Source organism: Mirounga leonina, unplaced genomic scaffold (assembly GCF_011800145.1).
Source record: "Mirounga leonina isolate KUSES-001 unplaced genomic scaffold, KU_Mleo_1.0 Mir_199, whole genome shotgun sequence".
Taxonomy (NCBI): Eukaryota; Metazoa; Chordata; class Mammalia; order Carnivora; family Phocidae; genus Mirounga; species Mirounga leonina.
In genome coordinates, this window is record NW_023270498.1 from 6,660,995 (window position 1) to 6,786,840 (window position 125,846).

At 37.3% G+C, this 125,846-nt stretch overlaps 1 protein-coding gene and 1 long non-coding RNA gene across 2 annotated transcripts; one reads left to right on the forward strand and one right to left on the reverse strand.

Moving 5' to 3' along the window:
• Positions 1 to 28,828: 28,828 nt before the first annotated feature.
• On the reverse strand, positions 28,829 to 108,115 carry LOC118024533. Its single transcript, XR_004683131.1, has 3 exons — positions 107,376 to 108,115; positions 107,187 to 107,280; positions 28,829 to 28,895 (listed from the first exon to the last, which is right to left on the reverse strand). It is a non-coding gene; the product is annotated as an uncharacterized LOC118024533 (long non-coding RNA).
• Positions 108,116 to 109,712: 1,597 nt separating this feature from the next.
• POM121L12 (POM121 transmembrane nucleoporin like 12) lies at positions 109,713 to 111,161 on the forward strand. The gene has a single exon (XM_035026554.1). The coding sequence runs from the start codon at positions 110,140 to 110,142 to the stop codon at positions 110,941 to 110,943; it is 804 nt and encodes a 267-aa protein (XP_034882445.1). The 5' UTR covers positions 109,713 to 110,139; the 3' UTR covers positions 110,944 to 111,161.
• Positions 111,162 to 125,846: the final 14,685 nt, after the last annotated feature.

The following is a 125,846-nucleotide window of genomic DNA, read 5'->3' on the forward strand; positions in this document are numbered from 1 at the left end:
AAAGACCTGAAGCAGTGGAAAAAGAAACGGAAAGAGAGAAAAAAGAAAAAGATAAAGATAAAGATAAAAACAAACAAACAAAACAACAACCACAAAAAAACAGAATGTGATCAAATATGATCAAGCTGGTATATAGATCAGTGCCACACACTAGATTTGGAGTGTATTTTTGTCTTTTAGAAGAAAGTGCCTCCCAAAATTTTAAAGAAAGAAAAACTTATATATGTACAAAAAATAAGGGTTAATATGATGAAGGGATGGAATATGACTGTAAAGATGGAAATTATAAAAAAAAATCATAAAAGAATTGATAAGAAGTTGTTTGAAAAAAGAAAGAAGAGGATTTAAAAAAAGAAAAAAGAAAAAAAAAGGAGAGAATGTGATCAGGCAGGGGAGTAGAAAAAACCATATACTAGAGTTTTAGGGTATATTTTAATCTGTTAGAAGAAACTATTTCAAAATTTTAAAGAGAGAACAACTTATATATATATGCCAAAAGTATGGGTAACTACTACAAAGGCAAAGAATATGACTCTAAAAATGAAAAATAAAAATGTTTTTTTTTTAAAAAAAGAGATTGATAAAACGTTGGTTGAAAAAGGGAAAAAGAAAAATTAAAAAAAAAAAAAAGACAGTTAAAAAAAATTAACTTTAAAGACTAAAGAATCATGGTAAAAAAGTCATGGATTCTATGTGCAGTGTTCCCCTAGCACTGGAGTCTGCCGTTCTCATTGATCGGTAAACTTGGTCTTGGCTGGCTGTTCTCGCTGATCTTCTGGGGAGGGGCTTGTTGCCGTGGTTTCCAAATGTCTTTGCCGGAGGCAGAATTGCCCCGCCCTTGCCCCCTCCCGGCTAAGTAATCTGCTCGGGTTTGCTCTCTGGGGCTTTTGTTCCTTGCGAGTTTTCTGTACAGCTTTGGAGGTGGAGAGTGAGAATGGCGGCCTCCCAATCTCCGCCCCGGAGGAGCCGAGAACTCGGGGCCCTGCTCCTCAGTGAGCCCCCAGAGAAAAGCCGTCAGTCACTCCCGTCTCCCTGGTCTCCGGCCGCACGCACTCCGTGCTCCCCCGGCCTGTGACCGCGCGTTTCCATCTCTGGCACCCGACCCCAGGTGGAGTCTCCAAACCCAGCAGATCCCTGCGGTGCACTCCCGTACGGCTCCTCCCGGGGGAGGAAGGTTAGTCTCCCCAGATCTGCCACTTGTTGGGTCCCTGCTGGAGGAGCAATGGCCCGACTGTGCCACAGATCACGGTTTATGGCAACCCCGAGCTGAGAGCCCGCGCCTCTGCAGCCGATTTCCGTGCTCCTTTACCTGGGAGCTCTGCCACACTCAGGCACCCCTGATCTTTCTGTGACCCCGAGGGTCCTGAGACCACACTGTCCCGCGAGGGTTCCACCCCCCGCTTAGCCACCAGAGTGACGTCCCTCAGCGGAGCAGACTTTTAAAAGTTCCGATTTTGTGCTCCGTGGTTCTATCACTTGCCAGAAGCAGCCGATGGAGGCCCCTCCCCAGCCATCTATCCTCCTGAATATCGCCTCGGATTCACTTCTCTGCACGTCCTACCTTCCAGAAAGTGGTCGCTTTTCTGATGAGAGAGTTGTTGCTCTTCTTTTCTTCTATCTCCTGTTGAGTTTGTAGGTGTTCAGAATGGTTTGATCCCTATCCAGCTGACTTCCTGAGAGGAGACGAAATCCAGGTCTCCTGCTCCTCCGCCATCTTGCTCCGCCCCCCCAACAACTGTGTTTTAAGAAAGGAAAATTATAGACCAGTCTTTTTCACAGGCACAGATGCAAACATCATAAACAAATACATAAAATGGGAATATCTCTCAATCACACTGAGGTTATTCCAGGAATTATACATATCTTGGGCATATACTCTATAAAGATCAAACTTGTGTGCACCAAATAACTTGGATAATAAATTCTAAAGCATTAAATGACACATACAAAATTTTGAATCAACCAAATGCTGGTAGAAGAAGGGATAAATAAGATGGGGTATATTTACAATGAAATAGCATGTAGCATTGAAGATAACTAACTACAGCTATATACCACAACATGAATAAATTTTGCAAAATAATTTCAAATGAAAAAAGCCAGACTCCAAAGTGTGTGTACTTTATGAATCCTTAATTTTATAAGGTTGAAAGACAAGCACACTTCGTCTATGGACATAGCAGCGAGCAAAGAGTGCCTTTGAATAAGAGGGAGGAGGTACTGACTGGGTGGTAGTTACATTGCAAACTAAATGACACTCTGTGCTCATGGAGCATATCATCTAGTTTGGGTTGGCATGCAATAAACAAGCAAATAAATAAAATATATACTGCTAGTTAGTGATAAGGAAAATGGAGGGAACAAAAACCACATAACTAGGAAGATAGAAAATGTGAAGTTAGAAGGAGGGTAGAAGTAGTGTGCAAGTTACTTATTTTAAATAAGGTTGTCAAGAAAGACCGTATGAGAAAGTATAATTTACACAGAGACCTGAAGGAGGACATGAGAAGGCAGTTGTGAGTGAGTTTGATGCTGTTGAACAGTTTTGAGCAGAGGAATGCCATTAATGGACTTACATTTTTTAAAGCTTCACTCTAGCTGCTCTTCCAAAAGTAAGGTGCTGGAGGGAAACAGCAAACAGGAAGACCGTGGGGGGCACACAACATTCATGCGGGCTGGTAATGGCTTCAACTTAGATGCTGGTGCTGAGGGAGGGGTTGGGAAGAAATAGTCAGATTCTGGGTATATTAGGGAAATGTAACTGATAGGATTTTCTGATGGGTTGGATGTGGAGTAATCAAGAATGAAAACAAGGTTTGTTTGGCCTGAACAACAAAGAAGTAGAATGCCCATTTGTTGCTGGAAATATCAGAACTCATCCCCCAATGGGGATGACAAGGATGGTCTTGTTCACATGATTGGAAGTTCAGATGAGTTCTAAGCTGGGATAAAAATTTAGCAGTTCTCAGCAAATATGTGTATTTTTATCACTGTGAAGGGGATCCCCAAATTAGTAAGGATAGACAAAGAATAGAAGTCCAAGAACTGGGTTTGGGGCATTTTGATCTTAAAGTTCAAAGAGATGGGAAAACAAAAACAAGAAATATGGGACCAAGAGAAGTCAACAGTAAAGTAAAAACAACAAACAAACAAAGGCAGGATTAAGTGAAGAAGGTCTTCCTCATAATCAGCTATGTGAAATGCTGCTGACAGGTCAGTAAGATGAGGGTTGGAAAATGATCCCTGGATTTGTGAGTGTGCAAACAACTGGTGAGCCTGAAGAAGGGATTTGGTGCAGTGGTGAGTAGAAGCCAGAGTGTGTGGGATTCAGTATAAATGGGAGGGGGAGGGTGTATCATTAGAGATGGTGAGAATACACAGTCAGATCACAAAAATTTGCTCTAAAATGAGGACAGAGACGGAGTAGCAGTCAGAAGTGGGTGGAAAAAATCTAAGGATTTTTTTCTTTCAAAATGGAAGAAATTATAGAGTGTTTGCTGATGGAAATTAACTAATACTGAAGGGGAAACTGATGATATAGGAGAGAGAGGAGAGAATTTCTAGTGTACTCTCCTTGGGTAGGAAAGAGAGGAATTGGCTTTGAAAGGAATATAAGGAATTCACAGCAAGAAAGTAAAAATGTGTGACCACAGAGGTAAATGGATGACATGGAAGCAGTAATTTTAAATGACTTCTCTCCCAGGCTTCCTTACCTCTTTTTTTAGTCCTTCCAATTAGACACATTTTCTCTAATTTCAGTGCCTTTTTGCTCATTGGTTTTTACAGGGCTTCATCTCCGAACTCCTTCAAATATCTATACATGTTACTCTTCTCTTAGAGATTCTCTCTGGCCACCACATCAAAAATGCCAACTCCTCTATTTCATATTTTCATTCCCTACCTTATTGTTCTCCCTATCATTTAGTAACCCTCCAACAGATTGCGTACTTTGCTTTTTATCTTATTCAGTATCTACTTCCTCCACAGTAAAACTGAATGAATGAATGAATGAATGAATGAATGAATGAATGAATGATTAGGTCATAACTCCATCCTCCATTTCTTCCATGAAGGAGCAATCGCTATGGGAGCTGGTCATATTTTGGCATATTTTTGTACAGTGTACAACAAACAGCAGTTATTAATAATGTATATTATTGATATTGGTACATTAGCTAAACTGTCCCAGGGCATGACAGAAAAGGAATTATTCTTCAACTTCCAAAAGAGACTTGCATTAACCTCATATCAAAATTAAATAAGAAGAATGCAGAGAAATGTATAGACTAGTCACACTTATGAATCTAGATTCAGAAAATTAAAATAATATTTAATAGGTGTTTTATAATTAACTACATCTTATTTAAAGCATTCAAGTTGAATCTCTGCATTAACAGGTTAAAAGAGAAGATAAAGTTATCCTCTCCATCATGGGCATTGAAAACCATCTGATGAAACTCAGTATCCATTCCAGATTTGAGTATACATGTAATCAAACTCAAAAGAAAATTTAATATATGAACAGAATCCTGCCAGAGCGTGCAGCAGGTATTACAATTACTGTTGAAACTAAAGGAAACTGCCAGGCCCGCATGCTGGATGCTGGCACAGGTAAGTGGAAATCTAGTCAGGGCAAAAAAGTGATTTCAAAACAGTAGACTCTAAATGCGACGTTATGTGAGTGGATGAAACATAATCTGTTAATAAGATTATCTATCTACCTGGAGGAATCACGGGAAAACACAGACTATCGAGGAATAAACACGGCCAAAGTTCTCTGTGATGTACATTTATAATTTCAGTGCATATCCTCTTTAAAAAGAAGACTCTGGCATGATATATCATGTTCAAAAACAGAAAGACAATGTTTCTGTGTTAACAGTTTCCTACAAGTTGATCTTTGGATTCAATTCAGTTCCATTCAAAAGCCCAACAAGGCCTTTATATAGAATATGGGTCAGCAAACTATGTCTCTTGAGTCAAATCCAACCCTCCTGCCTTATTTTGTGGAAAGGAATTTTATTGGAACACAGCCATGACCATCTGTTTACAGATTGCCTGTGGCTACTTGTTCACTACATTGGCAAAGCTGAGTAGTCGTAATAGAGACTATATGGTTTGCAAAGCCTAAATATTTACTATCTGGTTCTTTACAGGTAATGTTTGCTGGCCGCCAATAGAGAAGAACAAAACCCTCATATAGGCCAAAGTCATTCATAAGAAAGAATAACAAAACTATATTATCTGTACCAGGTACTATCTTAATATGAATTTGTAACAAATAATCCATTCTATAAAATGGATAGAAAAGAATCTACAAATAGATGGATATATATGGTAATTTGATATGTGGCATTATATATCAATGATGATCAATATTCCACTCAATTCATGGTGTTGAGACAAATGATTTCTGCATTCTGGATCCCCATTTCACAGGAACCTCAGAAATTCATTTCAAGGGAATTAGAGACTTAACTGTGAAAGGTAATACTTTAAATTATTTGCAAGACAATATTTAGAAGAAAATAAAGACTTTTATTAAGATCTTAGGATGAGTATTGATAGAAAGTCCTCTAAAGCAGTGTGTGTATTTTTTTAATTTTAAAAATTCATGAGAATACAGTTTGATTCTATTAAAAGAAAAAAACAAAAAACAAAAAACAGCAGAGCCAGAACCCTGTACATAAACAAATATGCACCTATAGGAAAAAAATGATGTGGAAGCAGTTACCAGACGATGAAAACAGAAAAGATCAGCCCATGGACGGGATTCTTCTTCTTACAACTGGGTGACAGTATGTAGACTTCAGTTTCCAAATGTCACTCTCACTTCTTTACTGGGTCTTCATTCCTTGCAAGGAAAGGGACAAAGAGTCCCTGGTTTGTTCAGAATCCTGTGGAATAGGACAAGACAGGGCTTGCTTCCAGGGCCTGCTGTTGGAGAACATCTTCACATCTATTGTGGGGACCATGCATGTTGTCTGTCTTGTAGTCCTCCAGTCTTCCCATTTTATACCTTGAAGCCAGTGTCTCAGTGAAAATTAAAGTGACATTTTGTTCCTTTTGCTATTGTTTCTTGTGCAGAAATTCCCAAGAACCTTATGCATCTGAGTGACTTGTTCCTGGGGCCAAGTGTCCGTCCAATAATAAGATCATTGCCACACCAGTCCTAAAGATCCCTGGAAACACTTCTGTTCTATCAATCAATAGAAATAATTCTGGAACTCACAAAATTCTTGGAAAATTCTATAGTGACTTCTAGCTTATCTTTGCACACTGCAGATGCCAAATATTACTTTAATCTTATGAGAAAACATATTCTATGTTTTATAGAATAGCACTATTTTCAATAAAGCTCTTTCCTAAATTGAGTTTAAAGTATTCATGTATGACATTAACCCACTGGTTATGACTTGAGTTTGGGATCCAAAGCAAGGACAATCTCTCATTTGTAACACAAATGTCCCAGTTCTGAGGCAGCCTGTGGGTGGTCAGGGATTTTTTTTTTTTTCCCCAGGTTCACTCTCCTTGGTTCTTTCAACCACTCTTTTCTATCACCTCTATCCTTCTGCTCCTTTATTCTTCATCCAGGATTCATCTCATTGTCTTGACTTAGTTGACTCTGGGCAGAGTTTTGGACTGAACTCTGAGAAAAAGGATACTGTTTCATTATTTACAATCAGAGCATGAATACTAATGATCTTGGTCTGTACATCAAGATCATATAACAAAGTAACCACTAGACACTCTGACAGATGATGCATCTGCTGGTGGCAGGTGAGATGTGATTCTCAGAAATGGGCCACAGGCCTGTGACCAATTGGTTTAGAGGTATGTGGTTTAAGTCATAAACTTAGTAGAAAAGAAAGTGATTGTTCATCTTTAAAAGAAACATAGTGGCCTTCTGTCTTGAATTTGGCATAGCAAAATTAATGATTGATTCCGCAGTTTCCCACAGTTTTCTCTCAACAAAGACTGGGAAATGCTGGTTCTCTGGCTGGTGGGACCCTCTCCTCACACTGCGGTAAACTCTTCCAGCTCAGGCTGTCACCCCAATGCCTGTGTCTCTGAGTAGAACTGGCCTACATTGGCTTGTTTTTGATGTGGTTCATTTCATTTTATTTTCAATTCATTTTATTCTTGACTTCCCTAAGAAACAACACATTAGTCTTTTATTATCTAATTACTTTGTGATCAAGGTGATGTTTTCTTCAGTCGGCTTGCTCTGCTCAAAGCCACTGTCACCAGTGAATACCAATGACTAAGCCAAAAGAACAGCTGTTTCCTATAAACGATTACTGGAGATGGTCCAGGTACAATACACAAGCTTTTTTGACATGCTTCAAAGTGAGTTAACACTCTTTTCTAGGACACAATTCTATATTCCTCTGCTCTGCCAATATGTACTTCTTAGTGTGTAAAATCTATGGCTGTGTTTTATCATTTTAAATAGTAAAAGTCTCTAGTTTCACTTGATTTCAAAATCTTGGGTTTCTATTTTTTTTTTCTAATCTTAGATACATTATACTTTTTCTGTAGTTTCATTTGGTAATATAGTTTTCCTTCATTAGGGAAACACCATATGTTTAAGCAATAAACTTGCTTCCCAGATGTTTTACTTCTTTAAAAATACAGTAACTAATTCATTTACATTTAAAGACTTTTGAAAAATTGATCTCACCATTTTCAAATAGAAAATGCAGTTCTCTTTCTTACTTAAAAAAAAAAAAAAAAAGGTTGTAAATCTTACCAGTTAAACGGATAAAGGCAAATGATTTGTATGGCCATCCTGGCGATTGAATTCAGAAAGTGCCTAATCGGAAAAAATACACTGTGGCAATGCTGTCCAAGCCAAAGAGAAACCTAGACATGCATCCTTGGCCCTGACAACTGCCAATGAAATGAATTGAATTCTGCTCCTTTCCTGAAAAAACTGGCCAGGGTTTGGGACATCAAGGCAAGCATGTGCTGACCACCTTGCCAAAGAAATGCCCAGAAGGAGGCAGAGAGAGACGGCTGATCATTGGGGTAGTTTTCTGCCTAGATCCACTGCTGCATCTGTGCTGTGAGTGAGGTCTGCAGGTGGACAAGAATTAGGGCCCTATGGAGAGGAATCCAGGAGGCGCATTGGCAGTGTCTTCGTGCCGGGGCTCCTTGGGAAACTTCTCTTGCCTCAGTGTCTTTTTGCCCCAGAACATCAACTCTAGCTTCTTTCTAACTCTGGCCCATTGGAAATGTCTTCCTTCCAGAGTGCCCTCCTCTGTGTCAGCCTCTGTGCTGGAAGAGCCGGCTCCAGGAGTGGGGAACAAAAGTCCAGGAGCATCATGTAATTCTAAATTACTCTGTCTTGACAGAAGAGAACCACAGGATCATTAAAAAACAAAACTAAGCAAAAAACATACAAATAAAATCATGAAACTATACTTATGCATCCTTTAGAATATAGTGCATACACTGGAGAACAAGACAGAGTTCCTGGAAAGAACTAGTCAAGGGCGCTAGTCCTTTCCAAAAGAGCTGTGAAACTCCAGTAGAGAAAAGAAAGATGAATCAGACCCATTCAGACATGACTGCATACTTGGTGTCAGTAAGAGAGAAGTCTGCATCTTGGTACTTGGACACATCCACAGTTAGGTCAAAGGCAGATTATTAAAGGTCAGGAATATTTTTAGTCCTTAAACTAGATGGGACAGAACTTACAATGTCCTACCAAGCCTAGCTAATTTCAAAATAAAATGCATCACAATTTCTGCTGTCCAGTGCTTTATATCTTATTGAGAAATCATGATGCCTACAGGAAGCAATGAAAACAGAAAGTATTCAGGGATGATGACAGTAAAAACTGATGGCTTGTAGTGACTAAGAATCATTAACCATTTTTATGTTCCATGCATTCTTCCAAGTGTTTTGCAGGTATTATCCCATCTATCCTTCAAAAGAATCCCATGTAGTATACTACAGGATACTATTACTAATCCCATTTTATAACAAAATTAGGCACAGAAAGATTAACTTAACAAAGATCTCACAAAATTGAGGAAATCAAAATTAAGTTCTTTAGATTTCATCACAGAGAGGCATTAGCTTAGAGATTATTAATAGGTCTCTCAAAAAAGAGGGAAAAGGAGCCTGGGATAGGCCAAATAGAATCAGGATTAATTGGGAAATTTATATTAAGGGCATACAGGGTGAAATATGCCTGGAATGGTTCTGGATAGCTGTGTTTCACAATCATTTTTTCAACTGATGTCTTCTCTTAAAAACACTTTCCCAAGACATTACATTTCACTTCACAGTGAATTTAATATCGTGTCTGAATTAAATGAACAGCATTTTTGGAGAAAAATATTTTGGTCATATTTTAAACATAAACTATTAGTGTGGTCGTTGAGTCAGCATGATTGTCAAGTTTTTCTATAAATAATAAATGTAAAACATATAGAATACGTAAATAACACAATTTAGAAGCTTAATATACTTGACATTATTCCTATACCCAATACTTTCTATAGATTCTCAAGCAACTATGAGGCATTTATAAAATTTGACCCATCTTTTTCTCATGAAATAAACTTTAACATATTTCAAAAATTGTTATAAAATAAACCATATTCATTAATCACAAGGAAATTAGGATGGATATCAATAAAAGCAAATCTTTGTGAATTAAAGAGAAATACATATTTCAAAGAACTTTCAAGATAAACATAAATCATAATAAAAATCTAAAAAATATCTAGAACTGCATAATCAAAAAAAAAAGCACTTCAAAATTATAGTCAGTTAAAGTGTTAGATGGAGATTTATATTCTTAAAAGCTTATTGAAAAGGGCGCCTGGGTGGCTCAGTTGGTTAAGCGACTGCCTTCGGCTCAGGTCATGATCCTGGAGTCCCAGGATCGAGTCCCGCATCGGGCTCCCTGCTCAGCAGGGAGTCTGCTTCTCCCTCTGACCCTCCCCCCTCTCATGCTCTCTCTCTCTCTCATTCTCTCTCAAATAAAAAAATTAAAAAAAAAAGCTTATTGAAAAATAGAAAATGGTAAATATCAGTGAGTTAAGCCTCAAACGTAAAAGTTAGAAGATTACAAAAGAATAAATTGATTGTGAAATAAGTTTAATAAAGAACTTACTTAAAGAAATGGAAAAAGCAATAGGGAAATTAAAAATTGGTAGTTTTAGAAGACTAAAAATAAGTAAATCTCTGGTAATAATAACAAATAGAGAAGAGAAACAGTTTATATTAAAAGTGTTCTAGATAAAACAGGTCAGTTACAGGCCTATTTCTCCCTCAAATATGGATATCAAATATTAAAATGTGGTAAACTAAATCCAGCAATGTATAAAAAAGATATTTTTTATGATCAATGTTGGTATATCATTAGAAAATCTACTAATGTAATTCATCTTATTCACAGGTTAACAGTTTACATATTGAATAGTGCACCCATAGATTATATACATATATAAAAGAATATTTACAAATATACACAAATGCAATATTACTATATCAATATTAGGAAAAAAATCAATAAAATTTCATAACAGTGCATGATACAAAAAGAAATTTCCTTTACAGATGAAGAGTACCTACCCAAATCTAAAGAAAGCATTATATATAAAACAAGAACAAGACAGGATGGTCTACTCATTTTCTTCATTTTCAATTTTGTCCTGGAAGAGCTGGTCAAATCAGCCACAGATTTTCATTGCAAACTAATTTAACTTATTTCCACAAGAAAACTCAAATAATTTGCAAACATTTATTGCAGTTAAACAGAGTTTTACAAGTTTGCTGCAAATAAGATAAATCCTAAAAAATTAAAAAGCAATTACATTTCTACATACTAACATCAATTTCAACATCAAGGACAACAGATTTAAGAAAAAATCCTCAGCATTTATAATATCAAACTATAAAATACCTAAGGATAATTAAACACAAGCTGTGGAGAAAATTTTAAAACTTTGTTATCTGTTAACAACAACAAAAATCTTCTAGCAATAAAATGTTTTAGCAAATTTAATGATAAAATATTCAATATCTTCATCGTATTAGTTTTCCTCAAATTGTTTTAAACTCTCAAAATGCAATTTCAATCAAAATCCCAATTAAGATCTTAAATAGAAAGATAAAACCAAAGGGTAGTTAAGAGATATTCCTAAAGAAAAATTAAAAAGAAATGTTTTCTATAACAAATGTTAAATTGATAGTTATAGTAAATAAGTTTTATAAGGATACAGGAAATTAATAGATATAAAGATAAGTAGAATGGGAAAAGACTCATATATATGAAATCTGATATTTTTGTGGGTAGATCATGGTCATCGATGCTGAAAGATGATCCACTCAATTAATGTCACTCAGGCATTTTTTAACCACATGGAGAAGTAAATAAATTTAGTTCCTTTCTCAAAAAAAAAAAAAAAAAAAAAAAAAAACCCACAAAAAATCAATGAAATCCAAGCCAGAAAATTAATAAAGAGAAACAAAGTAATCATGAGCTGGTTTTTAGAAAAGATTAACATTGATAAATCTCTAGCCAGGCTAACCAAGAAAGAAAGAGAGAAAAAAAAGAGGGAGAGAGAGAGAAAACACAAATTACTAATACCAGAAATGAGTAAGAAGCCATCACAACTGATGCCATAGACATTAAAAGAATAATGATCAGATGTAAATATAGGTCTATGCCCACAAATTTAATACTTAAATGAAATAGTTCAATTCTTTAAAAACACAATCTACTAAAACTCAAAGAAGAATAGACAATCTGAATAGGTCTATGTTATTCAAGAAATTTTAGGGCACCTGGATGGCTCAGTTGGTTAAGCGTCCACTTTGGGCTCAGGTCATGATCTCAGGGTCCTGGGATCGAGTCCCACATTGGGCTCTCTTCTCAGTAGAGAGTCTGCTTCTCCCTCTCACTATCCCTTTGTGTGCTCTCTCTCTCTCTCTCTCAAATACATAAATAAATAAAAATTTTTAAAAAATAAATAAAGTAATTCCATTAATGATTACTAACTTTCCAATGGTAAACAGTCAGCTTAAATGGTTTTACTGGTGAATTTTACCAAACATTCAAGAACAAATATGCCAATTTTCTATGATCTTTACCAGAAAACAGAAACAGAAGGAACATTTCCTAACTCATTCTATGAAGCCAGCATTACCCTAGTAGTAAAACCAGACAATGACATTATTAGGAGGGAAATTATAGTATCTCTCACAATCATAGAGGAGACATGCTCAACAAAATTTTAGCAAATTGAGTTTAACAATATATAAAAAGATTGCACACCATGACCAAGGGGATTTATTTCAGGTATGCAAAGCCTGGTTCAACATTTGATCAATTAATGTAATTAATAACATTAACAGGAGAAAGAAGAAAATCATCTGTTTAGACCATATCAACAGATGCAGAAAAATAATTTGACAAAATTCAGCACCCATTCATGATAAAACAAAAATATCTCAGCAAATTAGCATTAAACCTTGTTAAAGGTCATCTACGGAAACCTCTAACATTGTACTTAATATTGAAAAGCTAGATGTTTTCCTCCAAAAATCAGAAATAAGTAAGGATATCTCCTCTCACCAGTCCTCTTCAACAACCGGAGATGTGAGCTGATGCAACATGAAAAGAAAAGGAAATAAATGGTATATGGATTGAAAAGGAAAAAATAAAACTGTTTCTGTTTGCAGGTAATATAACTGTCAATATAGAAAATCCCAAAAGTTTCAACAAAAAAATGGAATTAATAAGCAATTATAGCAAGGCCACATAATGTAATATTAATTTACAAAATTTAATCACTTTCCTGTACACCAGCAATAAACAACTGGAAGTGAAATAACACTACTTATATTAATATAAAAAAATGAAATAATCAGGTATAAACCTACCAAAATATGTACAAGATCCATATGAGAAAAGCTACATAACATTTTTTAATTTAATTTTATTATGTTATGTTAATCACCATACATTACATCATTAGTTTTTGATGTAGTGTTCCACGATTCATTGTTTGCGTGTATCACCCAGTGCTCCACTCAATACATGTCCTCTTTAATACCCATCACCAGGCCAACCCCTCTCCCATCCCCCTCCCCCCTAGAACCCTCAGTTTGTTTCTCAGAGTCCATAGATTCTCATGGTTCGACTCCTCTTCCGATTTCCCCCACTTCATTTTTTCCCTTCCTACTATCTTCTTCTTTTTTTTTTTTTAACATATAATGTATTATTTGTTTCAGAGGTACAGGTCTGTGATTCAACAGTCTTAAACAGTTCACAGCCCTCACCATAGCACATACCCTCCCCAATGTCCATCACCCAGCCACCCCATCCCTCCCACCCCCCAGCACTCCAGCAACCCTCAGTTTGTTTCCTGAGATTAAGAATTCCTCATATCAGTGAGATCATATGATACATGTCTTTCGACATGGATGGAACTAGAGGGTATTATGCTAAGCAAAGCTACATAACTTTGATGAAGAAATCAAATAAGATCTAAACAAATGTGTTTCATCATGTTCATGGATAGGAACATTTAATATCAAGATGTCAATTCTTCCCAACTTGATCTATAGATTCAAGGCAATCCTAATCAAAATACTTGCAAGTTATTTGGTGAATATTAACAAACTGATTATAAAATTTATATGGAAAGAGAAAACCCAGACCAGCAAACACAATATTTAAGAACAAACTACTAAGCAGAATAAATCAGTCAGAGAATGACAAATACCATATAATTTCATTCATATGTGGAATTTAAGAAACAAAACAAATGAGTGAAGGGGAAAAAGCAAGAGGCAAACCAAGAAACAGACTCTTACCTCTAGAGAACAAACTGATGGTTACCAGAGGGGAGTTTGGTGGGGGGATGGGTTAAATAGGTGATTGGGATTATGGAGTGTACTTGTGATGAGAACTGGGTGTTGTATGGAAGTGTTGAATCACTGTATTGTACACCTGAAACTAATATTATACTGTATGCTAACTGGCATTTAAATTTTAAAAAAAGGAAAAGGAAAGAAAAAGATTTACAAAAAGTTAAGATCAAGACAGTGTAATAAGTAATAGACAATAGATCAATGGAACAGAAGAGAGAACCCAGAAATAAAACTCCATAAATATAAACAACTGATCTTTGACAAAGTAGCCAAGGCAATGAAATAGAGAAAGGATGATCATTTCAATAAATGGTGCTGGAACATCTAGACATCCACATGCCAAAAAAAAAAAAAAAAAAAAGATTCTAGACACAGACCTTATATTTTCATAAAAATAGATTATAGGTCTAAATTTAAAATGCAAAACTACAACTTCTAAGAAAAGTAACACAGGAAAAAATCTAGATGACCTTGAGGTTGATGATTACTTTTTAGATACAATAGCAAAAGCATGGTCTGCAAAAGAAAAATTTGATAAATTAAACTTCATTAAGATTAAAAGCTTCAGGGGTGCCTGGGTGGCTCAGTTGGTTAAGCGACTGCCTTCAGCTCAGGTCATGATCCTGGAGTCCCGGGATCGAGTCCCGCATCGGGCTCCCTGCTCAGCGGGGGGTCTGCTTCTCCCTCTGACCCTCCCCCCCTCTCATGTGCTCTCTCTCTCTCATTCTCTCTGTCTCAAATAAATAAATAAAAAATCTTTAAAAAAAAAAAAAGATTAAAGCTTCAGTTCTGCAAACCACACTTTAAAGGGCGTGAAAGATAAATCACAAACTGGGAGAAAATCTTTGCAAAATAGGTATCTCATAAAGGATTTGTATCTAAAATATACAAAGAACCGGTAAAACTCAGCAATGTGAAGACAAACAACCCAATTACAAAATGTGCCAAAGATATGAACAGACAATTCATCAAAGAAGATATATATATGGTAAACAAACTTACAAAAAAATGCTCAATCATATGTCATTAGGGAATTGTAAATTAAAACAATGAGATACCACCACACAGCTATTAGAATGGTTCAAATCCAAAATCCTGACAATACCAAATGCTGGTGAGGATGTGGAACAACAGAAAGTCTCATTCATTGTTGGTAGAAATGCAAAATGGTACACTTGGAAGGCAGTCTGGCAGTTTCTTAGTTATAAAACTAGACATATACATACCACATGATGCAGCAATAATGCTCTTCAGTATTTACCAAATGAGATGAAAATTTATGTCTACACAAAAACCTGCACACAAATTTTTACAGCACTTTATTCCTAATTGCTAAAAATCAGAAGTAAACAAGATGTCCTTCAGTAGATGAATTCATAAACTAGTACATCTATATGATGCAATATTATTCAGTGATAAAGAGAAATGAATTCTCAAGCTACAAAAAGACAGGAGGCAATCACTTAGCAATTGCTAAGTGAAAGAAGCCTATTTGAAAAGACTATATGCTGTGTAATTCTAACTATATAACTGAAGTCATAGAATATGACTGAAGGAAAATGTGTACCTCTAAAGACAGTAAAAAATTGATCACCGGGGTTTCAGGGGCAAGGGAAAGGGATGAGTAAGTAAAGCACAGGAAAGTTTTAGGATAGAAAAAACTATTTTAAAGGATACTATCATGGTGACCATATGATATTACACATTTGCCAAAATCTGTAGAACTTTACAACACGATGCTAACTGTGGACTTTAGTTAGTAATAATGTATTAATATTGGTTCATCAATTTTAGCAAATGTACTACACCAATGTAAGATGTTAGTAATAGTAAAAACTGTTTGTGGGAGGAAGAAACAAATGAAATAAGTAGGAAGTCACTGTACTTTCTGTACAATTTTTTTTGTAAACCTGAAATTGCCCTGAAAAATAAATGTTTTTTTTAAAGAAGATTTTAGTAAGATAAATGGAGAAGTCAGAGGAATTTATTAGGATTATTCAGAAATTTTAAAAGTCCATTTTTGTTTGGTAATAATTAATTTGTAGGGTTTGTAGTGTGTCTGTGTGGTGTGTCTTGTGTATTTTTTTAAATGTTTGTTCTTACGTTTAGCACAGCAAGAACTGAGGTGTGCATAAGAATGTGGTAAAGGAATGGACCACACGATTTGAGCCAGAAGAGGGAGATTGGAAGGAAAATTACAAGGTTCAAGGGGTTGCAGGGGCTCATCCTACCAAATAATGGTAGTAGTTGGAGTAGTTAAAGAAATGAGCTAACAATATTATAATACTAATTATAAAAAATTACATGAACCCATAATGACATAAATGCATAAATGCATACATATATACATGCATATACACATAAATCATAAAGCATACACAACTCCTCCTTACAGAAAAAATTAGATAACATATGTAGATATATTACCCTACCAGAGGTAGAGTTTAATGCTCAACTCCTCAAGTGGGAGCTGAACTTAGTTACTCTCTTCCAGGGAATACAGTATGGAAAGAGAAAAACTAATTTTAAAATGCAAGAACATGACAAGTGCCACCATACCTGAGATCATGACTAATGTCACCACTCTTGCTTTGTGGATGTCATATCCCTCCTGATACAGTATGATAAGAAGAATATTCCACTTCTATAAATTCTTTCCAGAGTTCCATAAAGCCTTGTAATCATGAGAAAAATGTTAATGAAATCCAAACCTGGCCAATTTTCTTTGAAACTGCTAAAGTCATGAAAAACAAGGAAAGACTGAGAATCTGTCACAGACATGAGGAGACTAAGTAGATGTGATGAGAAATGCATTGTGGTACCTGAATTGGATTCTAGAACATTAATGGAAAAGCTGGAGAAATCTGAATCAAATCTGGAGTTTGGTTAAAAATAATGTGACAATCTGGGTCTCGATGTTGACCCATTACCACAACAACTTAAAATGGTAACATCACATAAAACTCAGAGCGACTGAAGTGTTTGTGGAACTTCCTATAATACCTTTATCATCTTTCTGTAAATCTAAAATTATCCCAAAATAGCAGAAAAGCTTTTTAAAATTTTTTAAAATATTTTTTAAATTTATTTTTATTTTTTAAGTCAGCAAATATGGGTAGAAGACAATTGTCTGGGTGAAAGGGACCTGAATTTAGTGCCCTACAGTGTGGTCATGTGATGTGTTGCTTCAGCAGAAGGACTAGTTTGTTTGGCAACAAGAAGGCTCAAGAACTGAGAAGACGGGAGATTTGGTTTGCCATCTTCACAGACAAATGATAATAGAGCTTGAGATGGAGTGAAAGATTGCATTGCAAATGACAGAAAATTTATGAAAGATGGGGAGTGACTGACATGTTGGTTGATGACCCGTTAGTTGATGACAAGAACCAAATAGCATTGTCCTTTTTATAAAAACATGGAGGAGTAATGGTTTGGAAGCAGAAATGGAGAGCCCAGAGGACTGTGACCCATTAATCAACTCTGTAATTAGAAGAAGCTTTGGAGTAAGAACTAAAACCCAGGGCAGGTACCTTCCCATTGTTCGGGGTTTCAATGGAAGTGATGACTGTGGCACAAATCAGAAAAGACAGTGAGGGAAAAGAAACATCAGGAGAAAAAATAAATAAATCTGTGGTTGGCAGCTGTTCACAAGAGCCCCCATGATTCTCGTTTTGTTGGTATTCGTGTCATTGTGTAGCCTTTCTTCAGGACGAGTAGGTCTGACCTGTGTCATCACTAAAATATTATGAAAATAATAACATATGTTGTCTGAGGCCAGGCCTAAACTGACCTATTGTGCCTTCTCTTGGGTCCCTGGCTACTAAGGAAGCCAACCGCCGTATCGTAAGTCCTATAAAGATGTCCAGGTGGTAAAGAACTTGTGACTCCTTACAGAGCCAACACCAACATCCCAACCACGTGAATAAGGCTCCTAGAAAGCAGAGTCCCCAACCTGGTCAAGCCTTCAGGTGTCAGCAGCCTTTGCCAACAACCCCACTGCAGCCTCATGAGAATCACCCAGGTTAAGTTATTCTCGTAGAAACTCTATGAGATAATATGGGGCACCTGTGTAGCTCAGTAGGTTAAGTGCCTGCTTCTTAATTTGGCTCAGATCATGATCTCAAGGTTGTGAGATCAAGCCTCGCTTCAGGCTCTGCACTGGACATGGAGGCTGCTTGAGATTCTCTCTCTCTCCCCTCCCCCCACAACTCATGGGCACAAGGGCATTCTCTTTCTCAAAAGAAAGAAAGAAGAAAGAAGAAAGAAAAGAAAGGAAGGAAGGAAGGAAAAAAGAAAGAAAGAAAGAAAGAAAGAAAGAAAGAAAGAAAGAAAGAAAGAAAGAAAGAAAGAAAGAAAGAAAGAAAAACTCTGTGAGATAATAAATGAGTATTTTTTTTCCCCAGCCACTAAGCTGTGATGATATATTATACAACAAGAGATGACAAATACAAAGTGTAGACAAGGTGTTTATTATAGACTGACAGGGTGCAGCTGAAGGATTCAACAGGTAAGCAAAGTTTAGGAGTTAAGTTTCTTGTACCACAAAGTAAGGTGACTGTTTTAGAAACTTGAAATATTCCTTTCAATTCTAACATTTGGTGACTCATTTTCTTTTGATTGTGTATGAAATGCACTGAACTCTGGTATTTCCTGGTACTGAAAGTTGCCCTTTGATACCACTCAGTTGATGTTATGATTGACAATAAAGTAGTCTTTGACTCAAGCTTTGGAAGTCAATAAACCTCATGGAATGTTTTTATTTTCTTCCTTTTATTTGTACCTTATTGTAATTTAAATCAGCTATCATCATGCACTGCAGGAACATTGTTATATTGTACTTTTTATGGGGATTAAAGCTTAGCTTCATTGTACTGATCAGTGATAAGACCTACAAGTGTTATGTAACTTCCAGTCAGAATTTGGATGATGTTCAATGAGTGTGGCCAGAAAGGTTTTTAAATCAAAGTAGTTAGAGAAATTGTAAAAGAAAAAAGCCTATTTGTTTTCTGACTTATTTTAATGTTAATAGCAATAGAATCACAAGATTGTTAAAGTCTTGAGTAAACCTTTTCTTTATTCATCTCTCCTTCCTCCAAGAAATTGGTGAGGATCTGAGCTGTTTGAAAACTACTTTGCATGGAAACTCAAATCAAGTTTAAGAACCAACAAGGCCCCAACCTGATAATACTGCTTGGAGTGTAGTTGTCAGTTTGTTTTTAATATGTAACTAGGACAGATTATGAAATAATTTACATTTGTAAGAAGCTATACAAACTAGTAGTTTATGAAATGATTTCATTGGTATTATTATTTTTACAACACAATAGCCTTACAAACAAATTTGCTATTTTCAGGGATTTGAGATATAGAGAATAGAAGAAGTAGAGATTTTTTTTTTTTTAATTAGTGGATATGGAAGGCTACCTCCAAATGCAGCATTTGTGTATCAATCTGCAGGTGTTTCTCTGCCCATAATGTGACAGCCACTGTGCAGTCCATTGGAAATATGAAGCTAGATAGGTTATATTCTCTGTCCTCTAAAACTTTCAACAAGGTATTTCAATAACAAAATGACTGAATTATAAATCCTATGAGAAACATTACAAAGGAAGCATATAAAAACAGTTAAGTAATCTCTAAGTCAGGGGTGCCTGGTTGGCTCAGTCATTAAGCTTCTGCCTTGGGCTCAGGTCATGATCCCAGGGTCCTGGGATGGAGTCCTGCATCAGGCTCCCTCCTCCATGGGGAGCCTGTTCTCCCTCTCCCACTCCCCCACTTCCCCAGCTTGTGTTCCCTCTCTTGCTGTCTCTCTCTGTCAAAAAAAATAAAATCTTAAAAAAAAAATAATCTCTAAATCAGAAGGCTCCAATAGTGGATAGTGTTACAGCTGAGGTTTGCAGCCTGTGTAGGAGTTAAATAAATACAAAAGCAATTAGTCAAGGCAAGAGGATAGCCACAGACATCCTGGATGGGGATCCATGGGCAAGGGCACAGATGTCTAAACAGCATAACATGCTCAAAAATTTACAAACAGCCTGGGATCTTGGAAGAGAGTATTGTGATAAGCATAGAGTAAGATTGAAACCATCCAAGAAGGCAGGTGCCAGTTCATAAAAAGCTTTACAGGATGAACTATGGACCTGGGATTTCACCCGGAAGCTACAGGCAACCAGTGAAGCATTTAAGAGTGGTTAATTTCCTAATCAGGTTTATAATCAAGATTTTGGAAACAACATAGAGAGTGGATTTAATGTGATTTAATGTAGAGTGGATTGGATTTTGGGAAATAATTCAAATATTGGGATAAGAATTTGAGGACTGAGATGTCAGGAGCGGGAGTGTCAAAAAGCACATTCTGCAGTGGTGCATTATTAGGTCAGCTCTATTTGGGTGATCATCCTTGATCTCTGTCTCCTGAAAAACCCTACCAGTGTCTAACTTAAGCTGGTACAATGGTAGATTTAGGCTTTTACTCTAAAACTATAAAGAGTGTTCCTTGAATGGGTAGTTTAGTATTATAAGTGAATAAAATCCATGAAAGGGGTCATGAGCTTCTATTCAAGAAGGGGTGTTTAACAACCTGAGTAACAAACATTTTCACATTTCAAGGCTTGCTTGAGATATTCCCCCAGATAACAAACTTACTGCCATCCTCCGATTGCTATTGTGTGGTTGCTCCTACCGGAAGATTCTTGTGAATGGAGAATTTTCTGAGATGTCCTAGGGTCAGTGCCCATTCATTAAACATAGGCCACATTCTGACTGGTGTGAGGTGGTATCTCATTGAGGTTTTGATTTGGATTTCCCTGATGCTGAGTGATGTTGAGCACTTTCTCATGTGTCTGTTGGCCATTTGGATGTCTTCGTTGGAAGAATGTCTGTTCATGTCTTCTGTCCATTTCTTGATTGGATTATTTGTTCTTTGGGTGTTGAGTTTGATAAGTTCTTTATAGATTTTGGATACTAGCCCTTTATCTGATATGTCATTTGCAAATATCTTCTCCCATTCTGGTGGGTATTAAGGAGGGCACGTATTGAATGGAGCACTGGGTGCTATACACAAACAATGAATTGTGGAAAACTACATCAAAAACTAATGATGTAATCTATGGTGACTAACATAACATAGTAAAATAAAATTAAAAAAAAAACAAAAACAAAAACATCGGCCACATTTTCCAAGTTGAATGTAACAATAGAATTCAAATTAAGCTTTATCTTTCTATTTTCTACCTCAGGACTTTACCTGAAATATTTAATGAGATTGTTGTGAGAACTGGTATCCTATGAAGTGTTTCTTTTTTCCTGCCCACAACCTCAGAATCCCTGGCTATGTCTACTTCCAGAACACATGCTACACTAAGAAGGTTTATAAGGGGAAAATGTGAGGTAATATTTCAAATTCAGGTGTCAATGTTCTGAGATTCGCAGTTGAGCTAGAAAAGAATGTGTGGGTATGTCTTTAAAAAATGAAAATAAAGCAGATTTCAAGAATAAGAGCAGAGAAGGCCAAATCTTTTAGTCAAAAAACAAAAAAAAAAAAAAAGAGAGAGAGAGAAATAAGAACAAAACCAGTCAAGGCCTTTGTGATGAGTAGAATAATGCTTGCCAAAGATGTCAGGGTCCTAATTTCCAGAGGCTGTGAAAATGTTCTGTTGTATGTCATGTAGGAATTTAAGTTAGTCGTTCACCTAATCAACTGTCCTCAAATAAGAAGATTTTATTCTAGATTATCTCTGTAGGCCTAATGAAATCACAAGTATCCTCAAATGAGGGAGAAGGAGGCAGAAGAGTCAGAAACAGAGAGATGGCAGCATGAGAAAAGTTGAGTGGCTTTGCTGACTTCAAAGATGGAGGCCAACAGCAAGCCAAGGAATGCAGGCAGCCTCTAGAAACTGGGTTTTCCCGTAGAGCCCTTATAAGGAATGCATCCTTGCACATGTGTACCTTGATTTTAACCCAGTGAGATTCATTTCAGACTTCTGACCCCCAGGAAAACTGTAAGAGAATAAATTTGCCTTAAACTGCAGTAATTTGTTATAGTAGCAATAGAAAACAAACACATTTCTCCATAAATCCATTTGTTCATTTGGGGTTTTTTATTAGGTCTTATAGGTTACACATCTACTTGATATTCATAGGTGACAAGGCACATATAGTTTATTATGAAGTAGAGTATCTACTGCTCTTCACGTCATATAGCCTCATTATTCCTGGATTCTCTGATGTATTTCTTTGTCTCTCTTCATCTCACTGCTTCCCACAACAAAGCTACTTCCACATAGTAACACCAAGTTTGTACTCTGGATGGTCAGAGTTTTTACGATATTCTAGGGTGCCTGTGACTTACATAAAATAGTTCCCCTGAATATGCTCTTTGACAGTTACCTTCCTACCCTACGAGTTTAGCTGAAATGTTTAATATTTCCTCAGCATTGCAATTCCATCTTATAAGAGAATTCAAAAGACAAAAATTGACAGAAACAAAAACAATTTTTATGCAGTTGCTACCTTCTTGTTGATATTTTTTCATTGTGTTTGTTTTGTGTCCCTTAATGACAATAAATTCTTCCCTTAGAGTTACTAGCTACTCAGTAGAATTGAGCTAGGAATTGCTTGTCAGTGGTTACATAGGAACTCTAGCATTTGTGTAATAAATATATTAAGTGGTAATTGGTCCTGCAAAGCTACTTCTGCCAGTCCCTGCAAATACTTCTAAACTGTCCACTCATATATTATTGAGATGCTATTCAATAATAATACATGCCTCCTCATTAGTCATGTTACTTATATGATAGGGCTAAGTATGCATGTAAGAACTTGAAAGAGAAGGCTAATTTTGAAGAAGAAATAATTAGGAACCTCTGGTGCTTCATTATTTAGACCAAGGAGATAGGGCAGAGAGGGCAGGGGCAAGGAGAGGACAAGGATTCAGAAGTGGCTCTAACATATTTCCATGTTTTGTAGTCATAGCGGTAGAGTTTAAGGAGGGGGACAGTTTGTTCAGAATGTAAGTTAATTCAGTTTTAGATAAAATGTATTTGAGTTTTGGAGGTATAACTTGGTATAAATGTTAAAAGTACTGTTGAAAATGTGGTGCTAGAATTCAGGAGACAATTCTGCACAGATTCCAGGACTAAGAGAAGCCTATATACAACATTTTGTATAAAAAGAAGGAGTAAGGGGAAAGAAAGAAGGCACAAAGAAGCAACAGATTAAAAAATGGCATCTTCTAGCGAAACGAACTTAGATGAGTATGCTCTTTTTTCCTACATATAAAACTTGGAGTTACTCATCCATACTACCTCCTGTGATGATGATTTCTACCCGAAAAAAAAAATATATATATAGAATATATAATACACCATTACATAATTATGTATTGTATTGAATATATTAGATGTATATGATATACATTATATACAATATATAATTACATTATATAATTTTATATATATATGTCTGCTAGGATGTCATAACAAAATTTCATGTGTCACAGATTTGGTGGGTTACACAACAGAAATAACAGAAATTAATTTTCTTATGGTTCTGGAGGCTGGAAGTGCAAATTAAGGTGCCGACAGAGTTGGTTTCTCCTGAGGCCTCTCCCTGCCATGTGCACAGCTGCCTTCCCACTGTCCTCACATGACTTTTTCTCCACGTGTGCCTCCTTTGGGCCTCTTCCCCTTACATAGGGACACCACCCCTTTGGATTAGGCCCCCACTTAAGATGGCATTTGACCTTGATCACCTCTGGAAAGGTCCAGGCTCCAAATACAGTCACATTGGGGGTTGGGTCTTCAACATAAGAATTTTGTAGGGGCACAATTCAGTCGAAGAATCCTACAGACACAGCTCCTCAACATCCCCAGCTCCTGATGATTAAGGCCATTAGTTCAGAGTTGGATCCTTGACGTAGGACTGGCCATTTGTAAACCTACATTTTTCTGTCTCTAGTCACCATTGAGACACAGAAGGTACTTAGTGATAAAGACTGAGTAAGCAAATTTGAATTTATGGGCTGAGACTCCTGTGATTTGGAAGCTTGAGGACCATGCATGTTGAGGAGCATGTTTGTAGAGAGGAGCAAGGCGAAGCTTTACAGAAACAGTGAAACCTGGGCCAAAGGAGCAGCTATAATTACTTCCCAGTCATGCTCCAGCTTCCAGATTGCTAAGCTTTCCCAGAATTAACTTCGAATGTACCTGATACTTTAAAATAGTTCCTTCTTTTTTTTTAAGTCACACCTGAGTGTTAGTTTGTATCATCCAACATAAATTAGATTTAAAAAAAAAAACAAGGAGAGAAGAAAGGAAGAGAGGAAGTAAAATCTCCTGGTGAAGGGACAAGCACAACTTACGGTTCATCTGGACATCAAGGGAAGAAACAGAGTTCAGCATAAAATACAAGTTTAGGATACGGCTTCCCTCAGGCAGTGGGCATTGACAGATTATTGAAGATAGCATATCTTATTATCATTTGTTTTAATGAGACCATTGTCTTAATTTCACTGGGAATAGAGAATAAGAAGGCAAAATAAAAAAAAATAATTCACTTCTAATATTATGCTAATTTTATTAGTAGATGTCAAAACTATAAGGGAAAAATAAACCCAAGTTTCTACCTATTCTTCAAACCCTAGTATGAACTTTAGAACAAGTGAAACAAATAAATGCAAAAGTCTGCTCCCTAAGGCAATGGAAAGTAAACAACCAATCGACCAAACAAAAATAAGCATTCTTTAAAGTCTGTCATTCCTTGGGGAAAATAAATAGTGGGCAGACCTCATTCAATGGATTTGAATTAGATATAATCCCAACACTTCTGATTACAGCAATCTATGAGAAGAAACATATACAATGCACTGGCTTTGAATGAGAGAAATTTATGCTCTCCTCTGTCACATTTACACTCTACACTCTTCAAGCTCAGGACACCCTCTATCAGGAGAGGACAACTGAGATTGTTGGAACATTGTAATGCATTCTCTAAATGGTGGAAATCATCACCATCGTCATTCTTCTTATCTTGATTGAGGATCCCTGCCAGATCCAGGTTGACTCCAACAAGAACATCTTGATGCCTATATCCTGGCATTCTGCTCACTTGGGCTGCAGATATGCACCTTGATTTGGTACATGTTCAAGAAATTCCTCTCTTCTGGGCGCCTGGGTGGCTCAGTTGGTTAAGCGACTGCCTTCGGCTCAGGTCATGATCCTGAAGTCCCAGGATCGAGTCCCGCATCGGGCTCCCTGCTTGAGAGCAAGTCTGCTTCTCCCTCTGACCCTCCCCCCTCTCATGCTCTCTCTATCTCATTCTCTCTCAAATAAATAAATAAAATCTTAAAAAAAAAAAAAAGAAAAAAGAAATTCCTCTCTTCTAGCAAAAGGGGACTGCAAGGCCCTCTGTTTGACCCATCTAGAGCCCAGAGATAGATTCGTTTTCCTGGGCTTCCTGAATGAATGTGACCCCAGATGCGGGGATGTAAACTAGTTGGTGTGGAAATGAGGGGCAGGAGAATCTTCACAGTGAAGTTGGTGCCTGCCTAGGCTGATTCCAGCAGTACTGAAAGACCCAACCAGGTTAAAAGGTGTACTGCAACTTGCAAAGTAAAGCCATGAGTAAAACCCAGTTTTATGGGATTCCATGGAGAACTACAATAGATTCAGCATTTGAGGGTCTGGAATCTAAGAAAGGGTAGGTCAGAATAGCTGACATTGGATACGTAATCTGAGGTCAGATGACTGAAGTCTACATACAATGCAGAATTGCTCTGGCTTTGCTGTATAATCCTTACCATTTGTTTTCTTTCCTTGTATGATAATCAAGCTATGTTTGAGCCAAGGGAAGGGTTCCTGTGCAAGAGAGTGCATTTTCCCAAAGTTTGATATAGGCACCATTTTTTATTTTGAAACATCAAGACATAGATAATGAGAAATACTAGGAGAAGTGGAAGCAAGGATTGCATTTTCCGTTGAGAAAAGGTATATGATGAATTTTCAAATATTAAAATATTTAAAATGTATATCTCCTCCGCATCTCTGTGACAAGCCATCTGCACTAACAGTTTATAGATCTCAGATGCATTGCTGAGCTGGGGAAAGATCCTCTAGAGCTTTATAAGCTGCCAAGCATTTTCTGCGAGGAGTATATTATCCCTTGATAATCAGGCTAATTGCCTGGAATGCATTATTTTCCCCCACATTTCGATGGTCATTCAGGTATTGATTAGAGTTATAAGGAATCCATAAGAGTAGCTAAAACAATGCTTTATTTTTCCTCCCAGAATTGTGTTGTGTGGGCCCTGACTCTGCATGACCTCTTGTCTCACATTGTGAAGATACAAATGTGATCTTGAGATATCAATAGCAGAAGTCAAAGTTTACTTCTTGCCGCCTGAGTTCAGCTAGTATCATTATTCTTGGTGGTTCTTGTCAAGGGAGCATGAACTCCAGGATGAAATGTCAGCATAGACAGTGCTGTAGGGAAAGCTCCTAATTGGCTGCATCACAAAAAGAGAAAACTCAGCCATTGGCTGTGGTCACTACTTCTGTTCAATTTCAGTTGCAAAATAAATATTTCTAATAAACACGAAAGCTCTTGACTTCTTGAGTTGTGTATCACTTTTTCAAAGTCACTTGTAAAAAATGAGTATTTCAAATGAAACCAATGAGACTTTCTTATTTGTCACTAATAAGGCACAAAATGTATTGAAATATTGATAATAATATTGTTTTCTGCCTAGCATGTTATTTTTTTATTTATTTATGTATTTATGTATGTATGTATGTATTTTTGTTTAGCAGGGGAAGGGCAAAAGGAGAGAGACAATCCCAAGCAGGCCCCATGCCCAGCGTGGAGGTCAACACGGGACTCAATCCCAGGACCCTGAGATTATGACCCGAGCCAAAATCAAGAGTGGGATGCTTAACCCACTGAACCATCCAGATACCCCTAGCATGTTGTTTCTAAATGTCTTAATAATGGAATGTAAGTAGAAATATCATTTCATTAAATAAGAAATCAGAAAAATTCACCTGCTGTGATCAGGTTTTAAAGTACTAATTACATATATTAGTCCTTAGTACAACATGCTACTTTTCATATGTAGATGGATCATATTTCCCCTTAATATTAGTTTCATTAATAATTATTAATTGCTATAGTTTAGAATAACAAAAGATCTTTGGTTACTAAAAATTGTCAGTGTGATTATTTCATTTTCATTTATTAATATGTTGGCATTTGGTTTATAAGATTTTGTTACTTTATATTTTGCAACATTCTTTTTCTAGAAACATAAAAATATTTCTCTTTTCTTATGCCATACAATAGTGTACAAATATAACCATTTAGAATGTTAAAGTCTTTAGCAATTTGTTTAGAAAATTATTCATTTTTTAAAAAAATGAATGTAGAAAAGTAGCACTTTTTACATTTTTAAACCGAATCAAATAGCTTAGAACTTTTTGCAGGTTGACAGCTGATTTTAATGTCCCCCCTGATATCTAAGTAACTGTATTTGTTCCGTTTAGCCTCTTTATGTGTGAACTTTATTAAACTATAATATGAAAATATTCTTTAAGTGAAAGATGCTAATATTTGTTCCAGAGAGTTTATAACTAACATGTATTTTGTATCAAATATTTGGGTCTGTGTAATACATTTCTGCATTAGGTAAATTCCTTGCACAATTTTATAGCCATAGTTAAAAGAACAACTTTTTTTTTCTTTTAATCGATGCTGCTATTCTATATTTTTATATCTGTTAGCAAACTCAACTAATCTTTTACAAATGTTAAAGAGGCAATACATTTTTAAAAAAGCGTAAATGAATTTTCCAGATTCATGTCCAGAGACACTGGCAGCAAAATAAAAAGACTGTATAGCTGTCTACAAATGGATGAGACTATTTGAGTGAAAGAACAATAATGATGTAAAAGCAGCAATTAGAACTAAAAGGCAGATGTGCAATAGTATATAATCCATGTAGAAAAACTACAAGAGAGAACCGTATTAGTTAAGTCAAGAATGTGGTTGGAGATATCTGATACTGCCATAGTAAACAGATGATAAACATCAACTGATCATTAAGTGAAAATTATTGAGGGTTAGAGACACCTTATGGGAAGGAATAGAAAAGATTGCATTTTGGGCAGTAGCTGAGAGTGACTGATAGGGGAGCTGTAACAGAGTGCTTTGAATGACATCTTTAGTCAGAAATTTAGAGAATCGCGGCGCCTGGGTGGCTCAGTCGTTAAGCGTCTGCCTTCGGCTCAGGTCATGATCCCAGGGTCCTGGGATCGAGCCCCGCATCCGGCTCCCTGCTCCGCGGGAAGCCTGCTTCTCCCTCCCCCACCCCCCCTGCTTGTGTTCCCTCTCTCACTGTGTCTCTCTCTGTCAAATAAATAAATAAAATCTTAAAAAAAAAAAAAAAGAAATTTAGAGAATCTCTCTCAATTCTTCCGAGAACCAGGCAATAAAAGGGGAAAGATTTGTTTTGCTTTTTGTTTGGAGGAAAAAGTATAAAAGTTATAAATAATACTGATATTTTCTCACCTCATTTATCATTCCCTATTCTAAGGTAGAGGCATATTATAATCTGGGCATTTCTTTTGAAGATAGATATCAGTAGTGGAAAAATTATGTGCTTGTAATGCTCATCCTAGAATATAACTTGGCTGCCTCTATATCCAAAGTCTTATTGCCTGGCTTATTCTTAAGAAAATGATGAGAAGTCAATTGAATAGCAAATATAATAATTTTAAAAGGCTAGGTATTTATGGTGGCAGACATATCGTCTATCTAACTTGCACACTAACCTTCAGATTGTGATCATGGGGACAAAGTTAACCTCTCATGAACATTTTTATTTCATGGATATTCACCCAAAATGACTTTGGAATAGGTTGTACGGTTGATGTGGTCAAGTGTTGTGGAAGTAGATAGCATCTTAGAGTCTTCACACTCAGTGGACTCAACTGCATTGCTATTTTCTGGAAAAAAATACAATAGAGAGCATAAAATTATCTCTGAAATACTGTACAACTTTAAAATACATTTGCTTACTTTTGAACAATAATTATCAGTAGCTCCTGTGCATTATTTTTTTCCCAGAGTCAGAGATGATATAATAATATTCTTTCAGAATAAAAGCCCAACACAAACCTCACAATTCATTTATCTTTCTTATGTAAACTAAAGGTAGGAAATCACATTATAATATCTTCTTCATAAAATTGATTAGCTTCTAGATCCTGGAAAGATATGAGACTTAAGCTAATAGCAGAGTTTTCATTATGCTGAGTGATTCCTCTGCCAACTGCCTTTGTTAGAACAGTATATAGAGAGTATATAAAGACCACTATTACAAAACCACAGCTCAAAATCTTGCTGGCTTTCTTGACAGAAAGAATGTATGATCCCTCTGCTAGTGAGTCCTTTCAGAAGATTCTGGCCAAATATTTTATGAAAAGTTCCAAAAACTCATTGCTAATAAATTATAAGTTGTAATTTTGTTCTTTTCTGATAGGAGGACAAAAACACAAAAGATTAAAACATATGGAAAAATGATGGAATTTAGGAAAGACAACAATGACATAATGGGAGGTAAATTGATAATACTAAATAGGAAATATTAAAAAAAGAAGTGAAACAATATTTATGGGATGCCTGGGTAGCACAGTCAGTTAAGCTTCTGACTCTTGGTTTTTGGCTCAGGTCATGATCTTATAGTCATGGGACCGAGCCCTGCAAAGGGTTCTGTGCTTAGCACAGAGTCTGTTTGAGATTCTCTCTCTCTCCCTCTGCCCCTCCCCCAATTCATGTTCTCTCTCTCAAATAAATCAATCTTTAAAAAAAAGAAGTGAAACAATATTTACATATAAAATGAAGGACATTTTCCATGAAACAAAGATGGAATTTACTTATCAAAAGGTGATGTGTCTCTTGGTTATATCCCAGAACTTGAAGATAAATAATTATTTGTGCATGAAGAAAGAAATTGTCATTCTCTTATAAGGGAAAAAATAAATAACATTTAAATTTCAATCTCTTCTTAAGGCAAAAAGAGATTAATTAATGAATTCTTCAAAAATTTTATAGAGGAAATTACATCAATTTTGCACAAACCCTTCTTGAGAATGGAAAAAGAACATTTTCCAACTCTCATATAGTTGATGCCAAAATTTCATGAGGATATTATAGTAAATGAACAGAGATGCAAAATCTATGATATGAAAATAACCCATTAAAATAGTTCCAAGACAAATTGAGCAATACCTAAAAAAAAAAAAAAAAAAAAAAAAAAAAGATAATACATCAGGACCAGGGGGCTTATTTCAGAAATGCAAAGTTTGATTAATGTTCTAAAACCAATAAATATAGCTTATTGTATTAAAAAAAGATGAGAAAAAATCTTATGAAATTCCCCACAGATAAAGAAACATTACTGTTTACAAAATTCAACATCATTGAGTGATAATAATAATAATAATATCTCTTAGTTGGCCAGCTGTAGAAGGGAGCCACCTGAATCTGATAAAAGGCATCTATTACAAAACTACAGTTCACATTATTCTCAAGAGTAAAATATTAAAATTTTCTTTAACCATAAGATGGAGACAAGGCTAACATTGTTACTACTTTACAAAAAAATATTGTGCTTTCTAATTAAATTAGAAATACAGGGGACCTTCCTCAATTTGATTAAAAAAGATTTCTACAGGGGCACCTGGCTGGCTCAGTCAGGAGAACATGCAACTCTTGATGTTGGCATGGAATTTGAGCCCCACATTGGGCATAGAGATTACTTAAGAAAAAGTTCTACAAAAACTCAATACCTAAATCTTAATGGTGAGATACTAGAAGCTTTCAGGAAGTGGAAATCAGGAACAAAGCAAAGGTGTCCCCTCTTACCACTCTTTTTAAAATCACATTGGAGGTCCTAGTTGAAGCAATAAGACAAGAAAATAGAAGTAAAAAGTATATTGATTGGGAAAGATGAAATAAAATGGTCTTTATTCATGATGATATGACTGTCTATGTAGGACATCCAAAAGAATCTTAACAAAAAAATCCTCTTGGAACTACCACAAGGTTGCAGGATACAAAGCTAATAGGTCAATCACTTTCATATATACCAATAATGAACAAGTGGAATTTTAAATTAAAAATACAGTGCCATTTATACTAACAGCCCAATATAAAACAGTTATGGATCTAACAAAAGGCACATGAGATCTACATGATGAAAACTATAAAACTCTGATAAATAAATTTAAAGAAGAACTAAATAAATGGAGAGATATTCCATGTTCCTGGATAGGAAGACTCAATATTATCAAAAGGTCATCTCTTCCCAAATTGGTCTATAGAGATTTAATGCAATCTCAATCCAAATCCCAGCAAATTATTTTGTGGATATTGTCAAACCAATTCTAAAGTTTATATGGAGAAGCATAGACCCAGAGTAGCCAACACAATGTCAAATCAGAAGAATAAAGACAGAAGACTGACACTACTCAACTTCAAGACTTACTATAAAGCCACAGTAAACCAATCAGTGGGGTATTGGTGAAAGAACAGACAAACAGATCAATAGAACAGTCCAGAAATAGACACCTATAAATAGAGTCAACTCATCTTAGACAAAGGAGCAAAGTCAATACAATGGAGAAAAGATAGTCTCTTTAACAAATGGTGCTGAAACAACTGGATATCCACATTAAAAAAAAAAAAAAAAAACTAGACCTGGACCTTACACCCTTTGTAACAGTTTAACTCAAAATGAATCATGGATTTAAATGAAAAATGCAAAACTATAAATCTCCAAGAAATAACAATGAAAGAATCTAAATGAAATCTAAATGATGTTAGGTTTGTCAATGTTTTTTTTACATCAAAGGAACAATCCATTAAATAATTGTTAAGCATGACTTTATTAAAATGATTAACTTCTGTCCTGTGAAATATACTTTCAAGAGAATGAAAAAGCAAGGAACACACTGGGAAAAAATACTTGAAAAAGACATATATGAAAAAAATTATCAAAAATATGCAAACAGCACTTAAAACACAACTATAAGAGAACAAACCTGATTTAAAAATCAGGAAAAGGGCACCTGGGTGGCTCAGTTGGTTAAGCAACTGCCTTCGGCTCAGGTCATGATCCTGGAGTCCCTGGATTGAGTCCCGCATCGGGCTCCCTGCTCGTCAGGGAGTCTGCTTCTCCCTCTGACCCTCCCCCCTCTCATGTGCTCTCTCTCATTCTCTCTCAAATAAATAAATAAAATCTTTTTAAAAAAATAAAAATAAAAAAATAAAAAAATAAAAATCAGGAAAAAACATGAACAGATCAGATAAATCACCAAGAAAGAAATAGAGATAGTAAATAAGAATATTTAAAAATGCTCTACATCATGTGTCATTAGGGAATTTCAAAATGAAACAACAATGAAATACCACTTCACACATATTAGAATCGGAAAAACCCAGAACACTAAGACACCAAATGCTGGCGAATATATGGTGCTCCAAGAACTTTCATTCATTTCTGGTAGGAATGCAAAATGGTACTGTCACTTTCAAAGACATCTAGCAGTATATTATGCAATTATTCATTTTCTTACTGTTCAATCCATCAATTATACTCCTTAGTATTTACTCAGATGTCCACAGAAAAACCTATACATGGACGTTGATAATAGCCTTATTCCTAATTACCAAAACTTGGAAGCACCCAAGATATCCTTCAGTAGGTAAATGGATAAATAAACTATGATACATCCAATGAAATTATTTAGCACAAAAAAAGAATGAGCTATCAAGCCATGAATAAACAAGAGGGAACTGAAATGCATATTATTAAATGAAAAAAGACTATCTGAAAAAAATTACATATTGTATAATTCCAACTATATGGAACTTACCAAAAAGGCAAAACTATGGAGATTGTGAAAAGATCAGTGGTCATTAGCGGTTAGGGGGAGGATGGGATGAATAGGTAGAATATAGAGGATTTTTGGGACAGGGAAACTATTCTGTATGGATGAATACTTGTCATTATACATTTGTTAAAACCTATAGACAATAAAATGCTATGAAAAACTCTAAGGTAAACTATGGATTTGGGGTGATAATGATGTATGAGTATAGGTTAATTTATTTTAACAAATATATCACACTGATGCTGGATGTTGATAGCAGGAGGCATATGCAAATGTGGGGCAGGAGGCACATGGGAACTCTCTGTACTTTCTGCTGAATTTTTCTGTAAACCTAAAACTACTCTAAAAAATAAATTGTATTAAAGATATATATTTTGCTGAAATTTTAGCCAGTCCAAAAGGAAAAATGTTGTATTGTTAATGGAGAAATAAAATTTCTCCTTTATGGCAGATTTTATGATTGTGTACATAAAAAAAAAAAAAGTTATTATAATTACAAATTAAATTTAGCAAGTTCTCTTGATAGAGTATCCATTAAAAATTAAATGCATTTACATTTTCCTCCAGCAAACAAAATAAAAATTTTAGACATATTCTTTACAATACCATCAAAAATCAAATACATAGAAAAATCTCTACACTAAAACTAAAACAATTTGGGGGCACTTGGGTGGCTCAGTCAGTTAAGTGTCTGACTCTTGATTTTGGCTTAGGTCATGATCTCAGGGTTGTGAGATGGAGGCCTGCATCAGACTTTGTGCTGTGTATGGAACCTGCTTGGGATTCTCTGTCTCCCTCTCCCTCTGCTCCTCTTCTCCTGCTCTCTCTGACTCAAAAAAAAAAAAAAAAGTAATAAATAAAATGCCTATAAAAATGAAATGATACCCCATGTTTGTGGATTGGCAAACCATAATGAAATTCTCCCTAGGTTTGTATACAAACTCAGTGCAATTTCTTTTAAAATCCCAGCAAAATATTTACAGAAATTGATAAGATGATTCCAAAATTCATATGAAAGTACAAAGGTCCAATAATATCTAAAGCAACATTGAAAAAAATAGCTTGATGCACACAACCCAATATTAGGACTTATTGGAAAGCTATAGCAATAAAAAGAGTGCAGTACTGACACAGAATAATATACCGTCTGAAGGGACAAATAAAGTCCAGAAAGTGTTCAACACTTATAAGGTCACTTGACTTGTGACAAAGTGGTAAAGTAATTCTGTGAAAAAAAAAAAAATGAGCTTTTCAGTAAATTGTGTTTGGTCAATTGAATATTGACCCGGGGGGAAAAAGTGATATTACTATAATTATTTTCCATATACATCCACCCCGCTCTTTATACTAGCATTATCTACAATAGCCAAATTATCGACATAGCCCAAGTGTCCCTTGACTGATGAATGGATAAAAGAGGTGGTATACATATGCAGTGGAATATACTCAGCCATAAAAAAGAATGAAATCTTGCAATTTGCAATGACGTGGATGGAACTAGAGAATATTATGCTAAGCAAAATAAGTCAGTCAGAGAAAGACACATACCATATGATTTCACTGATATGTAGAATTTAAGAAAAAAATAAATGAACAAAGGGGAAAAAGAGAGAGAAAGAGAGACAGAGAGAGGCAAACTAAAAAGCAGACTCTTAACGATAGAAAACAAACTAATGGTTACCAGAAGGAAGGTGGTGGGGGATGGATTAAATAAGTGATGGGGATTAAGGAGTACACTTGTGATGAACACCTGGTGTTTTATGAAAGTGTCGAATCACTACATTATGCACCTGAAATTAATATTGCTCTGTATGTTAGCTGACTGGAATTTAAATAAAAACCTCAAAAAAAAAAAAAAAAGTGAAATTTGGCCTTACCTAATACAAGAAAAAAGAAGAATTTATTTGACCACTATTTGTGTTCTCTATGATTAAAAAAAAAAAAATGAGTAGAATTACTTAACTTAAATAATATGTTTGGAAAAAATCTATTCATTCATCCTTTCACATTATACCCAAACTTCCTCTTGTAAATGTTCATATAACCATGGCTAGAATTAGAGTAATCAAATGAAAATGTTGATTTTTCTAAATGTTATTTGTTGCCCTACTGTTTCTACTTTGTTTCAACATCTTCATTATTTTTTATAATGAGCATATATTATGCCCATAAAACAAATAAAGCAATTATTTAACAAACAAACAAGAAAAAAGATGGATTGCACCATAGGAAAAGAAATAATAAATTGATGTATGGTTATCCGATAATCTCATTCCATAACTTTACAAGTGACAAATTTACAGACATGATATTATTATACAGGTATGGCTTGTGAACCAAAAACAAATAAAATAACATTTTAAAACAAATAAAATACAAATAAACAAATAAAATATTATTTTTAACAAATAAATTATTTTATATTAAATTGAAAAACAAACAAAAACTCAAACAGCAATGTAAGAATAGTTTTTATGTAAAGATAATAGGTTAAAGATAAAGATTATTCTGACTCATAAGTAGGGCAGGCAGAAAGCTAAAAAGTGAAGACAAAGAAAGTAATTTCTGGGGTGCCTGGGTGGCTCAGTCGTTGGGCATCTGCCTTCGGCTCAGGTCATGATCCCAGGGTCCTGGGATCAAGCCCCACATTGGGCTCCCTGCTCGGCGGGAAGCCTGCTTCTCCCTCTCCCACTTCCTCTGCTTGTGTTCCCTCTCATTGGGTCTCTCTCTGTCAAATAAATAAATAAAATCTTAAAAAAAAAAATGTAGGAAGTGTGGAAATGTTTGGAGGAGAAATGGATCATGGGTGTTGTGGAAGGGAGGAAGCCAGAGGGAGGAGCATACAAGGGAATGCACAAGGAGAGCATCTCCCCAAAGCCATGGACTGAAAAATGAGAGGAGCTGAATATGGTGAGTTCTTGCAACCAGCAGCACTTAAAGCCTAAAATCTTAAAGGTCAGTGTGCTTGGCTGGATAAAGCCTGGAGGGCACTGCCCTGCTCCTGGAAAGACAGCAGGCAAACATCCCAGAGGCAGAGAGCTTGCAAACAGCAGTCTGAAGAATATCTGGGCACATAGTGGGACAATTAGTCACTCTTCTCAGAGTGTTTCCCTGAGAAGAAGCGTTCATAGAGATGCCTCTCTGGGAACAAAGGAGCTAGCTGGTGCCATTGTCCTCCCTTGCACCTCAGCATAAATACAGAGCCACCCGTGGGAAGCAACAAAGTGCTGACAGCAGCTGCCCAAGTTGCTTACACCAAGCCCCAACCCCCCGCACTCTGGCAGGACTGTCCTTCTCAGTCAACCCTGCCTCAGTCCCAGTGTGGTACGCCTACACCAGAAGGCCAGCACAAACCCCTGCCCACACCACATCTCACCACCAGAGAGTTGTGCAGGACCTCAGCTCTGGTGAAGTTGGCGTCAGTTATATCAGAAGCAGACCAGAGTACCCCTACTTAAAACTTGCCACATTCAGGCCAAGGACCAAACACTGACCACAGCAGGAGAGGAAAGCCTCCACAGATGACTGGCCTGAAGAGCAGCCAAAACATAACAGCAGAGTGCATATAGCATACAGCAGAGCCACTCCCTGAAGAGCCAGCCAGGCCCTGGGCAGTACATGACCTTTTCTCCATAAGGCCATGACTTTCATGGGCAGGAGACATAACTGGCTTTCTAACACACAGAAGGCAGAGACCTAGAAAAAAATGGGCAACATGGAGGAATTTATCCCAAATGAAAGAACAAGGTAAGACCACAGCCAGACATCGAAGCAAAACAGATATAAGTGACATGCCTGATGCAAAATTTAAAGCAACAATCACAAAGATACTCACTGGGCTTTAGAAAAAAATAGAAGACATTGTGAGGGAGACTCTTGCCATAGAAATACAAGGGTTAAAAAAGAATCAATCAGAGATGAAGAATACAATAAATGAGACTGGAAACAGACGATGCAGTGAACAGAAGTCTGGAAGAAGCAGAGCAACAAATTAGTGGTATAGAAAAAAAAAATAATGGAAAATAATGAAGTTGAACAAAAGACAGAAAGCAAAATTATGGAACACTAGAATAGACTCAGGGAATTGAGTGACTCCATCAAACATAATAATATTGATATTACAGAAGTCCCAGAAGAGATAAGGGAGCAGAATATTTATTTGAGGAAATCATAGCTGAAAACTTCCCTTACCTGGGGAAGGAAATAGACAGCCAGATCCAGGAGGCACAGAGAACTCCCATCAAAATCAACAAAAACAGGCCAACACCAAGACATATTGTAATCAAATTTGCAAAATATAGTGACAAAGAAAAAAATCTTAAAGTAGCAAGACAAAGGAGTCCTTAACTTACAAGGGAAAACCCATAAGTCTAGCTGGAGATTTTTCAACAGAAACTTGGCAAGCCAGAAAGAAGTGGCATGATATATTCAAAGTGCTAAAGGGAGAAAATCTATGGCTAAGATTAATCTATCCAGCAAGGCTACTATTCAGAATAGAGGGAGAGATAAAGAGTTTCCCAGACAAACAAAAACTAAAGAGGTTCATGACCACTAAACGAGCCCTGCAAGAAATATTAAAGGGGACTTGTTGAATGCAAAGGAGAGACCAAAAGTGACAAAGAAAAGATCAGAAAATGAAAATCTCCAGAAACTATAAATAAGTAATAAAATGTCAATAAATACATAGCTATCAATAATTACTTTGAATGTAAATAGACTAAATGCTCCAATCAAAAGACACAGAGTGACAAAATGGATAAAAAACAAGACCCATTTATAAGTATCTACAAGAGACTCATTTTACACTAATAGACACCTGCATATTAAAAGTGAGGGAGTGGAATCTTTCAATAGTTACCCTGAATGTAAACGGGCTCAATGCCCCAATCAAAAGACACAGGCTATCAGATTGGATTAAAAAACAAGACCCATTGATATGTTGTCTGCAAGAGACTCATTTTAGAACCAAAGACAGCCCCAGATTGAAAGTGAGGGGGTGGAAAACCATTTACCATGCTAATGGACACCAAAAGAAAGCTGGGGTGGCAATCCTTATATCAGACAAATTAGATTTCAAACCAAAGACTGTAATAAGAGATGAGGAAGGACACTATATCCTACTTAAAGGATCTATCCAACAAGAAGATCTAACAATTGTAAATATCTATGCCCCTAACATGGGAGCAGCCAATTATATAAGGCAATTAATAACAAAAGCAAAGAAACACATCGACAACAATACAATAATAGAGGGGGACTTTCACACCCCCCTCACTGAAATGGACAGATCATTTAAGCAAAAGATCAACAAGGAAATAAAGACTTTAAATGACAACTGGACCAAATGGACTTCACAGACATATTCAGAACATTCCACCCCAAAGCAACAGAATACACATTCTTCTCTAGTGCCAATGGAACATTCTCCAGAATAGATCACATCCTAGGTCATAAATCAGGTCTCAACCAGTACCAAAAGATTGGGATCATTCCCTGCCTATTTTCAGATGACAATGTTTTGAAACTAGAACTCAATCACAAGAGGAAAGTCGGAAAGAACTCAAATACATGGAGGCTAAAGAGCATCCTACTGAAGAATGAATGGGTCAACCAGGAAATTAAAGAAGAATTAAAAAAATACATGGAAACCAATGAAAATGAAAACACAACTATTCAAAATCTTTGGGATGCAGCAAAGGCAGTCCTAAGAGGAAAGTATAGAGCAATACAAGCCGTTCTCAAGTACACAACCTAACCCTCCACCTAAAGGAGCTGGAGAAAGAACAGCAAATAAAGCCTAAACCCAGCAGGAGAAGATCAGAGCAGCAATCAATGAAATAGACACTAAAAGAACAGTAGAACAGATCAACGAAACTAGGAGCTGGTTCTTTGAAAGAATTAACAAGATTGATAATCCCCTGGCCAGACTTATCAAAAAGAGAAGAGAAATGACCCAAATCAACAAAATCATGAATGAAAGAGGAGAGATCACAACCAACACCAAAGAAATACAAACAATATAAGAACATATTATGAGCAACTCTATGCCAGCAAATTAAATAACCTGGAAGAAATGGATGCATTCCTAGAGATGTATCAACTACCAAAACTGAACCAGGATGAAATAGAAAACCTGAACAGACCTATAACCACTAAGGAAATTGAAGCAGTCATCAAAAATCTCCCAAAAAACAAAAGCCCAGGGCCAGATGGCTTCCCAGGGGAATTCTACCAAACAGTTCCAGAAGAATTAATACCTATTCTTCTGAAACTGTTCCAAAAAATAGAAATGGAAGGAAAACTTCCAAACTCATTTTATGAGGCCAGCATTACCTTGATCCCAAAACCAAAGACCCCATCAAAAAGGAGAATTACAGACCAATATCCCTGATGAACATGGATGCAAAAATTCTCACCAAAACACTAGCCAATAGGATCCAACAGTACATTAAAAGGATTATTCACCACGACCAAGTGGGATTTATCCCTGGGCTGCAAGGTTGTTTCAACATCCGCAAATCAATCAATGTGATACAATACATTAGCAAAAGAAAGAACAAGAATCATATGATCCTCTCAATAGATGCAGAAAAAGCTTTTGACAAAGTACAGCATCCTTTCTTGATCAAAACTCTTCAGAGTATAGGGATCGAGGGTACATACCTCAGTATCATAAAAGCCATCTATGAAAAACCTACAGCGAATATCATTGTCAATGGGGAAAAACTGAGAGCTTTCCTCCTAAGGTCAGGAACGCGGCAGGGATGTCCACTATCACCACTGCTATTCAACATAGTATTGGAAGTCCTAGCCACAGCAATCAGACAACAAAAAGAAATCAAAGGCATCCAAATTGGCAAAGAAGACATCAAACTCTCACTCTTTGCAGATGATATGATACTTTATGTGGAAAATCCCAAAGACTCCACCCCAAAACTGCTAGAACTCATACAGGAATTTAGTCAAGTGGCAGGATATAAAATCAATGCACAGAAGTCAGTGGCATTCCTATACACCAACAACAAGACAGAAGAAAGAGAAATTAAGGAGTCGATCTCAATTACAATTGCACCCAAAACCATCAGACTAAATCTAACCAAAGAGACAAAGGATCTGTACTCAGAAAACTATAAAATACTCATGAAAGAAATTGAGGAAGACACAAAGAAATGGAAAAACGTTCCATGCTCATGGATTGGAAGAACAAATATTGTGATGATGTCAATGCTACCTAGAGCAATCTACACATTCAGTGCAATCCCCATCAAAATACCATCCACTGTTTTCAAAGAAATAGAACAAATCATCCCAAAATTTGTATGGAACCAGAAAAGACCCCGCATACCCAGAAGAATGTTGAAAAAGAAAAGCAAAGCCAGCAGCATCACAATTCCAGACTTCCAGCTCTATTACAAAGCTGTCATCATCAAGACAGCATGGTACTGGCACAAAAACAGACACATAGATCAATGGAACAGAAGAGAGAGCCCAGAAATGGACCCTCAACTCTATGGTCAACTCATCTTTGACAAAGCAGGAAAGAATGTCCAATGGAACAAAGACAGTCTCTTCAACAAATGGTGTTGGGAAAATTAGATAGCCACATGCAGAAGAATGAAACTGGACCATTTCCTTACACCACACACAAAAATAGACTCCAAATGGTTGAAAGACCTCAATGTGAGACAGGAGTCCATCAAAATCCTAAAGGAGAACACAGGCAGCAACCTCTTTGACCTCAGCTGAAGCAACTTCTTCCTAGAAACATCGCCAAAGGCAAGGGAAGCAAGGGCAAAAACTATTGGGACTTCATCAAGATAAAAAGCTTTTGCAAAGCAAAGGACACAGTCAACAAAACCAAAAGACAACCAACAGAATGGGAGAAGAGATTTGCAAATGACATATCAGATAAAGGGCTAGTATCCAAAATCTATAAAGAACTCATCAAACTCAACACCCACAGAACAAAGAATCCAATCAAGAAATGGGCAGAAGACATGAACAGACATTGTTCCAAAGACGACATCCAAATGGCCAACAGACACATGAAAAAGTGCTCAATATCGCTCAGCATCAGGGAAATCCAAATCAAAACCTCAATGAGATACCACCTCACACCAGTCAGAATGGCTAAAATTAACAAGTCAGGAAACGACAGATGTTGGCGCGGATGCGGAGAAAGGGGAACCCTCCTACACTGTTGGTGGGAATGCAAGCTGGTGCAGCCACTCTGGAAAACTGTATGGAGGTTCCTCAAAAAGTTGAAAATAGAGCTACCATATGATCCAGCAATTGCACAGCTGGGTATTTACCCCAAAGATACAAAAGTAGGGATCCGAAGGGGTATGTGCACCCCGATGTTCATAGCAGCAATGTCCACAATAGCCAAACTGTGGAAAGAGCCAAGATGTCCATCAACAGATGAATGGATAAAGAAGAAGTGGTATATATATACAATGGAATATTATGCAGCCATCAAAAGGAATGAGATCTTGCCATTTGCAACAACGTGGATGGAACTGGAGGGTATTATGTTGAGCGAAATAAGTCAAACAGAGAAAGACATGTATCATATGATCTCACTGATATGAGGAATCTTAATTGTAGGAAACAAACTGAGGGTTGCTGGAGTGGGGTTGGGGTGGGAGGGATGGGGTGACTGGGTGATAGACACTGGGGAGGGTATGTGCTCTGGTAAGCGCTGTGAATTGTGCAAGACTATTGAATCTCAGATCTGTACCTCTGAAACAAATAATGCAATATATGTTAAGAAAAAATAAAAAGAAGAAGAAGAAGGTAGCGGGAAGGGAAGAATGAAGCGGGGGAAATCGGAGGGGTAGACGAACCATGAGAGACGATGGACTCTGAAAAAGAAACTGAGGGTTCTAGAGGGGAGGGGGTGGGAGGATGAGTTAGCCTGGTGGTGGGTATTGAGGAGGGCACATTCTGCATGGAGCACTGGGTGTTATGCACAAACAATGAATCATGGAATACTTCATCTAGAACTAATGATGTAATGTATGGGGATTAACATAAGAATAAAAAAAAAGTGAGGGAGTGGAGAAACATTTATCATGAATATGGATGACAGAAGAAAGACAGAATAGCAATATTTATATTAGACAAACTAGACTTTAAAAGAAAGACTGAAAAAAAGACACAATAATAGTAGGGAAATTTAGCGCCCCATTTACATCAATGGACAAATCATCCAAAAAGAAAATAAATAAGAAAACAATGCTTTGAATGATATACTGGAACTGATGGACTTAGCAGATATATTCCAAACATTTCACCCTAAAACAGCAGAATACACATTCTTTTGAAGTACATGTGGAACATTCTCCAGAGTAGATCATATATTAGGTCACAAAACAGACCTCAACAAATACATAAAGATTGAAATTATACCATGTAACATTTTGACCACAGCACTATGAAACTAGAAATCAACCACAAGAAAAAAAAAAAAAAATTGGAAAGACCACAAATACATGGAGATTAAACAACATGTTACTAAACAATGAATGGGTCAACCAGGAAATCAAAGAAGAAATAAAAAATATATGGAAACAAATGAAAATGAAAAAACAATGGTCCAAAACCATTAGGATGCAGCAAAAGTGGTTCTAATAGGGAAGTTGATAGCAATACCTCAAGAAACAAGAAAAATCTCAAATAAACAACTTAACCTTACACCTAAAGGAGCTAGTAAAAAAAACAACAAATGAAGTCTAAAACCAGAAGAAGGAAGTAATAATAAAGATTAGAGCAGAAATTAATGCTATAAAAATTAAAAAAAAAAACAATAGAACAGATTAATTAAGCCAGCTGCTAGTTCTTTGAAAAATTAAATAAAATTGATAAACCTCTAGCCAGACTTCTCAAAAAGAAGAGAAAGGACCCAAATAAATAAAATCACAAATGAGAGGAAAAATAATAATCAACACCACAGAAATACAAACAAGTTGAAGAGAATATTATGAAAAACAATATGCCAAAAAGTTGGACAACCTGAAGAAATGTATAAATTACCAAATTACATATAAATTACCAAAACTAAAACAAGAAGAAATAGAAAACTTGAATAGACATAACCAGCAAATAAATAGAATCAGTAATCAAAAACTCCCAACAAATAAAAATCCATGGCCAAATGGCTTCAAAGGCAAATTCTGCCAAACATTTAAAGAAGAGTTAATATCTATTTTTCTTAAACTATTCCAAAAAAAAAAAAAAGAAGAAGAAGAAGAAGAAAGAAAAGGGAGGGAAACTTCCAAATTCATTCTACGAGGCCAGCATTATTCTGACACCAAAGTTAGATAAAGACATCACCAAAAAAAAAAAAAAAAGAGAGAGAGAGAGAGGGGGAAATATGGGCCAATATCCCTAATGATTACGGACGCAAAAATTCTCAATACAATACTAGCAAACTGAATCCAATGATACATTAAAGAAATCATTCACCACTGACTCTCAAGTGGAATTTATTCTTGGGTTGTAAGGGGTGGTTCAATACTCACACATCAATCAACGTGATAAACCACATTAATAAAAGAAAGGATAAAAACCATGTGATCCTTTCAATATATACCGAAAAAGCATTTGACAAAGTACAACACTCATTCATGATAAAAACACTCAACAAAGTGGGTTTAGAGGGAATATATCTCAACATAATAGAGGTCATCTATGAGAAACCCACAGCTCATATTATCCTCAACGGTTCCTCTACAGTCAGGAATAAGACAGGGATGTCCACCCTCATCAATGTTAATTAACATAGTACTGGAAGTTCTAGCCACACTAATCAGACAAGAAAAATCAATAAAAGGCATCCAGATCAGAAAGGAAGAAGTAAAACTTTCACTAGTTGCAGATGACATTATACTATATATAGAAAACTCAGAACACTCCTAGAACTGATACATGAATTCAGTAAAGTTGCAGGATACCAAATCAATGTACAGAAATCTGTTGCATTTCCATACCATAATAATGAAGCAGCACAAAGAGAAGTTAAGGAATCGATTCTATTTACAATTGCACCAAAAACAGTAAGATACCTAAAAACAAAACAAAACAAAACAAAAAACAGTAAGATACCTAAGAATAAACCTAACCAGAGGTGAAAGATATGGACTCTAAAACTATAAAACACTCATGAAAGAAATTGAAGATGACACCAAGAAATGGAAAGACATCCCATACTCATGGAATGGAAGAGGAAATATTGTTAAAATGTCTATACTACTCAAAGCAATCTACACATTTGATGAAATCCCTATCAAAATACCATCAACACTTTTCACAGAGCTAGAACAAACAATCCTAACATTTGTTTGGAAATACTAAAGACCCCCAGTAGCCAAAGAAATCTTGTAAAAGGAGGCATCACAATTCTGGGCTTCAAGGTTATATTATAAAGCCATAGTGATCAGGACAGTATGGTACAGGCAGAAAAACAGATATATAGATCAATGGAACAAAATAGAAAACCCAATTTGTCTTCAACAAAGGAGGAAAGAATATCCAATGGGAAAAAGATAGTCTCTTCAACAAATGGTATTGGGAAAATATGACAGAAACATGTAAAAGAAAGAAATGGTACCACTTTCTTACACCAAACAAATTCAAAATGGATTAAGTACCTAAATGTGAGACCTGAATCCATAAAAATACAATAGGAGAACACAGGCAGTAACCTCTTTGACATTAGTTGTAGCAACTTCTTCCTAAACATGTCTCCTGAGGCAAGAGAAACAAAAGCAAAAATGATCTATTGGTACTTCATCAAAATGAAAAGTTTCTGCACAATGAAGGAAACAATCCACAAAACTAAAAGGCATATCTTGGTTTCCACTAAGGTCATGACCTCTGGGTTGTGAGATTGAGCCCCATGTCAGGCTCTGCACTGAGCATGAAGCTTGTTTGGGATTTTCGTTCTTCCTCTCTCTCTGTGCCCTTCCCTGTTCACACACTCTTTCTCTCTCTAAACAAAAACAAAAGCAAAAACAAAAGCAGCTAAAATTCCTTAAACTAATAAAGTTAGCCATATTTTTATGTATTATAGAAAGAATGCTGTAGAGAGCACTTTAAAAAGAAATCATCTAGAAACTGTCATTTTAACATTTGAAGCAAGTGGCATATATCTGTCTATAAGCAAGGCAAGGTTAGAGAGTTACAATTTTATTTTTCTATTTTTATGCAACTTTATCAAGAAGACCAAAGTCAAGACAACGCTGACAATTTGCTGACTATATCTAGGCCTGTTGAGAGAAGTCACTATTATCCATAAAAGTATGTTTATATGTTGTGTTTTGTGACAGATATATAATTTAATAGATATGAAATAAATTATTTATCAATAGCACATTTTTATTAATGTATATGTCAATTAGCATCAGTTATTGCATTTTATTCATATTAAGTATTTATTAGTATTAGTATACAATATTTACTAAAGTTAAACTTTTTTTTTTTAAAGATTTTATTTATTTATTTGACAGAGAGAGACACAGTGAGAGAGGGAACACAAGCAGGGGGAGTGGAGAGGGAGAAGCAGGCTTCCGGCTGAGCAGGGAGCCCGAAGTGGGGCTCGATCTCAGGAACCTGGGATCATGACCTGAGCCGAAGGCAGACGCTTAAAGCCTGAGCCACCCAGGCACCCCTCAACTTTTTTTTAAAGGTTTTAGGGGAGCCTGGGTGGCTCAGTCTGTTAAGTTTCTGTCTTTGGCTCAGGTCATCATCTGATCAGTCCTGCATCGCGCTCCCTGCTGAGAGGAGAGCCTGCTTCTCCCTCTGCCTCTGCCCCTGCTTGTACACTCTCTCTCTCGCTCACTCTCTCTCTCTCAAATAAATAAATAAAATCTTTTTTTAAAAGATTTTTGTAAAATTTTATTTTCTTATGTTATGTTAGTCACCACACAGTACATCATTAATTTTTGATGTAGTGTTCCAGAATTCATTGTTTTCGTATAACACCCAGTGCTCCATGCAGTATGTGCCCTCCTTAATACCCATCACCAGGTTCACCCATCCTCCCACCCACCTCCCCTCTAAAATCCTCAGTTTGTATTTCAGAGTCGATAGTCTCTCATGGTTCATCTCCCCCTCCGGTTCCCCCCCCCTTCATTTTTCCCTTCCTTCTCCTAATGTCCTCCATGCTATTCCTTATGTTCCACATATAAGTGAAACCATATGATAATTGGTTTTCTCTGCTTGACTTATTTCACTTAACATAATCTCCTCCAGTTCTATCCATATTGATGCAAAAGTTGGGTATTCATCCTTTCTGATGGCTGAGTAATATTCCATTGTATATATGGACCACATCTTCTTTATCCATTCATCTGTTGAAGGGCATCTCAGCTCTTTCCACAGTTTGGCCATTGTGGACATTGCTGCTATGAACATTGGGGTGCATATGGCCCTTCTTTTCACTACATCTGTGTCTTTGTGGTAAATACCCAAGAGTGCAATTGCTGGGTCATAGGGTAGCTCTATATTTAATTTTTTGAGGCACCTCCACACTGTTTTCCAAAGTGGCTGTACCAACTTGCTTTCCCACCAACAGTGTAAAAGTGTTCTCCTTTCTCCACAACCTCTCCAACATGTGTTGTTTCTTGCCTTGTCAATTTTTGCCATTCTAACTGGTGTAAGGTGGTATCTCAATGTGGTTTTGATTTGAATTTCCCTGATGGCTAATGATGATGAACATTTTTTCATGTGTCTGTTAGCCATTTGTATGTCTTCTTTTGAGAAGTGTCTGTTCATATCTTCTGCCCATTTTTTGACTTGATTATTTGTTTTTTGGGCATTGAGTTTGAGAAGCTCTTTATAGATCTTATTTACTTATTTGAGAAAGAGAGAAAGTGTGTGAGTGGTGGGAGGGGCAGAGAGGGATGGAGAGAGAAACTTGAGCAGACTTGGCACTGAGCATGGAGCCTATCATAGGACTTGATCCCATGACCCTGAGATCATGACCTGAGCCAAAACCAAGAGTAAGACGTTTAACTGGCTGAGCCACCCAGGCACCCCTAAAATTCAAATTTTAATTAACAATTCAATGTTCAAAATCCTTGGGTGTGGCTGCGTTATTAATTTTGTGAATGCACTTTAAGTAAAATGGTGTATGCTGGATCCTGGCTCAGGTAGTTAAAAACTCTTAGTTAACTCTTCATGTCTCTCTTCTTCCCCTATCTCAGCCAAGGAGACCACAGTTATCTGTTGGAACCACCTGATAGAAGCAGATAGCTCTGAATCATCACAGGGAGAAAGATGTTATAGAGAATCCTCAAAACCTAAGATGGACTTTGTGTGAGCAAGAAATATATGTTCATCTGTAAGCCACTGAGATTTCTGGTTTTATTTGTTACTGTGGCATAACTTAGTCCAATCTAGCTAGTATGTCCTTCATCTCTCTGATAAAGAAGAAAAACTATTCAAGTGGAAGAATTAAGTGAAATATGCAGTTATAGATGGCCCTAAAGATCCCTGCCTCTTATTATTCAAACTCTGGTTTAATCCCCTCCCCTTGCATGTGGGTTTGATCTAGCGACTTGCTTCAGATCATCAAATACCTGCCCGGGAGAGTTGGTGAAGAATCACTGGGGAAAAGACCATGAAAAGAAGATGGCATGATCCCAATAGTTCTTATGTGGTGGAAAAGAGAAATACTAAAACATTTTAATATTTACTATATAAAGTATTAGTGAGAAACTGTTGTGAGGTAAATCCGTACAATATTTTCAGAAGGTAATTTGGCAGTATATATGAATAATTAAATTGTACAGATTCTTTGGCCCAGCAATTTCACTTCTAGAAATTTATCCTCCAGGAATAATTGGGTACAGGTGAAAATGTATGTGTTCAAGAATGTGTATTGAAAAATTAGTGGGAGATTATAAATAACCTAAATATTCAATACTAGGGAATTGTTCAAATAGTCAATTATTTCAGTCATATTAGAATGCTATATACTTTTAAGAATAGATAGATAGATTTATATATCTTGACATGATATGATAGGTTCTTTGGTAGGCAGCCTCTGAGATGGCCCTAAAGATTCCTGCCTCTTATTATTCAAATTCTGGTTTAATCCCCTCCCCTTGCATGTGGGTTTGATCTAGTGACTTGCTTCTACTTAATAGATACGGCAAAAGTAATAGATGACACTTCTGAAGTTAGTTTCTAAAAAGATTTGCTTCTGTCTTGCTCTGTATTGCTCTCACTGACTTGCTTTCAGGAAAGTCAGGTGCTATATTGCAAGCTGACCTATGGAGAGGTCCATATGTCTCTCACCATACCTGGCACATGATAGACCTTAAAAAGATAGGTGTTGAATATTTTTATTTATGTATTCATAAATGATAATATTTACTGAGTATCTATTTGTGAGGCATTGTGAAGCTCTGGAGATACAATGCTGAACTAGGGGACACAGACCTTCCTCTTGTAAAGAGTACAGCCTAGGAAGGAAGACCAACATTGAGAAAGCAAAGAGAACAGACTGTGGGAGAGTTGTGGGGTGGGAATAATCTAAGACTTTTAGGGGAAATGAGTAATGGTGGCTTAAGTAGAGTGAGGGAGAAGGAGATGGTAAAACATGAGGCTGAAGAGGTGGGCAGAAGCCACATGAAGACCTTGATTGAGTGCCATGTGAATTCACAGAAAGAATTTTGAGCAGGCAGGAGGGCATCATTTTGCTTATTTTCTTTATTATATAGACATAATTGACATATAACATTATATTAGTTTCAGGTATAGAACAAAATGATTCCATATTTGTGTTATTGTGAAATAATCACTGCAGTAAGTCTAGTTAACATCTATCACTATACATCATCACAATTTTTTTTCTTGTGATAGATCTTAAAGATATTAAGTTCTATTCTTTTAGCAACTTTCAAATATGCAATACACTATTAACTACAGCCCCCATGCTATACATACACCCCATGACTTATTGATTTTGTAGTTGGAAATTTACACTGTTTAACTACTTCCTCCCATTTCACCCCACCTCTGCTTCAGGTAACCACCAATCTGTTCTCTGCATCCATGAGCTCAGTTTTTTTGTTTGTTTGGTTGGTTGGTTGGTCAGGTATGTTTTTAGATTCCACATATAAGTGAGATCAAATGGCATTTGTCTTTGTGTGAATTATTTCACTTAGCATAACACCTTTAAGATTCATCCATGTTGTTGCAAAGGGCAAGATTTCATTATTTTTTATAGGTAAATAATATTCCAGTGTGCGTATGTGTGTGTGTGTGTGTGTGAAATATTCTTGATCCACTCATCCATTAATGGATACTTAGGTTGCTTCCATATGTTGGCTATTGTAAACAATGCTTCAATGAACATGAAGATGCATATATCTTTTTGAGTTAGTGTTTTCATTTAATAAATACCCAGATAATACAGATAAATACCCAGAAATGGAACTGCAAGATCACATAGTAGTTCTATTTTCAACTTTTTGAGGAACCTCCAAACTGTTTTCCATAGTGGCTGCACCAATTTACATTCCCAGCAACAGTGTATGAGTGTTCTCTTTTCTCCACATACTCACTGATGCTTGTTATTTCTTGTGTTTTTAATAATAGCCATTCTGACAGGTATAAGGTGATAACACATTGTGGTTTTGATTTGCATTTGATTAGTGATGTTGAGCATTTTTAATCTGCCTGTTGGCCATCTGTAGATCTTCTTTAGGAAAAAAAAAAAAGTCTATTCAGATCCTCTGCCCATTTTTTAGTTGGACTGTTTCTTTTTTTTTCCTATGGAGTTTTGAGTTCTTTATATATTTTGGATATTAACCCCTTAGCAGATAGATGATTTGCAAATATTTTCTTCCATTTGGTATGTTGCCTTTTCATTTTGTTGATGGTTTCCCTTACCGTGCAGAAGCTTTTTAGTTTGATGTAGTCTCACTTATTTAATTTTGCATTTGTTGTCTTTGCTTTTGGTGTCTAATCCAAAATATCATTGTCAAGACCAATGTCAAGGAGCTTGCCACCTATGTTTTAAGTTTTATGGTCTTACATTTAAATCTTTGATTCATTTGATTTTGATCAATTGATTTTTTTTTTTTTTTGGTATGGTATAAGATAGTGGTCAGCTTTCATTCTTTTGCATGTGATTTTCCAGTTTCCCCAGCACCATTTATTGAAGAGACTGCCCTTTCCCCCATTGTATATTCTTTTTTTTTTTTTTTTCTGAGAGAGAGAGAGCACGAGTGGGGAGAGGAGCAGAGGGAGAGAGAGTCTTAAGAAGACTCCATGCTGAGCACAGAGCTCGATTCAGGACTCAATCCCACAACCCTGACATCATGACTTGAGCTGAAATCAAGAGTCAAAAGCTTAACAGACTAAGCCACCCAGGCACCTCATCCCATTTTATATTCTTGTCTGCTTTCTCATAAATTAATAAATGCATGGGTTTATTTCTGGTATCCCCATTCTGTTCCATTGATCTATGTGTTTGCCTTTTTGCCAACATCATACTGTTTTGAATACTATTGCTTTGCAATATAGCTTAAAATCAAGAAGTGTTATACCTCCAGCTTTGTTCTTTCTGTGGATGTTCAGGGTCTTTTATGGTTCCATACAAATTTTAGATTTTTTTTTTTTTTTGCCAAATGTGAAACAATTTATAAAGATATTTTCATCAATAAGTATGTTGCTATGTTATTTCTAAACTTATTTTTATTAGAAATATTAGGAAAAATGGCATATGGTTAACAACAGTATGGAAAAAATCATGGTGTTCCAACTAAAGAACATACAGCGTTATTTCTAAATTTACAAATACGAAGGGTATGTGCAAATGAGAATATGGTTTATAATTAACACACATGTTTTCTTTTCTTTTTTTTTAATACACATGTTTTCTTGACATGGTGGCAACTACTATAATTATTACCTCTGATTGGATGGGAGCTCCAAGGCAGATTTTGTTTTTTGACCTTTACTGAAGCCATGTTCCCAGTCTCTTCCAACGGAGTCTGAGACTTTTCTTCTAATGTTCAGCTTCTCGTGGAAGATGGTCCCTGCCTAACCGCAAGGTGTAATTTTTGCTTAATCTAAACCAAATTATGATAATTATCTTTCTCTCAGTGTAGAATAATTTGACAAAGTTTATCAATGTACTTAGTACCCTGGCTGACAAAATATATGAACACCTCTTTGGGTGTGTGTAAGAACTTTTTTCTCCCTGATGAAAGAAGACATGCTTAAAAATATTTTTAAGCATTTTGACTGAGATTGTGAGAATCTGATACCTAGGGTTGTGGAAACCATCCTTTAGTCATGGGAAGATAAGCCTGAAGACACATTAAATGTACTGAGGGTACAAAACAGAAATATCAGTGACATCTAGGGCCTTGATGATTTATTGAAGAGACTGCCCTTTCCCCCATTGTGTGTCAATTTGGGTGTGTCAATTAATTAATCCTGGAATCATATTTCCCAGAATGTCTTGTTACCTGTGATATTAAACTCCTCGCTGTTTAAGATATTGACCCCCTTTTAGGAAATCTATTACTTGAAGCCAAAAGCACATCAACTGATGATACAACCACCACCACCACCACAACAGAAACAGTAAACATTTTATCAGTGAGGTAGGATAAGATGTAGAGAAATGTTCATATTTAAGCTGAGTTTTTGTTTTTAATGTTATGCAATAAAAATGATAAGACTATATGGCACCAAGAACACAAAATATTCCTGATATCCATCACCCGTTGAAAAGGGGGCCTTACAGATTCATTCCTTCACATTGCAGATGGAGAAACCACAATTTCAAGAGGCTTCCTTACTTATCTAAGATCTCAAACCAGCTGGTAGTAAAGCAAACTTATCTATCTCAGAATCAAATAGATTAAATATACCACCACTACCCTGAAATAACATAGAGGAAGGCTTCATATGAGCTAGCAATTTGATAGAATGAGAAAACTGGTGTACTTCTAGACTAAATTGATAAAAAAATAAAATTAGGGTACAGTGGTGGTGAGGGTCCCTGAGACTAGCATCAGTTTTACTGGATCTCTAGAGGACTCACAGCACTCATTATAGTCATACTCATGACTAGGATGTATTATAACAAAAAGATATAGGGTAGAATCAGCAAAGGAAAAGGTACATGAGGTGAAGTCTGGGGGAAACCAGGCTCAGGCTTTCTGAGTCCTGTCCAAGCAGAGGCACAGAGTCCATGACAGATACACATTACAGACTCAGTGCCCAGAGTTTTCCCCGTGGCACATACCAAAATTTCAGACACCCAGAAAGAAAGCATGCTCAGCATGACAAAGATTCTATCTTTACAAATTTTAGTCAGACTGGGCCCTTCATAGTAAAACCTAGTTTTAGGGAGAATCTTGCAAAGTCAGTTTAGCAAGAATCCTTCCACCCTCATATCTGATAAGTCTCATCATCTAATTAGGCTCCTCATCCCCCCATTGGCCCCCCAGCTGATGGCTGTTCACCCTGGCTTGCATTCAGCAAGAATCCTCTTGGGTCAGTTTAGCAAGAACCCCTTTCACACCTGATGATTCTGCTTAGTAATTTTCTCCCCACTAACTCCCACTCTGGTCCTTGGCTATAAATCCACACTGTCCATGCTGCCTTTGCAGGTTAAATCCAATCTCTCTCTTCTACTGAAATTCTATTATAATGTTGCCTATATCTTTTGTGATAGTCCTCCCCTTGAATAAAGCCTTCCTTACCATGTTTTAACAAATTTCATGAAATCTTTCTTTCTTTGATAAGCATAAAACCACAATGTTCGCCCAAACCATTTAGGCATAGTGAGCTACTCCTATCAGATATGGGAATAGTAGGAATCCTCCTGAAATCCAAGTTCCCAGACACCACGAAGGGCCAATCTGTAAACAGGCTTTTAGAATAAGCAGTTAGGCCTACTGTATCAACTCACTTATGTATGGTGGGAAAGAAGTAATGGAATCTCAATTATATGCAAAAGCCTGGACTTCAGCAGAGTCTTCCGTTATTTTGGGTTTCCCATAGTTAAATAAGAGTGATATTACAAAGATATTTCAATGTTGAGCTTCCAAGGTGTAAAGTACACTGAAAACATGATAAAAATAAAAAATCCATGACAATTTTCTCAGTTAATGCTCTTTAAACCAGACAAGAAGAAGGAAGGCAATTGTGGACAAATAAAAATATATATTTACTGTTTTCAAAGACCAGATAAAGGGGCATCTAAATGAGGCATTCAAAAATGTGTGAGCAGCTGAAATGTCCTGTAGTAATTATTAACCAATTCTCCCGGTAATCAATTAATCTGGAATGAAACACACCAGTATGCGTTAGCATGTAAATGAAAGTCCTTTGGTCCTACAAATGCAGTGTTTTTATTTCCACTGACATCCCATATTTCCAAGTTCTTAAATGATTTTAACGGGTGTCATCCCTGTGACATTTTCTCAAGGTTAACGTTTCTTTACTCCTAACACTTTGCTGACTACATGTCCCCACAAATAGGCAAGACCAAACACAGGTGACAAGGGAGAGTGCAGAGGTACTCATCTATCCATTTAGAAGAGGTTTAAAGTTCCGATTTAAAAAATTACAATGCAAGAAGGAAAAAAAAACATAAAACAAAAAAAACAGAAATGGTCTTAAGTCATTTTGTTTTTTAATCTAGAGTAGCTTTGAACTCCCACATGCATACGCAAACATATGAGCTTAGAAACATCCTGGCTATAATATGCTATGCCGTGGATGTTTTAAGGATGTAAAGTTTTGCGTAGCTATTATATAGCCAATGTTGACATTTTTAAATTTGGTAGAAACAAAGAATTATTGCCAAACAATTATGGCTAAACTCTACATTAATTGATTAATTTTTAAATTTAATAAAAATAGTTCTTTTATTTTTTTGTGCTAATTAATCCATAAACAAGAAGGATGAGCTAATATAATTGCCTTTTAGAGGATGATGTTTACTTTTCTTTGCCACATACTTAACAGCCTTTTTACTTTTGTCTTTCTTAGGACAACATGCACAAAATGATAACGCATTCCACAAATTATTTGGCAGCTGGTGGTAGTATATTTAAGTCCATTAAATTAAGAGGCAACTCACCAACCTGCCCTCCCCCCAAATTACACTATAAAGATAGGAGTAACAGTTCATAAAGCTGAATTTTTGCACAAACTATTAGATTCAGAGTTTGAGACACATAGACAAATTATTCTTTTTTGTTCTGCTTCACAACAGGATGTCATTGCTGTGGGGGAAATGTGCCCACATTAAAACAGCAAATTGATTTTTGATGAAATAAAGCTACCTGTATCCTAGAGAAAATGTGAGGCTTACTGAAGATGGGATTAAGCAGAAAAGTATAACACCTGTGGAAATACAACTAAAAAGACCCCCATTAGAGACTCTGAGAAACAAACTGAGGGTTCTAGAGGGGAGGGGGATGGGAGGATGGGTTAGTCTGGTGATGGGTATTAAAGACGGCATGCACTGCATGGAGCACTGGGTGTTATATGCAAACAATGAATCATGGAACACTACATCAAAAACTAATGAAGTAATGTATGGTGATTAACATAACATAATAAAATAATAAAAAAGATTATTAAAAAGAAGAACCCCATTAGAGATGCAAGTTTGTTCTGTGACACATGTGAATCTTCTTATCATAAATTATTTTTAAAAAATAGTGAGGTAAAGATAAAAATAAAGGGAATTATTCTTTAATAAAAAGTGTTACAGAGATGCCTGGGTGGGTCAGATGGTTAAGCGTCTGCCTTCAGCTCAGGTTATGATCTCGGTGTCCTGGGATCGAGCCCCAAGTAGGGCTCCCTGGTAAAACAGGGAGTCTGTTTCTTCCTCTCCCTCTGCCCCTCCACCGGGCTTGTGTGTTGTCTCTCTCCCTCTCTCTCTCAAATACATAAATAAAATCTTTTTAAAAAGGTGTTACAATAATACAAATAAATCTCTGAAACTTTTTAAATTTAAAATGATAAACCTCTGTTGTCAGCTTTGACATCTAAAGAGATTAGAAGGTGTCACCTCTGTCCTCACAAGGACAATTTTATGACAACAGCTTTCCTTGGACCCATCAGGGAACTGAGATTATAGGGCAAACCACTATCCCAAAATCAGACTGTCACAACTCAGATCTGCTTTCCTGGAGTTGCTGGAACTATAAACTCTTAGGAACACTTAAATGATAATTTTGAACTACACCGAAGGCTGAATAAGAACTAATGTGAGAGAGATAAACAAGTGTGTTGGAGGTCTTAGGAGGTCTCTACACTTTTGTGTGTTTACACACCAGGCATTATATCAGATTTTATGGTAAAGATCTGAGAAGGGTTCCTCCTGGTTCTGGAAGGGGGTGTGAAAGAGCAACCATTGTGAGATGTGTCCAGTGCTCCTTCACAAAGGCCTACTCTTCAGGGGAAAGTCCTTTGCAAGACCTCTATCCCACCTGCAGGATTGGGCATTTTTCCAAGTGCAGCCCCATTAGCCTTATGATCTATCCTAATAGGAGGGAGGTGAGCTACACTGCTGCACGATCACTTATGAAGGTCATAGTCTGAAGACACAGGCCACCAAAAGACAGATTTAATCATAATTATAGAATGATACCCCTGGCCCATACCTTGCAGCAACACCAATAGGACTCCTGAACAATAATGATGGATTACAAATGAAAGTGCTGTAATGTTCAGATGCTCTTGGCAGAGGAGTACTGGGAAAGCCCCAAATAAGTAGAAAAAATAACAGCAGGAAAACTGGAGGAATTTTAACCCCCTGGCACCTGCAGTTATAGCAAACATCAAACTCAGCACATCCCCAAGAAAGATTGATATAAAAACTGACATTAAAGACTATAAAACTCAGTCCCTGTTACCTCCAAAAATCATACCCATTTTAATATTATAAGGCATTCAAGAAAGGCAAGAAAAATAATCTGAAGAGGCAAAGCAATCATTAGAACCAGACTTACATATGACATAGATTTTAGAATTAGCAGACAGGGAATTTAACTTAACTATGATTAGAAGCTTTAAGAGATAAAATCTAAAACTTCTAAGAATCAATGGCTAGAAAGAAGGAAACTTAAAATGAAACAAAAGATAATACTAGAAATCAAAGACACTGGACAGTGTTGAAGAATGCTTTCAATAGGCTCCCCAGTAGATCAGGCATGGCCATGGAGAAAATTACTAAGCTTAAAGATAGGTCAATGGAAACTTTTCAAACAGAAATGCAAAGAGAAAAATAATGATAATAAAAAGAGAACACCCAATAACTTTGGAGAGATATTAAAAAGTAGATATTACATATGATAGGAATACCAGGAGAAGAAAGAACAGAGCAGAAAAAATATTTAAAGTGGTAGTGGTTGAGAGCTTTCCAAAAGCAAATCAGACACCAACGCATCCATCTATGAAGCTCAGAATACAGCAAGGAGGATAAAACACAGAAATAACTACACCTAGACATATTTTTAAACTCCAGAAAGCAAAAGACAAAGAGAAAATCTTGAGAGAAGACAGAAGAGAGGAAACAAACACCTTAATTATATAGCGGAGAAAGATAAGAATTATACTGTAATTCTCATCAGAAATCATGGAAACAAGAAGTTACTGGAGCATTTACAGTGTTGGAACAGAATAACAAAACCACCAACTTAGAATTCTATATCTAACAGAATCAGAATTTTATATTCACCAGAATTATCCTTCAAAAGTGAAGAAGGAACTTTAGATCAGCTCCATCATATAAAGAGCTTAAAAGTCCCCACTAATGTCCTTATATAAGAGCTGAATAAACTGAAAAAAAAAAAATCAATGACTTTTCTGAGATCTACCAGAAATTGAGGTCACAAAACAAACTGCCACCCCGAATCTGGAGAGACAGGCAAACACAGAGAATTGCAGTGAAGATCAGCTCTCTGTAGCAAACAAAGTAAAACAAAACACCACCAAAGCCAACAAAAATAGGAACACTGATAGGGCACTGGTATGGGGATGCATTAAATAAAGAGTTAAAAACGCCTGAGAGCCCAGTTGTGGGAGCCTCCTACACTTTCAAGAATTTTGCCTACAGGACTCTTACCAGGTTTTCACAATAAAGATCAGGTAAAAATCCACTCATATCTTAGGCAGTAGGAAGGGAAAAGTGCCATTTTGAAACACCCTGGAGCATTCTCCATAACAAAGATCTACTCTGTAGGGGAAACTATTTTACCAGTGTCTTATCTGACCTGGGAAAAGGCAATTAGCTCCAATATCTTCTACTACTATATCTTGTTTAAGGGAAGAAAAGGAAGGAAGGAAGGAAGGAAGGAAGAAAGGAAGGAAGGGAGGAAGGAACTAGAGAAAAATGAAACCTCTGGCACTTATGGCTACAGAAAACATTAAATACAGTGTATCTTCTACATAGATGAAGTAAAATCTCACTCTAAGAGCTGAATCGCCTCCATTGCTATTACCTGATGCATCATGTCTGTCTTTCAACACAAAATTGTGAGGCACACTGAAAGGCAAGAAAAAACACAATATGAAGAGACAGAACAACAATCAGAACCAGAATTAGATATTGCAGAGATTTTCTGAATTATCAGAACAGGAATTTAAAATTACTGTAATATTACAGGATTATTAAAGGATCATATAGAAAAAAATGACAATAAGCACTAACATATGGGTAGTGCATGCATACAGATGGAAAATCTAAGAAATAAACAAAAAGAAATGCTAGAAATCAAAAACACTAACAGAGATGAAGGATGGACTCAGATTGGACACAGCCAAGGAAAGAATCAATGACATATGTTATAGAAACTTCCCAAATTAAAATATAAAAACATATAATAATTAAAATATGGAACGGAATACTCAAGGACTGTGAAATAATCATAAAAGGTGTAACACACTTGCAATAGGAGTAGCAGAAGAAGAAAAAAGAGAAGGGAGAAGAAATATTGAATTTAATAATGGCTAAGAATTTTCTAAGATAAATGCTAAACACAAAACCACAGATCCAGATGGCTCAGAAAAAACCACGCAGGATAAAGACCAAAGAGTTTGTATCTAGACATAGAGTATTCAATTTGCAGGAAAAACAAAACAAAAACAGACAAAAGACAAGGAGAAAATCTTTAATAAAAGATTTTTTTAAAAAATCAAGAATAAGGATTACCTCCGACTTCTCATCAGAAATACAAGCCAGAAGAGAGTGAAGTGGAATATAGAGAGTATTGAAAGGAAGGAAAGAAGGAAAGGAAGGGATGAAAGGAGGGTGGGAGGGAGGGAGGGAGGAAGGAAGGAAAGAAAGAAGGAAGAAAGGGAGGAAGGAAGGGAGGGAGGAAGGGAGAGAGGGAGGTAGGAAGGAAGGAAAGGAGAGGAAAGAAAGGAAAAAGGAAAGGAAAGGAAATACAGTGTAAAAGGAAAGGAAGAAAGGAAGAAGGAAGGAAGAAAAAGAAAGAAAGAAGAAAGAAAAGAAAGAAAGAAAGAAAGAAAGAAAGAAAGAAAGGAAGAAGAAAGGAAGGAAGGAAGAAAGAAAGAAAAAGAAAGAAAGAAAGAAAGAAAGAAAGAAAGAAAGAAAGAAAGAAAGAAAGAAAGAAAGAAAGAAAGAAATCCACTAACACAGAATTCTGTACCTACCAAATATGTTGCTAGTAGACTTGCCTTGAAAGAAATTATGAAGACAAATTCTCCAGAGAGGAGAGGGAATATATAGGTCTTCTAAAAACTTTATTATAAAACTATCTAATAAAGACTTATAAAAGTTATAATAGTAACAATGTATTAGATGCTTATGCCATATGGTTAAGTGAAATCAGTTCCAGCAATATAAGGGACAAGAAAGAGGAGTTTGGAAACTATATTAGTATGGACCTGCACTCCCCATTAAGTGTTTTAGTGTTATTTAAAAGTGGATTAGGTAGTTGTAAATGTATATTGTACACCCTGGAAATATAACTGGTATGCTAAAAGAAGAGAGAAAATGGATTTATATGAAGTGCTCAATTAAAACCAGAGAAGTCAGGGGCGCCTGGGTGGCTCAGATGGTTAAGCGTCTGCCTTTGGCTCAGGTCATGATCCCAGGGTCCTGGGATCAAGCCCCACATCGGGCTCCTGGCTCAGCGGGGAGCCTGCTTCTCCCTCTCCCTCTGCCTCTCTCCCTGCTCATGCTCTCTCTCTCTGTGTATCTCTGTGTCTCAAATGAATAAATAAAATCTTTAAAAAAAAAAAAAAACAGAGAAGTCAGCATTATAGGAGAAACAAACAAACCATAGGTACCACAATAGCAAACAGACATTGTACCAATAATCACTTAAATATGAATGGTCTAAATACACCAAATAAAATACAGAGACTGTGAGGGAGACTAGAAAACATGGCCTAATTATATTTTGTCTACAAAAAATCTACTTTAAATGTAAAGGTACAGGCATTAAAAGTAAGGTGATATAGAAAGATATACCATGCAAACACTATTTTTTAAAAAGTTGTACTAGTCATATTAATTTCAGACAAATTTCAGAGCAATAAAAATGATCAGAAGTAAAAAGGAGCACTAAATAAAAATAAATATATTAAATCTCCAAGAAGACTGGGCACCTGGGTGGCTCAGTTGGTTGGGTGACTGCCTTCGGCTCAGGTCATGATCCTGGAGTCCCTGGATCGAGTCCCACATCGGGCTCCCTGCTCCGCAGGGAGTCTGCTTCTCCCTCTGACCCTCCCCCCTCTCATGTGCTCTCTCTCATTCTCTCTCTCTCAAATAAATAAATAAAATCTTAAAAAAAAAAAAAGTCTCCAAGATGACTTAAATCCTAATAGTATAGAGGCCTAACAACAGAGCATCAAAATACATGAGGCAAAAACTCAGGACATAATTTAAATGAACAGTACCATTAATCAGTTGGACATAATGGACATTTATAGACTCCTTCATCCAACAACACACATTCTTCTCAAGAGATACACACCTTCTCACCAAGAGAGACCACATTCTTACTGATAAAATACACCTCAATAAATTTACAAGAACAAAATTAAAAAATGGTTATTTCAGATTATACAAAAATATGGTCTGAGACCACAGTGGACTTAAGCTAGAAATCATTAACAGCAAGGTAGATCCACACGGATACAGTCAATTGATCTTTGAAAATTGAGTAAAGGCATGGAACAGAATAGAAATTCCAGAATTAAACCCACAATTATAAGGTCGATTAATCTTCAACAAAGGAGGCAAGAATATGAAATTTAAAAAAGTCTCTTTAACAAATGGTGTTGGGAAAACTGGACAGCTAGGTACAAAAGAATGAAACCAAACCACTTTCTTATACAATACACAAAAATAAACTCAAAATGAATTAAGGACTAAATGTGAAACCTGAAACCATAACTATCCTAGAAGAGAGTATAAGCAGTAACTACTCTGACATTGGCCATGCAATTTTTTTTCTAGATAGGTCCCCAGAGGGCAAGGGAAACAAAAGCAAAAATAAACTATTGGGACTTCATCAAAATAAAAAGCTTCTGCACAGTAAAGGAAACAATCAACAAAACTAAAAGGCAACCTACAGAATGGGAAAAGATATTTGCAAATGACATATCCGATGAAGGGTTAGCATCCAAAATATATAAAGAACCTATACAACTCAATACCCCAAAAAACAAATAACCCAGTTAAAAAAGGGGCAGAAGACATGAACAGACATTTCTCCAAAGACATCCAGATGGCCAACAGACACATGAGAAATACTCAATACCACTCATCATCAGAGAAATGCAAATCAAAACTACAGTGAGATACCACCTCACACCTGTCAGAATGACTAAAATCAACAATACAAGAAACAACATGTGTTTGCAAGGATGTAGAGAAAAAGGAGCACTTGTGCACTGTTGGTGGGAATGCAAACTGGTGCAGCCACTGTGGAAAAGAGTAGCAATTGTACTATCGGGTATTTACCCAAAGAATACCAAAAAAAACCAAAAAACATAAACCTAATTCAAAGGGATATATGTATCCCTATGTTTATAGCAGCATATTTACAATAGTCAAATCATGGAGGCAGCCCAATGTCCATCAACTGATGAATGGATAAAGAGGTGAGATTTATATATATCTTATTATTATATTTATATATTTATATATAATTCTTATATTTATATATTATATACAATATATAAATAATATGTGCACAATGGAATATTCAGTCATAAAAATAATGAAATCTTGCCATTTGCAACAATATGGATAGATATAGAAACTATAATGCTAAGTACAATTAATTCAGTCAGAGAAAGACAAATGCCATATGATTTCACTCATATGTGGAATTTAGAAACAAAACAAAGGAACAAAGGAAAAAAGATAGAGAGACAAATTAAGAAACAGACTCTTAACTATAGAGAACAAACTGATGGTCACCAGAGGTGAGGTGGGTGGGGGGATGGGGTAAAATACATGAGGAGATTAAGGAGAGCACTTGTGATGAGCAATGGGTGATTTATGGAATTCTTGAATCACTGTATTATACACCTGAAACTAATATAACACTGTATGTTAACTAACTGGAATTAAAATAAAACTTTAATTTTTTTAATTAAAAAATATATAAAATCTAAAAAAACCAAGCTAATAATACCAATCTGAGGACTGTGTGGGCAATAGGAATTCTCATTCTTTTCTTTTGGGAATACAAAATGAATACAGTCACCTTGGAAGACAGTTTGACAGTTTCCAACAAAGCAAAATATAATCTTACTATATAATCTAGCAAACAGACTTCTAGATATTTACCCAACTGATTTCAAAACATATTTCCACACAAAAACCTGGAGATGAGTATTTAAAGTAGCTTTATTCCTTATTGTGAAACCTGAAAGCAATCAAGATATCCTTCAAGAAATGAATGGATAAACAACTATGTTATATTATATAATGAAATATTATTCAGCAATAAAAAGAAATGAGCTGCTATCAGATCATGAAAATTAATCATTCAACCTTAAATGTATGTTGCTAAAGTTGAAGAAACCAATCTGAAAAAGCCACATATACTACGATACCAATTATATGATGCTCTGAAAAAGGCACAATTATACACACAATACAAAAATCAGTAGTTGTCAGAGATTTAGGCTTGAGTAAATTAGGACTGAATGAGCAAATCACAGGAATTGTTTATGGTGGAAGAACTACTCTCTATGATACCATAGTGGTGGACACATGGTACCGTGTGCTTGTCAAAACTCATAGTACAAAGTTCCTATCTCAATGCATACAATTAAAAAATATATATACTAACTATACCTCCTAAATTTGGATTCTAAGGGGCGCCTGGGTGGCTCAGTTGTTAAGCGTCTGCCTTCGGCTCAGGTCCTGATCCCGGAGTCCTGGGATTGAGCCCGGCATCAGGCTCCCTGCTCCGCGGGAAGCCTGCTTCTCCCTCTCCCACTCCCCCTGCTTGTGTTCCCTCTCTCGCTGTGTCTCTCTCTGTCAAATAAATAAATAAAATCTTTACAAAAAAATTAAAAAATAAATTTGGATTCTAAGATGACAAAGGTGTGAAAAAGCTCACTGAAGGACTGGAAGAAAAAATGCTGACCCAAGTAACTTTGGAAGAGAGTAGTAGCATCTGTAAAACTCAAGACAAAAGGAAAAACAGTGTAAAAGTTGACTCCAAGAGCTCTGGGTTAATAATTCTTATGCTGCTCTTTATGTAACTGGAATTAAAATTTTAAGTAAGTGCATAGCTACTTATGTGAGCCAGGTTCTCCCTGGCTCCGATTGGGAACTTACAGATAATCAGGGAGGAGTGCATAATTGTTTTTGTGATAATGGATTAAGTTGCAGGCATCAGTGTAAACTCATGGTTACATGTAACAATATTTCTATCTATAAAGAAAAATATATACATAGAGAAAGTGATCTATATAGTCAATAATTAGTCCATCCCAGAGTGATCACTAGTATTAGCAAGCTCATAAAACAGATTAACATGATCACAGTAAGTCCTGGATTTTTTTGCAACTTTCTAGTTAGATACAACATTGAAATTTTTTTAGTGAAAAAATAATTGACATACGATACTCCATTAGTTTCAGGTTATATCATAGTGATTCAATATTTTTATACATTATGAAATTATCCCTATGATAAGTCTAGTTACTGTATGACACCTTACGGGCTTATTAGGATACAATATTATTGACTATATTCCTTATGCTGTATATTATGTTCATGACTCATTTATTAGTCTTTCTGCCTCTATGCTTGACATCTTTCTCTCTGCAGTCAGTCTATAAACCATAAAACATCTCCCTTGTTCCAATACCTTCAATGGCTTTACATTTCACTCCAATAATATACAAAGCTTTCACAAGTCTCACAAAGACATACAAGGTCTGGCCCCTGGCTAAATCTTTGTCTTCCTACTTCTTGTCCTCTAGCTGAATGCATTCCAACTACACTTGTCTTACTGACTTTCCCTGTAAAGACCATGCATTCTCCTGCTTTGGGGTCTCTGATTTTACTCTTTTCACTCCTACTAAAATGTTCTCTCGATATTCATGCTCCTGTTTTACCCACTTCACTCAAGCTTCTGCAAAACTATCACCAGGTTTACTTCTTATTTTTTACTTTTTTTTTTTTTTTTCCTCAGAACAGTCACCCTGTTCTTCCATTATTATATATTTATTTGTATTACCTGTGTCTCTCATTAGATTAATCTCCTAGAGGACAAAAGATTTTTGTTTTTTTATTGATATATTTTAAGTTTTTGAAACAGTGTTCTGCACCATCTACAACATGAAATGAGGGCTTCAGTTTATTCTTGTCAAAGCATTGAACATGCCCGCAGTGTAACAGTCCGGTAGAAGGAACAGGTATTAGAGTTCAACATACAGAGCAGTGAGGTAGGGGCAGGGAACCCCCAGTATTCTCAGTTGGAAAATTGAGAAAGCTACCTAACAGGAGCAGAGACAAATGAAAACAAAATTCTAAGCAAAAGTACAACACAACCTTCAGTTGGTTCTATCTGCCTATTCTTTCTAGCAGGGTGAAAGAAAGTTCTTTGGTGAAAGAACTTATCAATAAAGGCCTCTTCAATTTGTAGACAATTTCTGGAACCATATAAATGAAATACAAGAAACATGATAGCTAGTTTTCAATTGAGGAAATGCAGTCCATAAAGATCAAGATCAAAGGTTTAAAACTAAGAGATAAAACAGACAATGAGAAGTCATTATTTTATGACATATATAATAATTAAAAACACAAAGTTAAAATATCTATGGATGATATATTTAGACAAATAAAAGTTGGGGATTATAGACAAAAATAAATTAAAATTAAGAATCCACAGTAACAGCAGAAGTATGAAGCAGTGAATGAGGTAAGTAGAGAAAATTCAGACTGATATGTAAAGAAAATAAAAGGTTGTCATGGACTGAAGGGATATTAAAAATATATGGAACAGGTTAAAAATATAATGTGTGTGTATATATAAAAATATATATATGTAAAAATATAATGTATGTATATATAAAAATATAATGTATGTATTATTAGCTATGAAGAGAGAAGAGAGAGGTACCTTAGTGGCTCAGTCCCTTAAGCATCAGGTTCAAGTCAGGATCTCAGGGTCCCAGAATCCAACCCTGCCTCTGGCTCTCTGCTCAGTGGGGAGCCTGCTGCTCCCCCTCTTGCCCCTCCCCCCACTTGTGTGCATACAAGCGCGTGCAGCTCTCTCTCTCTCTCTCGCTCACTCTCTCAAATAAATAAATAAAATCTTTTAAAAAAGAGAAAGAGAAGAGAGAATTAGGAAGAGGAAGATGTAAAGCTGTAATGGCTGGGAGCTTTACAAAATTGATGGATTATACAAACTAAGACAATAAAAAACTCTATAAAACCCAAATAAACTAATTGAAACCTACACACACACACACAGAGATATGTATAAATACCTTTGGCAAAATCCAGAGCTTTTAGTAAACTGTAAAAATATAAAATATAAAAAGCAACCAGAAGTAAGATATAAACTTTGTTTCAAAGAAATGTTAGGACTGACAGATAATATTTAAAACAAATGTAAGGCAGAAAAAAAATGGAATGATCTCTTTCAAGTACTCCCATAAACAAAACTTAAGTCATAGATGGCCTTTCAAAAAAATTCTCTAAATACATATGGAAGTTGTGTGATATCACTGATATCACACAAACCATTCCAGACAATAGGACATTAGAAAACACATCCCAGCTAAATCTATGAGGAGAGTATAAACATATAACAAAATATGACATAGATAGTAAATGAAAATTGCAGATACAGAATTTACAAAATTTTACAGGCATAATTACACGTATAATTATATGTTGAAATATCCTCACCAAATAAGGAAAATGAGAAAACCAGCTAAGATTCTAAAGCAAAACTAGCAGGAACGTATTGTATATTTTAGCAAATGTAAAGCTAAAACGTTGGACCACAATATCACAAAAAAGGGAAAGATGAATTTATTTTTTATTTATTTATTTTATTTTTTTAAAGATTTTATTTATTTAACAGAGAGAGAGAGAGAGCGAGAGCAGGAACACAAGCAGGGGGAGTGGGAGAGGGAGAAGCAGGCTTCCTGCCGAGCAGGGAGCCCGATGCGGGGCTCGATCCCAGGACCCTGGGATCATGACCTGAGCAGAAGGCAGACACTTAACAACTGAGCCACCCAGGCGCCCAGGAAAGATGAATTTAGAGAATACTTTTATAACTGGTGGTAGAAATGCAAAATGGTACAGACATTACAAAATAGGGTTTTGCAGTTTCTATAAATTTAAACGTGCATTTACCAGATAACTCAGCAATTCCTCATCGAGGTATTTCCTAAGTAAACTGAGAACCTGTATTCATACAAATCCATATGCAGATATGTATGTGGGTTTTATTAGTAATCGCCTAAAATTGTTAACTACCCAACTCTTCCTCCACTGGAAAATAGATGTACAACCTGCATTGCATCCATACCACAGAATATTATGCAACAATAGGAAGGAACAAACTGCTGATACACAAAACAACATGGATTAATCTCAGTTGTAAGTGAAGTAAGTCAGACTCAAAGGTGGAATTATGTATGATTCCATTTAGATGATATTCTTACTAAGGCAGACTTTTTTTTTTTTTTTTTTTTTACTACAACGGGACATGGAAGGTTTTGGGGGATTGAATCTAGTCTATCTCTTGAATATGATGGCGGTTATATGATTGTGTATGTTTGCCAAAACTCTCAGAATTCTACACTGAAGATGGAGCGCCTGGGTGGCTCAGTCATTAAGCATCTGCCTTCGGCTCAGGTCATGATCCCAGGGTCCTGGGATCAAGCCCCACATCAGGCTCCCTGCTCAGCAGGAAGCCTGCTTCTCCCTCTCCCATTCCCCCTGCTTCTGTTCCCTCTCTCGCTGTGTCTCTCTCTGCCAAATAAATAAAATCTTTAAAAAAAAAAAAAGAAAAGAATTCTACACTAAAGGAAGTACATTTTTCTATAGGTAAATTATATCTTAATAATAAAAATGAGAGAAAAAAGCACCATTAAGAAACTGAAAAGGGGGGCACCAGCGTGGCTCAGTCAGTTAAGCCTCTGACTCTCGATTTCGGCTCAGGTCAGGATCTCAGGGTTGTGAGATCAAGTCCTGGCATAGGGCTCACGCTCAGCACAGAGTCTGCTTATTCCCCTCCCTCCCTCTCTGCTCCTCCCCCTTGCTCCTTCTCACACTCTCTCTCTCTCTTTCTGTCTCTCTCTCTCTCCCAAATAAATAAATAAATAAAATCTTAAGAAAAAAGTGAAAAAGCCAGCATAGGGTGAACGAAAATATTTTATAACCAATAAAAAGCTGATTTCTTGATTTAAAACAACCTAATTGAAACAATCCAATAGAAATGTGAACAAAAGCCTTAAACAAGCTCCTTCTATTAAACATGTCTTTTTATTTTCTGTATTTCTGATGCTTTAACATCTGGGGCCTGGCTGACCCTGGCAGGACTTTCCCGCTCAGTGCTGGTCAATCACTAGAGATAGTAAATAATTTACCTGCGAGCATGGCTTTCACATACAAACCAACAGATCTAGAGCTCACACCCCGAGCCACTTCCTCTGTTGGGTTCTCACACTTGGGGCCACTTCCCCACTGTCCTACTCATCCCAAGGTCAGGTACCAGACAATCAAGGATAGCATTTATGACCCAGAGCCCAGTGAAATTATTCAAGCCAGCTGATCCTAAACTGCTCACCCTGTCATGCCATCCTTTCACATTTTTTCCTGCTTATATCTCTTCCCATTTTCTCTGCCTCCTAGGTGATCCTGATGCTTCCCCAAGTTGCCCTGCATGTGATGGTATTTCCCCTTTCTTTTGAGATCTGTGAGTAGCTATTTTTTCAATGACAATCATCTTGTGATCTGGTGGCCTCGCCATACCCAAATAATAATAAAACCTATATTTTAAGACATTTTTCATGTCTTTATCCATACATTTACCCAAATTACCAGAATATGTATTGGAAGATCCTTAACGTCATTAGTCATCAAGGAAATAAATAGTAGAACACAGTAATATATCATTATGCAGACTAACTAGAATGATTAAATTCAAAAAGGCAGATAATCCAAATGTTGGTCTGTAATATTCAAAAAACTACTGTTGAGAGGGCAAGTTGAAACAACCTAGAATACTGTGAAACTATCTGCAATAATAAATACACACACACACACACACACGTGTGTATATATATGTATATACATATATATATATATATGTATATATATATATATGCTCCAGATGCAGAAATACTACTTGTAGGTGTATACACAACAGAAATGTGTACGTACTTATACCAAGAGACAAATAAAAGATGCTCATAGCAGTATTAGTTATAAACCAAAATGGAAATGGCCATATTTCCATCAACAATTGGCCAGTAAATATCTTGTGGCAATGCACATGAACAAAATCCTTCCATGCTCCATTGTGTGATAGCAGAGTAGAAAAATGAGACACAAAACAGTATACTATATGATTTCAATTACGATGACCCAAAACAGCTAAAATGGTGTTAAAGATCAGGATAATGGTTATATCTATGTAGAGTCATTGATAAAATATGAATGGGGACAGATGAACATAGGGGAAGGGAAGGAAAAATAAAATAAGATAAAAACAGAGAGGGAGGCAAACCATAAGAAACTCTAAAGTATAGGAAACAATCTGAGTGTTGCGGGAGGGGAAGTGGTAACTGGATGGTGGGCATTAAGGAGGACATGTGATGTAATGATCACTGGGTGTTATATGCAATTGATGAATCAGTAAACTCCACCTTGAAACTAATAATACACTATAATTTAACTAACTTGAATTTAAATAAAAAATATAAATGGGGGGATTTTGCAACATATCTGGAGCATAAAATAGTTTAAGTATATATAGTTAATGCAGAAAAAATAGTTTGGGCTTTTTGAAATACAGTATAAAAAAATTGAAGCTATTAAAATATGTGGTACATAGAGAAATTTTGACTTATTTTATGAAAATAAAACTGATGGCAATATCAAGAATGAATTATATTAGAAAAAAGAGAGAAACATTGAGTGACGTAATGTTAACTTCTAGACCTGATTAAAAGAATATTTAAACCATTAGAAAACAGAGATGGGAGAAAAGTGAGGTTTGCATGAGCAAAAGTTGGGATTTGGCTTGAGGTATGTTGCTACATTGAGAATTAGCCAAAGAAAGGAAGAGAATGTCCTGAGGCAGGCGTGAATTTCTAAGTAGCGAAGCAGAAGTTAAGTGAGGTAAGTAAACAAAGAAGCAGCTGAAATGTACATAAAGTCCAACCTCATTATTCATGGATTCTGTGTGTGTAAATTCACCTACTTGCTGAAATTTATTTGTAATCCCAAAATCAATACTTGGAGTGCTTTCACAACTATTTGTGAACACATACGGAGCAGCAAAAACAATGAGTGTTGGTGGGGTCACAGAGAAGACATGACCACAATTGACCCTAGAGCCGGACCCCAGCAATGGTTGGCTCCTAACCCCCTCCTCTGTCTGTGGAAATTGTTTCCCACTTGCCTTCCCCACTCTCAGAAACTGCCTAAGAATGGAGCCCTGAAATAGTGATGTAGTGCTGAGACCATGTGGAGCATATAAGACTGAACCCCAATAAGGTCTCTATAGTAACTTTAAGATTTGGGGACCGGTGGGGAGATGTTCTGCAGCCACCCAAGGTTAATCCTCATTTGTAAATCTCCTTGTTTATTACACCTGCCACGTGCCCATCTGGAGAGTCCTGTCTCTCCCATCTCTCTCTGCACTGTGTGTGGGGGGGCCAATTTCACATCTCACCTGGGAAGAAGCTCCCAAGAGTGTGAACCCACATTTGGCAAACCAGCTGGAAGACTAGGAAAAATGGGCCTTAGAATAAGCAGGCTTCCACAGGGAAGTCCTGAAGTGGTAGGCGACTGCTGGGTGCGGAGGGGTGGCCTGTGTGGCAGATGCTTGTGGACATTGTGTGAGTATGGGGGTGTCCCCAGGTCCAGCTGCTTCAGTGTGCTCATTGAGGGACTGAGCACACTGTGAGAAAGAAGCCCTGAGGAAGTGAAAAGGGGGTGTTGTGGTACCTGACAGTGAATCAGGTGTTTCCCTGAGCCCTGCCCCCCAACCCCTAATACAGAGGAAAGCAAAACACAGTCACAACAACCCCAGGCATTGGGGCAGCCCCCCTTCAGGAAAGGTTCATGATGAGAGAATGTACTCCTGCTGAGCTTACTGATGTGGCTGCAAAGTTTCAGCAAAAGGCCAGGAGAGTATGGCCGTGGGACACAGAGGCAATGCCATTTCTCTGACCAGTCAGGAGGCAGAGAAAATGAGCAACATCACCACCCTTCTGCCCTCCGGCAACACCTGCATGGTGCTCAGGAGTTCATGGAATTCAGTGCCTTATGGATTGGATTATTCTATCTTGCAAGGGGTTATTGCCCACTGAGAGGGAGCTCCCTGGGCATGTGGGACCCTGGAAATCCATAGGGATGTGCAACAAATTCTCAGGGAGCTGGGAGTGATACAGGTCCCTGTCATTGAAGGCCCAGATGGGGCCATACTCACTGCAGGGATGGGAGCCAATATTCTCCAGGTCTTCCCCCAGCACCTGGTATAGGACACTGATACCCATGCTGAGTGCAGTCATAGGATAAGACATTTATGATACTGGGCAATTGATTGTTGATTTGGGGGAAACTGATAAATCCCAGGAATAGGTATGAGCTGCGAGAAAAAGTCATGGAAGAGAGGAAGCAGCTCAGAAAGCCAACAGGCTATTTCAATCAACTGTAAATTGTTGGATAAAAATAACCTAAAAGTAAATGTGGTTTGACCTCATTGCTATTGGGGCCCCTACCTAAATATACAGACTGACAACTCAATACTATTGGTTGGCCTATGAAAAGCCTTAAAACCTGAACAATAGGTCAGACTGACCTCATCTGCCCCTACCATCCCTGATGCCCTTTCTGCTCTAGAAGAGGCCTCAGGAATATAGTCCTATTCAGGATACATGCCTCCCATACCCGGGGATAGGATCCAGGCCATGATTGCCTGCAGGTGAGAGCCACTGGAGGTGACTGAAGGTCTCATGTTGAACTCACTAGTCTCTGGTCCTCCAGAAATAAATGAAAGGTGGAGGCTCTGGTGGATTCTGGAGCTGGACTGTAGCACATGGTACCCCTTAGAAGTTTTCTTCTAAGAAACTCAGTGCCATTGATGATTAATGGAGGCAAGCAGTTGTGGTCAGGAAGGTCCTTTGACACTGCAATTTGGACACTGTCCCACCTGAGATTATGAGGTTTTTATCTCTCTAATACAAAAGAACATACTGGGCATGGATGTCTTACAAGGTCAAACTCTGTACAAGGCTGTGCTCCATCCATTTGACTGTGCCCAACCTTGCCACCACCTTGGTTAACTTGGCCATGGTCCTAGGAGGGTATCATGCTGGGCTGGACTTAGCAAGTGCCTTTTTTAGTATACCCCTGGGAACTGAGTCACATCAGTTTGCCTTCGTGGGGTGGGGAGGCAACAATGGACCTTTCAAGTGCTTCCCCAAGATTACATACACAGCCCTACCGTATGTCAGGATGGTAGCCCAGGACCTATCCTTTCCCACATCAATAAGATGGGCCCATTACATTGATGATATAATGTTCACATGGAAGATTTGACTCTGCTGCAGGACAGCCTGCAGGCTTTGCTGGAGCATCTGGGAGAGGATGGGAAATGACCCACAGAAAATTCAAAGCCCAGGCACTTCCATAAGGTTTCTGAAATTTGTCTGGTTGGATAAGACTTGCATTGCCCCAGAAGCTGTGATTGAAAAGGTATAAGCTTACCCAGTGCTTATCAATGTGAAAGAGGTACAAGGCTTGGTAGGGATTTTGAGATTTTTGGAGGAGTTTTATTTCCCACCTGACACAGTGCCTCCATCCCTTATACCACCCGGTAAAGAAAAGGTATGTGGGACTCGGAGTCAGAGGAGATCTTTGAAAAGACAAAAATTCTAGTGAAGCAGATTAAAGCTCTGGGCATCTTCCAAGCAGGGCTACCATTTGAGTTCAATGTGTCTGACTCTGAAAGGTATGGGTCAGACACTGTGGCAGAGACAACAGAAGGGGATTTTGGTCCCAGCTCCAGAAGGAGGCAGAAACCCAATATACCCACATAGAGTAACAGCTCCTAGCAGTTGTAAACTGCACTCTTTCAGGTGGAGCCCCTCACAAAGGAAGAGCATATCATGACAAGAACTTCCCTGCCTATTAAGGGATAGGTTGAAAACATATTCCCTTGACCCACCTATCCATGGCTCAAACCTCCATTTTGACGAAGTGGCCTGCCTATCTACAGCAGAGGAGCACCCGTCTACCCTATCCACTGTGTCTAGAAATACAGGGGCAAATAGGCCCTGTAGAGTGTGTAGATCCTCCAGATGCCCCTGTCTGCATTCCTGTGGCAGCCCCCATGACTTGTAGGGAAGGATCGGGGGAAATTCGTGCTCTAGTCTGGTATACAGATGGCTCCAGCCTGGCACCCACCTACAGGGATAGCAGTTACTATTCAGCCCAACCCTGGATGGAAACAGAAACAAACCTCAGCAGCCAGTGGGATGACTGGTGATCATTAACCCTCTGCACAGTTAGGCTGTACAAAAAGGATTAACCCTAGGGCTTGGACAATAGGAAGCCAAGGGATAGATGATCATGAAGAAGCCCTTGTGGGACCAGGATGTGTTTGGGGCAATTTGGGTCCACTTGCAAGAGCCCAAAGTAGTCTTCATTGTCTTCCACAACCTTGTTCATAAGACACTGATAGCCCCAGGCAACCAGGAAGACGTTGCCCTAGCTTGGGTATAAGCCCTAGCAACTGACCCGTCAGTAGATAGGGCAGATTGAGTACATAGAAGGAGTGACCACCTCAGTGGCCAGGTGGGATAGCATACTGCCAAGGACGCTGGACTGCCCTTGAAATACAGTGACTTGGTTAATGCAATAAGAGCATGTCCTGTGTGTTCTAAACAATGCCCAAGCCAAAGGAGCCTGGGACCATTCACCGAAGTTTCAACTGGTGAAGGATTGGCAAATTGACAAAAAAAAGTGAGGGTTTAATTATGCCCTGGTTTGTGTGGACACTGCATCTGGTCTAAATCAAAGTTATCCCTATTGCTATGCAAACTAAGTAGCCACCATTAGGGGATCAAAGAAATCACGTACCATGTGTGGTTACTTTCATTGAATAGATAGTGATCAGGGGGTCACATTTCAAAGGCCAGGATGTGCCTAACTAGGCAAAAAAAAAAAAAAAAAAGACACTTAATTGAGAAACCATCTCTTCTATAACTCACAAGCAGCAGGGTGCATAGAAAGGAAAAAAAAAACGAATATTAAAGCAGCAGGTTGAATTACTAACAAGTAAAATCAACTTTGTTGGGTGAACTAAAGTATTGTTCCAGGCTTTAATACATTTGAATGATCGCCCCATAGGGCCTGTTACCCCATATGTCATACTGGGGACGCTTGTTGAGACACCAGTGCCGTAAAAGTATGGAAGTCATAGGAAACCTGTTGTCCTGACTCTCACTATGGATCAATGTGCTATGCTGCTGAGAACAACAAGCCCCATCATGTCTGGGACAAGAATTATCTACCACAATTTGCAATGACACATCCTGTCATGATGAATGAATTAATTTGCACCCCTGGGAGAGGGGGATCTCTGTGCCCTGCTGCAAACCAGACCTGTTGAAATGTACTGTCTAGAATGGAACATGCACCATTCATAGAGGGGAAAATTGGGGGTCCTGGTCTGGCATATCCTCCAAATGTGTGGTGTGCATAACCTGGTCAAATTCCTTAAGATGCAAGCACATTAACATTTAAGGATTAGGCCATAAATAGAATTCTTATAGAAGAGGGGAGACATCCCCATATGAGGTCCTACTAAATATCTGCCTTTTTGACCTTAGAAATCTGTTGCACCTGTGGCCACAGGATGACACCTGATGGAAATACCTTTCTACAGTGTGCCCACTATGTGCCCAACAAAGAAATCAGTCCAACTCTTGGTTATGTGGTTAGCCGTCCCTCTCTAGCTCGTCAGGATTGCCATGGTGGGTATCACTCCTCCAAGGTAGGGATTGGAAAGTCCTAATGATGTACATTAAAGAAGAACAAGCTAGGACTAGTACTTTAATTCATCTGTTCTTATCAATACTGATCCAGAAAAATGGACTGTGGCACACACTATCAGTGACACTGGGCATGGGTATTCTTTTCTGTCACTCAAACTACACTGGCAGCCCATCAAACTGCTAGCTGGAAGGGTTCTAGAAATGCCACTAGCAGATCCATGTGTGGGTATGCTCAGATTTGGGAATGGGTTTATGTGGCTTATTCCAGCTTATGGGCATTTGAACACCTGGGCACCTGTCTTAGGAACAGAAAATCCCTATAATTGGGTGGAACCAACCCAATTATACCAGAAATGATGTAAAACACTAGAACTCTGTGGTCATTCTCTCATATTAAAGGATAGTGACTGGTTGGCAGTAACTGGTCATACCACCCAGGTATTTATTGGGTAGCCTTGAATGGGACCCAGTAGTTATATTGCACAAATCCTTGGCCATGGCTTCTACCTTGTTGGTTGGGTTGTTACACCTTGGGTTTCCCCTGGTTACAAGGGAGAATCTGTTCTAGCACCCATAGAAGCCATTATTTTAGCCTTAAATGATAGCTGCCAAAGCCTATCCTTATTGAACATTGAAATGTCTCTGATAAGAAAAGCCATCCTCCAAAATAGGATGGCCTTAGCTTTTATTACTGCCTCATAAGGAAATACCTACATCATTATCCACATAGAATGTTGTATGTTCATATGTGATGAATCTGCTAATGTATCATCTTTATTAAGTCGTGTGAGGACACAAGTGGAAGTTCTGAGTGATCTGACCCCCCAGTCTAAGAGACTTCATCACTCAGTGGTTCAGATCATGGGACTCTAAGAGAGAGAAAAGCTGTCACTAAGTTTGGGAGTCATTATCTTAATCTTGCATGTGCCTAAATTGTTGCTGTGGCATCTGCCTCCAATACAGCCAGATAGCCTCCAAGGAGCCAGCTCCCTGCTAGTGAAACCCCTTCCTGATGATGCAGGGCACACTGCAGAACCATATGATTTTTTGAAAGAGCAGGGGTGCCTGGGTGGCTCAGTCGGTTAAACGTCTGCCATCTGCTCAGGTCATGATCTCAAGGTCCTGGGATTGAGTCCCGCATCGGGCTTTCTGCTCGGCAGGAAGCCTGCTTCTCCCTCTCCCACTCCCCCTGCTTGTGTTCCCTCTCTCTCTGCCAAATAAATAAATAAAATCTTAAAAAAAATAAAATAAAATAAAGAGCAGGTCACAAGAGGGGAAGGTCATCAAGGAAACATCACCTTAACCCTGGAAAAATTATTGTTAGGGGAGGTCATTGAGAAAATATGACTACTGGTTGACACTTGAGTTGGGTCCCAGCAATCAGAGGGTCCTCATCCCTCTCCTTGTCTGTATAATGTGCATCCCATTTGTCTGCCCCAGCCCCAGAAACTGCCTGAAGGACACAGCCTTGAGCTAATAATTTAGTTTGGAAACCATCTGGATGGTACACACCTTGTATGTAAGTCCCTTTCCTTATTATACCTGCCACCTGCCCATCTGGAGTGATCCACCTCTTTCTTCAGTCTCCCCCTACCATCCACCAATGGGGCTGATTTCAGATCTCATCTGAGAAGCACCTAAGGGTGTGAACTTACATGAAATCACCTAAAGGGCAGGTTCCCAGCTTTATTGTCTTAACTCTCAAACTATAAACAGATGTTCTTTTTGTGGTCTGTTTAGTGCCCAGTTTCTGTAATTTTTATGTTGTGATTAGTGACTCCCTGCTTACAATGGCCCTGAAGCACAATGCTGAAGTGTTGTCTCAGGTCTTTAAGAGCAAGAGTCCAGTGTGCCTCATGGAGAAAATACAGGTACCAGGTAAAGTTTGTGTAAGCATTTCTAGCACTGTTGGCGCTAAGTTCAATGTTAATCAATCAATAATATACATTAAATAGGGTGTCTATAAGCAGAAACACACATAAAAAAAAAAAAAGGTTATGCACCAATCCGTTGATGAATCAGTTGACTAGAGACTTGCAGGAGCTGACTGTTTTCGAGAAGAGCTCATCTGTTTGAAAGGCTGGGTTCAGCCATAACAAAGAGATCATGGGTGGGATTTGTAAGATGTACACTCTTCCTGAGAAATTTAGTAGCCAGTAACCCACACTATAGTCAGCCCCACACTATTCTAACTCAGTGGCAACCACTTCTAACCTATTTAAGTCAAAATGACTCAAAGTCTGCATTTTCAGATGGACCAGAAGAGTCTGTACCTTGAAGTTAATTGCTGGCAGGACATGCAAGTTGAGATGGTCAATAGGTCACGAGGACTCCAAGAATAAAACAAGTGAGCATATGCTCACTTTAAAAGATGGGCAGAAGGGCTGTTTAATCAAGGAACACTGGGGCTTCCATAGTGTCTTGAGAAAAGAGAGCTTGAGGAGGATGTCTGAGGAGAGGAGTTTGTACTTAAAATAAGGAAAGCAATTTCGCTAGAATGGTGATGGCAGAAGAGAGATTGTCATTACTTAAGTATCAGATTAGTAAAGGAGGAAAGATAGGGAGAGTTTACATTTTGCAAAAAGTAATATCTGAACAGAAAGCAAAGGAAAGATTATATGAGATAGAAGAAGTATTAAAAGAATAGTGTTTTAAATATGAAGTGGAGGTATAAATATTTTTAGACCGAGAATATGAAGTAGAATGACATGGTATAGTATTACATGGAGATGGGAGAGGATTTAACCAAAAGTAATTTGTAAGACTGTAGCAATGGATAGGGATCTGCCATTTTAATAATAAGAGTGTGAAGGATAAAGGGGCAGCAGATAAAAATGAAGTAGATAAAAAAAGAAAGGAAAAGAAAAATACAATGAAGAATAGAAAAAAAATAAGGATTTTTGTAAACCTATTAATACATTTAGAGATGGTTGTCCATAAAGTTCAGTTTTAATATATTAAAGTTTTAATATATTAACAGCCTCCCGGACATTTATTATATATTAGGCAGAGTGACAGGTTTGAAAGAAAGAGTCCTAAAAAGGAAACCCATCTTGCCCTTCCAATTGCTTAGACTGTATTAAGGACGAGTATAATAGCTACACGTTCAAGCTGGTTTTGGAACCAAAGGGCTGGCATTTTGGAGAGCTGCATCTAAATCAGCTTGGGGAAGTATTCCAAAAGAGGATGACATTTGAGCTGAATCTTAAAGCGTGTGCAGGAAAGAGTAAGTAAAATTCTAGGAAGGGGGAAGCAGAGGCAAGAAAGTAAGAGAAATCATGACAAAGTTGGAGAGCTGAAGAAATTGAAACAATAGTAGAATTTGTAAGTGTCTAAAGACCTCAGCTGGAGCCAGATAATGGCAATAGGAATGATGTGATTAATTTATTTCTTTAATTTTAGAAACATCATACAGATGGTAGCTTATAGGATGTCATCTATCTTCATAGTGAAATAGGAACCAGAACCTATACCCAGAGTGTGGTGTGCAAGTATGTTGGGGATATGAAAACAGTGGAGATTATTTTGAACAGCTGCTAAGAGAAGAGTTATAATGAGTCAATTAGAGGTGATGAAAAGCATTGCCAAGTATCTCTAAAACTGTGGCCAAAGTTGCATAGCATGAAATTGTGGTGGATCTGATAATCACAGGTAGGCCAACAGCAGCTTAGGATGAGCAGCAAAAAGAACAAGATAAAATAATGTTGGACTATTGTGAGTGACATGTTATCTGGTTGACTATGAGGACAAAGGATAATCAAAGACACTAACTCAGGACACAATTAAATTGGTGAACTTTGGAATCTATTCTGGTTATAGATAAATAAAGCCTGGAGTGAACTCAAAACACAGGAGAAAGGAGAACATCCATTGAGGTAGATATTGAACAAGTACAAAGTCAAATAAAAGATCATTGGAAGAACATAACTATGGAAGAACATAACTATTGGAAAAACATAACTATGGTCAATACTGGTATCTTATAGCTCAAGGGCAGATTACCTCCTAGTAAAAACAAGCTTTAGGGTTTAAGTCACTGATTCATAATGAAGCAGGCCAGAGTCGAAGGTCTGAAGAACTGAAAGTCAAAATGCTAAATAATAAACTTAGGATGCTGGAAAAGCTGAGAAAAGTACAATGACAGATTAGGACACTGGGGCTATGCCACCTGCCACAAGATCACACTGACAAATCTTTTCCTTTTGTTTCTTTTTTTCTTTTCTTTTCTTTCTTTTCTTTACTTTACTTTTTTCTTTTTTTTTCTCTTTCTTTCTTTCTTTCTTTCTTTCTTTCTTTCTTTCTTTCTTTCTTTCTTTTTCTTTCTCTTTATGAGAGACTGCTAAAATAAATGTTTCATAGATTTAAATCCAACTGAATAAGAATGTAACATGACAAAACCTGGAAATAATTTTTTGACTTTTGCATTTTAGTAGGCTGGAGGTATTGTAGTTTTGGAGTGAAATTTTATCCTACAAAATTTTCTGTGGGGTAAAGATAGGTCTTATCCTTTTCATTCTTCCCATCTGTGTGTTTAGTGTCATATTAAATGTCATTGACACTATAGACCCTAAGCTTAATGAGAAAATGACATGGATTGTTGTCTATTCAAAACTGTAATTAGCTTATAATCTTCAACAAATCATCTTTCTTTTAGTTTTGATTCTTTATATGTAATATTGATGTGTAATAATAAAACATAGGGGTATATTGGGAGGAAGTAAAATAAAATATTACAATGCCTTAATTTAGAGTGGTTAAATAAGTTTATCTTAACTTTTCTTTTACTGTGGTTTAGAGTATCAAACAAGCTCTTAAAAAAAAAAAAAAAAAAAAACCTAAGACTTAATGTTTTTAATGTGGTATCTCTTTTTTTTCTCATCAGCAATTGTTGTTGCAAATACATTTCCTATTTTAATCAAAACCTATCACTTTATTGCTCCTTGCCTTTAAAAAAAGATATAATTTTCAAGCATTCAAAGTACAAATCCTAAACATATAACTCTTAGAATTTATATATTTACCTTTAGAATCACAACTAAGATTACGATATTGAACAGTCCTATTATATCTAAAACACTCTAATCTGCCTCTTCAGCCAATAGCACCACCGTCAGAATGGTACAGTCTTTTCGCTTCTTTAAAGCTTTTGAGATTTGTCCAGGTTGTGGCATTTATCAGTAATTTGTTATTTTAATTTTTTCTTTAATATTGCTTTGTGTAACTGATAGATCTTTATCTCTTCTACCATTAATAGATATTTGAATAGTTTCCCATGGTGCTGTGATGAATGTGCTTTCATCCATCTTTCTGTAAACATTTACAAAGTAAGTTACAAAATAGTTTTAACTCAGTGATACTGAAATTAGGACATGTTAGAAATTGAGGGTCCCAGGTAACCACATTGCAATGTAATTTACAGAGATGTAAATGTAACAGAACAATGTTTAAAAACAAATAATCTAAATAGAAAAAATAAATATAACACACAAAACATTAATCTAAAAAGTAGTATTAAATAAGGTTACCAAATAAAATAAGGAATGTTCATGTCAATTTTAGTTTCAGATAAACAAATAACTTTTTAATATGTTGCAGGGGATATGCTTATACAGAGAAAAAAATATATTTATTTGAATTAAAATTTAACTGTGTATTCTATATTATTTTTTCTAAGTCCATCATCCCTAAATAATAAGCTAATAACTAAGGTAAGAGAACTAATGACGAAACAGAAAACAAATACATAATAAAGGTTTAAATAAAGATAAAAACTTATTCTTTGGGGAGCAAGATGGTGGAGGAGTAGGAGACCTGGATTTCATCTGGTCCCAGGAATTCAGCTGGATAGGGATCAAACCATTCTGAACACCTACAAACTCAACAGGAGATCCAAGAAAAGAAGAGCAACAACTCTCTCATCAGAAAAGCGACCACTTTCTGGAAGGTAGGACGTGAGGAGAAGTGAATCCGAGGCGATATTCAGGAGGATAGAAGGCGGGGGAGGGGGCCTCCATCGGCCGCTTCTGGCAAGTGATAGAGCCGCGGAGCACAAAATCAGAACTTTTAGAAGTAGGCTCCGCTGAGGGATGTCACTCCGGTGGCTAAGCGGGGGGTGGAACCCTCATGGGACAGTGTGGTCTCAGGACCCTCGGGGTCACAGAAATACTGGGGGTACCTGAGTGCAGCAGAGCTCCCAGGTATCAGAGCAGGGAAGCCGGCTGCAGAGACAGAGCCCAGGCGTGGGCTCTCAGCTCGGGGTTGCCATAAACCATGATCCGCGGCACAGTCGGGACACTGCTTCTCCAGCAGGGACCCAACAAGCGGCAGATCCAGGGGAAACTCCCCTTCCTCCCCTGGGAGGAGTGGAGTGGGAGTGCACATCAGGGACCTGCGGGGTTTGGAGACTCCACACGGGGTCTGGTGCCAGAGATAGAAACGCTCTATCACAGGCCGGGTGACACAGAGTGTGGCTGGAGACCGGGGAGACAGGAGTGACTGACTGCTTTTCTCTGGGGGCTCACTGAGGAGTGGGGACCCAAGTTCTCGGCTCCTCCGAGGCAGAGATTGGGAGGTCACCATTTTCACTCTTGTCCTCCAAAGCTGTACGAAAAGCTTGCAGGTGACAAAAGGTCCAGAGAGCAAACCTGATCCGATTACTTAGCCCGGACCTGGCAAGGGCAGGGCAATTCCGCCTCCAGCAAAGACATTTGGGAACCACAGCAACAGGCCCCTCCCCCAGAAGATCAGCAAGAACAGCCAGCCAAGACCAAGTTTACCGATCAATGAGAATGTCAGACCTCCAGTGGTAGGGGAATACTGCACATAGAATCCATAGCTTTTTTACCATGATTCTTTAGTCTTTCAAAGTTAATTTTTTTTAACTGTCTTTTTTTTTGAATTTTTCTTTTTCCCTTTTTCAACCAACATCTTATCGATCCCTTTTTAAAAAAAACATTTTTATTTTTCATTTTTAGAGTCATATTCTATCCCTTCATAGTAGTTACCCTTATTTTTGACATATATATATAAGTTGTTCTCTCTTTAAAATTTTGAGATAGTTTCTTCTAACAGATCAAAATATACCCTAAATCTCTAGCATATGGCTTTGTCCTAGTCTCCTGCCTGATCACATTCTCTCCCTTTTTTTTTTTTAAATCCTCTTCTTTCTTTTTTCAAACAACTTCTTATCTTATCAATTCCTTTTATACAATATTTTATTATTTTCATCTTTACAGTCATATTCCATCCCTTCATTATATTAACCCTTATTTTTGTACATATAGAAGTTTTTCTTTCTTTAAAATTTTGGGAGGCACTTTCTTCTAATAGACCAAAATATACCCAAAATCTAGTGTGTGGCACTGATCTATATACCAGCCTGATCATATTTGATCACATTCTGGTTTGTTGTTGTTGTTGTTTTGTTTAGTTTGTTTTTGTTTGTTTTTATCTTTTTCTTCTTTTCTCTTTTTTTCTTTTTTCTTTCTTTCCCTTTCTTTTCCCCCGGCTTCAGGTCTTTTCTGATTTCTTTAAGTATATTTTCTGAGGACGTCGTTACCCTGTTAGCATTTTGTTCTCTCATTCATCTATTCTCCTCTGGACAAAATGACAAGATGGAAAAATCACCTCAACAAAAAGAACAAGAGGCAGTACCAACTGCCAGGGACCTACTCAATATGGACATTAGTACGATGTCAGAACTAGAGTTCAGAATGATGATTTTAAAGATAATACCTGGGCTTGAAAAAAACATAGAAGTTATTAGAGAAATGCTTTCTGGAGAAATAAAAGAACTAAAATCTAACCAAGTTGAAATCAAAAAGGCTATTAATGAGGGGCAAAAAAAAATGGGGGCTCTAACTGCTAAGATAAATGAGGCAGAAGAGAGAATTAATGATATAGAAGACCAAATGATGGAAAATCAAGAAGCTGAGAAAAAGAGAGATAAACAACTACTGGCTCACATGGGCAGAAAATGAGAGCTAAGCGATACCATAAGACAAAACACCATTAGAATAATTGGGATCCCAGAAGAAGAAGAAAAAGAGGGGCAGAAGGTATATTGGAGTAAATTATAGCAGAGAACTTCCCAAATTTGGGGAAGGAAAAAGACATCAAATTCCAGGAAGCACAGACAACCCCCCTCAAAATCAATAAAAATAGGTCAACACCCCGACATCTAATAGTAAAACTTACAAGTCTCAGAGACATGGGGCGCCTGGGTGGCTCAGTTGGTTAAGCAACTGCCTTCAGCTCAGGTCATGATCCTTGAGTCCTGGGATCGAGTCCAGCATCAGGCTCCCTGCTCGGCAGGGAGTCTGCTTCTCCCTCTGACCCTCCTCCCTCTCACGCTCTCTGTCTCTCATTCTCTCTCCCTCAAATAAATACATAAAATCTTAAAAAAAAAAAAAAAAAAAAAAACAAGTCGCAGAGACAAAGGGAAAATCCTGAAAGCAGCTCGGGAGAAGAGATTTGTAACCTACAATGGTAGAAATAGTAGATTGGAAACAGACCTATCCAGAGACCCGGCAGGCCAGAAAGGACTGGCAGGATATATTCAGAGCACTAAATGAGAAAAACATGCAGCCAAGAATACTATATCCAGCTAGGCTGTCATTGAAAATAGAAGGAGAGCTAAAAAGCTTCCAGGACAAACAAAAAATAAGGAATTTGCAAACACAAAACCAACCCTACAGGAAATCTTGAAAGGGGTCCTCTAAACAAAGAGAGAGCCTAAAAGCAACATAGACCAGAAAGGAATACAGACAGTATAGAGTAACAGTCACCTTACAGGCAATACAAATTCATATCTTTCAATACTTGAATGTAAATGGGCCAAATGCCCCAATCATAAGACACAGGCTATCAGATTGGATAAAAAGACAAGACCCTTGATATGCTGTTTACAAGAGACTCATTTACGACCCAAACACCCCCAGATTGAAAGTGAAGGGGTGGAAAACCACTTAGCATGCCAATGGACACCAAAAGAAAGCTGGGGTGGCAATCCTTATATCAGACAAATTAGAGTTTAAACCAAAGACTGTAATAAGAGATGAGGAAGGACACTATATCCTACTTAAAGGGTCTATCCAACAAGAAGATCTAAAAATTGTAAATATCTATGCCCCTAACATGGGAGCAGCCAATTATATAAGGCAATTAATAACAAAAGCGAAGAAACACATCGACACCAATACAATAATAGTGGGGGACTTTAACACCCCCCTCACTGAAATGGACAGATCATCTGAGCAAAAGATCAACAAGGAAATAAAGACTTTAAATGCCACACTGGCCCAAATGGACTTCACAGACATGTTCAGAACATTCCATCCCAAAGCAATGGAATACACATTCTTCTCTAGTGCCCATGGAACATTCTCCAGAATAGATCACATCCTAGGTCATAAATCAGGTCTCAACTGGTACCAAAAGATGGGATCATTCCTTGCCTATTTTCAGACCACAATGCTTTGAAACTAGAACTCAATCACAAGAGGAAAGTCAGAAAGAACTCAAATACATGGAGGCTAAAGAGCATCCTACTGAAGAATGAATGGGTCAACCAGGAAATTAAAGAAGAATTTAAAAAATGAATGGAAAACAATGAAAATGAAAACACAGCTGTTCAAAATCTTTGAGATGCAGCAAAGGCAGTCCTAAGAGGAAAGTATATAGCAATACAAGCCTTTCTCAAGAAACAAGAAAGGTCTCAAGTACACAACCTAACCCTACACCTAAAGGAGCTGGAGAAAGAACAGCAAATAAAGCCCACACCCAGCAGGAAAGGAGAAATAATAAAGATCAGAGCAAAAATCAATGAAATAGAAACCAAAAGAACAGTAGAACAGATCAATGAAACAAGGAGCTGGTTCTTTGAAAGAATTAACAAGATTAATAACCCCCTGGCCACACTTATCAAAAAGAAAAGAGAAATGATCAAAATAAATAAAATCATGAATGAAAGAGGAGGGATCACAACCAACACCAAAGAAATACAGACAATTATTAGAACATATTATGAGCAACTTTATGCCAGCAAATTAAATAACCTGGAAGAAATGGATGCATTCCTAGAGATGTATCAACTACCAAAACTGAAACAGGAAGAAATAGAAAACCTGAACAGACCCATAACCACTAAGGAAATTGAAGCAGTCATCAAAATCTCCCAGAAAACAAAAGCCCAAGTCCAGATGGCTTCCCCGGGGAATTCCTCCAAACATTGAAAGGAGAATAAATACCTATTCTTCTGAAACTGTTCCAAAAAATAGAAATGGAAGGAAAACTTCCATACTCATTTTATGAGGCCACCATTACCTTGATCCCAAAACCAGACAAAGATCCCATCAAAAAGGAGTATTACAGACCAATATCCCTGATGAACATGGATGCAAAAATTCTCACCAAAATACTAGCCAATAGGATCCAACAGTACATTAAAAGGATTATTCACCATGACCAAGTGGGATTTATCCCTGGGCTGCAAGGTTGGTTCAACATCCAGAAATCAATCAATGTGATACAATACATTAATAAAAGAAAGAACAAAAACCATATGATCCTCTCAATAGATGCAGAAAAAAGCATTTGACAAAGTACAGCATCCTTTCTTGATCAAAACTCTTCAGAGTATAGGGATAGAGGGTACATACCTCAATGTCATAAAATCCATCTATGAAAAACCTACAGCGAATATCATTCTCAATGGGAAAAAACAGAGCTTTCCCCCTAAGGTCAGGAACACGGCAGGGATGTCCACTATCACCATTGCTATTCAACATAGTACTAGAAGTCCTAGCCACAGCAATCAGACAACAAAAAGAAATCAAAGGCATCCAAATTGGCAAAGAAGAAGTCAAACTCTCACTCTTTGCAGATGATATGATACTTTATGTGGAAAACCCAAAAGACTCCACTCCAAAACTGCTAGAACTCATACAGGAATTCAGTAAAGTGGCAGGATATAAAATCAATGCACAGAAATCAGTGGCATTCCTATACAGCAACAACAAGACAGAAAAAAGAGAAATTAAAGAGTCGATCCCATTTACAGATGCAGCCAATACCATAAGATACCTAGGAATAAATCTAACCAAAGAGGCAAAGGATCTGTGCTCAGAAAACTATAAAATACTCATGAAAGAAATTGAGGAAGACAAAGAAATGGAAAAACGTTCCATGCTCATGGATTGGAAGAGAAAATATTGTGAAGATGTCAATGGTACCTAGAACAATCTACACATTCAATGCAATCCCCATCAAAATACCATCCACTTTTTTCAAAGAAATGGAAAAAATAATCCTAAAATTTGTATGGAACCAGAAAAGACCCCGCATAGCCAGAGGAATGTTGAAAAAGAAAAGCAAAGCCGGCGGCATCACAATTCCGGACTCCAGCTCTATTACAAAGCTGTCATCATCAAGACAGCATGGTACTGGCACAAAAACAGACACATAGATCAATGGAACAGAATAGAAAGCCCAGAAATGGACCCTCAACTCTATGGTCAACTCATCTTTGACAAAGCAGGAAAGAATGTCCAATGGAACAAAGACAGTCTCTCAACAAATGGTGTTGGGAAAATTGGATAGCCACATACAGAAGAATGAAACTGGACCATTTCCTTACACCACACACAAAAATAGACTCCAAATGGTTGAAAGACCTCAATGTGAGACAGGAGTCCATCAAAATCCTAAAGGAGAACACAGGCAGCAACCTCTTTGACCTCAGCCGCAGCAACTTCTTCCTAGAAACATCACCAAAGGCAAGGGAAGCAAGGGCAAAAATGAAGTATTGGGACCTAATCAAGATAAAAAGCTTTTGCACAGCAAGAGAAACAGTCAAAAAAACCAAAAGACAGCTGACCCGAATTGGAGAAGATATTTGCAAAGACATACCAGGTAAAGGGCTAGTATCCAAAATCTATAAAGAACTTCTTAAACTCAACACCGAAACAACAAATCATCCAATCAGGTAATGGGCAGAAGACACAAACAGACATTTTTCCAAAGAAGACATCCAAATGGCCAACAGACACATGAAAAAGTGCTCAACATCGTTCGGCATCAGGGAAATCCAAATCAAAACCTCATTGAGTTATCACCTCACACCAGTCAGAATGGCTAAAATTAACAAGTCAGGTAATGACAGATGTTGGAGGGGTTGCGGAGATAGGGGAACCCTCCTACACTGTTGGTGGGAATGCAAGCTGGTGCAACCACTCTGGAAAACAGTATGGGGGTTTTTCAAAAAGTTGAAAATAGAGCTAACATACGATCCAGCAATTGCAGTACTGGGTATTTACCCCAAAGATACAAATGTAGGGATCCAAAGGGTATGTCCACCCTGATGTTTATAGCAGCAATGTCCATAATAACCAAACTGTGGAAAGAGCCAATATGTACATCGATAGATGAATGGATAAAGAAGATGTGGTATATATATACAATGGACTATTATGCAGCCATCAAAAAGAATGAGATCCTGCCATTTGCAATGACATGGATGGAACTGGAGGGTATTATGCTGAGTGAAATAAGTCAATCAGAGAAACACATGTATCATGTGACCTCACCGATAGGAATTCTTAATCTCAGGAAACAAACTGACGGTTGCTGGAGTGGTGGGGGGTGGGAGGAATGGGGTGGCTGGGTGATAGACATTGCGGAGGGTATGTGCTATGGTGAGCGCTGTGAAGTGTGCAAGACAGTTGAATTATAGATCTGTACCTCTGAAGCAAATAATACCTTATATGTTCAAAAAAAAAAAAAAAAGAAGAAGAAGATAGCAGGAGGGGAAGAATGAAGGGGGGGAAATCGGAGGGGGAGATGAACCATGAGAGACGATGGACTCTGCAAAACAAACTGAGGGTTCAAGAGGAGAGGGGGGTGGGAGGATGGGTTAGCCTGGTGATAGGTATTAAAGAGGGCACATTCTGCAGGGAGCACTGGGTGTTATTTACAAACAATGAATCATGGAACACTACATCAGAAACTAATGATGTAATGTATGGTGATTAACATAACATAATAAAAAATTGTTAAAAAAATTCTTTGAAAATACTAATAAAATTGATAACACTTGACAATATCATAGGGCAAGAGAGAGTGATGGAGGAAGAGGAAGATAAAGAGAGAAAAACAGAAGTAAGAAATATAATACAGAAAAAAATAATTACTACAAATCCTAAAAATATAAAAAAATCAGAAGAGATTATGCTTAACTTTATTTGAAATTTGAATTTCTCAGTGAAAAAAACAAATTCCTAGAAAAATAATCATGAAAAACAAAGGAAAATATGAACGGAAAATTTGCATTCATTTTTTAAGAAATTTTTTTATTTGAGTATAGTTGTAACACAACATTACATTAGATTCAGGTATATAGCATACTGATTTGACTTCTCTATATATTATGCTGTGTTCACCACAAGAGTAGCTCCCATATTTCACCATACGACATTATTACAATATCAGTGACTATATTCCCTATACTGTGTCTTTTATTCCTGTGACTTCTTTATTCCATAACTGGAAGCTTGTATCTCTCACTCTCCTTCACCCATTCATTTTTTATTAAAAAATAAATAAATAAAATTTAAATCACAATTTAAAAAGTTTTTTCTAAGAAAATTTAAGGATCTTACCAAAAATTAATACTTTATATTAATATATACAAAAAACACTATGTCATGATCTAGTCCATTTTACTTTATAAAGTCAGGGTTAGTTTAACATTAGGATATCAGTGTAATGAAAGAAAAATACTGATACAATTATCTCAATAAACATTAATACAACCTTCCACCAAGGTAGAATTGTGAAATCTGCAAAAACAAAACAAAGTCAAAACAAGAAAAAAAGAACAGTAAGCATTACGTAATGTTGTAATACATTTCCGTTGAGATCACAAGAATGCTTCCTATCTTTATTTGTTTTCAACTCTGTACTGAAGGTTCTAACAAGCAGAATATGACAAGAAAATAGAATAAACCCAAAAGGATTAGAAATGAAACCATGGTGTCCTAGTTTGCAGAAGATACTTTTATAAATAGTCAAAAGGACCTACCCATAAATTTTGAACAAGTGACCTAATACAATGTACTTCCTGATGTGATTCAATAAGGCATACACATCACTTCTATTTTATTTTTTCCAAATATATTTAACCTGCAAAAAAAGAGGACATATTCATTAGAAATTAAGACTTATTATAAGGCTATAATGATTGAGGGTCCTGTTGATCCAAAGATAACCAATAAACCAATGAAATAAAAGGGTCCAGATAAATAAATACATCCAGATAAGGCCTCCATTTAGGATAAATATGTGGACCAGTGGCAAACAGTGCTCTTTTCAACAAATTATGCCAAATACTGATGTGGAAAAAGTTAAAAATTACCCCTCATCTCATATCAAAACAAAAATTGACTGCCACTAAGTTAAAGATGAAAGTGTGAAAGATAAAACAATAAAAAAGATAACGTATGAGAGAATCATCATGAAAAACGGTAGGTAAAGAGGTCTTAACCATGGCTAACCATATCAAAAACACTGTAAAGGAAAGAGATGCTACATAGGATTACACTAAAATAAGGAACTTGTGTTCATCAAAATATACCATTTGAAGAGTAAAAAGGAAAACTATGAACTGGATGGCATATGTTGTTTGCGAAGTTAACAAAATTATATCCGGAATTTAGAAATGAGCACAAGACATGAACAAGCACTTCACAAAAAAGCCATATACATGCCCATGCTCAGTCTCCTTGCACTTACTGGAAATCATGAAAACATTTTTTAAAACCGAATTTCATACCACTTCACACACAGCCGAATGGCAAAAGTTAAAAGGATTGACAGTACCCAATGTAGTGAGGCATGGGAAGCAACAGGGACTGTATGGATTACCGATGACTGCATAAATTGATACAACTACTCTAGAAAATCATTTGGCAGTATTTGTTCAAGTTGAATATGACCCAGGAGTTCCACTTATTGTTATAAAACCAGAAGAAATGTATATGTATGTATTTCAAATGATACTTACAGAAATGTTCATAAATGCTTTAGTCAGAATCATCCCAAGCAGTAGACAATATAAAAGCATCCAGCAATAAAATGCATCGATAAATTGACATAATCATACAACACAATGGTGTACAATAATAAAAATGAACAATAACAACTGCATGAAACAGCCTAAGTGAACGTTGTAAACACAATATGAAGCAAAAGACAGTAGACAAACGTGTGATTTCATTCATATAAAAAGAAAAATAGCAAATGCTGGTGGTGTTGGAACTAAAATTGTCCTTATTTTGGGGGAGGCAACCAAACAGTAACAGGGACTGATACGTCTTATTTCCTGACTGGGATGATAATTACATGGTGTGTTCACCTTGTAATGATTTGTCTAAGTCCAATTTGTGCATTTTCCTTTATGCATGTTTTACTCAACTCTAAGAAGTCACTAAACAAACAAACAAACAAACAAAAAACAAACTTTGATATGGCCTGAAATTTCATAGTATATATTAGTAACTGAGAGAATATCTATATGCACCCAGGGAATGCATTGGCTTTACCAAACAGATGTTTATTTATCACAAACACACAGCGATTAAAGATTGCTCATAAGGGACACCTGGGTGGCTCAGTTGGTTAAGCGTCTGCCTTCTACTCAGGTAATGATCTCAAGGTCCTGGGATCAAGCCCTGAGTCAGGCTCCCTGCTCAGTGGAGAGTCTGCTTCTCCTTCTCACTTTATGAGTACACTTGCTCTCTCTCTCTCTCTCTCAAATAAATAAAAATCTTTAAAAAGATAAAATAAAATAAATCTGTTCTGATCACATTATATAAAAGGTATATATTTCTAATAAAATTTAAATATCTTGATTAGTTAATATCTGAGAGCTTCAACAGTAAGCCAGAAAAATTTGGTTCTAAAGCAATGAAATGAGATTTTTATGATATTTTAATCTAAAGGTCTTGAGACACCTTAATCATGTTTTTAAGAAGCCTGTTGTCTCAAAAAAAGTTCTCTAAAGAAATCTATACACAGGACACAATGGGCAGTAAGACATAGAATCTATCTTCAAATTCTTTTTTTTTTTTTAAGATTTTATTTATTTGAGAGAGCGAGACAGAGAGAGAGAGCACATGAGAGGGGGGAGGGTTGGGAGGGTCAGAGGGAGAAGCAGACTCCCTGCTGAGCAGGGAGCCCGATGCGGGACTCGATCCTGGGACTCCAGGATCATGACCTGAGCCAAAGGCAGTCGATTAACCGACTGAGCCACCCAGGCGCCCTATCTTCAAATTCTTATTTCAAATCCTGCAGAGTTAGGGTGGACCACATGGAGATTTTTCTGTGGCAGAAGTAAAAGATGTCCCTAGAATCTAATCCCAGACATGTCCAAAATATTTGTTTTGCTTTTTCACATCTGAACTTGCAAACTTGCTACCATACTGCCAACTAAAAAAACAAAACAAAACAAAAAAACAACCTCAAGAAAGAGACAAAGGGTATTTGTTTCAAATTTTACTTACAATTTTTCTTTCAAAATCTGTGTATATAAAATTTAACCCTATTGGTTTTCTTGAACCAGACCAATTAATGGTAACCTACCCCTCCTGGATATGAGTGTGTGTGTGTGTGTGTGTGTGTGTGTGTACGGGGGGTGTATATGTTGCACAATGAGGAGTTGAAAGTTTCTTCTCTACAAATACTAACCAGATGCAACCTAGTTTCAACAAGGTTATAGTTGAAACTAAAACGAGTTCTTGCCTAGTAAACGGAAATGTCTTCGGATGAAGCAAATAACCACAGTGAAGCCATGTAGGAGACAGAACCAGTTTTTGTCTGTTCTGTTGTTTTCAGAAAGACTCTAGTAAGTGGCTAAAAATTGAGGACAATATTCATTTCCCCAAGAAAACAGACTGTGTAAGGATAACATGAGTCAGGGCTTGAGAAAAGAAAGTGTATGTACTAAGATCACCCTGTAGCGGACCATATGTTTTCCATGTAATTTGTATCTTGTTTAGAGAAGGTACAGAAGGGGTGCCTGGGTGGCTCAGTTGGTTAAGGGTCTGCCTTCAGCTCAGGTCATGATCCCCGGGTCCTGGAATCGAGTCCTACATCAGGCTCCCAGCTCAGTAGGGACCCTGCTTCTCCCCCTGCTTGTGCTCTCTCTGTCTCTCTCTCTCTCTCTCAAATGAATAGAAAAATAAATAAATAAACAATTTAAAAAATATATATATATATAAAAAGAAAAGGCACAGAATGTGGTATAATCTAGTCTACATTTTTACATGACATTAGTTAACAAGGCTTGGGACTACAGTTGTGTTTTGCTTTCTTCCTTTTCTTTCATATCTTTTTTTGACTTAATATTCTCTATGCACTTTCAGAGATTGACTCATTTTATGTCTTCATCCTCGAAGACCTTTAGTACTGTTCATCCTTGATCACTAAATATATTTACTGATTTACAATTTTCTGAGTTTCATTAATCTGTTGTTGATTCCCTGCTACAGTTCATTAATGAAGATGTTAAATAAAATCTGAACAAGCAACATTCCTGTCAGTAGCTCTGCATAGAGCAAGGCATGATGATTTGGTAATAACATTTAAATTTTTTTGCCCCTATTAGAGTTTGTATATATAAATCAATTTAAATTAATGTCATAATATTAATATTTCATGAAATAATGTATTAAACTGTGTACTCAGATGCCTAAATAGTACATTGACTGCTGTTGAATCATGCATTAATTTGGGTAATCCCAGTTTCAAATATCACTTGCAAATGCACAGTGTTTCCTTAAGAATGGTTGATTAATATCACAAACAACGTGTTATTACTTCTTTTATATTACTGGTTTGGAATCTAATGTAAATCCCAAGCGTCCAGTCATTGGGGGGCCTTTGTTGAAGGTCTGACAGCAATTCTCTGAATCCAATGCCCTTTGTACAGACAGCTTCTCATTCCAATCAGAAAGGGGCATACAGCTTGGCTTGGATTTCACTATCAATTTTACTATCAGAGTGACTCTTTCCTTATCCCATATATCAAGATCAAAATTATTTTTAAAAAGACTGAAATCATTGTCTGAGTTTATTATTTTTTTTTAAAGAATCACATCATAATGGCATTTGAGCTTGAAAAAGTAAATTTTATTAAAGTACAACTTGCAACTACATGGCTTTTGCAATTTGACAAGTGTTTTTCTTTGAATTTCCTCTGTTGGCCTGTCCATGATTCCTTGGATAAGCTGTGATCCAGATGCACAACAGCAAATGGTGAATTCTTCATCACCAAGAGTGTTTACACATACAGTAAGCATCAAAATGATGTGCAAGTTGCTGGTGGAATTAAAATGAGAAAATTCCATGATGCTTTCATTGAAATTTGGTGTAATTTCCACTTAAACCATTTAAAGCGGAAAATGTGTCTCTTACAACATGAAATAATGTCAGCTACATCAGTTATGATCCATGCACAAAAGACTTTTAAAATCCCTGCTGCAGGGGCACCCGGGTGGCTCAGTAGTTAAGCATCTGCCTTTGGTTCAGGTCATGGTCCCAGGGTCCTGGGATTGAGCCCCACATTGGGGTCCCTGCTCAGTGGGAAGCCTGCTTTTCCCTCTCCCACTCCCACTGCTTGTGTTCCTTCTCTCGCTGTGTCGCTCTCTGTCAAATAAATAAATAAAATCTTTAAAAAAAAATCCCTGGTGCATTCAGAATTCTCTCCTCTTCAGGCACTGAGTCCATGAGCTTATTAAATATCTTGGTCCCTTGGCTGTCTTAAACACATATATGGAGGAAAACTTAGTCCTTCTTTGATGCTTGGTGTTTTCATTTCCTTCTATATTCCCTAGTTCAGTGAAAAGAGTTGCAATTTATCCAATAGCCCTAAGCCCAGAATCTGAACATCCCCTTTTCCTGTTTCATCCTTTCCCTCTTCCCCGTCCTATGCAATCTACTGTAAGATTAAACTTATTTCTTAAGTCCATCCACACATCACCAGTCATACGATTGTCCATGCAGTTTATTCAGTTATACAACTCTAGTCAGGGTTATCCAGAGAAAAAAAACACCAATGCAGGGTATTATATATGCACATAAAGAGATTTGTTTTAAGGAATTGACTCACATCATTATGGAAGCTGACAAGTCCAAAATCTGCAGGGCGGACCAGCAGGCTAGAGACCCAGAACAGCCTATGTTGCAGCTCAAGTTCAAGAGCTGCCTGCTAGCAGAATTATCTCTTGCTTGAGGGAGGTCAGTCTCTTGACCTATTAAGTCCATCAGCTGCTCAGGTAAGGCCCATCCACATTACGGAGGGAAATCTGCTTTACTCTAAGTTCATTAATTTAAATGTTAATGTCATCCACAAACACCCCCACAGAAAAATCCAGAATAATGTTTGATTACACATCTGGGCACCATGACAAAACCAAAGTAACACATGAAATTAACCATCACATCAGTCATTCTTCTCTCTCATTGAAAACTGTCAAATCTTTCCAGTAGTTTCCTTAGCTCTACTTGTGTTTTCCACAGTTGGTTATTAAGACTGTACCCAATAAACATGACATAAAAAAAAAAAAAAAGAGTGTACCCAGAATGTCCATTCAAAATGTAACTTCATTCAGGTAATTTCCTTGTTGAAAAGTCAATGGCCAAACAAAATTTCAAAAATTTAACTGCAAGTACTCAATATGTGGTATGCCATAATTTCTTTTATCTGTAGCTCTTGGTACATATAGCTCACTCTTGTGAGTATCCCCGCCCCACCACTCTTTATGTTAATTTTAATGATACTTCAAAACCAGTTTAGATGACACTTTCTTCAGAAAATCTCTAAAGCAGTTAGTGAAATCATGTCTCAAGTGTTTCCATAACAACTTGCTTGTTCCCTTTAAAGCCATCAGTTATCCTTTTGTGCAATTTCTGATTTCCTTTTCCACTTTCCTCTAATCGTAAAGATTCAGGAAGACAATTTGGTATCTAATATATTGCTGTAGCCTTTGCTTATCACTGAGCTGGAGCCACATTTGCACTAGTTTATAAGATTTATATTTGAATGCATGAATAAATGAATGAATGATGAATGGATGCTCTTATAATAATTGGTGGAATTAGGATTCAGATATAACACTTCTGATTCTAAAATTAACGATGTTTATAAATATACCATATGGTCTCTATTATATATAAATAAAAAATAGAACAGAGGTATAAAATATGTTTGAAAAGAAGATATATTATTTGAATAGGGTACATATCCAAACACATATGCCTATGTGAAACAATTAAACTTCTCATCAAAAATATCATGAAGGTTCCTCAAAAAGTTGAAAATAGAGCTACCATATGGTCCAGCAATTGCACTGCTGGGTATTTACCCCAAAGATACAAATGTAGGGATCCAAAAGGGTATGTACACCCCGATGTTTATAGCAGCAATGTCCACAATAGCCAAACTGTGGAAAGAGCCAAGATGTCTATCGACAGATGAATGGATAAAGAAGATGTGGCATATATATACAATGGACTATTATGCAGCCATCAAAAGGAATGAAATCTTGCCATTTGCAATGACGTGGATGGAACTGGAGGGTGTTATGCTGAGCGAAATAAGTCAATCAGAGAAAGACATGTATCATATGACCTCACTGATATGAGAAATGTGAGAAACTAGACAGAGGATCATAGGGGAAGGGAGGGAAAAATGAAACAAGATGAAACCAGAGAGGGAGACAAACCATAAGAGACTCTTAATCTCAGGAAACAAACTGAGGGTTGCTGGAATGGAGGGGTGTGGGAGGGCTGGGGTGGCTGGGTGATGGACATTAGGGAGGGTATGTGCTATGGTGAGCACTGTGAATTGTGTAAGACAGTTGAATCACAGACCTGTAAATCTGAAACAAATAATACATTATATGTTAAAAAAAAAAAGAAGAAGATAGCAGGAGGGGAAGAATGAAGAGGGGGAAATCGGAGGGGGAGATGAACCATGAGAAACTATGGACTCTGAGAAACAAACTGAGGGTTCTAGAGGGGAAAGGGTGGGGGGATGGGTTAGCCTGGTGATGGGTATTAAAGAGGGCACGTTCTGCATGGAGCACTGGGTGTTATACACAAATAATGAATCATGGAACACTGCATCAAAAACTAATGATGTAATGTATGGTGATTAACATAACATAACATAATAATAAAAAAATAAAAAATATCAGAATAACATATTTTTAAGCTGTAAATATTGGTATAGAAGTTTTAACTAATTTATTTTTCTGTTAGTTGTCTGATACTATCTTTACATGCTTAATGTGTGTCATGCCAAAAAATATGATCTTAGCCAACTCTGCCTTATTTCCCCTGAGTAGTTTCAGATTTAAACTTAGATAATTAATCATTTTACCCACCATACCCCACCCCCAAGTCACCATCTATATACTTGGTTTTGGGAGAGGAATTAAGCTTCTAACTCTAAGCAGTTGACAACTCTGTCACTCATTGGGATTTAACTTATTCCAACAGGCACTTGGTCATCAACTGAATTGCCCAACAAATTAGCACTAGCCATCTTCAGAAGCATCACATCTCTGGGGGTGCCTCAGTTGGGTTAAGCAGCTGCCTTCAGCTCAGGCCATGATCTCAGGGTTCCTACTCAGTGGGGAGCCTACTTCTCCCTCTCCCTTCTGCTGGTGCTTTCTCTCTCACTATCTCTCTCAAACAAATAAATAAAATCTTAAAAAAAAAAAAAAAGAAGCATCACGATCTCTGGATCATGATTTATCTATGTTCTCTGCATTACTCTTGTCCAGATTGGTGCTTGTTAGTCCATTGGACCCTTCTCAGCCTCTAGTATTCCCAACACTATATTCAAAATAACATTAATAATTGGTTACTAGCAAGAAATCAAATAGCAAATATATATATGAATTAGAGGTCAGCAAACCTACCGGTTTTGTAAGAACATTTTTTTTCAATGATTGTTTTTGTGTAATGAAGGCAAAGTTGAGTAGTTGTGACAGAGACCATAAGGCCTGAAAAACCTAACATATTTATCATTTGTCTTTTTAAAGGGAACTTGCAGGGGCACCTGGGTGGCTCAGTCGTTAAGCATCTGCCTTTGGCTCAGGTCATGATTCCAGGTCCTGGGATCGAGCCCCGCATCAGGCTCCCTGCTCGGCGGGAAGCCTGCTTCTCCCTCTCCCACTCCCCCTGCTTGTATTCCCTCTCTCACTGTGTCTTTCTCTGTCAAATAAATAAATAAAATCTTTAAAAATAAATAAATAAATAAAGGGAACTCGCTGACCCCTGAAGAGCACTGATGAATACTTTTCAACAGTTTAGAAGAAATGAGAAAATGTTAAGAGAAATAATGCCATTCTAAAGATTTATATCTTTGTAAATTACCATTCAAGAGTATTGGTGAAATGAAAACATTTTTAGAGAACAAACATAGAGAATTTATCACTGATATATGCTTGCTAGTAACAAGGAAAGGACACACCTAAGGAAAAAGGAAAATAAATGCAGATTGTAGGGGTGAAATACAATAAGTAACAAACTAGTAAAATGTAAAACCTAGACATAAAATTAACTAAGGATTGGATGCATAAAAAACAGTATGGGGGCACCTGGGTGGCTCAGTCAGTTAAGCATTTGCCTTTGGCTCAGATCATGATCCCAGGGTTTTGGGATCGAGCCCCATGACTGGCTCCCTGCTTGGTGGGGAGCCTGATTCTCCCTCTTCCTCTGCTGCTCCCCCTGCTTGTGCTCTCTCTCTCTCTCTCTGTCAAATAAATAAGTAAAATCTTAAAAAAAATAATAATAACACATACACACACACAAAAAAAACACCAGTAATGGTGATTGATTTTGAGCTTTCAAATCAAAATTTCAGCTTTTGAATTTTGAACTGTCACAAAACAAATTGGCTTGGAGACCCAAATTTAAACATAAAACTATAAAACTATAAAACTATAAACTTCTAGTAGACAACATAGGAGAAAATCAATGTGACCTTGGACATGGTGATGTAGGTACAACACAAAAAGTGTGATTTATGAAGGAAAAAATGTTAAATTGGACTTTATTAAAATTAAAAATTTCTGCTTCTAAAAGACACTGTCGAGAATATGAAAAGACAAGTCACAGGCTTGAGCAATGTATATACAAAATGTATACGTGATAAAGGATTTGAATACAAAATGTAAAAACATCTCTTAAAATTCAAAGAACCTAATTTGAAAGTGGGCAAAAGATCTGAACAGATACCTCACCAAAGACATACAGATGATAAGTAAGCATATGAAATGTTTAATATTGTGCATCACTAAGGACTTGCAAATTAAACAAAACAAAACAAAATACCACTGTATGCCTATTAGAATGGACAAAATCCAAAACACTAACAACAAATACTGGCCAGAATGTGGAGCAATACAAATTCTCAGGCATTGCTGGTATAGATGAGAAATGGTACAATTACTTTGAAAGATAGTTAGGCAATTTCTCACAAAGTTAAACATTTTCTTGTGTTCCAGTAATTGTGTTCCTTGGCATTAACACAAATAAGTTGACATTTATGTTCACACAAAAACTTGTACATGAATGTTTATAGTGACTTTATTCATAATTGCCAAAATCTGAAAGAAACAAAGATATCCTTTAATAGGTAATTGAATAAGCAAACTATGGCGTATCTGTAGCAAGGGATATTATTCAGTTTAAAAAGAAATTAACTATTAAATCATGAAAAGATATGATGAAACCTTAATTGCATATTGCTAAACAGTCTTAAAAGGTTACATATTGTATAATTCCAACTATGTAACATTCTAGATAAACAAAAAAATATTGTAAAAACAGTAAAAAAAGAAATTTTTTGTCAGGTTTGGAAATGAGGGAGGAATGAAAAGGTGGGGCCCAAGGAGATTTTAGGGATTGAAACTACTCTGTATGATGTTGAAATGGCGAATACATGTCATTTGGAAAAACTCATTGAATGTACAACAGACACTATGAATTCTAATATATACTAGGGGTTTGGGTTACTAATTATGTATCAGTATTAGTTCATCAACTGTCACAAATGCACCACCCTAAAGCAGGATATTAATCATAGGAGAATCTGTGTTCTGATATAGAGAGGGCATATGGAAACTTTTTGTACTTCCTGCACAGCTTTTGTATAAATTCAAAATTTCACTGGGAGAGGCAATTCCAAATAGTGGTGTCAAAAGATCCTGAATTCACTTCCTCCCACAGACACAATAAATCTACATTTACATATGGAACAATTTCCTCTACAAAAGACCTAAAAACTATCTGGACAGTTCTGCCACAACAACGGATAAAAGGGTCACATAGTGATGGGAAGAAGAGGCAGAAATATGATCTTGCTAAAAACTTCCCAGCACAGCAACCTACAACTGGGAGGGATCTCATAAATAAGGAGCTTCTCCCTGAGCAGAGGGATTTGTGCAGAGGGATTTCAGGCACCCCAATCCTTGGGAGCTAGGCCCAAGAGACAAGCCCCCAAAATGTTTGACTTTGAAAACCAATGGGGTTTACATCCAAGAGAACCATGGATCTGTGGGGACTAGAGAGTCTGTTCTTAAAAAAGGCTCATACATAGACTCACCTGCCCATAACCCAGCATAAAAGTACCACTTTGAAAAGCACCTAGCCCATATGTGAAAGAGATTCAGTACTAATATTAAAGTGTCTGCTGGAGGGCAGGAACTTGTTGGGCATCTGTCTTGGGATGAAGGTGCTGGTGGGCACCATCTTTGCATTCTCTTTTTCCTTCATTAGTATAAATACTGGTGGGCACATATTTTTGCAGTCTCCCTCTACCTTGCTAGCACCAGTGGGCACACTCCATCTGATCTCTACTGCAGCCCCTCTAAAGTTTCCAGGCAAGCACTCCACCCCAGCTTGACTCACACAGCCCTCCTTGAACTGGCAGGCATACATCCTGACCCTGTACCTCTAGTCCTGCTGAAGTTGGAGGGCAAATGCCTATCCCTTTGTTGCTCCTGCAGCCTGCCCAAGGCTGGTGGATAAGTGCCCTGATCCTGTGTAGCTCCTACAACCCTATCGAAGCCAGTGGACAGCGATAGTCCACAAAGGGCGTTCCCTTCGTGGGGCTCTGGTGGCCAATGGGAGATTGAGTTTCCTGAGCCCCACAGGTTTGAAACAATCAGAGAGACAGCTTTTGGTAGGTTATCAGCCCCCAGATAACTGCACAGACAGCAGACTGAAACACGCCTCCAGTTTTTCTGTGAAAAAGGCCTATTTACTTGTCCTGGAGCTTCAGCCTGAGAAGCAGTCTTCAGGTTTACCACACCTAGAGGATACAGAGGTTAGGCTCAGGCCTGACCTGTAGCCTTGGCCTCACTACAGAAAGAAGCTTATATACTTATCTGATCACAGTGGTGTGAAATCAGAAATCAATGGCCAGAAAAATAAAACTAGAAAAGGGGCACCTGGGTGGCTCAGTGGGTTAAGCGACTGCCTTCGGCTCAGGTCATGATCTCAGAGTCCTGGGATCGAGCCCCGCATCGGGCACCTTGCTCAGCGGGAGGCCTGCTTCTCCCTCTCCCACTCCCCCTACTTGTGTTCCCTCTCTTGCTGTCTCGCTCTCTGTCAAATAAATAAAGAAAATATTAAAAAAAAAAAAGAAAAAGAAAACTAGAAAAAAATTTAAAAATGTGAAGATTACACAACATGCTACTGAACCACCACTGGATTGACAGAGAAATCAAAAAATAGCAACAACATAACAACAACAACAAAAAAACAACCTTGAGACAAATGAAAATGGAAATGCAACATACCAAAAATTATGGAATGCAGCAAAAGCATTTTAAAGAGGGACTTTTATAGTGATAAAGTCCTACCTCCAGAAACAAGTAAAATCTAAAAGAAACGGTCTAACTTTACACCCAAAGAAACTAGAAGTAAAACAGATAAAACCAAAAATTAGGAGGAAAGAAATAATAAAGATCATACAGAAATAAATAAGAGACTAAAAAGATAATAGAAAAGATCAATAAAACTAAGAGCTGGTTGTTTGAAATTATATTGACATATCTTTAACTAGACTTACTGTTGCTCAAATAAATACAATCTGAAACTGAAGAGGAGAAATTATGAGAAAGCTCAAATAAATAAAATCTGAAACTGAAGAGGAGAAATTACGACTGATACCAAAGAAATACAAAGGATCATAAAAGACTATTATGAACAATTTTCACCAAAAATCTAACCAAGAAAAACCCAAGAAATGAATAAATTCCCAGAAACACACATTTTTCTAAGACTGAATGATGAAGAAAATGCAAATTTGAATAGACATGTTATTAGTAGGGAGATTGAATCTATCAAAAACCTCCTAACAAACAAAAGTCTGGGACCAGGCAGCTTTTCTCGTGAATTCAACCAAAAATTCAAAGATTTAATGTACATTCTTCTCAAACTCTTCTAAAAACTGAAGAGAGGGGAAGTCTTCCAAACCCATTTTACAAGGCCAGCATGAACCTGATACCAAAACCAGATAAGAACACCAAAGAAAGAAAGAAAGAAAGAATGAATGAAAGAAAGAAAGAAAGAAAGAAAGAAAGGAAGAAAGAAAAGAAAATTATAGGCCAATGCAATATCTCTGATGAATATAGATATAAATATCTTCAACAAAACATTAGCAAACCAAATTCAACAATACATGTAAGGGATCATATAGCAGGATCAAGTGGGATGTATAACAGCATTGCAAAAATATGTCAATGTTTTTAAACCAATCAAAATGAAAGATAAAAATCATATGATTATCTCAAAAGAGAGAGAAAAATCATTTGACAAATTTCAATGATAGTATGATAAAAACACTTCAACAAGTGGGTATAGCAAGAACATTCTTCAGTATAATAAAGGCCGTATGTGATGAGACCATAGCTAACTTCAATACTCAATGGTGAAAAAAATGAAAGTTTTTCTTTTAAGACAAGAAACAAGACAAGGAAACTCATTCTCACCACTCTTACTCAACATAGTATTGGAAATTGTAGCCAGAGCAGGTAGGCAGGAAAAATAAATCATCTAAATTGGGAATGAAGAAGTAAAACTGTCACAATTTGTAACCAAGTTTATTTAATATATATTAAAAAATTTTAAAGACTCCTTGGGGAAAAAAAAAAGCTGTTACAAATAATGAACAAACCCAGTAAAGTTGCAGGGTATAAAATCAGAATACAAAACTCTGCTGTATTTTTATATACTATCATTGAACTATCAGAAAGAAAAAATAAGTAGTTATACATATATATGTATCAATAATAATAAAATACCTTGGTATAACTTTAACCATGGAAGTGAAAGTCCTGTGCACTGAAAACTATCAGGCATTGATTAAGAAATTGAAGAAGACACAAACAAATGAAAGGATTCTGAACAACAGACAATTCTAAAAAATTTATGGAACCACAAAAGACCGAGAATAGCAAAACCAATATTGGGAAAGAAAATAAAGCTAGAGACATCATGCTCCCTGATTTCAAATTATATTACAAAGCAATAGTGATCAAAACAGTTTGGTATTGGCATAAAAACAGATACATAGATCTAATTACAGATAGTTGATGTTTTAAAAAAGGTATAAATGCCTAAAATTTACTCATGCAGAAATAGAAAACATGTATGGGATTATCTATACCTATTTTTTGAACTTGAATCAAATTTCCATATCTTTCATAAAAGATGTTTCACATAATGGAAAAAGAATGAGAGCTCTCTGACTCAGTTTTTTATGCTAGTATAACTTTGACACCAAAACTTTCAAGGATAATACAAAACAACCACAACAACTAAAAGTCAATTTTAACTTATAAAGTTATATATACATATTTTAGATGAATATCAATATGATAATGAATTGATAAATAAGAAATCCATTGATGAAATAGTTTTTAACACAAGAACGTAAAGATGATTTAACATTAACAGATCAATGTAATTACTACTCAATGTTGAAGAAATACATAAATATATCAAGAGATACATAAACAATATTTATAAAATTCAGTGCACATTCACACAAATACTCCTAGAAAACTAGGAGCATTATTAATGTGATATGAGTATCCCAAGGTATAACAAACATATTATTTAATAATAAAACTTTAAGAGAATTTATTTATTTATTTATTTATTTATTTATTTATTTAAGACTTTATTTATTTATTTCAGAGAGAGAGAATGAGAGAGAGCACATGAGAGGGGGGAAGGGCAGAGGGAGAAGTAGACCCCCCGCTGAGCAGGGAGCCTGATGCGGGACTCGATCCCGGGACTCCAGGATCATGACCTGAGCCGAAGGCAGTTGCTTAACCAACTGAGCCACCCAGGCACCCTAAGAGAATTTATTTTTTTGTTAGAAACTATTTTCATTGCAGTCGTTAAGTGCTTTCCTAGAAGTAAAAGAAAACAAGTACTACAAGAAAATAGAAACATGTGGAATATAGATTGAATAGAAATAAAAACAATTTTCCTTCTTTGGAGGTGGTTTTTGTATCTGGAAAACAGACTCCACAGGCTAATGATTAGAACTCAGGTGGTTATAAACGTTGCTGAATGCAAGGTCCTAATACGAAAGTCAATAGTATAGACAGTCCATGACTTAAGTTCATTCAGCTTACATTTTTTTGTCTTTATGATGGTGTAAAAGCAATACTCATTCAGTAGAAAACAATACTTCAAATTTTGAATTTGAATCTTTTCCCAGGCTGTCCATATGCAGTCTAATCCTCTCCAATGATGCTGCGTAACAGGAGTGAACCACAACGCCCAGTCAGCCACCTGATCGTGATGGTCAACAACGGACACGCTGACAACCCTCCTGTTTTCCACATGCAGTACAGTATTCAATGATTTACATGAGATATTGAATATGAATTCAATAATGAATTAATGATTTTAATTCATTCAAAACATATGGTAAGAGTTGGTTGAAAATCATTATCTTAACTGAAAAAAAAAACCAAACTCATGTTCTTTGGAGTAATAATTTAGAACCAAGTAGGTTTATGGAAATTATAATTGTAGGTTATGGCTATAATTTCATATTTTTTTATTTTGGATTAGGAATCAGACACTTTCACTATATATCTTCCAAAATTTATAAAAATCTCTCTCTCTAATACCTTAAAAATAAATTCAATATAAACATATTGCTGTCTCTGTTGAGACAGTAAATAAGTCACCATGCAAACATGATTTAAATAATTGATCTGAAGATCAGACCACGTGAGGTGGTGGGCACAATAATGAGTTTGAAAGAAAAAATGGTCACATGGATTTGAATGCTAAATGACATTCCTTTTCCATGTAAATTTGATTTGGTCAACAAAGCTTGACCAATCAGCTTCCCAGGAAATGACGTTGTCCTGAGATTGTTGAATGAGTAGTTTCAGCCAAGAATACCATATTCAGTATTTTGACATTCAGGATAACTTGTGGTAAATTAAATGAATATAACCAATGCCTAAACATTCAACCAGTTACTTAATTTGTATGTCTTATATGCTTTATAACCATAAACCCATAAAATTTGGCATGTATTTGTTTCATTGTTTGTTTTTGCTATCATTACCCTGAAGATGACAACATACCATATGCCATGGATTACTGAACCTTTACATTTTAGACATCATTTAATTCATTTAATCTACTAGATTGTACTATTTTTTTCAGTGGTATGACTGTTGACATAAGAGTTAAGTGTGATCAAGGCATAGACCATGCTGGCTCCTCAGTGGGACTGTTATGTTTCATTCATTTTATTTCATTTATTTTACATCAAATGAATCATTCGTGAGAATGCCTATTAGTAGTCAAGTCAACAAGAAACATGCATGGTTTCTGACGCTTAATCATTCTTGACTTACATTATTTTTAATACATTTTAGAATGACTTTTCAACTTCAGGTGAGCCCAAGACTGTCAGAAATGATCCTAATAAAAGAAGATCTGGCTGCCAAAGAGCATGCACCACAATGCCAATACCTGTGGTGCTCATCTTTCTTAAAAGCTACAAAAATACGTTTCCTACTGTGACATCCAATATTCCAAAGAGCCTTCTCTAGAAATCACCCCTTCATTATGTCTTTGTAATTACTGTTTTCTGTCTGATGAATCTTATGCAAGCTGTGAGACTTTGAATTATGGATCTGGGAGAGTTACGAGAACAAAACTAGCTGCAGTTCCTGCAGCTAACCATGCCAATCCTGCCTTCCCAGGCAGACCCTGTCGCTGCTAACCACTCCGTCATCTGTGCTCATTTTTGGTGAGTTGATCAAAATTTTAACTACAGGACCTTGGGGTGGATTTCTCGTTTCACAAGTGCTGGGCATCCACAGCAGCTAAGATATGGTATATAGCAGCACTCTAGAGACATAATTTTTGCCCTTAAAACTTTCATTTTCAGGAAGAAATATTTCAGCATAAAATGCCACCCCTATTTTCATTTTATGGCCGGACAGTTCCGATTATAGAATTATATCTGAACAGGACATTAGAAGGCACACATTTTGTTCTGTATATATTTATTTATTTATTTATTTATTTATTTATTTATTTATTTATCTATCTATCTATTTATTTATTTATTTTTTAAAGATTTTATTTATTTATTTGACAGAGAGAGACATAGCGAGAGAGGAAACACAAGCAGGGGGAGTAGGAGAGGGAGAAGCAGGCTTCCCCACGGTGCAGGGAGCCCGATGTGGGGCTCGATCCCAGGACCCTAGGATCATGACCTGAGCCGAAGGCAGATGCTTAACGACTGAGCTACCCAGGCGCCCCCTTGTTCTGTATATATTTAACAAACCATTGGATACATAATAGGAGATCATTCTAAAAAGAATGCAATGCCATGGGATTATGTTCTGAACATTTCTGGAAGTGTAAATCTTAAAAGGAATTACTTTTTTTAGAAACCAAATACATGAATGGAAGGTAAAGGCTGAACCTTTACAAATGTAGAATATAATCTTTTAATGAGCATTTATTAAGTACCAATACATATAACACCTACTATGCTCAGTGCTGGCTTTATTGTCTGGTAATATGGACTTAAAGCATGAACCATCTTACATCCTGAGATTCAGTCATATATATGTAAGGGGGCAGACGTAACTTTCTTCATCAAAGGTTAGACTAGTATATAAATGAATGTAATTTCCTAATAGAGGAAAAACCTTGGGCAAGTGAACATGGAGCGAGATGGAAGGAAGAAGTTGTACCATCAGGCATGTCAATTAAGTCAATGCTGACCAACAAGGGGGATGTCAGAGTCCACAGCAGGCCATGTTTCCCAGCCCCAAACCAGCCAACCCAGTCACTTTGGACCATAGCTGACAACTGGATTCACTGGGAGGACTTTTAAAACTTACATTAGCTATCCACAGACCTTCTCCAGACTATTTTAAACAAAATAGCACGACAAGGAGTTTTGCAAGTCATTCTAATATGCAACTGGAGTTGAGAACTTTGTATCTAGACCCAAGCATGCCAAATTTCAAAATACACATGTTCAAATGCTGAGGTAATTGATTTGGATAGTGCCTGAGGCCCTACCTTCAAACAAACACTCAGGGTATGACTGAGATTGCCAGTCTTTGCAATCTATTAGAAATGCAAAATTATAGGCCTCACCTCAGATCTACTGAATCAAAACCTACATTTTAACATCTCCAGATGACTTTAATGACCATTACATTTTCAGAAATGCTCCTAAAAAATACACATTTTTCCCAAGTGAGGAAAATGATACTCTGCATAATTTAGATATCAGATGATAGTCTCCTTTGCCTTCAATGTCTAACTTAAACTGGTATAACTGCAATAAACGCTAGATCCTAAAACCATATACACTCACAATTAAGCCTATAGCTGCAATTTCAAAGTGTGGTCCCAGGGCAGGTCCCATTGCATCAACTGGGAAGATTTCTAACAAATGTAAATTGTTGGAACCTGTGCAGAACTACTGGGGGCGAGATCAACAATCTCTGTTTAGCCTGTCCTGGTGATTCTGATGCTGCACACTCATGTTTGAGAACCACAAGCCATAAAATCATTATAATACTGTAACTAATCAGAATGTAGACGTTAAAAATATTTTCTAAAAGACACATGAACTCAACTAATGGTATACCACTTCACACAAACCACAATGGCTAGAATGGAAAAGTGAGATCCTAATCAGTGCTGGAGAGACAGGGAGGCATTGGGACCCTCACATGCTGCTGATAGGGCTACAAAGTATGCAACCATTTCGAAAAAGTATGTGGCAGTTTCTCAAATGATTAAATATACAATTATCAAATGACTGAGAAAAGTCGATTCCTAGATATACACCAAGGATAAATGAAATCATTTCCCTATACAGAATTTTATATATAAATGTTCAGAGCACATTATTCTTAATAGAATAAAGGTGGAAACAACCTAGAAGTCCACCAACTAGCAAAAAGATAAACAAAATGTGGTCTATCCGCACAATGGAATAGTGTTGGGTCGTAAGAAAGAATAAAGTGCTGATACATGCTACAGCACAGATAACCTTGAAAATATTATGCTAAGGGAAAGAAGTTAGTCACAAAAGACCACATGTTATATCATTCCATTTATCCGAAATCCCACAATATGGGACTCTATATACAGAGAAAGTAGATTTGTGGTTGCTTAGAGCTGAGAAGTGGGAGGGTAAGAGGTGATAGGTAAAGGGTAAGGGTTTGCTTTGAGGTAATGAAAATATTAAAATTTGGGGCGCCTGGGTGGCTCAGTCAGTTGGGTGGCCAACTCCTGATTTTGGCTCAGGTCATGATCTCAGGGTTTTGAGATTGAACCCTGTGTCGGGCTTCTTGCTCAGTGGGAGTTTTCATGAGAATTCTCCCTCTCCCTCTTCCTCTGCCCTCCTGCCTCTAAAATGAATGAATAAATCTTTAAAAAAATAAAATTTATATTTAATTAAAATTTAAATTAAAAATTAAATTCCCATATCTGTGAAATATTAAAACTCCCATATTTATGAATGTACTAAGAGCCAATGAATTGTGCATGAGTGAATTGGCTGGTATATAAGTTATATCTCAAATAAAGTTATTTAAAAAAACAAGATTACTTGATAGTGTGCAAGTAAACAATAAAACCAAAGAAATGAAATCTGTGATCCAAATTTGGCCCCAAGGTACCGAGTGTAACAAAGTGGTCAGCTCTACCAGCATGAGATAAATGTAAAGATCGCCAAGCTCAGGTTAACAGCACAGCAACAAAAACTGCCATATTTGTAGCAGCACTCAGGGAAAAAAAATAAATGAATAAAAAGAAATGGAGAACTATGAAACCAGATTTCTTTGAGAAAAAAAAGTGGGACGAAGTATGTATATATATATGCAATGTTTTCAATAAGAATTCTAGAATGGTTTAGAGCTTCAAGCTATCTGAATGTATAATTTAATTAAAGGTAAATATAAAATGATTCAGTTGCTAAAAAAATTGAGCATTTCTAAAAAATACCTGGTCAGTACTCTTCTGAAGTGTCAAGGTCATGGAAAACGAGGAAAGATGGATAAACTCTCATAGATTAGAACAGACTGAAAAGGATTAGCTCCTGAAAAAGAAAAGGAACAATTGGTAAAATTCAAATGGAGAATGGGGTTTCACAGCATCGAACTGAAGTTAATTTCACAGTTTTGAGAAACTTACCATAGTGACGTAACTTCGTAACATTAAGGGAAGATGAGGGAACTACTGAGGGCAGAGTTTCTCAGTCCCTGCAGGGCCAGCATCTGTGGCCAGATCATTCTCTGCTGTGGGGCCTGTCTTATGCACCAGAGGCTGTTTAGCAACATCCCTGGCCTTTACTCCATATCCCCAACCTACGTTCTCGAATGTCCCTGGGACAAGGGTTATACAGCAGCAAAGCTGCCTCTAATTGGGAACCACTGATTTACCTTAATTCCTAACGTCAACTAACCAAAAGAAATCTGTTATCTCCTTGTGGGTGAGAAGGAAAGGAAGCAGACATAGTCAATGTCTATGCAAATAACTTTTAACTAATCAAGAAACATGTTGATTTGCTGGTGAAGATGCATTTAGAGGTGATTCACTTCCGGCGGGCTGTACCTCACCAGCAGAGAGACTGTGGTTCTTGGAAGAGTGTTTAACCACAAACCAAAATGACACACACTGGATTGCACTGCAAATAGGATGTGGGAAACTCTGTGCTCAATTGCATTAATGATCCATTCTGATGATAATGATACCATCGTCTTAAGAGGCTTCTTAGATATAAAAGTCATCGCTATCCTTATCAAGAAATGTCTTATTAAGAAGAAAATTATAGCATAGGAAGCTCTTGTTTTCAAAATCATATTCTCTGGGATCATTAATAAATTAGGAATGTGGAAGAAATGAAAATGAATTAGTGATTGGGAAGTGTTACGATCTCATCCTCCAGTACCCCTTGGCTGATGGCACACCTACCTCTCCAACAAGTGACTTCTTTCCGAACTGCAGAAGCATTATGAAGCCTTCAGTGGGCTCCCTTTAATGTCCTCAACATTCACCTGTTTGCCTCTCAGATCCAGAATGCACCTGCTGCTTGCTCTTGGGTTTGGTACTTACTTTGCCAGACTCCACTTTTCTGTACCTTTACTGGCTAGCTCAGCAGGCACTTTGTGCATGTGCTTTTAAGGAAAACATTCTGGAAAACAGTTTGCTTTATACCACCTTCAACAGACCGCCAAACTCCATCACTATATATATATATAAAATATAGTATTAGTAATCTTCAAACATTGTTTTTATAGTCAGATGTTTTTTAACTGTTAGTTGGAAACATGAGCCACTAATGTGTAAACATGGATTACCAGTAAAAATGGAAAAAAAGAGAAATCACATTAACGTTCAAAAAGAATAACATCTATATATGAATGTACGAAGCCTAAATTATAGAACAGTCTTCATAAAACCAACGTTTTCGGGGCTAAAACATAAATCGTGGTCTACTGTCACCATTTCCTTAAGAGGCAAATTGCAGAAAGTAACATTAACAACCACTCTAGAAGAATAAAACATGCATCACATTTACGAAAACAAAAACTTGTTATTTAGTTTTGCTTAAAAGAGCATTCAAGTGAATTATGTTTGGTTTTTACGATAATGAAAGAGAATGGCCGTCTGTCAATACCCAATCTGTAATTTTTATGAACTGCAAGAATTATTATACCTTCTCCCTCTCAGATCAAGTCCCAAAATAGAGACAACTCTGCTGGTGGAGATGTAGACTTGTACAGACACTGGGGAAAATAGTTTGGTAATTTCTCAAAAAGTTAAACAGTTAAGGAGCGCCTGGGCGGCTCAGTAGGTTAAGCCTGGGACTTTTGATTTTGGCTGAGGTCATGATCTCAGGGTCATGAGATCTAGACCCAAGTAGGGCTCCCTGATAAGCATGGAGTCTGCTTGAGGATACTCTCTCCCTCTCCCTGTGCCCCTCCCCACCCCCGCTAGTATGTGCTCTCTCTCAAATAAATAAATCTTAAAAAAAAAAAAAAAAAATTAAGCAGTTAAGGTATGGCCTAGCAATTCTACCCTAGCTATACATCAAAGAGAAATGAAAACATTTGTCCACATAAACTTTTATACATGAATGCTCATAACAACATTATTCATAATATCAGAAGAGTGGAAACAACCCTAATGTCCATTAACTGGCAAAGGATAAACAACATGTGGTCTGTCTGTGCAATGGAATATTGCTGGATCATAAAGAGTGAAAAGCTGTGACCCACTACTGCATGGATGGACGTTGAAAATACAGTATGCTAAGCAAAAGAAGCCAGTCGCAAAAGACTACATATTACATAATCCCGTTTATCTGAAAGCCCACAATAGAGAAATCTGTATCTGGAGAGAAAGTGAATTAGTGGTTGTTTAGGGCTGGGGGAAGGGGAGGTGGATGGGAAGGTGATAGTCATAGCATCCAGGCTTTCTCTTGGAAGCATGGATGTTCTCAAGTTGAGTGTGGTGATGGGTGCACGTATCTGTGAACGTGCTGGAAGCCGTAGAACTGTACTCTTTGGGTGAACTGTATGGTATGTGAATGATATTGCAGTAAAGATGCTGGGGATTGGGGAGTGGAGATGGTGAAGTCCTGGTCCTCTCTCCGCAGCCAAACTCTTGCTATCAGCAGCGGGAAGAACAGAGACTGGAGGCTGTGACCTCCAGATGACCATGCACACTCAGGCTGCAGCTGCACCTGCAGACTTCTCCTGAGTCCCCTCTGCCAGCCTCACGCGCCCAGGGGTTGTGGAGGGTTCCAGAACCCAAGCCCACGCGCTTTCCGTGCACCCAGATGCCAACGGTCATCTGAGTCCTGGGCGCTTCGGCTGCAGCTGCGTCCGGCGACACTGGGAACTTCTGGAAGCCGAATCCCCACCAGAAAGCCCCCTCCCTGACGCCCGCTCCCATGGGCAACTACCTGAGCACATCCAAGCCCGAGCCGCCACCCCTCGCCCAAGGGCGCCGGAACCCGCGGCCCAGGCCTGCCCACGCCGACGACGGTGGGCACCGCATCTGCTCGGGGCCCCTCCCGCAGATGCCGCCCAACTGGGACCCCGCCAAGCCGCGGAGGGTGGTCCCTGAGGCATGGAGGCGCTTTCCCGCCAAGCCACCTGCTGAGACAGTCCTGGGGCCCGATCTCTCCGGCGCCTGGGAGAGTTACATGAAGCGGTGGCTTTGGAGTGCCCGCCACCCAAGACGGATCTGGAGCCCTGTGACGGTCAGGATCGCGCCCCCTGAGCGCAGAGGGAACCCCTGGGTGTCCCAGGCACAGCGGCACGGCGCCTGCTCCGCAGGGCATCCACTAGTGGAGGAGCGCCCAGACCCTTGTGCCAAGGAGACCGTGCTGAGGGCTCTCAGCCAGCGCCAGAAGGGGAACAGGAAGTTTGACGGGCCCCTGTGGTTTGAGATTCCAGAGAGCACAAGCAGGAGGCGGAACCCGGAGCCCAGGCCATCTGCCTTTAAGCCCCTGATCAGAAATGGTGTGGTCCCTTCCTTTGTGCCCAGACCAGGGCCTCTAATCAGAAGCCTTCACTCCTGGAGCTACACTGTCTGCAGGGAGGACGCTGACCTCGAGCCTGACGCCCAGCCTTCGCTGTCTGCTACCCACCCCACGGCAGGGGCGGTGTCAGCCCGGGGCCCAGATCCTCAGCTGCAGAGCTGGGAGAAGATGCAGTACTCCAGGGGCCTCCCACCTTCCTACAGTGCGTAAGAACCACACCAGGAGGGTTTCTTCCCAGCCTGCTGGCCCCTTTGGCTCCTAAGAGTCAGGGCCCTGTTACCTGCCTCCTGAAATTCAAACCTTTCTATTTATTCTCTTCTTGCTGACCCCATACTCTACCTGACACAATACCCCAGACCTGCCTGCCCTTACTCTGGAGAGCCCCACACTGAAGATTGCTGTTAAACCCCTTGCCTCCCCTGCCTGCCCACTCCTTCCTGCCCTTTCCCCTCCTTTACTGGAAGGCATTCTTTCCCCACCTTCCCTATTTGCCCAGCTTGTATAAATATTTGATCTCATTAAAATGATATTAATATTTTATAAAGGCCTTTTTATATAAAAGTAAAAGGAAAATGTTTCCAGACTATCAAGAGCAAGGGCAAAGACCCTGCACTGGTAATAACTTTTATTTATTTGAGGCCCAAAGAGAAGTCCAATAAAGCTAGAGTGGTGAGAGAGAACATAATATGAGGTTAGTGACACAGACAACGATGAAGTAATATAAAGCATTGGGGCCATGGAAGAGTTTGAGTTTTATTCTAAGAACCATAGGTTTTAAGCAGAGGTAAGACTAATCAGGTTGATGTGTTTTAAACTATGTGAAGAGTTTATCATCCAAAATCAGCAACTGAAACAGAAACAGTAGGAGCCCAATGCTGTGGGCAGATTGGTCTGAAAGAGAAGTGATGTAGGTTAAAGGTGCACATGAATTAGGGGTGTGTCTTGAAGGTAAATGTTTTGGGGCTTCCTAATGCAATAGATGATAGCATTAGGAGAGTAGAAGAATCCAGGAGTCTTAGCTTATTGGTTCCAAAAATTGCATGGTGACAGTGCCATTTATCGAGATGGGAAACGTCAATAGGGAACATAATTGGAGATATCAAAGGTTCTAAGTCAGTCATGTCTCCTCAATGCATTCATTTGTTATCCCAGTGAAATTGTCACCTGTGCAGTTGAAAACATGAGCCTGGAACTCAGTGGAGAGTTTGAAATCAGAGAAATAAATGTAGAAGTCATGAACACATAAGCCCACTGATACACATGATGCTTAAAGCCAGTGCTATGTGGATTCACCAAGCAGAAAACCCAGAGAAGAAGGCTAAGGATGAACCCTCTCATGCTCTGATGTTTAAAGGGCAAAAGAAAGGAAAGGGAAAGAGGAGAAAGCTGGGAAAGCACAGCCACAGAGGACAGAGGTGGGACATAAGTCAGAAGCAGGAGAGACATTGAGGGGAGAGCTTTAGAAGGTGGAATTTATCACCCACGTTGGCTGCCACCGAAAAGTTGAGATATTCCATCACTGACTTTGAAAAGAGGAATCCTTTTAGAGTGTTGGAGGTAAAGCCTGAATTAATTTGGAAGACATTAGAAGGAGTGGATGTGGAGGCAGGGTCTGGAGAAGCCATGTGGTAGATATTCTGTCATAGAGTAAAGCAGGTGGGAGGCAGTTTTACTTTGTTCTGAAATTTTGTTTTAGGAAAGGGTAAGGAATATGTTCAGCTGTAAAGGGATCTTTGGGAGGATCAGGAGGGATGGACTGCTAAGTGCTTGTGGAAGGTGGGGTGGCTCTCAGACACTTGATCCTCGATCGTGGCAGGGGCTGGGGGCAGTGGCTGTGGTGTGGAATGGGCTGGGGGGGGGGGCCTGGTACCCGGGGGGAACATCAATTCTCTGTCTTCAACTCTACCAGGGAAGTACAAAGCAAGTCTGTGTGAGAGAGGGCAGGAGGGAAATATTTTAGGTTTGACAAAACTGCTGAACATGCGAAACAGAATTCTCCCAGAGGGAAAAGGGAAAGACTTGGAGAATGTAGTAGAATTATGAGAAAAATATCAGGGTATCAGGGTTTCAGGGTTGGGTTCTTCAAACGAAATGGGAAACCAGGAAAAATGATTTATTAATCTTTAGATTTCATTTTACCTGAACAAATATACAAATAAGGATTGAGTCCACAATTGGTTTTAACCATTACATTTTAACCAATATTCTATTAACTAATATAGTTCAAAAGAATTTAATCAAGAGGGAGGAAGCAAAGGAGTTAAGGTGTGTATGAGACAGGGTTCTTCTGAGAATCAGAACCAGTGTGCGAGGGTGTATGTGTGTGTGTGCATTTGGATTCACCTGTGGAGACAGAGAGAGAGAGAGAGAGAGGCAAGTTGATTGATTCTAAAGAGTTGGCTCGGGGCTCCTGGGTGGCACAGTAGCTTAAGCATCTGACTCTCGGTTTCCGCTCAGGTCATGATCTCAGGATCATGAGATTTGAACCCCCCATAGGGCTCCACACTCAGCTCGGAGTCTGTTTGAGATTCTCTCTCCCTCTCACTCTGCCCCTTCCACTCGTGCTCTCTCTGTCTCTGTCTCTAAAATAAATAAATAAATCTTAAAAAAATAAATAAATAAGAATTGGCTCATGTGATTATGGGGCCTGAGAAGTTCCAAGATCTACAGTTGGCAAGCTGCAGACTCAGGAGACCTGAGTGTTAAGTTCCAGTCCAAGTCTGAAGTCAGAAGATGAATGTCCCAGGGCGGGGAGACACGGACAGACAGACAGAGAAATCTTTCTTACTCAAACTTTGTTCTATTCCAGTGTTCCAAGGACTGATTGAGGCCCCTTCACATTGGGGAAGGCCATCTGCTTTACGCAGTCTATCACTTCAAATATTACGTGCATCCAGAAACATCCTCATAGACACACACAGAAAGATAGTTTAACCCGATATCTGGGGACCCTATCACCCAGTCAAGTTGGCACATACAATTAGCCATGACAGGGTGTTTTTAAAGGAGTAATTGTAATTTGGATTATAGAATCAAACTGGTTAAGAGAGAATTTGATGAGGGAGGAACCTAGGTAATGAGAACTACAGGGAAAACGATCAGAGTCCTAATGACAGGCGTCAGGGGTGTGAGAATTAGGTGAGGGAACAGAAATCTGTCAGTGTCCTAGAGGAGGTCAAGAAACATGGTGGGTGGAGGTTAAAGGTGCTATGAATAGTGACCAGAACAGGGCGAAGGGGGAAGATCATGAGGAAGGAATTCAAATTTTCATGACTGCAAGGAAGGTTGCACGTGGTTTCTAACATTATGAGTTTCAAAGTAATGGGGATCTTTGAAAGAGCAAAGAGAAATCACAGTGTGGGAAGAGCACCTGTTCTCTGGTGCACCCCATGAGCGTTTTGAAACGTGGGAGGAAGAGCAGCTTTGCTTCCAGCTAAGGGGCAGTGCGTGCATGATGAATGTGGGTCGGAGGTTGAAGAGAGCTCAGCTGTGTGGGGATTTTCTAATGTCTCATCATGAGTTTCCAAGGGCTTGCAAGGCTTGGGCACACAGGATGAGAATGAGCTGGGAACTTGTGAGCTTGGGAAGAGATTCCTGATGGGGTTATTCACAGTAGTGCCTCAGAGCAATGTGGTCTATCGGTCAAAGTAGAGTACAGAATATTCGTCTGGCATATATAAACAGAATTTACCAGGAGCACAGGACTCTCTTCCTGTGAACCAGCCTTACAGGCACCTACAGAGACTGCATGGCCAGCCGAAGCAAAGTGAGGCCTCTGCCCTCGCATCATGGGAGGCCCAGCAGCATGGGACATGGAGAGACAAATGAGTCCCTGGGGCAGAGCAGAGTTTGCTAAAGCAGATGTGTAAACATTTAATATATGATAATGCTAACATTTAAAATCTGTGTGAAAATAATGAACTATTAGAAACAGTGAATTGCAATTATCAGCTTTCCAATTGGGAAATAGAACACAGCTCTCTCTCTTATGCAAAACACAAATGTAAACATCAAAACTACAAAATAGTTAGGGCGCCTGGGTGGCTCAGTTGGTTAAGCAACTCTCTTTGGCTCAGGTCATGATCCTGGAGTCCCTGGATCGAGTCCTGCATCGGGCTCCCTGCTCGGCAGGGAGTCTGCTTCGCCCTCTGACCCTCCCCCATCTCATGCTCTCTTATCTCATTCTCTCTCTCAAATAAATAAATAAAATCTTTAAAAAAAGAAAACTACAAAATAGTTGAAAATTCGAAGGAAATATTTTTTTCCCAAGAGTAAATGAATTAAAGTTTAATTACACCCATAATAAATTTTGAAAAATTAAGCTCTACACAAATGTTAAAAGCCCTCCACCAATCTCCTCCTTTGGCATTCTTAAGGAGGCAAAAAACCCAAAACCATAAAAGAAAAGTTTGTAATAGCTAATATTTTAAAAACCTCTGTAATAGAAAAATATTTCAAAAGCAAGTGACAGGGTTGGATGCTACATTGGTAACCCACATAACAGATCACAAATTGCTATTCCACAAATACAAGGAAGCACTAAATATCAAAGGAAAAAAAAGAAAGACAGAAAGGTAGGGAGGGAGGGAGGGAGGAAAGAAAGAAAGAAAGAAACAAAGAAAGAAAGAAAAAGAAAAAGAAAGAAAGAAAATAAAGAAAGAAAGAAAGAAAGAAAGAAAGAAAGAAAGAAAGAAAGAAAAGAAAGAAAAGAAAGAAAGAAAAGAAACAAGAAAAGAATTAATAAAAATGTAACTAGACAGCTCATATAAGAAAGAAATCAAATTGTTAATAAATATATATAATATTCAATGTGCCCTAATTATTCAGAGAAATTTATATATCTATATCTGTATCAATACATATACCTATACATGCATGGTATTTATACCCATCATTGCCAAAAAAAAGGTATCCAGCCTTGGCAAGACTGTAGGAGAAATAATCTCATGTTAATTTAGTAAATTAATGAGACTGATAGTGTGTAAATTCTCATTGTGTGTAGCTTAGTAATTATTCTTTTATTTTGGCATTGCATTTAATTTTAATAAATGATGAAATATGCTGTAAAGATATGAGCCATGAAATAGGTAATAGCATAGCTTTGAGACCTAGTCACAAAAACAAATAAGCAAAGGGGCCACCTGAGTGGTTCAGTTGGTTAAGCGTCTGCCTTTGGCTCAGGTCATGATCTCAGGGTCCTGGAATCGAGCCCCACATCGGGCTCCCTGCTCAGCGGGGAGCCTGCTTCTCCTCTCCCTCTGCCTGCCGCTCCCCCTGCTTGTGCTCTCTCTCTTTCTCTCAATCTCTGTCAAATAAATAAAATCTTAAAAGAAAAAAAGAGAAAAGAAGAAAAACAGTAAGAATAGGCACTTTTATAACTTAGGCACAAAAATGTATAACATAGAACATAAATGGTCAAAGCCAATAGGAAGGTTGCAATTTGAAAGAACGTGATTTAATAACCTACACGTGAACCCCAAGGACTTATTTTCTCCCCACTATTAATTCCCAGGTCCTCTGGTTTTTCCCAAGTCCACGTGTTACCTTACGATGGTCCAGGCAAAGAAAAAGGCCAATGAAATGAACAGAAGGAAACGCTGAAGCCAGGAGACTTGTCTTGAGCGAAACACCTAATTCTTTTATTCCCAAACTCCACTCCCCCAGTCCCTGTCTGCTATGCTGTCAAAGATTAAGCGGCTTCCTTTCAAATGAGAAGAAGTACAGTATTATTTTACTGTAGACTATCTAAAATTTCATAAAGTATTACTCAAAACAATGCAGCTTGGAAGGTGTGTGTGTATGTATACATACACATTATATATAATATACACACATGTAAGTATGTGTACATATGCATATATGTGTGTATATATGTGTCTGTGTGTATATGCTCGTGTGTGTGCATATATACATGTAAATTTGCATATAAACATAAACATACACAATTCTGCTATCGCTCTAAATGTTTTGGTCAGTCAGACTGAAAAGTACTTAGAGGAATCACAAAAGTAACACTGTTTAAACTTCTTTTCCTTTTAAAGATTTTACTTATTTATTTGGAAGAGTGAGCAAGAGAGAGAGAGAGCACAGGAGGAGGGGCAGAAGGAGAGGGAGAAGGAGACTCCCCTGCAGAGCAGGGAGCCTGATGCAGGGCTCAATCCCAGGGCTCTGGGATCATGACCTGAGCAGAAAGCAGACGATTGATTAACCGACTGAGCCAACCAGGCACCCCTATAGTTTAAACTTCTAATGTATATGCCTATATATTTGCCAATTTTTTAATGAGAACTCCAGGTTTTTCTTTGCACGAGAATCTGCTGATAGGAGTTCTGCATCAACCATACCTACATTACAACATTGTTATTTTCAGGGCACCTGGGTGGCTCAGTTGTTAAGCATCTGCCTTCGGCTCGGGTCCTGATCCCAGGGTCCTGGGATCGAGCCCTGCATCGGGCTCCCCGCTCCGTGGGAAGCCTTGTTATTTTCTATTCTGGTTTCTTTAAGGTGAAGCCAGAATTTAGGTATTTGCAAACAATATGAGGACAATATGAGTGCACATTACTTGTAGATTTCCCCCAGTGTTTTACAGATAACTTGCTCATACCTAATTTAGAAGAATTGTTTTGGACAACTCAAGTCTTTCCAAAGTATTAGATTTAAAGAAACAACAGCTCTCTTTCTGCACTTATACTTCATTCTTTTATGAAATGATTAGATGAATTATATAAGTGTAAAATTTGTTATAGACTGATTTGGTAACACATTCAAATGAATTTATGGTAAAAATGTAATTAAATTGACAGAAGTATAAGTGTACCGGAGAAATAGAGAGAGAGCATACAGCAAAGGAGAATTGAGTGCTAGCTGCATACCTATATTCTTATACATACGTGTATAAATAAACTCTGATATTTATATATATATATACATCTGTGCATACAGATAGATATCATGCTTTTGAAATACATGTATACACAAATACAGTGCATTCCTAATACAGGTATGTACATGCCTAATTTATAGCAATATGTATTATAAACATACACATACACATTCTAGATATAAATATAGACTGGAAGTCCATTAGCATGTTAGATTAATAACAAATTTCAGCTCGTCAAGGGGCAAAATGGATAGTCCAAGACACAGAATTAAATTAGCTCATTAGGGCGCCTGGGTCCTCAGTTGGTTAAGCGACTGCCTTCGGCTCAGGTCATGATTCTGGAGTCCCGGGATCGAGTCCCACATCAGGCTCCCTGCTCGGTGAGGAGCCTGCTTCTCCCTCTGACCCTCCCCCCTCTCATGTGCTCTCTGTCTCTCTCATTCTCTCTGTCTCAAATAAATAAATAAAATCTTTAAAAAAAAATTAAAAAAAATAAATTAGCTCATTAAAGAAGAGTATTTATAGACAGATTAGGTATGCTACCATCAGGAAAAAAAATTAAAATAAAAAAAAGTCAGTATAGCCAAAATAAGGCTCCTGTGATTATTTATAGTTCTGGACAAAGAATGAATAACAATATTTCATAAAGAAAATTTAACATCTAAGTATAAAAATTTATTTTGAATTTTCTTTGGATTTCACATGTTTGCTAAGACCAAATATTCCTCAAATATTTAATGTTTTAGAGATAATTATTTGGAAATCAACAAACAGCAAAAGAATTCTCATCTTAATTTTTGATTATGGTATTAATTCAGAATTGGCTTAATTGTCATTTTTTTTTTTTTTTTAGTTTTCCTAACTCAAATGATAAGATGATGGCATCTTGCATATTTTTATTAGCATACTCAATCATTCCACTGGTGACCTAGAGCAAACCTCAACATTACTTATGTCCTAAATGGGTACATTTCTGTGGTGGTATTTTTTTTTTTTTCCCAGAAAGGTGCCCATCTTTCTTTTTTTCTCTTTTTCTTTCTTTTTGGCAGAATTTTTAAATCCCAGCTTTATCATTCTCTAGAAAAACAAAAGTTCTAAAAAAAATTAGCATTATTATATTTTAGAAAAATGTAAAAATAGTTCATATCAAGAATGACTTCTTTCACATGTACCTAAAATATGATGTTCTTAATGAAATATATGACATTTTTATAAGAGATTGTGAAATTATTATATTGAATAGCAAAAGTAATAAAAATCACTTAAGCAATTGTAACTCTCAACATTGCCTGATTTTGGAAAATAATAATTATGATAATAGCTCACATCACAGGCTTACCATCTTATGCTATACTCAATTAAATATTTTTTTATTAAACTTTCAAAAGAGGGATATTTAAAGTAATACAATAAAATGCTTGGAACATATTATTTTTGAAGGTGCAATTTAATTTAACTCAATAAACTTTTTATAGAATATTGCCTTGCAGGGCACCTGGGTGGCTCAGTCGTTAAGCATCTGCCTTCAGCTCAGGTCATGATTCCAGGGTTTTGGGATCAAGCTCCACATCGGGCTCCCTGCTTGGCAGGAAGCCTGCTTCTCTCTCTCCCACTCCACCTGCTTGTGTTCCCTCTCTTGCACTCTCTCTCTGTGTCAAATAAATAAGTAAAATATTAAAAAAAAATCTTAGAAAAAAAAGAATATTGCCTTGCTTTCCTTGAGTTTCTGTCTTTCTTTATCCATTTATTCTCAGCCACAGTTCTGCACTACCATTAATTGATAAATACGAGTAAATGTGGACAGAGGTCCAGCCTAACATCATCAGTCCCAGAGAGTTCAACATTAAAGTTCATTTCCTTTTGCATTTTGTCATCTCAAAATTCACACAGGATCAACGTTAAGTGTCCTTGAAATAGAGACACGTATCAAATGATCAACTTATAAAATGTACAGAAAAGGAATAAGGAAAGAACCTTATGCAGGGAAAAGCAGAAAGCTGCCCTTTTAAGGTGGTGCATTTGTCCGCCAGAATGCAGCTTAATTCCTCCACAGAGGGACATTGATATAGGCAGATCTTACCCAAGAAATAGCTTCAAATGATCTGCTTTCAAATTCTACTTCTTATCGCAGATCTGATAACTTCTTGTTGAGGTTTTGGGTCCATATTCTCACAAATGTTCTCCTGGTAGGGAGTGAGTGTCCTCATTTTGGTGATGGATCTCTTGTTACTCTACTTTGCAGGTGAACTCCAGTGCTCATTCACACTGTCTTCTCACCACTAGGAGGGCTTCCACTCTGTCTTTATTAGTCCAGTGCTGTTTGTCCAGTGTCCAGCCCTGTAATTTGGCTGTGATGGCAGTCCATAACTTTGAAGCAAAACTGGTAGCCCACATTTTTAACTTTTTATTTTGAAATAATTTGAGATTTAGAGAAGAATTCCTACTTACCCTTCACTCAGCACCCCCTAATGTTAATATCTTTCGGAACCATGGGGTGTTTATCAAAATCGAGAAAGTAATGTTGGTATAATATCTTCAACTTAGCTACTGACTTTGTTTGGATTTCGTCAGTGTTTCCATCAGTCTTTTCTCTTTCAGGATCCAATCCAATGTACCTTGTCGCATTAAATCATAATCTCTTCTGAGATGTCTCTAACCTGGAATAGTCTCAGTATTTTCATATTTCTCATGCCTTTGGAAGTTTTGAAAAATGTCTCTTTATGTAAAACAATATTTCCAAAAGCTACAGTGAGTGAAAAATATCTTAGAGAAGGAAGATATTACAAAAAGACTTTCATGGTTGGCAATTTTTAAAGTGTAGTTTCAAAAATTATAATCACATTTGTGTGTTTTTGTCATGCATATTAAATGCATCTTTCATTTTGCTTCAGTGTGAATGCAAACCCTCAGGATAAGGGGTGCTACTAAATGTGAGGGACATTAGGAAGAGTAAGAGAGCAAACAATGCATTACCATTGATGGGGGCAGTGGGGACACAAAAGCCAGCCTGGGACAGGACCGTATTAAGTCCAGCAGAGAACTAAAATTTAGGTTGTAAAGGGAGTTTAAGTATCTGGGCAATTGTATCATCCTGCTTGCAGTCAATACCACATTTGTTTAGTGTTCCTAAACTATTTATTGTGTGAGTCCATATTGATCCAAGTATTTTACTAAGCACTTGGGACATGATGGTAACTATGGCACCAAGGAAATGAAAGATCTGTGGGAAGATAGCTAGAAGAAAGAGAATTCAATGCAGTTTGACAAATTTTATTATAAAGGCAAGCACAAATTTCTATGTCAATGTATAAAAGACATGAGGAAATTTTAGCTGTAGATAATTTAGGGGAAAAAAAAATCCTGAAACTTTTAGGATAAGTAGACATTAACTGGGAAAAAATGATGTGGAAAGGAAAAGAGTGTGAAAACAGAAAAAAAAACTAAATTTGGACCTTGTAAAGTTTAAATAGCTAATGGGGTGAGGGTGAGCAGTGTTGGTGTTACAAACAAGTCTGAGTTGAGGGCGCCTGCGTGGCTCAGTTGGTTAAGCGACTGCCTTTGGCTCAGGTCATGATCCTGGAGTCCCTGGATTGAGTCCCGCATCAGGCTCCCTGCTCGGCAGGGAGTCTGCTTCTCCCTCTGACCCTCCCCCCTCTCATGTGCTCTCTCTCATTCTCTCTCTCTCAAAATAAATAAATAAAATCTTCAAAAAAAAAAAAAGTCTGAGTTGAAATAGTTTAATTAATACACAAGAGTTTGTTGGGGAGAGTCTCAATTGACCTTGCTTATGCCTGGCGGATTTGTGTCCCCTTTCAATCAAAAGTGTCTTGGTTTGAATGATAAATTATATGCACACTCTTAGAAAGCATAAGCTTTGTGCTCTGTACATACTACAGGGGATATGGATCTGATTCTGCCTGGATGGGCTCGCTCAACCACAAGTAGGAAGATAAATAGGAATCCTGATACTTTGATTTTGGGTGGGTGAGCTTGACGTTCTTATGAGGCATTCATGAAGAGATCCTCTTCTCTTCTATAATACTATATATCCAAATGCAGAATGTTATGTGAGTTGTGTTGTGTGTGCATGTGTGTATAATGAGGAAAAAAGAGATCAAGAGAAAAATCAAAGGTATAGATGCATCCCAGAGACCATTCATTGATATATCATGATTAAGCAGTGAGATTTGAACTTTGTTAATTATGTCTCCTTTCACCAATCCATAAAACAGACCTAATATTATTCAATTCATAGTGTTCTAAAGATGAAATGCAATAGTATATAAGTGCCCACACCCAGTATTCAGTCAAGGCCTATAGAGAGATACATGTAGCCATTGAGATTTGTTCATATTTACATAGTTATCAACAAACATACATAGCTATCACTTCTTTGTTGCTGTGATAGAAGAAAAAGGACAAATAAATATTCCTACAAGAATACCTTTGTTTGACAGCTGTATTATATCATCAAGGAATGAGGATTTTAAAGTGATAGACTTATCTGTTTGTTTAGGCACATAGGGTGGTTCAGGGCAGGCCAGTTTGCCTGAAGGCAGAACACGAGAAGAAGAGGAATGGACCCATAGAATTGTGCTATCCTTTTTATTCCTGAGAAGTTACCATGCTACCTTTGATTATGTTATATCTCTGTGCCCGGCCTGCAGGGATCTTGAAGAGACTGGTCTAACCACAATCTTAATGCCTCTTCATGCCTGCTGAGCCTGTAAGAGCATACTTACTTAGTATGATTTAAAAAGAATTGCCTGAATTCCTAAAACAAGCTCTAGTCAGAGGTGGCATATAGATTTTTCTTTTAAGACATAAGCCAAAAGAAGTAGATGATTAAAGGCAAAATAAATCCACAGGTCACCAATATGCTACGGACACAGAGAATACAAAAAGAGAGAACTAGTTATTTGTATCTAAAAGGGATAAAAACAGGGACACATAACCACACACAGGGTGAGCTAAAGAGTTCACAACACCCTTTGTTTTTTTAACTGATAAGAAGTTCTGTGTTGGGCAACTAATGAGTTATAATTAAGCACATGGGACAAGTAGGTTGGATTTTCCTTTGCCAGCAGCTATAAAGAACCTATAAAAATTCAACTTTAAAAAGTCAAAATTCAGGGTGCCTGGGTGGCTCAGTTGGTTAAGCGACTGCCTTCGGCTCAGGTCATGATCCTGGAGTCCCAGGATCGAGTCCCGAATTGGGCTCCCGGCTCGGCGGGGAGTCTGCTTCTCCCTCTGACCCTCCTCCCTCTCATGCTGTCTCTCATTCTCTCTCTCTCAAATAAATAAATAAATAAAATCTTAAAAAAAAAATAATAAAAATAAAAAGTCAAAATTCAAACAATTTTGTGAGTGAGACTGAGTGTTCTAACAGTCATTTGCTGAGAGGTTTAATGCCATTTTGAGACCAAACTTAGTTTCTGTTGGTAACTCCCCTGTGGGAGTGTTCTCTCTTGTGCCTGTCTACAGAATCAGGGCCCAAGAGCTGTAAGACATGAGAAGTTATGCCAAAATGGGCAACACTTTTCCGAAAAATGCTCTATGTAAATCCCTAATTCCACTTTGACCTGGTGGTATAAAATTTTAAGGTTCTCACTATTTTCTCCTAGACCATAGTCAGATGTGAACGTTAATGCAAATGTTTATGTCCTAGGCACCCAGTACCGCACCTGTTTCTGAAAGCATCGCAGATGCCTCAAAAGGCCTCTAATACACAAAGAAAAAATATCCAATATTTAAAATTCACCCCCTCAATAAAAAGATGAAAAAAGCCTTTAACTCTTCCAGTTTTATTATCAATACTTCCTTGATATATTCAACCAAAGTTTTCACCTCTCATTTTGTGTTTGTGTCTTACAAGAATTTGAATGTAAGAAGGAGTACAATAAAAATAGGTTTATATTTCTTCTCTTACTGGAATGGTTTTCTATTCTAACTTCCCCCAATCTTTCTTTGACTATACTTTCCTGTTGCTTTATATTCCTACACTAGCTTCCAAATTACTCTTTAATAAGAGAAATACACTGAAAAGATTGGGGTAAATTGGGTAGAAAGAAGAACCCAATTCACCTATAAACTAGTTCAAAAGAAAGGGTCATAAGTTACCCATACTTAACTCCATATCAAATCAGAAGTCTATAAAAGATCATTATTACCACTACCAATCTTGGCAATAATTTTGTATATAGACTTTGGGAAAGAATCAAATACCTGGGATCAGTGCCAGAATTAATGCATAGAGCCTGACCCATAAATAGCTGAAGTATATAGAATCAAAGTCAATTGAGAAATTAAGACTTGGCAAAAAATCTAAGGCCATTATTAATGGATGTCCTGAAAGGATAAAACTGAGCATAACAACTATCAAAAGAGAAGTAGCTGATTCTAAAACTTCTTCTTGAAAAATACTAGCTTTTAACAGTAAATTCTATGATCTGGTAAAAAGAAAGCTGTACTAGATTGTTATTACAAACCCTTTTTATTATATAAGATATTTCTTAAATTTTAAAATAGGAAAAAATAGAAAAAAAAGAAAAAATAGAAAAAAAAGATTTAAAAATATAAATCACTCATGCTTTTACTATCCAGAGAAAACTGCTGCTATATCCTCCAGGTTTTGTTTTTGTTTTTTTTTTTTTAATATGCCTTCAGATACATATAACTATCTTAAAATGTGTAGCAAAATAAATTACACATCATCCATCATTAGGAAATGGAAATTCAAATCACAATGAGATACCATTTCACACTCCCAATAGAATGGATATAAATGATAAGACAGACAGTAACAAGTATTGACAAGAAGGTAGAGAATCTGGAACTCTCATACATTGCTGCTGGAGATGCAATCTGGCAAAGCCATCTCGAAAAACAGTTTCAAAGTTTTTGAGCAGTGAAACAGTTTTTGAATTTAAAATTACTATATGACCTAGCAAATTTGACCCTTAGACTTTTATTGAAGAGAAATGAAACACACATTTACACAATGACTAATACCCGAATGGTTATAGTAATATTATTCATAATAGTCAAAAGGTGGAAATAATCCAAATGTCCACCCACTAGTGAATGGATAAGCACAATGTGGTGTATCCATAAAAATGGAATCTGGGGTGCCTGGGTGGCTTACTGGTTAAGCATCTGCCTTCGGCTCAGGTCATGATCCCAGGGTCCTGGGATCGAGTACCCCGTCAGGCTTCCTGCTTGGCGGGAAGCCTGCTTCTCCCACTTGCACTCCCCCTGCTTGTGTTCCTGCTCTCACTATCTCTCTCTGTCAAATAAATAAATAAAATCTTAAAAAAAAAAACTTAAAACAAAAAAGGAATCTTATTCAGAAACAAAAACAAAGTGTTGAGACATGCAAAACATGAATGAACCTCACAAACATTGTACCAAGTGAAAGAAGGCAGGTGACAAACACCAACTATTAGTTGATCCATTTATATAAAATGATGTCATAAAAGTCAAAATTATAGAGACAGAAGTAGATTAAGTGTTGCCTGGGCAAGAGGTGGCAATAGGAAGTGGCTGCCAATGGGCACCATGGCCTTTTTGTGGTGTTGGGAATATTCTAAAATTGATTTTATATAAATTGTCAAAATAATTGATTTATACACTTAAAATGAGTGAATTTTATGGTATTCAAATTGCATCTTTACCAAGCTGTTAAGTGAAAAAGAGATAGTACAGTCTGAAAGGGACAAATGAGCTATTCTGTTTTGCTTTTCCACATTGATTTTCCTTTGTTTGTCCAGAGGCATCAATTTCCTTCAAGAAAGTTTAGAATTATTGATGTATGAATTCATATGAGTTAATATTTAGCTTTTAACATTCAAAATTTATAAAAGATAATAATACTAAAAGCTAGACTTTTGATATGGGGAACTTCCTGAGTTTCTTTCTCTACCCCTTTCACCTATTAACAACTTGGAAGGGTAACTAGAGGACAGGGTTGGTAATCCTGTGGGCAAATCTGCTTGCTATGGGGACACAGTCCCATCCATTCCACAGTGTCTCTTGCTTAAATGCTGCTCCTGATCTGGATCAGCCAGCTTCATAGAAGACAGTTGGCCCAGGAGGATATTCCAGTATCTTCCAGACTGAAAGATTATTTAAGGAAACAGATGACTCTAGGACATGGTAATCAAGAATCACTTTTCTTCTTCTTCTTCTTCTTCTTCTTCTTCTTCTTCTTCTTCTTCTTCTTCTTCTTCTT

What these genes read in the sequence shown, in the direction of transcription:
- POM121L12 (XM_035026554.1), top strand. Translation starts at nt 110,140, where the DNA reads ATGGGCAACTACCTGAGCACATCCAAGCCCGAGCCGCCACCCCTCGCC.